Consider the following 144,179-nt stretch of genomic DNA (forward strand, 5'->3'; position numbering starts at 1 on the left):
GGCTCTTTATCAGAAAAGACTCTGACACGTTTTCTCAAAATCAAATAAAAGCTAAGTCCGTATTGGATGGTTTCTTAGCTTTTGTTTCTCGTACAGCTTTTTACATTTCTGCAAAATTGAATAACAAAACTAAAACAAATTATTACTACTATTTAATCATTTTGCTATGGAGAACAAAAAATCCGTGATGAAATCTTCAAATACGAACTTATATGAGGACTTCAAAATCACCAACATTTCATATTAAGTGATTACTTGTAACATTAGTGTGAAAATCACCCTCAGTTGATATCACCTACAGAAGGTTGTTTGTTTACTGCTTATTCTGGATTTCGCGCAAAGCCACACTTGAACTATCTGCGCTAGCCTTCCCTAATCACCACTCACTGTCAACTCTTAAGTTACTCTTTCTTTACCAACAAATAGTTGGATTGACCATAATATTATGACGCCTCTACGGGTGAAACGGTGAACATGTTTGATGTGATGGATATTCGAACCCGCGACCCTCGAATTGCGAGCACACTGAAGAGACGTCACGACACACGCAATATGGTGGCGGGTATATAAGTTATTTTGTACAAATATGATAAATCAAGTTATCATTGATGTGTATTAATAGAGTTTAACAGTAGTCAAGCCCTTGAAAAAAAGGTTGGTTCTACTTAAATCAGTTCCTGGCACTTTAATAATACTTTTCAAAGTATGGATCTTTAAACACACACACATACATATTTAATTAATGGTTTTATAAAATAAGTAACAAATACCTACTATTTTCTGTTAAAGTAACTTGCAAATATTTCTTGCTGGTAGAACCAACAACTTCTGATCATTCAGAAATCCAACATCAATACATATTTTATGTATCATTTCTGCTGGTAACTATCAGTTACGCGGTTAATCAATCAGAACGTATTACGAAACTGTTAGCAGTAATTATGAAAATCATTTTCATCTCATGCTAAAATGTTTTGGTCGCTAGTAAGTTACGATAAGCAAGACACTTGCCCGTAAAATATTATGCAGAACGTAAAGAAAATGGCTACAGCTAATTCCCCTTGTCTAAAAGTTACTTTATGGTGCAGGTATTTATAAGCTCGTTTTCAAACCGCTTCTCTGTCATTACATTTTAAAGTCAATAAGGCTGAAGATGAGAATGGGTAAAACTTTCTCTCTAAAATATATATATTTTTCAAAATCCGGAAAACCGTTCATGCCCTTGTTTACGTCGCTAAGGTTTAATGTTTACGACGTTTTTAAGTAACTCCTGTGGCGTTCGGTTCTTCGATTAGTCTGCGGGTTCCAATTATTGGCCCCATCTTTATCCTGCTGTAGGAAGTTCGCAAGAATGGTTCTAGCGCCATTGACCTTAATTGTGCAAAATGACGGAAGTTTCTAAACTAATTTAGAACTATTCTAGACGGCAATGTGTTAAACTTATCTCTTAGTGCAAAGTGTTAATGGAAATATATTTTATAAAGTTAAAAGCATTCAAAATATTGGACGAAACCATTAAAACTTTTAAAATTGGCCGGAGTCGTCATAACTTTCCTATTTAATTTTGTGGTGAAACGAAACAGAGCAAAACACTTCGGTATAATACATTATTAAGAGTGACGCCAGTTTATAACAATTACAATTACTGATTGGGAGAAAGCGATTTATTTTTTAAGTAGAAAGATGCGTTTTTGTTTTTCTATTTAAGTTTTGTCGAAGTATAAGAAGGGAAAATATCACAAAATGAAACTCAGGAAAAAGAACTTTTAAAGAGAGAATAAATGCTTAAGCTGCTTTTTATACTTAAGAAAAATTCTCATGTGGCTCAGCGGGAAGCTCGAAGACAAACAAAATTCAGAGTTCAATCTTCACAGCAAACACATAGATAGCTTATTATACAGATTTGCAGCTAAGAAAATAGAACATCTTTATCTAATTGAATTTTTTTTTATAATTACATTTCTTCCTCTATTCGCAATCTGAGGGTCGCGAGTTCGAATGTCCGTCATGCACGCTCGCCATTTCAGTCGTAAGAGCGTTATAATGTGATGATAAATCTCACTATTCGTTGGTAAAAGAGTAGTTCAAGAGTTGGCGTGGGTGGTGTGACAAACTGCCTTCCCTCTAGTCTTACACTGTTAAATTAGGGACAGCTAGCACAGAGATTCCTTGTGTAGCTTCGCGCGAAATTCAAAACAAATAAACAGTTTCCCGTCAGTATTTGCAGAAATAACAAATAGTAAATGAATAAATATTTATTTTTCCCAGCCTGAAACCTAATTTTTCATCTTTGTGTTACTTATAACTTAGTTCATGATGATATACGACTAAACTCCTAAACTCACTTTTTGTCTGTGTTTCGATCAAACTATTGTCATTTTTTTATAATGCCCTAGAAGACAGAACTAAATCATATTTTCTTATCTTTATGCAAACGTTATAACTAAGGCTAAATTTTTTCCCAATCCATTACCACACTTCATTATATTTAGATTGGCAAACGCGTGAAAGTTTAAGTTGTTCTAAAGAAAATATAAACTCATTCAAAAACAAATTATTTTACTCACCAGATATATATATATATCTACTAATACTGAATATGGTGTTGATTAATTGCAATGTTAAAATTTTAATTTCTCATACTATTATACTTTTATAAATGTTTTCCTACGTTAATCTATACAATAAAATGTTTCAATGAAGTTACTAATTTGGATTTATTGTTGACTGTCTTTTACAAATTAAGAAATGTTTACATCATTCAGATTCGTTTTTCAAAGGTTTCGCGATATTTATCCCTCACAACGTTTACATTACAATATTGCAACGAAATGTTACATATGGACCCTCAAGATCGTCCAAACTGTTTCTAAATGCATCTGTTTGGGTTTTTTTTTCAACTTTAAAAGTGTAAGTTCAATGAGTGTTAACTACTTATAATGAACAAATTTAACACCATAACGAATTTATGTACGATCGCAGAAGAGACTAGGCAATGGGTGATGTTTACTAGCTGTTTTCCCTCTGGTCTAGGGCCCGGCATGGCCAGGTGGCTAAGGCACTCGACTCATAATCTAAGGGTCGTGAGTTCGAATCCCCGTCACACCAAACTTCTCATCCTTTCAGCCGTGGCGACGTTATAATGTGACGGTCAATCCTACTATTCGTTGGTAAAAGAGTTGGCGGTGGGTGGTGATGAGTAGCTGTCTTCCCTCTAGTCTTACACTGCAAAATTAGGGACGGCTAGTGCAGATAGCCCTCGTGTAGCTTTGCGCGAAATTCAAAACAAAAAATTCTCTGGTCTAAAAGATCAAAAAGTGGGGCAGCTATGTGAGTTAGGCCTTGTGTAGCTTCGTACGAATATTCTAATAAAATATCTTCTCATAGAATATATTTTTCCCACTCAGTTTTTTAATAGTTAGATTTCTTGATGAGGTAATCCTTTCTTTAGTTTCCAACCGATACTTGCGGAAATATCTTATTTTCTTAAATATTTTCCTGTCAACAACAATAGAAGCATCTTCATTATTTAAATAATATTCTGTAAGTAACAGTGTATATCCTTCCTCTTTAAACAGTTGCCTGTGGAGGCAAAGTGGTAAGTTTGAGAGTTTATAACAATAAAAATTGGAATTTTTATAGTCGCTGTGGGCAGAGCACAGATAGCACATAGTTTTACGCTTAACAAGAAAACAAACTAGATGGTTTTCCATTGATAACTATAGAAATATTTTGCTTCTCTAAAAAAGCTTTTTTTGCCGATAATTGTATAGATATATCCTTTCTCCAACTAGTTGTCTCTCACCCGTCCAGTAACTGTATAGATATATCTTTTCCGTAAATAATTGTCTCTCACCCGTCCAGTAACTGTATAGATACAACATTTTTGTGAATAGTTGTCTCTCACCCGTCCAGTCACTGTATAGATACAACATTTTTGTGAACAGTTGTCTCTCACCCGTCCAGTCACTGTATAGATATAGCATTTTTGTAAATAATTGTTTCTCACCCGTCCAGTAACTGTATAAAAATAACATTTTTGTAAATAATTGTCTCTCACCCGTGCTCAGCGACAAATTTGACGAATTATATAACGTTTCAATACTTGCTGGGACGCAGCACATATAGCCCATTGTTTAGCCTTGTTCTTGACGATAAAATAAACAAATCTTTCGCTAAATACATCAAGTCAGTAGGTATAGAAACAGCTTGTTAATAGAAACAGTCTCACGTTAGTGACTGTTTGTTTTTTGAATTTCGCGCAAAGCTACACGACGGCTATCTGCGCTAGCCGTCCCTAAATAGCAGTGTAAGGCTAGAGGGAAGGCAGCCGGTCATCACCACCCACCGCCAACTCTTGGACTACTCTTTTACCAACGAATAGTGTGATTGACGTTCACATTATAACGCCCCCACGGCTGAAAGGGCGAGCATGTTTGGTGCGACGGGGATTCGAACCCGCGACCCTCAGATTACGAGTCGAACGTCTTAATCCCCCTGGTCATGCTTGGCCCCGACTGTGTAAAAAAAAAAAACTTTGTGTTTATCGTGCCGGGGCTATTTAGTAACTGTAAAAGCATCTTGCTACTATAAACAGTCTCACGTCAGTAACTGTAGAAATATCTTATATATGTAAAAATGGCTGGTTTGGGTTGAGAAAATTTTTATGTAGAGGAGTGAACAACGTTTTGACCTTCTTCGGTCATAGTCAGGTTCGCTCCTCTACATAAAAATTTTCTCAACCCAAACCAGCCGTTTTTACCTGTATATTTTTCTCTACAAGTGGGTTTTCTCGTCATCACTGATGTAGAAACATCTTGTTACAATAAACAGTCTCACGTAAATAGCTGCAGAACTTTTCTGCTAGTGTAAACAATTTCACGTCAGTAACTGGAAAAATGCCTTCCTACTATAAACAGTCTCACGTTAGCAAGAGTAGAAACATCTTTCTACTATAAAAAAGTCTCACGTCAGTAACTGTAGAAACATTTCGCCACTGTAAACCGTCTCACGTCAGTAGCTATAGTAACATCTCGCTCCTGTAAACCGTTTTGCAGCTGTTTAGTAAATTAAAAGCTTGTTTTCTTTAAAACATCACAGATTAGTGTACCATAGAAGTTTTAGACTGTTTTCTTTTTGTGTTGTCATTAACTGTTATTTTATTTATCATTCAGTCATCTCAGTAGATAGTTTGTTCGTTTTCTCTCTCTGTTTCATTCTATCCGGTATCTTACAGCATGCATTTTACTTTCCCAAGATGGAATTTATGTTGTTGCTCAGATCTTTGGATTTGGAGTTTTGTTTATCCATCATTTATTATCATTTTTGTCTAATATTTAAATCTCTTCTTAAGTTTTCAATCTTGCGCTTCCCCGTGACTTAGTGGTAAGTCTAAAGGTTTGCATACCACTAAAAATCTGGTTCACTATCAGTGGAGACACAACATAGATAGTCCATTGTGTAACTTCGCGCATAACATCAAACGAACTTAATATTGTTTTAAGTACACATTTATATCAGTTTTCTCATTTCTTGTTTCTTCTGAGTTAATTTATAGTTTTCGACTGTTACAACGAGATTTATATCGCATCGTCTAACTTGTATCTATCACCTTGATTCTATCTATTTTTAACACTTTTTCGGATTCACCAACTTTTTAGTCAGTAATATTCTTTCTTTTTATCTTAGCATTCATCACAATATTTTTTATCAAACTCAGTGTATATTTCAAATTTTCTGCTTTTTAGAGTTTCACTTTATGGGCTAGTATCTCTTTTTAACTACTCCAATTCAGGTATTTGCATCTGACAAATCTCCTCGTGGCTCTTCACCATCACTTGCTACCTATAGCTTTTCTCGTTTCCCTGCCTTACTCTGTAATTACCAACTGTTACTTTAGCTCTTAGTACTTTATTGTGTATTTTCGCGAGCTTTCTCTTCCCCAATATTTTTAACGACGCTATTTTTTCACTTTGTTTTTTCCATTTTCACTCATCGTATATTTTGTAGCTCTAAAAACTAATTCTTATTTTGTACAACGCTAAGATCAGGGGTTCGATTCCCCTTGGTGGGCTGAGCAGATAGTTTTATGTGGCTTTGCTATAAGAAAAACACACACACTTATTTTGTAAACTTACTCTCATTTCCTTACATCTTTTATTACTCTAAATGCTATGAACACTCGTAGAATAAAATGTAATATAACTAAGGACTCTCTTGCTACTTTTACCTCACTTTCAGTTATTTACAGTGTCTGGTGGTAACAGCTGTCTATAAAATCAACCCCAATCCAAATGTCGTAATCTCTTTCTTAGAACCTTGATTAGAAATCTCCAGAGAAATAGGAAAATAACTGGATAAACATAACATGTATTTAGTCATATCCAAAGTTATATATGCGTTGGCTGAGCGGGATAATCAGTTCCGCTGTAGCAAACAGGTGTTCTTTACACCCAAACAGTTTTTGCAGCATTAATCTCAACTTGTTTTGAAACCCAAAGTTTCTTACTTTGTCATTGATTCGCTGGCCAGTAGCAGTGTAGGAGGAAGCCAGTGCTTGTAGCGCCATCTCTAAAGATCACAACAATCGTCTATAAATAAAAAGGCCAGCAGCTTCGCAATTGAAAACGCAGAAGAGATCTTCTGACGCTCAACACGTTCTGTGGTGGTGCACTTTACCTATCCGCCATCTCGAGCATCGTTCGTCACAGAGGTCCAAGGTAAGTCAAATTCATTATCAAAACAGCAGCTAACTGTAACTGGTTTAAAATTATTCCTCTATATGGAAATCCAAATCCAATCTTAACGTTAAAACTAAATAATCAAGAATCCCCTAATTTGCTACATTTCTCTAACAGCTAGTGTGGTAAACTTCAAACACGTTCATTTTTAAAAACGCACATGTTTTGTAACTACACGTTAGCTCCTGTTTTTATACTACCATTCATCCCATTAAAAAGTAAAACCAAAAACAACCAAAACCAACAATAAATAGATCACAAAGTTTAGCAGAAAAGCCCAATAGTCAATAGCCTTATCCACTGTTTCAGAGGTGATGTTTGTGTGTTTAAAAAAAATACATAACTGAAGTTGTATTTTTTATATACTGCTAGAATAGTTATAGTTGCCAAGTATCTTATAAAGAGTTGTATTGTCCTTACAAATGAAAAATAAAAACCCAGGCACTGATAGGAATGTGTTAAGTTAACAAACCACACTTACTGTAAATGTATGAAGTTACTCCAGTACTGTCAGAGAAGTAGCTTGTAACCTTATACAATTTACGTTTAGTTAATGTAACCTTATACAAGTTACGTTTAGTTAATGTAATCTTATACAATTTACGTTTAGTTAATGCAAGAGAGCATTTCTTAATAAGTTCTTAGAAATAAAAACAAACAAACTGAAGTACCAACTTTTACTATACAAGAACTTTTGACTTTTTATCATTTTCTTAAAATCTGTCAAAATTATTTTCTGGTTCAACAGTTTCTTCTATCTAGTCACAAGCAACAGCAAAGTAAGTACTGGTATTTTACTAAGAACAACGCTGAAGAGTCATTGTTTCGTTTTTCATGCAGAATTCCTGAACGTTTTAAAAGAAGGTTTTAAATCTGATCCCCTTTAAGAAAAAAATAATTTAATTTCAAATGTAGTAGTAACTTCTTAGGCCTATTCTATGTTTCACAACGCGTGTGTGTATGTTTTTTTATAGCAAAGCCACCTCGTGCTATCCGCTGAGCTCACTGAGGAGAATCGTACCCTTGACTTTAGCGTTGTAAATCCGTAGACTTACCACTGAAGTAGCGGGCGGTACTTCACAACGCCCTTGTCATTAATGTTTTTCGACATTAGTTTAGAGCTTTTTCAAAACTAAACTTTCTTTATGCAATGAAAGTAGCAATGTGTAAAAATCCACATTGTCCTCAGTGGATGCACAGTTCGAAATTGATAAACTATCAAAAATGTAGGTTAGTGGTAATTTTACAGATTTACAACGATAAAATCCGAGGTTCGATTCCCCGCGGTGGACACAGAAGATAACCCAGTCGTAAATAAATTGTTTATACTTTAAATCACGTGAACCACTTACGTTTTGAATGATATTTGTTTCTTGCTTAAAATATATCTTTTCAATTGGGGTATAATCAATGGCTGTTACATGCAGAAAAAATAAGTTTCTTTTCATTCCAGAATACAGAAAAGCAATGTCGACGTGCTATTATATTAAATGGTTAGTACCACTGATTATGTGGTGGGCTATAATCACATCTATTATACTCCTGAGAAAGTCAGAAACCTCAACGTCCATAAACTTTCTTCTTTAACGATTTACACATTTCTGTAGGTTGATGATTATAGATTGTCATAGAGACTGTTTCCTATACATAATTTGTTATAAATGTCATTTTTAAGGTGCGTGAATCATAGGCCACTTTATATACATTTTTTTCTTGAAATAATCTACAAATTAATCTCTGGAAACATCTAGAGGTTACTTTTCAGAAATCTACGATAAGTAATCCTAGATTTCTCCAAGCCCGTTCCCTAGGCGGTGGTTTTGCTAGATAGTAGATAGAAACAGTGGGAATCTCGTTAATCTTTTCATGCATGTCACTAATTAGATTACGAGCCAAAGCAGAAGGGCGCTTGACTCGTAATCTGAGAGTCACGGGCTCAAATCTCCATCACACCAAATATGCTCGCCCTTTCAGCAGTGAGTGTATTCTAATGTTGCAGTCAGTCCCACTATTCGTTGGTAAAAGAGTAGCCCAAGAGTTAATGGTGGATGGTGACGACCAGTTGCCTTCTCTATAATCTTACACTGCTAAATTAGGGACGACTAGCGCAGATAGCTCTCGTGTAGCATTGCGCGAAATTCAAAAATAAATACGTGCTACACAGATTATTTATTACAGCACAGAACTATTTTCATCTGTCATCCATGTACAACACAGAAGGTATTAATTTACTCGGGTATGTGTATATTGATCAATAACAAAGAGAATTTCCACAAATCAATTACTTCAGATGTTTATACAGTAGGTTAAGTATCTTCACTGCTAAATGCAGTTTGACAACATTTCAGTTTGTCGTGTTTGCAGGAATGTTGCTATTCTTCTAAACCAACGCTGGCTTAAGAAAGCGCGAAACCTCATCCAACAAGATAACGAGTCATACAAGTACACTAATCGGGTAAGCATTAGTGGAGGCTTAGAGTGACTTTTCCCTTTCTCTCAAATAGTTGAATAAATCCTCACATATTTCATTGTACTTTAATGGAATATGAAAATATTAAAATTTGAATTTTAATAACTATAATTTCTTATTTATTAGTATGAAGCCCCAGTCAGTCGCTTTTCTTGTTTGAATAGGAAATTTGATAAGAAAGTCGTTGAGTTATATTAAAGGCTTTCTTACTTGTGTTAAACTTCAAGAGTTGATTAATTAAAGTAAAGCACAGCCAAGGTGTTGAATAGTGCCTGGCTTTGGTCAGGATTGAAAAGAATGTAATACACAAGTATTTTATAACACGTTTGTTTGTTTGTTTCTTTTTGAATTTCGCACAAAGCTACTCGAGGGCTATCTGTACTAGCCGTCCCTAATTTAGCAGTGTAAGACTAGAGGGAAGGCAGCTAGACATCACCACCCACCGCCAACTCTTGGGCTACTCTTTTACCAGCGAATAGTGGGATTGATCGTCACATTTTATCGCCCCCACGGCTGAAAGGGCAAGCATGTTTGGCGCGATGGGGATGCGAACCCGCGATCCTTGGATTACGAGTCGAACGCCTTAGCACGCTTGACTATGCCGGGCCCTTTTATAACAAAAAATTAAAAATGAACAAAAATATTTATAACACAAAATAACAAACACAGTTATCAATAATTCAAAATAAGTGTAAAAAATGGAATATATTTCTATTCTTCCTCCCTTTTGATTTAGAAACGGTGGTTGTGTTTTACTTTGCCGTAAACCTACACAGTGGTTTATCTGCGCTCTATCCATCGCCGCAAATCGAGCCCTGTATTTTAGCATTGTAAATCCATAAGCAAGGCGGTGACTCACCGCAAGCCTTGGCCCAGCATGACCAGGTAGGTTAAGGCGTTCGACCCTTAATCTGAGGATCGCGAGTTCGAATACCCGTCGCACCAAACGTGCTCGTCCATTCATCCGTGGAGGTATTATAATGTGGCGGTCAATCCCACTATTCGTTGGTAAAAGAGTAACTTAAGAGTTGGCGGTGGGTAGTGAAGACTAGCTGCCTTCCCTCTAGTCTTACACTGCTAAATTAGGGACGGCTAGCGCAGATAGCCCTCTTGTAGCTGTGCGCGAAATTCAAAAACAAACAAACAAACCGCGAGACCTCAACAGTAGTGAAGCAAACATTACAGAAATCTTAAAATAAGTAGTACACTCAAGATTCTTGTTCTTAAAAAAAAAATAGGACAATTTATGGAAACGAGTTAAAATACTCAAAAGCACATGAAAACAAAAAAGTTTGCTTAAATAGAAAACACAGGATTATTACACTATTCATAGACTCCTAGATTACTAGTCGTTATGTGTTCTTTTTTTTCTCCAAAGGATTAAACAAGTTTGGCCAACAGATCTGGGAAGTAACGAAGTTTGTTACAAAAGGCCCAAGCTAATCAGTGTTTGGTTAAGTTATTGTATAAATGGCCTTTTGGTTTCTGCAGTGTTTGGTTAATCCGTTACATACATTGTCAGATTATTTCGATTGGAGCATCAAGAGTGTTCATGGTATAAGTCGTCTTAACATACAGAATCGAATCATATTAATATTTTAACTCGTGTCATTAACTCGTTGCTTTAACAGATATTAACCACTCGGTGAAACTTGAAATTGATATAGTGTTAAAAAACAGACATTTTGGATAACAACCGATAATTTTAATAAAAAGTAAAATATTTTTTCACTCTAAATGATCTCCATACGTGACGACAACTGATATTCGAAAGACTGACTTTTTCTTTTTTGTTAATGTTTAAAAATGTAAAACAAATTGAGTAAATACGGAAAACATTTTCTTCAAACAGATCGTAGACAAATTATTTGCTTTTAATCGATGTTTATTGTTTTAAGTATAACATGAAATATCGCAAAATACAACGAATTCCTGAACTTCGTCAAGTTAAGAAGCACTTAAAGAACTTGTACTATAAAAACCATAGACAATAGAATGAAGCTGGGCGGTTTTCTTGCTATTCTTAAAGTGATAACGAACAAGTATTTTCAAGTTGAAGGCTTACAAGCCAAAGGCTCACTACTTGCATTCCTCAATCAAAAGTTATATTAAGAAGAATGAACCGCAGCAGAAACTTTATTAAAACACATAAGTATTAAGTCCCTCGCTCCCTCAATACAGTCTGAACGAACGTGTGTATTTTTAGTTTGATGTAGTCTTGGAAACTAAGTCTATATACATTGGATTATTGTCTTGGCTAGTTAGTTCTTATTGTTAAATATCAGTGTGTTATAACTGTTTGAAGAATACAATCGATCAGAAATTATCTAGCGTAACTTTCCACTACAGACATGTTTTGCACTTAATTAAAGACGTGAGTGTAATGTGGAAACATAGGTACTTACTGTTATATATGTGAAATAATAAAATGCTTTTAATCAGTTGATGTCAGGAAATACGTAGGATTTAAAGTTCATTTTGAATCAATAGTACGAGGTAAATTTAGTTCTCTATTCATTAAAACTGACACTGTGTAAACAGCTTAGTTGAGGTACAATGGGAAGGTAAAGCATTTCTATGTATTCTGTACAACAAAAAGTCTAAGGCATTTAAAATAGCAACTGTAATCATAATTACATTACGCCAAGTTTATCCGGTACCCTTTACATGAAACAAACAAACAACAACATGTCTAAAGGGCTGCATAGGTGTAAAATCCTCTCTGAAAAGATTGCAAATGTTACCCGGTATGTTATTTTAAACTGTTAAGGACTGTATGTTGTAAACAAGCAAGTTGGTTACGTTTTTCTGAGAGTTATTAAAAAGAAATATTACACACATTCCTGATGTCAGACAGGTTTATTAAGTGAAAGCCCGGCATGGATAGGTGGTTAAGACCCTCAACTCGTAATTTGAGGGCTTCGAATCCCTGTCACACCAAACGTGCTCGCCCTTTCAGATGTGGGGGCTTTATAATGTGACGGTCAATCCTACTATTCATTGGTAAAAAGAGTAGCTCAAGAGTTGGTGGTGGGTGGTGTTTGTTTGTTTGTTTTGGAATTTCGCACAAAGCTACTCGAGGGCTATCTGTGCTTGCTGTCCCTAATTTAGCAGTGTAAGACTAGAGGGAAGGCAGCTAGCCATCACCACCCACCGCCAACTCTTGGGCTACTCTTTTACCAACGAATAGTAGGATTGACCGTCACATTATAACGCCCCAACAGCTGGAAGGGCGAGCATGTTTGGCGCGACGCGGGCGCGAACCCGCGACCCTCGGATTACGAGTCGCACGCTTTTCGCGCTAGGCCATGCCAGGCCCATGTGGGTGGTGGTAACTAGCTAACTTCGCTCTAGTCTTACATTGCTAAATTAGGGACGGCTAGCGCAGATAGCCCTAGAGTAGCTTTGCGCGAAATTCAAAACAAAGTAAACTATTAAGTGAAGCGGTACACTCACATTATAAGCGACTTTTGGACGTTACTTTATCTCAACTTCTGGAAGATGTTTTACTTAGTTTCTCAAATTTTAACATATTTATTCGTATAATCAGTGCCCCGATATCAACGGTATGTTTTTAGACTATAGTGATAAAATACAGAGCTCAACTGTTCGAGATGGGCAGAGCACCGATTGCCTAACGTTTGGCTTTGCGCTAAGAAGGCAAACGAAGAAGCAATCTAATGGGTTCAAAACTGATATTGTTTTTGTTGGTCTTGCCACCACTAGTTGGTGATTTTTTATAATGTTCTAAAGATTAAGTTGGAGCTACTGCCGAAATGAAAAGATCTGAAGACAAAGTCCTGTTGAATCCATGTAAATATAACACTACTGTCTGTTTTATGTTCGTGTAATTACTTTGGATTTCCACTAACCTTGCTATAGATGTTTATTATGTCTATGGGGAGATATATATACACAATTTATATTTTGTACTTTGCGTTTGTGTAGTTTTTTTATAACTACTTCACCTTTAAATGGACTTTCACCACTTTAGGCACAAAGGTTTATTGGGTCAATGCGGATATACATGCATATCTGCAATTTCACGTTTTATATTTTGCAGTTTTTATGAGTGTTTTTGCGTTTTCCTACAATTACATATAAGGGAATCAAATTTTCATGTCTTAAGATAACTTTTTATTAATTACGAATTTACATAACTTTAGTTTAGGGAAGGGGGTACTCTAACTAGTGTTGCAATGTATTTATTAAGCAGATATCAAAATATATTTTTAGAGTGGTCGTTTTTGTCCAACGGTAACTTTTTTTTATGCTATCTGCAATGGCACTAATACAACGCTGCCTTCAAAGTGATATCAAGTTGCCATAATTCGTATTAATTGAATATAGTGTATTTAAAAAGCGTCGATAATTGGCGAGGTATTTTTAATTCGCGTAAATAGTTAAAAATAACTTAATTTACTAGAATTTCAATTTCTTGAAAAAAAGTTATTTTTGATTATATCTTTTCTATGTCGTTTTAGTAGTAGAAAATTATAGTATATCGTTTGAGGATTTTCAGCTTTAAACATCTTTGGTAGACGTACGGTTCGCTGAAGTTAACACTCACTCTAATCTGAAACTTTAACATGGCCTGAACTGTGCACGTTAGGGTGTAGTATTAACATAGCTACTTTTGAAGGTTGCTCTTCAGCTAATGACTGAAAGAAGATCTCTTGTTCGTGAACGAAAACTAATTATAGCATATCACAGAGGGGCTTACATTACTGTCCATAATGTATTTTCGTTTTTCCTATTCTGTTTTTATTAATCAGTACAAAGCAAACGAAGCAAAAACGAAACAAGAGTTTCGGAAAATTTTAAGATTTTCCTTAAGTTCGACCAAGTTCAGCTAACACGGTTTAGAAATTACGTGAGGAGAAAGCAGAAACCTTTTATTCTTACCGGAGCTTAGCGCACACTATAAACTCTTTTAATTTCACTCACGCCCTCGTATTTCATCTTGGCACTAGTCATTGTTGTTCACCACTTCACAATTTTTGTTATTTTATGAAACTTTTATGATCACGTCTCCAATACCATCCTCATTCGTTTATACAGTGAACCTTGGTATCTTGTCTGTTAGAATAGCACGTGTATAGTGATTCCTTAGAACTCAAAATGAGTTTAAACCAAATAATTCAATGGAAGTTATATAGAGTTATACAATTATCAAAAATGGCAAAGGTTCAAGTTATGTATTACCTTCTTTGATATACGAGGTCTGTTCAAAAAATACGCGGACTGACGTCATAAAACAAAATGTACTTTATTTAGAAGTTACAGGTCTGAGACCCATTCAAAGTACTCTCTTCCCCAACGCACACACTTATCCCAACGGTGTTTCCACTTGTTGAAACAGTCCTGGTACGCTTCTTTTGTAATGTCCTCCAGCTCCTTCGTCGCATTTGCCTTAATCTCGGAAATCGTCTCAAATCTTCTTCCTTTCAAGGGTCTTTTGAGTTTGGGGAACGAGAAAAAATCGCAAGGAGCAAAATCAGGTGAGTAGGGGGGTGGGGAAGAACAGTGATCGAGTGTTTGGCCAAAAACTCACGAGTTCTGAGGGCTGAATTTTGCAGCAACGCGGTGCATCTTCAATTTTTCGGTCAAAATCTCGTAACAAGATCCAACTGATATCCCACACTCTTCAGCAAGCTCCCTGACAGTCAGACGTCGATTTGCCCGCACCAGGGTGTTGATTTTGTCGACGTGTTGGTCGTCAGTTGACGTGGAAGGACGTCTAGGACGCTCATCATCTTCAATGGACTGTCGACCATCCTTAAAGCGTTCATGCCACTTGAAACATGCCGTACGCTTCATAGCAACATCACCGTAAGCAGTGTTAAGCATATCAAAAGTTTCAGTCGCAGATTTTCCATGTTTAACACAAAATTTCACAGCAAGTCGTTGCTCCTTCAGGTCATTCATTCTGAAATCCGCCAAACGAAAAAATCGCACTTCACTTAAAACCGCGTAGCTAATACACAAATGAAGATATCTGCAATCGGGAAATGGTGTCGTAATCAGCTGATCTGTGCGAACCTAGCGACCCAAGCGGATTTCCCTGGAACCAACTGGAGCCGCGCAATTCAAACAGTCCGCGTATTTTTTGAACAGCCCTCGTATATCAAAGAAGGTAATACATAACTTGAACGTTTGCCATTTTTGATAACTGTATAACTCTGTATAACTTCAGTTGAAGTTATATCATCGTAATGAAATTCAATTTTAGCGATTGTGCAAAATACACAACAAGTAATTTCAATACGTTATCAATCAGAAAGTAAAATTATATTAAGACGTATCATTACAATCAGAACAAACAAACTGACTTAGATTGTAATAACTTACTCTTAACGGATAGAGAAACTAAAGAAAGTTTTTATACACAATATTCAGACAATGCAATAAAATCAACCTCTTTGTTCTCGCTGCAAGAAAGGCGGGAACTAAAAATATAATTTTTAGAGAGTGAAAACTAACAAACAAGAAATTAAATTCCGCTACAAGAACGTTTATCTACAACAAATCTAATTGTTAAACGCCTGATGAATAACCTTTAGATCTGTGAATCAGATACACGTTTTATTAAACACTCATAAAATCATTTTATATAACCATTTTATAACAGTAATTACCAAAGAAATAGTTATAAAAATGAGTGTATTAACACTGAATTGAAATAATTCAATGTGGCTAATGATCAGATGTATCCCACGTCTGAGATAACATTAAGTTAAGATGAATCTTGATTTCTGGTATAATGCAAAATTTATCACCTTTTGTAGTTTGTTTGTATGTGTGTCTTTAGATGAGAACAGCCATTATGATGTTGAGTGTCAGCGTGTGGGTTGCTGTAACGTCCCTTGTCATGGCTCTTCCTAGCCAACATATGATACAAACAAGATCCCAGAAACTTTGTGGAGCCCAACTTGCCCAAGCACTCTCCATAGTATGTGGCGGCTTCTACTACTTTCCTCAAAAGAGGCCTGACAGTGATTTCTTCAAGAACGAACTGACTACAGGTAAAAGAATTATAAATGAATGACTAACTCAACAAATACGAAACCTTACAAAGTCTGATAGTCTTAAAGATTATTTAAACATTTTTACTGCTATAATTTTTTATTCATGCTTTACCTGTGTATTAAAATGTTTCTCTTAATTTTATAATACATCAAATATTTCTTTCTGTGCAGGTGCGATAAGTGACCAAAACAACTATGTGTGTTTTCTTATAGCAAAGCCAGATTAGGCTATCTCCTGAGTTCACCGAGGGGAATTGAACCTCTGATTGCAGCCTTGTAAGTCCGTAGACTTACCGCTGTACCAGCGGGTCACCGAAAAACAACACTGTCTATAAATAAATGACCAAAACTAACGTAGTAGTGTCAGATCTAAAATTGAAAATAAGTTATTATCTTATTGATATAATATTGTCGCCAAAAATATAGCGTATGTAACTAAATATATATATATATACATAGACTTAATGAATTAAAATCATCAGCAAATTTTATAAGTGGTATATGTATATGTGTTTATGAATTTCTTTTTATTCAGTTCCCTGGTGGCGAATGATGAAAGATTTACAGACACTCTCTGACGGCGAGTACCTTGATAGCAAAATGGCAATGTCTATGTTCCGAAAGCGAGACAGCTTAGCTCGACAGACTCGGGGTGTTTCAGACGAGTGCTGCACGAAAAGTTGTTCAATCAACGAATTAATGTCATACTGCGGTTCTTCTGGAAAAAAATAGACGGCGCTTCATGTTACAAAAAATCACGATTTTCACTCGAGTTCTTCTTGTTTGACATGGCTATTTTCTTGAATTTTTAACGTAGCTAAAAAAATCAATATAAGAAGTTTTAAGTAAGTTTTATTAAAGTTTCGAATTGTAAATTTTTCAACTGAGTTTATACATTACTCAACGACGTCTCATGAGGTGAGATAAACGAGTTTGTTTGACTATGATTTATCGTTTATGTTGTAAACGCTTCTGTGATCAGGAATAAATTGTTTTAATCTGAATATTTTTGAATTCTATGAATTTTTTTCACTGAAAATTGTGAATTAATTTGGACAATAAGCTTTTAAGTCAACCCTTGCTTGGGAAGAGCACAACAGTTTATTAGGTTGAATTTAATGACTATTTTATGTGGCCCTATATTATGACAATCAAATTCGTAACTACTAATCTGATCCAGCTTACACCCCCTATTTATTTGCTTTTTATAAACTCTCACATTTCCCTATTCGTGTAATGTTAACACTTGCGCACGCCTATATATAGTACTATATATTAAAATAATTACGTATTGAGGAAAGCCTCGAAAATTTCTAAAGATAAAGTACGTAAAGATAATGTATATATTTTTACGTGCACAGGGTATGTATAAATCTTCACAGGTTGTATTTACATTGTAAGATATATGATTTACAATTATAAATTTTAACAAACAACATGTATAATAAACAGGCATATCTTTAAAGTGTAACTGATATGTTTTCGGCTATCATAACCAGAACTATAATTGATACAGTATAGTGACAAACGTTAAACTCCAGGTACAAGTATATGTGTGTAACACTTTTCATGTTTACTGAAAGTCAATCAGTTATTTTCTTCTAGACAAGTTCTCGAAGTTTTCTATAATGATTAGAATTCATATTTCTTTGGAAGCCTTTCCCGTAAAGGCTTGACAAAAGCACTGCATTTACGTAAAGCACTTACTAACAAATTATGCATCAAGCAGTTCTAAATTAAAGATGGCCTTACCTGACCTTTCGGTTCATTTCCTTTATTAAACACGTTACACGGAAGCATTAATTGTCAGTTAAGACAACAGCTGAAACCATATCTGAATACTAAAAGTGTAATAAAGCACATTCAAATGCGTATTTGAAATACCGAGTTTATTATCAAGTTTAGTAGGAAGAGAAACAACCAGTAACCAATGAAGTTTTTATATATTATTATTGTCTTCTCAACATTTCACCTTACAGCATTTTTAAGATACGATCTTAATTTTACCTTAACTTGGACTGTTTCAAAGAGATTCTAACCAGACTTTTTTTTATACGTGTGCTCTCTAGTTCTCTCAAGAAACTACAAGCCTTAACATTGTGTCAGTCACGTCCTACATAAGAGAAGTTTTACAACTGTTGTCTCCAAGGGAACGACGAGGAACAAAGATAGTTAGATCAAAGAGAACTTACCGACTTTAGTAATAGATAATCACGTATTAAGCGAAAACTGCACATATCTAGAAATAAACGAAACGTTCTGAAGAGCTCTACATTAAAATAAGAAGGTAAGACTTGCATGTCAGTTTAGAGGAGTAGGTCATATTCCACATGAGAGATACCAGCAACTCTCTTCTGACCTTGCACGTACTGGTGATTAGGGTACTCAACTTGCAATCTGCAAGTATGAAATTAGATGGTACTAGATGTCGCTTCCGTTGGATATTTTTTTACTCGGCATACCTGATAAAGTCTGAAAATTAAAACTATTTCAAACTCGACCTGTTGTTTGTCATTGCCCTAAGTATTCTTCATACGATATTTCTATCTCAGTGACCAATTAAGAACGTTTTGATTTATAGTTCTCTCGAGACAGTACGTACTTAAGCCTACAAACTTTGTTTGGAGTCAGCATACAGTTTGTTAACAGCAGTATCGGGCTAAAGTAATTTAATAATAACAAAGAGAATCTATAACAATAGTAATCTACAAGCATACCACCGGCCAACTGTAAACAATAAAATAATTTATCATTGAACTGTCAAGTTTAAGTATAATAAATAAAAATGTAAGAACTGAGTCTAAGTATTGAAATACGATCAATGTACGAAATAGAAGGAAATTCATATATATATATATATATGAACACCTTTGTATTTATTAAGAACAGGGTTATGTTTTTAATTAGTCAAATTCCTTTTATTTGTTCTCTCTTCTGATAATATTTACTTAGAAAGAACCGAAATAATGGTTTTTCGTAGACGTGCGTTGAAAAACATGAGAATATTTTAAATGTTCCTGCAAACAGGTAGAAATACGTCTTGCAATTTGTACATTCAATTGTATACACGTTTTCAAAATTATAATTGTCCATATACGTTTTGGGTAGCAGTTGGCCTAGTTTGTTTGGTTTTTATTTTCAGATAAAATTGTATTATAATGTTAAAGTTATACTATCTGACTGTTTTTAACCTTATTTTTTAGAGCATGTAATAAGTTTGGAATGAACAATAAAACACAATGATAAGAACATCTTCAGAAGGACCATTTTCTGTGTCAATTTGTGGCTTATTTCCAAAAGAAGTGAATACTTTATTAACACTACTGGGGGCAAATTTTGTTTTGTACACAAAACAGAAACCTAAAATTTCTTGTTTTGAACAATCGATGTTGAAATTTATGCTTTCCTTTGTACGGATGGCTTCTTTTAATATACCTAACGTTTGGCATTGGTCATAAAGGGGATTCGAAGATATGTAGACTCTAATGTGAGTGTTCTTACGAAATAAGGAGGTTAAGAAGCCCGTTTTTACCTTTTCAATAATAATATTTAGAAATGAATATTAGTTATAAATTTCATTTTCTATCGCAGATTTAATGCTTGGATGTATCTGGTTTAGATAAGAGAAAAACTCGTGAATGATATTAAGGCCATCGAATGTTGAGAGAATGTCATTAACATATCGAAACCAAAATATTGGTTTGTTAAGTGAATATGGGATAGTAGTGTCTTTAGTTCTTATCATAAATGTATTGGTAAGTACATATGTTACAAAATTTTCCATACTTAAGCCTTCAGTTTAGATGTAATTCACGTCTTCAGACTAGAACGTGGAAGATTTAGCGGCAAGGAAAAACAATTTTCTTATATTATTAATGTTCAGGCGAAAGGAGGGCTTGATTCGTTTTGGTAGCATTCTAGAACAGCATTCAACGGTTCGATGGTATGGATTTTGAGCAAACATAATTTTTTTAATGTGACTAATTGAACAAAGTGACTAAATTCTTGAAATGTTTTTAGCAAACATTTGACATTTTTTATGAATGAGAAAACATGAGAAACATATTTAGAAAGCATCTAAGCGAGGATTTTTTTTTTAGGCTGTAATTGTAAGAATCGCATGCTGAAACAATAGGAACTAAAGGAATACCAGGTTTCTAAGTTTTGGGAAGACCATAAATTTAAAAAGTACAGGAACTCGAGGGTCGAATAAATTGATATATATTAGCAGAAAGTTGAGATGTGCTTTATAACTGTAAAAGTTTTAGTAACTTTTCTTTGCATGGGGTGCTAAGGCGTGCGACTCGTAATCGTCGTGCCAAACATGCTCGCCCTTTCAGCCGTGGGGGCGTTATAATGTTACGGTCAATCCCACTATTCGTTGGTAAGAGAGTAGCCCAAGAGTTGGCGGTGGGTGGTGATGACTAGCTGCTTTTCCTCTAGTTTTACACTTCTAAATTAGGGACGGCTAGTACAGATAGTCCTCGAGTAACTTTGTGCGAAATTCACAAAAAAAAACCCATCGTACTTGTGTTTCGTTGACAATATGGATTTTATTTGTTTTAAATAAAACTAGTTTATTATTTTCATTAACACGCTTTTATAGATTGTTCTTTCATAAATATTTGTTTCACCATTTAACAAAATAATTAATTGTTATTACTACATTGTATTTATTATAAATAGTAGCTTTGTGCGAAATTCAAAAAACAAACAAACAAAGCTAATAAGAAATATATGTGACACTGAAATGTTTTAAGATCACTCCTGAAGATGTCGCGGTAAACGTTGAAACAGGAAGAGGCGGTATTTTAGGTTATTATTTATTGTTAAGTATAAAGCTACACGAAGAGCTATCTGTGCTCTGCCCACCACAGGTATTGAAACTCAGTTTCTGGCAGTAACAGTCCGCAGACATACCACTGTGTCACTATGGGTATCCGTGTTTTAGAAATGTTTTAATAGTGAATCGATTTTAACATTGTGTGTTTATTATTTTAATACCTTTTATATTATTGTTTTCTAGTATTTTATAAATTGTATAATAAAAAAGTTGTTTTAGCAGCTTATTTAAAGTCATAGCTTTGACGAGCTAGCTTCATATTTGTACGTGGTATTTCACGTATTAAATAACAAATATATCTACAATAGATAATTCCAATTAACAAGCTATAATACCTGGTATGTACGAGCCTTCCGATAAAACAACCTAAAATACACAGAGGGCTTAAGACAATGCAATTTGATAATTATATAGGTCACCTTATATACAATTCACAACAATTGTTTATCATAAACCGAATAAAAAATAGAAGTAAAAAGTTATCTGATTCTCGCTTGCACTTGGTTATTATTGTATGGAAAGTGTAAAGAGAAATAAGCTGATACTGTAAGTATATCTCGGAAGCATACACTGTTGAAGACAGTGCATTAATATTAAATATATATGATAAAGTTACTGTAAAGTGAAAGAGAAATAACTAGTATTTGAAACGTAGATTATATCAAATTTGTTCTGAAAAACCTTAAATTTTCTCCTATTCATTGTTTTAAACACATTCCTCTGAACTTCTTGTGCCCCATGTTGCTGTGGGCCCATGTTCTGTTGGCTACAAAACACTTAATGACATTGAATTCATGCATAAGAATTGTTGTAAGAAAAATACTCTGAATAATATTACAGTGTCAATTGTACTCTTTGTGTATTTCATTTAGAAAACATGTGATTTCACCCAACATTAAGTGTTGTAAAAAAGGAATACAAATAACTTTCTATCATGTAATATGTGGTTGGACCCTACTGGTATTAAACAGTTAGAAAACAAGTAAGTAATTTTTGAGCTTTTAAATTGCATTGAATCTCCATTTGGGCATCCTTACTATTTTCGATATTTGTGAAACTATTTACAGGAAGGTAAGAAGTGTAATATTTAACCAGTTACGTTGATCCTTTAAACTTCAGCAAAACGAAGTTTTTAAGTTAATCACGAGATTGAAGACACATCGTTTATAAGACAATAGTTATTAAAGTGTGTAAGGTAAATTATTGATTGTATTGTTTGCCTTATTCCAATAATGGCTTTAATTGTAACTTTTTTAAAAATGTATAATTAAATCTAAACATTGATGACGTAATCACATCTTGAGATATCCTGCGATGAACGCATTATCTTATTTAACCATTTGTCAAAAGAGTTTGTTTGTTTGTTTTTTAATTTCGCACAAAGCTACTCGAGAGCTATCTGTGCTAGCCGTCCCTAATTTTGAAAAATGTATGTAAGTGAAATATATAAAATAATTTTTAGCATGTGTAATACGAAATATTTTATCAAGAACTCAATAACTGTTATACATAATAAAAATCAAAGTTAGATGGGTAGAATAATGGCATAATAATACATTTAATCTATTAAATCAAACTGGTGAAACTGTCGGATTACTTGTTAAATTAGTGCATAATATTTACAGATATTGTCATGAACAATCCAATCCAACAATGAAAAGAATGCTATTTACATAAGGTAAAATAATATTGATTATCCTTTCATCTTATGAACTATGGTAACATTGTCTTTAGTAGTATCACCTTACTATAGTAACACTATTATATGAGTTATTTTATTAAAAACGAATCTACAGTTATACATATTACATAAAAATAATAGTTTTCTGGATGAAACATAGACGTTGATGACATGTACAGACATGCTGGTCTACAAAATCCCTGGTGGTTTGCTCGTACATTATTTGTGTACTCTTCATATTATCACACCCTCTGGTTCCACTTTGTGGAACTATAACATCGGATAAAGTGACAAATAATAGAGATCAACACTTAAAAACGTCCTAACTACTCTCATGCTTTTTTACACACTTATAACGCTGGAAACCGAATTTCAACACCCGTGGAAGGCAAAGTGCAGACAGACCATTCTATATCATTGTACGTAACTACAAACAAACATAGTTTTATATACTTCTTTTTCATCAAATAAATATTCTTTATATTCATATAATATAAATTTATTTTTAATAACACTTTCTTATTCCCTGTTGGGACAGCAGTAAGTCTACGGATTTACAACACTAAAATCAAAGATTCGATTTCCCTCGGTAGACACAGCAAATAACCAAATGTGGCTTTTCTATAAGAAAAACACTTTTTAATACCTTTGGACTTCTTATAGATTTAATAAACTTGTAACTTTTGTAATATGTATTTGTAAATGTCATAAATAAAAACTTTATTAAATTACTCTATTTAATTTTAGACAGCAACCATATCCTTCTTGTCTTGTGAACGCATTTCAACTATTTTAAAGTTTCAAAGTGTTGGTGCCACGGGGGGGACATCTTACATGTTTTATCCACTCAAGTAATATCAGGGTTAACTCCAGTTAGAAGCTTTTAGAGCTTATACAACTACAGTACCAACATTTAAGTAAATTTTTTTCAGAAGGATTAATATATCTAATATATAGCAAACTAGATCAGCTCCAGTTTTGCATTTTTCTTAGTCGTATCCATTTTACTTTACATGCTTAATCTATTTTTCTATTGAAAAGTATTTTGATGTTTGTGCAAAACATTTCTTTAAATTCATTTATTCTTGAGTAATATTTCAAAACTTAAATAAATTTCAAAATTATTTATGAAAGTTATAAGACCTTTTTATACCAATCTTTTCTAGCAGATATATTTAGATAATTTTCGAGTACTACAATAACACCGGTTCTTAGGCGTTATGGTGCTAAAGGAAAAATGGCAGTAGTATTCAATAAAACTTTAGAACCTGTCATTAATAAGTTAATATCAGCATATACCTTTAACGTCTCCTATATACAAATATTTTCTTCTTTATAGTGGATAAAATTTACTCTGTATTGCATTTCATGAGGTTAAAGATCTAATAATACAAAAATATTGTCAACAGAAACTGTTTGTTTACATTTGTTAATACTGTTGGATCTATCAAGGTTTCTAATGATATTTTTATTTTTCGATTTGAAAAGTGCAAGATATAAAATAATTACATTTTTATGTTTATTCAAGTTAAATGATAAGATTGCGACAGATGAATCATTGATAAGGTTTTCTTTCTTCCATTGATAAAAAGGCAAGTATTATACACTCTTCAAAAAAAAAACGCAAAAGGGATATTTTTGTTATTTTAAAGAGAAATATACGTAATAACGTCACAAGCTCAGAGTATGTGATGTTACACGTGTTAAGGCACTGATTGTCAGACCAAAATGACAATAAAAGTTGTGAACTTTGAAAACGGAGGAAAACATCGGATTTTTTGCCTAAACGCATTCGTGTCCAATAAATTTGTTTGTGAGATCTGCATGTTCTGCAAGTGCAACATGTGCAAAATCCCTATAAAAGTGACGGGTTCTCGGTTTCCATAGCTCAGTGTTAAGCCACCGACACGCAATACAGTTACACCAAGACTACTGAAGCACAACGCAACAACGCCATTGGTCGCTTGGAAGCAGGCAAATCTCGATCAGATGTTGCCAGAGCTGTGAATGTCCACCCAAGCACCATCACAAGGCTATGGAATCGTCACCAACAACATGGATCAACTCGTGACCGTCCACAATCTGGCAGACCTCGTGTGACCACGCCCGCACAAGATCGCTACACCCGGTTACGTCACCTTCGGGATAGGACCACCACTGCGACGTCTATTGCCTCAATCATACCAGGTCTGCGTAGGATTTCCGATCAGACCATACGCAACCGTCTACGAGATTCTTAGGCCTCATGTGCAACCTATCATGGTGAACGTCAACGACGTTTTTCAACATGACAACGCCCGTCCTCACACAGCCCGACTCACCACTGTCTTCTTGAGACACCACAACATCAAGGTTTAACTGTTTTAACGAATATAAAATATAAGGCTTTAATTTCTAATCCTATTTCTCAAAACGAGAATATAATTCAAATTACGTGTTAAATCTTTCTCGTATGCGGTATGTTTCGCCATCTAACGACGAAATATAGAAATTATACTATAAATACTTTAACGTGAGCTCAAAATCACAGTTCGTTGCCTATGAAAAAAAATATATAAATGAAGAAATGTATGTATATTTTTCTTTACAAAAATATATAGTAGAATAGTTAATAAATATCATTGTACCAGTACTAAATGCTGGAAAGATACAATATGTTAAGGTCTATGCGTGTTTCCAGGTGGTTAAGTCGCTCGTCACGTAAACTGAGGGTCGCGGGTTCGAATCCCCGTCACCCCAATCATGTTCGCTCTTTCCGGCATGGGGCGTTCTAATGTTACGGTCAATTCCACTATTCCTTGATAAAATAGTAGTCCAAGAGTTGGCAGTAGATGGTAATGACAAGCTGCCTTCTCTATAGTCTTACACAGCTGCGCAAATAGCTCAGTTTCTTTGTGTCATAAAACACCAAACCAAACTTACACAGCTAAATTAGGAACAACTAAGACAGATAGCTCTCGTGTAGCTTTGCACAAAATTTAAAAAAAAAACAAGCTAAACGTCCACTGAGACCACTTCATGTTATGATTCTCTACAAAATATTGTATTTGTATTTAAAGGAAGGACGTTAAGCTGCTCATAAACCGCTTCTGAGAAGAGGTGAATAAACCGAAAGTCTGATACGAACAGCTGATGTTAACCAATGGAACGTGCAAAGCAAGAAAGAATTTTCATTACGGACGAATTCGAGTTTGGTTTGTTCGATAACTATCAACAACAGCGTGTTCGACTGCGAAGAGAAGAACAGTATACAACATCAACAATAAAGCACGATGGAGGATCCGTACAAGTTTGAGACTGCATCATAGTCCACCATGGCAGTGATATACAAAAAACTGATGGCATCATGACTGCTGAGAAGTACAGGCAGATAATGTTGATCCATCATGCCATTTGCTCTTAATTCATTATGTCGACGATAAAGCGAATCATGAACTCTCTGATTCGCAGTTCGAGCACATTAAAGTCCATATGTAGTTTCTGAGACATTGTTTTGGTATAGTTTATAAATTCACCCCAACACACATGTATATATAAATAGTTGTCATTATGTTTGTATATAGTTGATAGTGAGTCTTCTAAGCATATCGCTTGTATTTCATAATCATTTCTATTACTGTATATTTTGTACATTTTGTAACCTACAAGGAACTCATTTCCTATAAAACCCAATATTGTGAATGGTTTCTCCAAAACGTATTTCTTACAGTGTTTGTTTGTTGCTACTATGTAAGTTAAGTCAGAGCACGAGTTACTGTATGCGTTCTTTTGTGAATTTCGCACAAAGTTACATGAAGGCTATCTGCGCTAGCCGTCCCTAATTTAGCAGTGTAAGACTAAAGGGAAGGCAGCTAGTCATCACGACCCACCGCCAACTTTTGGGCTACTCTTTTATCCACAAATAGTAGGATTCACCGTCATATTATAACGCCCCCACGGCTGAAAGAGCGAGCATGTTTAGTGCGACCAGGATTCGAACTCGCGACCCTTGGATTACGAGTTGAATGCCTTAACCCACTTGGCCATGCCGGGCAAAATTGTAACGCCCTCACGGCTAAAATGGCGAACATGTTTGGTGCGACGGGGATCCGAATCCGCGATCCTCAGAGTAGGAGGTGATTACGTTATCCACCTGGCCATGACGGGCCGAAGTTAGTGTAAGTTAAAGTTAATTTGTAACAATTATCTCTGTGTCATGTCCTTTTTGCGCTTGGAGAAAGATTTTTTTGTCGTGGAAGTTAAGATTTGGTTGTCGTCTGTAAACCCCGATAACATGTAGAAGAATCCAGTAAAATCTCTGTCAACATTTCAGTATTAAACATCCAGTTCTCCAATTTATTTGTTGATTAAACAAAGTAAAAAAGGAAAAAAAATGTATCAAGTCACGTGATTCACACGTTTAAATTTTCAAAGATCATTTTTGAATTCGAACCTTCTTCTTAATTAATATTGATCTGAAATTTTAAAACGCCTGTTTTAATTGCAACAGACTGACACTCGTAATTTTCCCAAACTAGAAATAAAACTCATCTTTCGGACACTCCCATGTAGAGTTATTAAAATTTACAACTTTACGTTTTATTCTGACTCAGCAATTCCTGTTTTATTATAAAAGCTTCATCGTCCTTTCATAATTTCGAAAATCTACTTAAATCATTCTTGATTTTACGAGTTGGATATTAAAATAACGAAATAGAATTGCTTTTATTAGTTATCAAGTGATCAAACAGTGAAACTGTGATCATAAAAAAAGGGAAGATATAAAATAATACAATTCTGTATGAATGACGTGATAACAGGGTTAGTTTATTCAGAAGGTCCTTCAGCAGTTTACAGTTCTACGTATCGCAGACTTTTCATCTTTCTACACTTCCTTCTTACAAAGTTCGGGTTACTTAGCTGATGCCGTATACATGATAATATCACTACAATACTAAAGAGAATAATCACATTTCTCTAATATTGAGTACACAAACCTGGCATCTTTCTCTAAACATCGATTACATCACCGCTAGGCCCGGCATGGGCAAGTGTGTTAATGCGTTCGACTCGTAATCCAAGGGTCCCGGGTTCGAATCCCGGTAGCACCAGACATGCTCGCCCTTTCAGCCGTAGGGGCGTTATAATGTGACGGTCAATCCCACTATTCGTTGGTAAAAGAGTAGCCCAAGAGTTGGCGGTGGGTGGTGATGACTAGCTGCCTTCCCTCTAGTCTTACATTGCTAAATTAGGGACGGCTAGTGCAGATAGCCCACGAGTAGCTTTGCGCGAAATTCAAAAACAAACAAACATCACCGCTACCATTCTAAAACTTTTGTTTATGAAGTATCTTGTGGCAGATGTTCTAGTACGTATATGGAAAAAACATACCGACATGCGTACATGACAAAATAACAGTTTATGTGATGTGAAAGCATTTTAAAAGCTGGCGAAGTATGATTATAATTAATTACACTAGTCGGCCTGAAGAACCCTGGGTTGTACGAAAGGTGCTTTTGCAATGACAAATACAGTGTGGTTGGAATACTATTATTATACACCATCCAATTCTTGAAAATCTCTAACAAACCAGACGAAGAATTAGCGTTTAAACATATAATAGATATAATATTGATGTATTATGACAAGTATGATTAGTCATGTTAGAATACTTCAACGTATGTGACATCCAAAACCTCAATACTAACAATTCTATTGTTCAATATTATTGAATAGTCATGGTAGAATATCTGGATGTGTACGTGACATCCAAAATACTAATAATTGTATTGTTCAGTATTATTGAAAAGTACATAGGATGGTACAATTAGATAACATCTTATCGGATGTCAAAATCTCATCAAAATACCGTAGTTTTCTACTTTGAAATATTAAATAATTCATTGCAATTCAGAAAATTAAACCTGAAACCAACAAGTAGAAATGATGGTCTTAGTTTAAAGATGGTGATTATATTTTCAAGATTACAATACGTTTGAATTTTGACGGAGTTTCTGTATATTGTCACACACACACAGATTGACATATTTATAGGTATGTATAGATATAACAGGATAAAAGAATACACACATCTGTAAACATACTTATAGGTAGAATTATCACGACGTATTTCACTTACGTAACACATCTTCTAAATCTTCCGATTGATTTACATACATTGTTTATTTACTGTTGTTGCTTGGATTTGTTTCAACAGTTTAAATTCGACATTTTTGAATTTTCTTTATTACAACTTACAGCTTCCACTGCAAGGAAGAATATTTTTTTCAAATAGACTCTTCCTTAATCTTAAGCTGTTACTTAAAATATAAAATGCTTGTAATTAATAGTTTAACTCAATATGTTTGATGTTAGTTTTTCATGATCTGGACCTTTTAGACTCAAGCATCATTGTACGATTAACTGATGACGATATTTCAATGTAGTCGACACTGGATTAGCAGGTTGTATCTCAGAACGGCTGGTATGGGTATTAATACATTTATTGATAAGGAGAGTTTGGTTTATTTGAATTTCGCACAAAACTACTCGAGGGCTATCTGCGCTAGCCGTCCCTAATTTAGCAGTGTAAGATTAGGCTATTCTTTTACCATCGAATAGTGGGATTGACCGTCATATTATTTCACTCACTCACGGCTTAAACGGCGAGCATGTTTGGTGTGACGGAGATTCGAACCCACAATCCTCAGATTACGAGTCCAGTGTCTTAACCACCTGGCCATGCCGGGCCTATCAGTGAAAGTGAAACTAGTTAGTTATATTAAAATTTCAAATCTTCTTTAGATCCTATAACAAAAGGAATTATTTTTATTGGACTTTTACAAAACAGTACCTCAAAACAATATTTTGAAAATTTCACAACGTAAAAAATACAATAGAAAGACTAAGTCAGATTATATAATTTTTCCATATTTGAAAGCTTGTGCTGGTTTGCAAGTTTATCTCAAGTTTGGTGCAGTTTGTTTAATTTTTACTGTTATAAGGAAAAAAATATCAAGGGATATCAGGTACCTCCTTTCTAACCCGAGTGGGTTAAGTTTGTGCTTAACATATAGTATTTCATTCAATAAAACAATACAATAAATATAATATTAACGTTGTCACATAGTTAAAACTTCTGAACTTTTAGTTTTAAGTGGGTCATGATCGCAGTATATGATTACTACGTCACCCACTGAATGGAATGCTCCAGTGACTCAACGGTAGATTTTTTAACTTACAATGTTAAACTCCGGAGTTTGATTTATGTTGGTGAACACAGCACAGACATCTACTTTTGTAGCATCTCACTAAAACAATCAAATACAACACGAATGTTAAATTAACTAATTTATCATGTACATAATACCTACAATAAATTAATTATCATGGGGTTATATCCTCTGACGTCAACCTTACGAAAAATAGAAAATATACTTGAAACGTTCAACAGAAGCTCAGTAGTCGGGCTTACGACGTTCAAAATCTGGTTTTGATGGGCAGAGTACAGATAACCCATTGCGCAGCTTTGTGATTTAATTCATACTTCTCACACTGGAGATAGTAATGACGTTCATAATTCATACTTATCACACTGAAGATAGTAATAACGTTTATAATTCATACTTATTTTCAACTGCCTATAAAGAAGAAAATTTAACATTCCAAAAGTAGGTTTATTTTACGATTATTCTTGTTAGAGTCTAGGTAGTGATCCCCAAACGCTTCAGGCTCGCCACCACTTTTACTTTAATTTTTTAAAATTACAAACCTAGGTCTACTTTAACAAAGATTAAACCCTAGTAACAAATATTCATATTTTTAACATTTGACCATTATTGCGATGATATGATTGTTTTTTATGCCACTATTGAAGAATATGTGGTAACATTTTTGTCAATTCTAAGGAAAAAAATTACTGGTGAGTCTATGCAGGTAGAGGACGGGTCTATAAGTGAGAAGAACAGTATGTATATATACGTGGAAAGCTCAGATAAGACTTATTATGACTTGTATGATTTTTTATATTAATTATGTCACATATCAACGATATTAGCTTTACGTACCACGAGTGGCACGCGCACCACAGTTTGAGAATCCCTGGTATAAGGATTCGTATAACTGTTTATTCAACTGCTGTTGCTATCAGAACATTCTAGAATTTATAATTTAGATATAAACATTTAAATGGAGTGTACGCTACCAAGTACAGCATCTTTAAATATATTTTCAAATGTGTTTCATAACATAGGGAAGTGTAATGACAGTGTGATTTTGATCATTTCATATTTACGAAACTAAAAGAAACAAACTAAATTTCATATTTCATACATAGATTCATAATAGTGTTTTAACACTGAACTAAATGAATAAGATTAATGCAAAGTTTCCAATAGTATAAAGCCCGTAATTCAGTATAATAATGGTATATTTAATCACAAGGGAATCATGGCTTTTTTATGAACCAAATAATGAGAACGGCTGCCATTTTTATATGTGAAGCTTTCATGGCTAAAAGAGCTGAGCGTATTCATATTCAATGACTTCACAGCTCGAATCTTGGACCTTTAGATTCACAGCTTGACACAAAATGGCACAACGTTGTCCAATAAGTCTTGTGCTTCGAAGATGCCAAAAATGATACTAAGTATTCCAGATGACCAAAATGTATTTGTTTCGAAACTACACTGTTTCACATAATTTAGTAAGCAATTAAAATAAATAGTTTTGAAAGGATAATTCTCCTTAGTATGTCGGTTAAAAATTTTACACCATAAATTACTTTAAAACGTATCACGTAATTTTCACAGTTTGCCACTAACACGCGTATCTCATATTTATTAGTTATCGCGAAAAGCCATATTATGGTATCGTAAGTGTCGGAGAGATGGCACAAGCAACATTAATGTGCTCTTTGACGCTGGCGTTACCTTTCTACTCAAAATATTTCAGAGTGTGTTTAAAATTTTGATGGTAAAACACTCAACAGAAGTTTATCTTAATATTATTAATTAGAGAAAGAACTCAGAGGAAATTCATGATAAATCTAGAAAACGTTTTTTTCAGATAATTAAATATAATATTGTAATTTGTGTAAGTATGAGTTATCGGTTTATTGTTATTTTATTCTAAAATGAATGAATTTCGGATTGAAATACGTTTTACTCAAAACAGAGAAAAAAAGCATAAGTAATTACCTTAGGTTATTAAACATACACAAAGTAAGTGACTGTACACATATAATGAATACACTCAAAACTCTTGATCCAAGGCCCAGATTTTTCTCATAGAAATAAAGTGCTTCTAGTATACACAAAATACACGGTCCTAAACTCGTTAGTGTATTGAATTAACTATGAAAGTTACTGGGGGACTGTTCTCTCAAATCTCTAATTTTAAAGAGATAGGCTAGAGGGCAGCAGCTATCAACATCACCCATTGCTAGTTCTTGAGCTACTTTTTACTGAAGAATAGTGGTTCGGTCCGTTAAATCACAACACTGAAAATATGAACATTTCGACCTCACGAATAGCAGATTTACGAGTCGAACATTCTATCTTCTAAGTCATATCAGTCCGACCTTGTAAGAGATAGATGCAAAATATATTAAACATTTTGCCACTACAGGTTCAGTATAGAAATATTGCGAATTCTGTGTTAAGAAATTGCGTACGGTAAAAAGCATGTACATACATATATAAAAATTATGAAGCAAGACTCCCAGTAATCTGAGTGTTTCTGGAAGCTAGAGATTCTTTTTTTTTCGGAAACGAATTGCTACCAATTAATTAACAGGTAAGTTTTAAAACACAAATTTACTTTGTTATTTTATTGGCATTTTTAACAAGAAAGTAAAATGTCAAGGAAACGTTATAATGCATGTTGTCTATAAAACATGGCGTTTTGTTCTTGTATATAATATAGTAACATCTTCCACGTTACTTAGAGTCACTGAAATTACATTTCTGTTCCGTAATATTATTTTAGGAAGAGCCATTTTAAGGCTTAATGATAGTTTTAAAGATTCCACTTTAATTAGAAATAAACTTGGTTTTGAAGAATAAACAACGAAAACCTTACTTCTCCTATCATCAGCAACATTTAGTCATTAACTGATTTTCATCTAATGAGGTTTTTCTGGCAGTCTTTAAAGGAACGTTTTTCCGTATTTATTTTGTTTGTTACGTCATGATTTAATGACGCGTATCGTTTTGAAAACTTTTCCCATTTTCCACGAGCGACTGTTGATTTACAGAACAATAAAAAACGCGTATGTAAATAGCAATAATATCTTCAATAACGTTAGATGATTTAACTTTTTTTTTCAACTAATAATGAATTATAAAACTTCTTGATTCAAAGAACACAACAATGTTCATAAAGGTCCACTAGGCGTGTCTGTTTGTAGGTATGTATGTAAAATATTTTATATTTAAAGCTAATACACATCTGTCAGTTCTATTTTTTGGATGGAAAAGAAAATAATATTTTGTATCTCTCTTCACAAAACAAAACGAACGCTTGTTCTGTTCCGCAGACTGATATATTGAAATACTGCTGAACTGAAAGTTCACTACATAGACATTTCGTGTGAACGGCATTTTTCGTGATCAGTCAGCGTAAAATTATTGCATAGTTTTTTTTTTAAGTACAGTGTTGTCTAATTTATATTTTATAGGTCATTGCAGAATAGAAGTTTTCTGTCGTACGTTTCTTAGCACAGGAAATTAAATGTCCGTTTCTTAATGACGTAGAATTCGCGTGTTTAATACAGTATGAAGTAATCCAATATGAAGTCAGGTTTTACACAGTTCCTTACATTTAGATGCAACTTAAAAGAGCGTGAAGACGATAAGTTGCAGAATTTTTTATTCATTCAATAATAACAAGAACATTCACAATGTTATATGCTTAAAATTATAAATGAGTTCGAAAAATAAAATATTAAATGAGTAACAAAGACAAGTGTACTCTGTGATAATATCATGTTGTTAAACTGTGCATAAACATACGACAAACATTTCTGTATAAAGTAGTTAAAAAGGTGATGAACCCAACTCAGCTTCCATTACTCAGTTAAACAATTCGCCAGAGATGGCTTTTTCACTAACTGCATGGAATAGGGGGACAAGATGAACTGAAGTAACATCATAGCTTAAAAGGAAGCTTGTGGAGGAACTATAGTTAGAAACGGGTCTTTATTGAGCAAGATTGAAATACGCAGTTACGTGAAAGTGCTAGCGATACGCATAGTGCAGAACCTTTTACCTTGGTATGCAAAATCTTCTAAGGTCGTCAGAACTGGTGACGACTTCTTCTTCTCTAATATACAGTAGATACGTAATCAAATACTACACTGGATAGTCGATTTTAATTTTGTTTTTTTCTGTGAGGAGGTCCAGACAAATCAAACCCCAGATATCCAAACTGATCACTGTGACGAAAACTTACTTCCGCCAAAATATGAATCATATTACACAGTCAGTAAATTAAATGTAACGGTTGAACGAACAACGGCGTTCATCTACGTCAAGGCCCGACATGGCCAGATGATTAAGGCGCTCGACTCGTAATCCGAGGGTCGTGGGTTCGATCCCCGTCACACCAAACATGTTCGCCCTTTCAACCGTGGGGGCGTCATAATGTGACGGTCAATTTCATTATTTGTTAGTAAAAGAGTAGCCCAAGAATTGGCGGTGGGTGTTGGCTAGCTACTTTCCCTTTAATCTTACACTGCTAAATTAGGGACGGCTAACGCAGATAGCCTTCGTGTGGCTTTGCGCGAAATTCAAAAACAAACATCTAAGTCAAGGGAATACAGGCAGGTGTGTGAAACGTTTTTTCTCGTAATTATCGAGCTGTCATTTATAGACGTTCAACCAAACGACCAACTGGAATATCAGATTAAAATGTTTTTACTAAAAATAAACAGAACTACTGAAGTTTCGTTGTATTTTAGTAGTATATCTATCTCAAGTTTAATACTTTATTATAGCAGTGTATTTACTTGACGTGCATGACCCAGTTTTCTTTCATTTGTCGCCTAACATAAGGAGGTAACATCTAACAATAGTCAGTGGTACGGCTACATGTTTATTCGCAATTAACGCTAGTAAGAAACAACTGGTCTTTTTGTTTTGTTGAAGATAATGTTTACAGAATTAAATTATATTTTTTTGACCAACTACTGCTAATTAAATCATTCTGTGGAAATAACTCTCCTAATTACTAATCCTGGGCCAGGTCGAGGGAAAAGGTCTTGTTAAAACCAGATTTGTAATGTTTTAACCCTGACATAACCTTATTAAAAATGACGTTTTTAGCTTCAGTGAAGCCTGAAATAGCATTTTTAACTTTTATAAACCCTAATTAAAATGGCTATTTACTCTTCAACTGTCGTTAAAATATGTGAGTTTTAGTCTTGATAAAGCCTCATTAAAAGTGGCATTTTTAACCTCGGCGAGTCTGTTGTAGAAATGGCGATTTTGACCTTGATAAAAACTCATTGAAGGTTTGATTGTCATGCACCCCCAAAAACTAACGTGTTATAGAAGTACATTTGGCTAAATAAATTATGTTCAATCTAAGTGCATTAAGATAAATATATCAATACAATAGAAGATCATCGACCTTTGTTTCAGTCTAGTCTAAACCTACTGGTAAAAGTGCATTATCAAAACCGGTTTAAACCCAACACAGTAGACCAATCGTGTGCTCTGTTTTTTTCACTCTTTTACTGGGAATTTGACAAAAAAGTAACTTATAAACAGCACGAAATAACCTTTTAAACGTTTTACGAAATTAATTAGAGTAGAACTTCTACTTTGTTTTATGAAAAGTGCTGTACCATTTACACGTACAACGATAGAAATATAAGTAACTTTATCGAATAACTCCACTTAGTCAGTCGTTTTAAACCTAACGTTTAATTTAACTTCTGTAACAAGCTTTCTTTAAATTCACAAATCAATCACAGAACTAACCCATTAAGTCATCCGGCTGCTTTCATTTTAGAATTTTGTGTGTGGAGATTTCCATTTTTCTCATCCTGGAATGAACTCACTGAAAGAGATACTTTATAACTTAGATAACAATGTTCTGTTAATTATTCTTGTACAAGGAGACGGAAGATTCACAAATAAATAAAAACTTTCAGAATAATGGAGTGATAAGTTCTATAGTTACGTATCTTCTGAACGAAATGAAATCTGTATTAGAAAATTCTAATTTAATTAAACTAATTAATGCGAAATATAATTTCCATTATTTTATCAGTGGACCTCAGCAAACATAAGTTAATAATAAGGTACTTGTTAAAATAACTTTTGATGTGTTAATAATTTAAATATTAAAATAAATTATGACCATAATGGTAAGTAATGAAACATTAATTCCCATTAGTTGGACAGCATTGATGACGACAATACATTACGTCCTGATAATATTAGAACGAATATTGTCTAAACAATGCAATGTGTTAATTATACAATAAACTACCAAACTTTTTAATAGTTTATTATTGTCAATAATTGCTAACGAAATTATTGTTAGAATTTCGCAATGAAGTGTTTTATATTGAGCTGTTGCATACGTTATTTTATCTGATATTAAAACCTTTATGTATATATATACACTGCTGACCAAAATCTTAAGGCAAATAAACATAAAGAAAAAGTATGCATTTTGCGTTGTTAGACTCAACCACTTATTTAGGTAGAGCTTCGAAAGATGAAAATAAGAAAAGGGAAAATAAAATAACAAAACTTTCTTTAGCATTTAATTGGAAAAATGTGAACACTATGATATTAGCCAAAATACTAGCTGGTCAAAAGTTTAAGACTATACTGAAACGAAGCGTTAATCGGTAAACATGTAACGAAACTTAGTCATTTGTGTTCAAGCATTAGCGTTATCAACATCTCCCACTTACATCTCCTGTGTTACATTGGATAAAAGCATGACAAAGGCTAAAAAGTTGACAGAGTTTGAACGTGGCAGAATTGTCGAGCTGCAAAAGAAAGGTCTTTCTCAACGTGCCATCGCTGGTGATATTGGGCGTAGTAAAACTGCTGTTGCAAATTTCTTAAAATACTCTGAGAGATACGGAACGAGAATTTCAAGTGATCGGCTCAAAACAATTTCGCCGGTGTTGAGCAAGAAGATTCGACGGGTTGTCCAGGAAGACACCAGCCGATTGTCTAACCAGATTAAGGCCCTTACGGACGCAGATTGCAGCTTAAGAACAATAAGACGGCACCAACGAGAGAAAGGCTTTAACCACCACGAAACAGCTTGGTTAAACTTTGCTGAGAAGCACCAAACATAGGACGTAGAAAAGTGGAAAAATGTTTTGTTCTCTGATGAAACAAAATTTAACCTGAATAGTCCAGATGGCTTCCAACGCTACTGGCACGATAAAGATATCTCACCGGAGACACTTTCTATACGACACAGTGGAAGAGGTTCCATCATGATCTGAGGTGCTTTCTCCTTCCATGGAACAATGGAGCTTCAGGTTATACAGGGGCGTCAAACAGCAGCTGGCTACATTGGTATGTTGGAGAGAGCATCCTTATTGACTGAAGGCCCTCGCTTGTGTGAAAATGACTGGATCATCCATCAGGACAACGTTACAATCCACAATGCCCTCAGGACAAAGGACTTTTTCATGGCGAATAACGTGATTCTTTAGGACCACCAGCGTGTTCGCCCAAACTGAATCTCGTTGAAAATGTTTGGGGGTGGATGGCAAGGGAAGTCTATAGAAATGGACATCAGTTCCAAACAGTGCATGATCTTCGTGAAGTTATCTTCACTACTAACGTAGTAACAGTGATGACCTTCTTCGGTCATCGTCAGGTTTCCCCCAAAAAAATCTCAACCCAAACGAGCCGTTTTTTTTTCTCTACAAGTGGGTTTTCTCGACATCACTGATTAATATAATATTCTGTTTTCGAGATTATGGTGAAACGGTTATAAAAAACAGTAATACACTGCTCTGTTAACGCGATTATGGTATTATAGGTATCAACAACAATAATATAATATTCTGTTTACGAGATTATGGTGAAACGGTCATAAAAAACAGTAATACACTGCTCTGTTAACGAGATTATGGTAATATAGGTATCAACAACAATAATATAATATTCTGTTTACGAGATTATGGTGAAACGGTTATAAGAAACAGTAATACACTGCTCTGTTAACAAGATTATGGTAATACAGGTATCAACAACAATAATATAATATTCTCATTATGCAGTTCTAGTAAAGAATAATAAAAAAAATAAAATTTTAACGACCAAACTTTGAATAAAAGCTTTACCCAAAGTGTTATCCAAACGCTAGGACTGTTGAGCTGGTACCGTCTGTATTCTAATAATAGCTTTGTTTCTCGTTTGTGCTTTAAGTAGCTACTCAAAATCATTGAAGAAATCAAAAGTATTTAAAAATATACTTTAAGAAACGTCCACGACAATAAATGCTATAGAAAAAAAACTCGGTGAACTTCGTAACTGGACCTCGGAATCTGGCGTTATGTGTTTATTTGTATTTATTGAAAAGAAATGTATACAGTTGTTGATAAAAACATAATAATAATAATAATAACAAGCAAAGTTGGATATTATTCAAAGTTCAGTACTACTACTTTCGTACCAACTACCTCTTAAAGTAATAAAACATTTCAGCTTTCTTTAAAGTGAAAGAGTTTGTGTGGGAAGTAAACCCGGATCTCCTAATGTGATATCCACATCCTTTATACAATGTGTACATAATTCAAATTGCTTTCACAAAAATGGTCAGAATAACCCACGTTTAAATTATGTAGTTAATTACAGTGAGTTTACAAATAGAATATAGGCATTCATATACGAATTCACGACATTTCACACAAAAACTGCGGTATCGACATTTTTAGTCCGAACAGTACCACATGTGATATGTGAGCTAAACAACTAGAACAGTATGCCACATACGAGTTAAACAACCAGAAAAGTACCACATGTGACATGTGATCTTAACAACCAGAACAGTACCACATGTGACATATGAGTTAAACAACCTGAACAGTACCACATGTGACATATGATCTAAACAACCAGAACAGTACCACATGTGACAAATGATATAAACAACCAGAACAGTACCACATGTGACAAATGATATAAACAACCAGAACAGTACCACATGTCACATATGAGCTAAACAACCAGAACAATACTACACGTGACATATGAGCTAAACAACCAGAACAATACTACACGTGACATATGAGCTAAACAACCAGAACAATACCACATGTAACATATAAGCTAAAGGTGAAATACTCCAAAGTTTTTTTAATTATTAGAACTATTAAACAGAGGAAGGATAATCAGTTAGCAGAAAACAGTACTTATATGACTAGTGTTAAACGAATTAGCGGTATTGACTGCCACTATTTTAACACATCCACAGCTGGAAGTGAGGAGTGCACCCAATGACACATTGCAGCTCTATCCTAGGATCATTCAATTCACAACTCGATACGCTGATCGCTAGGCAACGTCAAACCACAGAAAATACGATTAATTAACGCATATTAACATTGTTATATTTATATAATTTTTTTTTTGCTCTATGAAAGTGCAACCACATATGAACCGTACAAAGAAATGATATAAAAGCTACAAACAATAAACATGGTTTGTTCCATCTTCTCCGTTCCATTAAATTTTCTGGAAGATTTTGTTTTATATATCTATATCTATATATATATATATAGATATATATTATAAGTATTAAGTAAGCATTGATAAAGTTGTCATTGTTAGTTTTAGTTGTCAACTTAATTTCATAAAGGATAATGCTTATGATAATAGCACTCAGTTGCATTAGGAATATCCTATCATTCAGACATAATTCCAACGCTGATGTTAAACTAGCGAGCTATTTTGGAAAATCAATTAATGTTACAGAGCTGAGCGCTTACATCCACAATGTCTCAACTTCTGCCTTTCACTGTCTGTAGCCAGTTGTGGGAAGGCAATTTCCGTTAGAGTTCGTAAAGTAGAAGTAAAGCAATCCTCAAATTTCTTTTGTGTGAAACTCCCAACCTCCGACCTTCCAAAAATATGTTAAATGGATCTAACTGATCTTACAAACCTTAATAACTATTACATGCTCAGGATCTTGAAAATTTACTCGAGTATAAGACTGGAAGGAAGGCACGACCACAGTTACTTGATTTGTTTTGTTTTTGAATTTCGCCCAAAGCTACTCGAGGGCTATTTGCGTTAGCCGTCCCTCATTCAGCAGCATAAGACTAGAAGAAAGGCAGCTAGTCATCACCACCCACCGCCAGCTTTTGGGCTACTCTTTTACTAAGTAATAGTAGCATTGATCGTCACTTTATAACGCCTCCATGGCTGAAAGGGCGAACATGTTTGATATGACAGGGAGTCGAACCCGCGACCCGTAGACTGCAATTAGAGTGTTCTAGCCACTTGGCCTTGTCGGGCCTGAGCTACTTAAATTTAATATTTTCTTTCTAGTATACTCAATAAAGTTATATTTTCGAGGTTAGCCACTTATAAATTAAGAGTAACTGACGGCCTGTAATGTCTCCGTAAAGCATTTTCTATGATCAAAAGTTTATTTTGTAAATGTTTTGTTATTTATCACAAAAAGTGTAAAAAGTTTAAACATTTGCGAGATTTGATATCCATTATTTTACAGTTTATTTATAAATAATAAAACATTTTCCATAAATGAATGACTGTTATTAAAGACTGTTAAAAGCCTTTTAAACTGAGACATAATTATACTTTTTAATATTATACACAAACTAACACGGGCCCGGCATGGCCAGGTGGTTAAGGCACTCGACTTACAATCTGAGGATTGTGAGTTCGAATCCCCGTCACACCAAACATGCTCGCCCTTTCAGTCGTGTAGGCGCTATAATGTTATGGTCAATCTCACTATTCGTTGGTAAAAGAGTAGCCCAAGAGTTGGCGGTGGGTGGTGATGACTAGCTGCCTTCCCTCTAGTCTTACACTGCTAAATTAGGGACGGCTAACGCAGATAGCCCTCGAGTAGCTTTGCGCGAAATTCAAAACAAACAAACAGAATATCACTATTAGCGGTAGGTAGGATATGCTGTTACCACAGGCATTATCCGACAATGACAATTCTGCCAATACTTACTTGATGCTTCATTTGTATTGATTGCATTATTGTTTTATAGTGTTGATTTTAATTGCCAAAAAGCATGTAATGTACTTAGTTCCAATACCATTATATAAATACATATTCAACACACTCACAAGTAAGAACAACTGTATTTTATTTCCAATATTATGTTTAAGTTCTTTTATGTCTCAATTAAAATTTTGAGTGTTTGTAACACTAAATTAAGGGTTTGATCCCAGCGTCTGATACAGTTTATAGAGCTTTTTGCACTGTTTTGTAACAAATGTGAAATACCTCTAAGGTTTCGAAACAACAAATATGTACAGTGCACCCATATTTTATTTACACGATCTTATCTAAAGGTTATTCTAGACGGATGCTTACGAAGCTAGAAGCGTGAAATTTACATATCATAGCTGCTTAACTTGTCACTTTACATCCACGCCATGTCCTTTTTCAAGTTTCTATTACTAGGTAGCTGATAAAAATTTTATCAGCCAATTCTAACAAAACATCAAATTTTAGACAGTTGTAGGTTGAGAGAAAAGGAAGATTTTCTGTCATTAGACAGTCTTGGTTAAAAAAAACAAAACGATGTGTGTTTTCTTATAGCAAACATCGGGATATCTGCTGAGTCCACTAAAGGGAATCGGACCCCTGATTTTAGCGTTATAGATCCGTAGACTTACCGCTGTGCTAGAGAGGGACTAAAGGAAAGGGAAGAGTTCCGCACTTTAGACACTTTGGGTTTAAGGTAAAGGGAAAAGCCTTCCTCGCTTTGGACAGTCTGGGTTAAGAGATAGAAAAGTTCTTCCATTTTTTATACAGTTATAGTTGGATAGAATGGAAGACATCTCTTTAAACAGTCGTTAGGTACGACATCTCCCCTTAGACAGCCATGGTTTAAGATCGAGGGAAGATATTACTCTTTTAGATAGTTATGGGTTTATAGAAATTGAATATACCCTTCTTCTTAAATCTAAAGAAGAAAAGATTATCCGAATCTGTATGTCAGAAACTCTATTGTGTTACAAAACGTAAAGTGTTGAGTTATCTCTTTTTGTACGCGTTGAATTCTTTAATCTACATTTAGTGTCACTCTCTCAAGTTGTGTTACTCCTCCTCACGAGTCGATAATGCAGGTACTAAAGTTAGCTGTTGTAAAATTCCTCAATTAGATAATCCATTCTATGGTAATGACGTCGCTGCCAGGTGTCATAGATTCGTTTACCTACCAAACCTAGCACTGCAAATAGCAACAGTAAACCCAACACTAGAGCAATGATAAGGTGAACAGAAGAGGAATCGTAGGTTTGATGCACTGAGTCCATCTTAAGGTCGTCGTTACTGAGAACTGGTGTGAGGTTTCTTACAAGATTCAAAACAGATTCTGTTGTAAGTACTTGGTTGTGGTTTGTCCTGCTAAATGGCGCTGTTAACTTTACAGGTCGAGGTGTGGAGAGAGTTATTTCTGTGGTCGTATTAGAAATGGTATGAGGTTTTGACCAGGGCTTGTTAAAGCTTGAAATTGAATTGTCTAAGGATGCAGTCGTAGATGGTGTGAGGGAAACATGAACAATATTTGTGTGATGGACATAAGGAGGCAAAGTTAGTTGATTTTGAAAATCGAAAGTATATTCAGCAGAACTACTTTTGGCATCAGTAACTTTTGTAAAGGGGTTGTCTTCTAAGATTTTTTTATTTACTTTATGCCCTCGCGTGGTATAGATGAGAACATTATCGTATTCTGTAACTCCAGAATGGGTCGGTTGGTTGTTTTCATTATCCGTTACTCTTTCTTGTGTTAACAAATTCAGTGGTTTCTCTGTTTCATCTAACAAATTATTCGACATTTTTTCTTTCTTTCCTAAGTCCATACTCTTTCCTGGAATATTTGATTGTGTGTGTGTATTACTTTGTGTGTGTGTATTACTTTGGTTTTGACTTGCAGATTTCAAATCTTGATGCAACGTAACGCCAGCATCCAATTCGTGACTGAGAACAGATGTTTGTTGTTTCTGACCAGGTAATGTTTCTTGGCTTCCATTTACTTCTGTCACATCAATACCAAAATGCGTTTCATTATTCACAGAAAAACTTTGCAAACTGGTTAAAAATACCGGTTTTTCTTGGCGATAGCTTTCGTTGAACCTTTTCACGCTGTTCTCAGAAACACTTGGAATAGGATCTGGTTGTGGGATATTCATAACCTGTTTGTCTTTCTTACTGTTGTTATTTTTCTGTAGTTCAGTCTCAGCAGGTGTTGTACTTACGTTAAATGTTTCCTTATGAACAGAAATAGGTTTGGGTGGTTCTTCAAATATTTCAGCTAATTTAGTTTCATTAATGAATTGGAAAGAATACGAACTATTCTTGGTTACGTTATCTTCCATGTTTTTTGTTGTTTCTTCTTTTCCTGCTTGAATGAACTTCAATGCCTCTTTCTCAGAATTTGGAACCACACCTTTCCTCGGGTAAATAGAAGTTTTTGTTTTATTAAGTGTCGTTATGTTGTTAGTGTTCTCAGTGGAGTTTAAACTTAAAGTTTCATTTAAGTCCAGCAAGATTTTATTAGTTTCAATAGAAACGTTAAATTCCTTTTTTGGTTTGAATTTTTTTTCATCTTCTTCATATTCTTGTGGATGATTGTAGGAAATATTTTCCTTATTTTGTGTCTCCACCAGGGATTCATTTATTTCAGCGTCATTATCTGTGTTGATAAAAACTACCATTGATTCTGAACGGTTGGAAGGACTAAGACTACATAGAGTCACTGGAGTACATTGGAAATGATAGCAGTTGACGCTTTTTTGATTCCAGATGAAAGATGAAACAGTACAGTTACCTGAAACATTGAAGAGTCATGAGAAGTTTACTTGTAAAACATGAAACAGTACACCTGAAACATTGAAGAATCATGAGTAGTTTACTTGTAAAACAAATATTACGAATTGAAAACTACGTATCCAGATATCTCAAAAACAAACAAACAATAATCATACATTAAAAAAGGTATACATCGAGGGATCAAAACTGAAAAAGGATGAAATTATATTTTACCTAATGGATAAATTAATAAAAGAATAGATGATGATAATGGCTTACATTACTAAATTACATAAAGATTTGCAACTACAAAATAGGACTGAAACAATGGAACATAAAGTGATCATAAATCATCATAATCATCTCGGGCCCCCAGTGGCATATTAATATGTCTGCAGACTTACAATGTTAGAATCCAGATTTCGACACTCGTTGTAGCCAGAGCACAGATAGCCTTTTGTGTAGTTTTTCGCTCAATAACAAACAACAACAATATTGTTAGGCCTAGCATGGCCAGGTGGTTAGAGCGCAATCTGAGGGTCGCGGGTTTGAATGCTTGCACACCAAACATGTTCGCCCTTTCAGCTGTGGAGGCGTTATAATGTAATGGTCAATCCCACTATTCGTTGGTGAAAGTGTAGCCCAAGAGTTGGCAGTGGATGGTGATGACTAGCTGCATTCCCTCTAGTCTTACACTACTGAGTCAGGGAAGCTAGCGCAGATAACCTTCGTGTAGCTTTGTGCGAAATTGAAAACACACAAACATTTTAATCTGATTGTTGTTAAGCACAAAACTCTTTGTCGGGCTGCTTGTACGTTACCCGTTATGAGTGTCGGAACGCGATATTAAGCATTGTAAGTTCACAGACTTACCGCTCGTCTACGTCAAAGAGATTAATAACATTTAATGCCATTCTAATCTATTCGGACGTATTCTGATTTTAATACATTGGCAGGAAATTAAAGACTGTCTGGATATATATACATATATATATTACTTAGAAGTATATTTGTTGAATGTTTGGCTAAACGTTTCACATAAAGCTACACAATGACTATCTGCGTATATCCGTCACTAAGTAAGAAGAAGAGCATTTGGATTAAAGTACTGGTCACGTTAACAACTCGTTGTTGATGTCATGGAAATACAAATTTAACACCATTAGAACAATGTTAGCCAACAGATGTTCTTTAATGACAATTTTGTATTTATAAAATAAGTAATAACTTGATGTAAAATACTTGTTAGCGTAAAATGCTTTGCTAATATTAGTTCACAATTTGATGTTAAGCCGTCATTTTAGAACTCCCCCACGGCATTTTTGGTGTAACGGAGATTCGAACCTGCGACTCTCAGACTGCAAGTCGAGCACCCTAATCACAAAATTCAATTAAAGCTGTATCTAAATATTTTTCACGTATGTGGACCACTGGAATAAGTGGATTTGCTGTGTTTCCAATATTTGTGTTCATTTTAATTTGTCAAATAATTAGTTGTTGACTTGTAGGAATGGCCTCTGATTTGTAAATCCTTGTTTGTTTTTCATTCCAATTTTTGGGATGGGTGGGTCGATATTTTATATAATAATGAGGTCTTTGCTATCTATTGGTGTAGTTGCAAATCCTATTGCTGTCCGAATTGCTACTTTTTCTGCTTTAGAAATATTTTGTATTTAACTCCAAACAAACACAAAAACATTATGTGAAATTATCTCATAGAACATACCGTATGTTTTATTACAGCATTCAGTTGTACAAGTGTCAGCGTTTTTAGTGAAGTATAAATTAATAATTTCTACTTCGGCGCCATTTTTCTCTGAGTCTTCTACACTTAATACGTGGCTAGGAAACTGCTGACTGCCTTCGGAGCACTGCTGTCCATTGATGACAGTGAAACACAGAGTTAACGCGATAAGAAGCACTGCTAACCACCAGGTGGCTCCTTTCATGGCGATTCTATAATAAAGAAGCAATAACTTATTATAAAATTGTATATTACTTTTAACCTCATGTTTTAATACATTTTTTTAACCTCATGTATGTTCTGAATACATTTTTAAACTAATGCTTTTTGAATTTATTTTAAAATATTTCAATATTACGACATATATCATTGTTATTATTGTTAGAATATTATTGGAAACTACCTTGGCATCTTTCATTGTTGTTGTATGTACTTTCAATGAGTTCAGAACATTGGGATTACTTTCACATATTCTCGAAATTTAACTGTTTAAAAGTTAACTGTTGTGATCGCGACAAATCTTTCATGTGGCAATAAGTGTTTATTTATGAATTACCCTTCCATTTGTTGTGAAATATTTACCATTTCTCTTTGGGTTATACGAAAAAGTACTCTCAGAAATACCATTTAATTATATTGAAGGTAGATTCCTTCATAGCTAATTCAAATTGATCGCTATGCTTTTAATGTAAATATGTAGAACAACGTGACCATGCAGAAAAGAGTTTGTTTATGGCAAACATACTAAGGCTACATGTTGCCATCCTTAATGTTGAATTGTTGAACACTTGGAAGGCAAACGACCAGTAGCTGCTACGAATATTATGAGGTTAACTTTTACCAACAAATAGTGGGATTGACCGAACATTATAACACCTCTTTCACAGTTAGCATGTTCGGCGCCAGATGTGATTCCGCGACTTGAAGATCGCGACTCCAGCATCACACCGTGCCAGGCAGCAAAAAAAAATGGATATCATTCGTTCCAGAATACTCTATATAATAAAACACACCGTATAATTCTTCGTATTTTTACGCACAGTTGTCAACATATATGGTAAGTGTAAATTAATTAATTAACCCCTTTCACCGCAATTTTTTCGGCTAAACTCAATAAAAATCTTCGAAAAAATATTTGATTCATTTTTATTGTTGGAGTTCGATGTTGCTTAAAGAGTTAATTGTTTGTTTGTTTTTTTATAGCAAAGCCACATCGAGCAATCTGTTGAGTCCACCGAGGGGGAATCGAATGCCTGATTTTAGCGTTGTAAATCCGTAGACTTACCGCCGTACCAGCGGAAGACTAAAGGGTTTATAGGCCAACACAATAAAACTAAAAACAAGCAAACAAAAACCAACGTTATTTGATTGTATTTTGTGCTATACAGCATTTGACCAAATTAGCACGAATACATCTTCCTTCCATGTAAATTATATATACTCAGATTTCATACCAAACTCTGAAATTTTCCCGTTTGCCTGTTTATTCCCTACTCTCACACAAGGATCTCTATAAAAATGAGATAAAAATAACTAAATGTCGCAGGGTAGGACTAGTTGGACGTATATAGAAACTATTGCATACTTGTTCCTTAAATTTAGCAAAGAATTTCTGAATAAACAAATAAGGTATATGTTTGACAATTCTGACAAGTTGATATGTTAAGTGAAAATATATATTTTTATACATTTTCTTAGTATGAGCCAGTTTTTTTGTTTTTGAATTTCGCGCAAAGCCACTCGAGTGCTATCTGTGCTAGCCGTCTCTAATTTAGCAGTGTAAGACTAGAGGAAAGGTAGCTAGTCATCACTACCCACTGTCAACTCTTGGGCTACTCTTTTACTAACAAATAGTGGAAGTGTCTGTCACTTATAACGCCCCCGTGGCTGAAAGGGCGAGCATGTTTGGTGTGACAAGGATTCGAACCCGCGATCTTCAGATTACGAGTCGAGTGCCTTAACCACCTGGACATGCCAGGCCCACGTGTCAGCTTACGATGAAAGTAGAAATAACAATTTTCAGAGCATTTAGATGTGATTGGTGGTTATTTTGGTTGTACAAACTATACAGGGCAGGATTTCACAGCTACATGTACCACACGAGGATGATATTCAATGAATACCATCCAAACTGTATCCATACTCTGATATGGAGCCTCTACATTTTCTCTGTTGGAACGTATGTGGGCGTTGGCCTTCCAGGTATTGAATGTTTAATACCGTCACACCCAACGTAATATGCACGTTCGAGATGGAACAGAGAAATTGGTCACAATAGTTTAAACACTTCAGTAATTGTACGTTGTAACATATGGGTAAGTATGTAATTCATCACAGGTTATATAACCACGAAGGTTAAGGATGAAAGGTTTCTTTCGGCGAAAAAGATGAAGAATTATGTTTTCATTCAGTTATCCACGCGTAGGTTTGAAAAATTATGTTCACCGACAGCGTCACAACACCTTCTATAAGGATAGAAGAAACGAAACGTTTTTGTTTCGCAAAGTAAACAAAACACGCACCTTAACACAGATAGTTCACTTATGGTGGTTACTGTGTATCTTAAGATTAATTAGTGGAAGGTTTGTTTGGTTTGTTTTGAATTTGGCACAAAGCTACACGAGGGCTATCTGAGCTAGCCGTCCCTAACTTAATAGTGTAAGACTAGAGGGAAGGCAGCTAGTCATCACCACCCACTGCCAACTCTTGGTCTACTCTTTTACTAACAAATAGCGGAAGTGTCCGTCACATTATAAACACCCTCACGGCTGAAAGCGCGACCACGACCATGTTTAGTGTGACAAGGATTCGAACCTGCGATCTTCAGATTACGAGTCGAGTGCCTTAACCACCTGGCCTTGCCAGGTTAGTGAAGGTGTTTCTTACTTGTAACACTTTGTCGTCAATTATTTCACAGTCTTCTTTTGTTTGTTTTGTATCTTTCTATTAACTCTACTTTAAGACAGGTAACAAAGGTAACCACACACTAGGTAACAAAGGAAATCTCCACACACTAGTTCTATCACAACCACATCTTTGTTAATCTTCTTATCGTAGTTGTTGGGGAAAGGTTTTGGTTTTTTTTCCAACTTATTTCTATAAAACACTTAACTATAAAATATTACCAGACGCTCACATCTGGAATAAATAAATCTCAGAAAGGTGAGAATTACGTAATCTACTATGAAAATGACAACTTCCCTGGACTGGGGAAATACTAAAAATCACAAGTTACACAATCACCAGTAAACTTTGACATAAGAGCGATTAACAACTCTGAAACACAATTTATACAAAGAACATTTCAAACCTTCAGTCTATACAAAGAGCACTTCAGCTTTGAATCACAGACTAGAAATTTGTCTTCAACCTTGAAACACACTCTATACAAAGAGCCCTTCAGCTTTGAATCACAAACTAGAAATTTCTCTTCAACCTTGAAACAAAAATAGTCTATACAAAGATCACTTCAGCTTTGAATTACAAACTAGAAATTTCTCTTCAACCTTGAAACACAGTCTATACAAAGAGCACTTTAGCTTTGAATCACAGACTAGAAATTTCTCTTCAACCTTGAAACACAGTCTATACAAAGAGCACTTCAGCTTTGAATCACAGACTAGAAATTTCTCTTCAACCTTGAAAGCACAGTCTATACAAGGATCACTTCAGCTTTGAATTACAAACTAGAAATTTCTCTTCAACATTGAAACACAGTCTATACAAAGAGCACTTTAGCTTTGAATCACAAACTAGAAATTTCTCTTCAACCTTGAAGCACAGTCTATACAAAGAGCACTTTAGCTTTGAATCACAGACTAGAAATATCTCTTCAACCTTGAAACACAATAAAAATAGCTCTCCAGTAGGCTGCAAACAAATATTTTAAGATTTCTTCGTACAAAATATTGAAAGTTTCTAATCTTTTATTGCAGTTTTATTGTTAATAGAAGAAGTTTCAAACAGAGAATCTGATGTTGGGAATTCTCCTCTCTACACAGCAGATTAGAAGTTAAACATGATTGCAACATGAATGCATAAAACCATTAAGTTAATTCTAGTTTTGAAATTATCTACACTGACGAGTAAGAATTAATAAAAAATAATTGTACTAACTTTCCTTTTTATATCGCATACTGAAGATCATAAGTTGAAATTGTTTAGAAGACGATTTGAGTGATAAAACAGTCATAGAGAAAATATTTCGCACATAAAAAGTCCTCTTCAACGTTCTGTAAGTAGCGTCGTTCTAACGCGAAACAGACGCGTGCTAGACTGAAACGAATAAAAGTTGACTATTAAGCAAGAAACCAGCTGCGATATGTTTCTTATTTTTACTTTTACCAAATAACAGCCTCATGACTACATAACCCATTAGACTTCCCTCTAATTTAGTGAACAGCATATTCGACACAGCTAGTTGTTCTTTTATGTCATAATAAAAAACAATCTGAAAACTTGTTTCATTTCAACTATTCGTGAGACTTTGGTGTACATGATTGAAACTGTCACGAGTACCTGAAGTTCATACACTAACCACATTGCTCAATAAGAAATAAATCTTACGTCATCTAACCTTATTTGGTTCTTTAAACCGAAGTTTCACCACTAATAATTTACACAATACTCTTAATGGAAAAACGCAAATTTCTAAATTTTACTTCAACAAACAAAACAAAACACCTTAAGGACATGGTCACGTGAAGAGACACTTAAGATTGTTATTACTGGTTGCGTCATCGACTTGTTTTAACCAACGTCTTGAATCACCAGGAAACACAATGGACTTCATTTGTATAGATGTTTAGTAAATTTGCAGTCATCATATTTTCAAAGCACGTGTATGAAGAAATTAGAATGGCCAAGCGACGTTTTGCTACCATTATTTGCAAAGGGTAGAGGGGTGGGGTTGGAAAATGCGACCAGTAAACTAGTCTTAAATATTCAGATGACCACCTTGTGCAAACGGAGATAATGTATCTTAATGAGATATTGTAGAAAAGACAAATATTAGTTTGTTTTAAATTGGTTTTTCGTTTAAGACCGAATGCTGCAGTAATTTGTTATATGCAATATTTTCTTTACGTTTAAACAAACAAACAAACCAAAATACTAATTTTTTTGTGCTGTAGTTACGTCACAGAACAACTGACTGTTTTATTGGATACATTGCTATGGGCAGAAAAGATGCTTAATGTTCATGAAAGGGCTTGTGACAAAAATATGATTTAAATTTGTGTTTCATACATTCAAATATCGTCTTCCCCTTGATATTCCAAGGTTTTACATCGTTGATGAAATTTGAAAAATGAAGTCAAAAATGACCTAGTACAAAACTGAAAAACAAAACATGACTACCTAGAAACCTGAAAAAGAAACTGCCCATAGAAACCTTAGAAACTACAGTGCCGTCACTGTAAAGAATATTGACAGTAACTTGTTCTGAATATTGTGTAGCGAATAAGAGGGTGGTAAACAATGATTGGGTAGAGATATATCATGGAGTGACATGGTTACACATGGATAAATTTGATTTGCAAAGTTTCTTAACCTCTGAAAATGTGGCTTGATAGTTAGTCATGGGACTTGTTTTAATTATCTTACTGGTTGTGGAGCTTGAAGGGAAAAGATATGAATTAAACAAGATAATTATAATACATGAAGTCGTACGATAATTTGGTGGATAAAAAATCCCCAACGCTAGTAAGTTATTTGCTTAATTAGATAAGGTAAGTGGACCGATGAAAACCTGTTTGAAACAATGTGAAACCATCTAATATCAAGTGAACAAATTAAAATTACTTATTAAAGTTTTAATATCTTGAACTTCTCCTCAAGAGAGAACTGAAGTTTACATCAAATAATCGGAAATCAAGAACATGGTGGTCCCTATGGTGGTTTAAAACTAAACTTGATGGTAGTCCATTTACAATCTCACCACTGACTTACGGATTTAAAACTTTGTTTGTGAATTTCGCGTAAAGCTACACGAGGGCTGTATGCGTTAGCCGTCTCTAATTCAGCATTTTAAGACTAGAGAGAAGGCAGCTAGCCATCACCACCACCCGCCAACGATTAGTGGGATTGACCGTAATATTATAACGCACCCAGGTCTGAAAGGGCAAGCATGTTTGGTGCCACAGGGATTCGAAACCCCCACCCTCGGATTTCCAGTCAAACGCTTTAACCCACCTGGACATGCCAGGCTAGGGCGTGAAACTAAATGAGAAAGAAAAATCTTTACAGTGATTTGTGGGTTTCAAACTAAATTTAACTACTTGGTTTAAAACTAAACTTGATGGTAGTCTATCTTAAAATGCTAGAGTGACTTGTAGGTTTAAAATGAACTTTATAACATTTCGAATAGTTAAAAATTTACACTTAAATACTTAAAACTTTTTAAATGGCAAACACATACGACGGGAGCCCGGATGTTTAAATATATGCATTGAATTAAAATTTTCGAATTAAACTAGATATCGTCCCGGATATATATAATATCTATGTTTAGTTTTAAATGTTTAGAATTAAGCATAATGGCTGTATGAATACTTAAAACCTTTACACTGATTTCAGTTTGAGATAAAGTTCACCGCTGAGCTAGAAAGAACCACAAATATTTAAGATATGTGCTTAGAATTATATCACGTCAGTTACCCAGCACCCAGTACACAGTAAAGCGAGTGAAAATTAAATTGTGAAATATTTACGACAACAAAACTAAAATTAGCAAACTTACGTATACGTCATGTTATCTTTTATCGTATTGTAAGAGTATTTCATGACGTAAGCCAGAGGGGAACTAATGAAAATTGATCAGGTTTTGAAGGAACAGCTACGATACATTATTTATTTTTACTTAAACCAAAGAATCTAATCAAATTTATGAATCCCGGAAATACCAACTTTTTACACACACCGACCGAAACATAGAACTTGCCAGGTACTTGTGTATTCTTTCAATTGAAAACTCACCGTCCATTACGAATACAATAGTCTAGCATGACCAGATGGCTAAGGCGCGGATTCAAATCCCCGTTATACGAAACATACCAGCCTCTTCAACGGTGGAAGCGTTATAAAGTTACGATCAATCCTACTATTCGTTGGTAAAAGAGTAGCCCAAGAGTCGGCGGTGGTGGTGATGACTAGTTACCTTCCCTCTAGTCTTATAATGCTAAATTAGGGACGGCTAGCGCAGATAGCTTTCGTATAGCTTTGTCCGAAATACACAAACAAACAAACGAATACGGCGTCCTGATCGATCACTTTCACCGTGTTATAATACTCAAATTTTCGTATAGAGACAGTGGAAAAAATGGAATACATCGTTGCAAAACTTGGATTATTTTGTTATAATTCAAATAGTAGACAAGATATCTTGAGGTAGATTGAAACATTGGTATGTAGTTGGTAGGATTAAGATAGTGGAAAGAGTGATGAAAATGCATTTAGGGAAGTGTAATAGTTACTAATAATCAAAAACTGAAATAAAAAAATAGATTTACAAAAAAAAAAAAAAAGATCTTACTAATCCTATAAATTTAAGCTTAATTTTTTACAGACAAGAACTCTAAGCGTGATTTTCTTCGCTGACTCTTGTATGGGTTTATGTTGGACGAAATAAAAACAGAATAAAAACAGATGTGTTTAGAGACAGCAATTATAATGTTACATACAAACAAATTAACTTCTACAACCTTGTCCTGGTTGGTTTAACCGCTTTTGTAGCACAAAACGAGTTGTTGTTTCTTTCTCAAAAACAGTTACTTCATTTAATCTGTTGATAATGGTAGAAAGTAATGTAAATTATGCGAAATGAAAACACTTGTTAGTTTGTTCGGGAATAACCGTTTTACTATAAATGTATTATTACGTAACCTGTTAGATTTTTTTCTTAAAAGTTAGTGTTTCATACAATCACATTAAATAGGTTATATGTTAAAACTGTGGTCTGTTGCTGATGTTACAGTTAAATGATATACGATGTTGTGAGACTGAAAATAGTTCGAAATAATAGTAGTAATTCCTATAAAAAATTACCTAAAATAATCTGTACTAGTTAATACTTCCTTCACAAACCAACTTAGAAAAGATATCCATATATGTGTGTGTAAGCACATGCTTGCATTTGTTGTGTTTATATGTTGTTTTTTTATATTGTATATTATTCAATATAAATACTGAGTTTGTTTCACTTCTATAGCATATTTAAGATGCCAAAATCAGTGAAAGATAATATCACCATCAGAAATGTATTGCAGACGATTAAAAGAAAAAATACGTCAGACGTGTTCTATTAGCCAGAGTGCTTGACCTGCGAATCCGAGGATTCATGGTTGAGGTTCCTTTGCTGCAAGAAAAAACGCGCTCTTTAATTTGGAACTTTAGGTACGCTATAAGATAAACGTTTGAGTCTCACTTTTCGATCACACAAACGTAATCCATGATGGCAGTAGAAGCTATTCACTTGGTGCCTTTCCTCTGATATTATAAGCACAGAATTACGGACAAAAGTGCAAATAGCTGTTTAGTTCAGTTTGCACGAATATCCGAAAAGGAAATCAATGAGTCCTTGTACTATTGTTCGAAAATTCTAAAACAAACAACTTTCAAACAATGACAATGAAGACTTGGTGGTCACGAGTCGTCGTTGAACACTTGTACCTGTCGCTTGATCTATTCCAAGCATTTGATAAAACGATTAGAAAGAAACAACCTTTAAACTTCAGATAGTCATAAAATAATTTTGTACTGAAATCAACACGTCGTCTTTGCAGTTTCATCAAGGTTAGTACATACAATTGGTTGATATTAGAATATGCGTAGATTATAAAACTGCTTGTAATGTAATATTTCTCAAGTCTGGTGTAACGTGCGTTTAGATCCTTACAATATGAACTACTAATTTTGAGAGGCAAGAAACAATTACCAGCACTTGAGCCTAATGTTAAGTGTATCAGCAAGCACAGTATAATTTAGGTAAGCGCTTTATTTTCTCTGCTGAAAAAAGAAATATGGATTTGTATGCGTGGATAAAAATTAATATTTTCATGAACATTTTAAATGCCTAATATAAACACTTAAAATCGAAATTTTAGTAACGACGTTCCACGTAACACAGAATTGGAGTAACAAATTAAGGCACAACGCTAGTATTTGGCGAAGTACCTTTGTTATGAAAAGTCGAAATCGCAACAGAAAAATTGTAGCATTACCTTAAATCAATGCAGTGCCGTTGGAAATCGAAAAGTTTACGTGATTGGTAATATATTTTTACTCATTTGTTTCAATTCACGATGCAAATTAACACGTGTGAAATACTCACCGTGAAACGTTTTAATAAAATTCAGGCCTAGCATGGCCAGGTGGTTAAAGTGCTCGACTCGTAGTCCGAGAGTCGAGGTTCGAATCCCGTCAAATCGAACATGCTCGCCCTTTCAGCCGTGGGGGGAGGGTTATAATGTTACGGACACTTCCGCTCTTTGTTAGTAAAAGAGTAGCCCAAGAGTTGGCAGTGGGTGGTGATGACTAGCTGCCTTCCCTCTAGTCTTACACTGCTAAATTAGGGACGGCGAGGCAGATAGTCCTCGTGTAGCTTTGTGCAAAATTAAAAAACAAACAAACAAAAATTCAAGTAATTTAAATGCCACTATTTCTCGTTGTTCAACGTTATAGTGCAAAGAACAGGCTAGGGGTAGACATTCCTGACTACTTGAGCCACGTAACAAAGCCCTAACATTTTTTAGAATCACTGAAAACAAAAATAAACAATTGTACAAATAAATACTTTACTTTCTTTTGAATGATTGGTTGAGAAGTATTAATAATATCAAGGCTTCTTAATTTTGTTCAGGATACTCTTTTATTTAGATATTATAAGAATTCATATAAATTCAACCATTGATCAGTACTGAATTTGATGAAGTGAAATTGCCGCTCATGTTTAACACGCTGGCCTCTCAGCCTACTTTGCCAATATTTTCCGAGATCCCACGAGTCATTTTACAATTACATTTTTTAGGAAGAGTGTATATGTATAGCCGTTGTGTCCCAGCCAGTAAATGGCCCTTTAGAAAGAAAATAGAACACGACTCACCAGTGTGTTGTGTGGGTCTTACTGGTAGACTATCCCAACCCAACGGTGGGTGGTATGGGATCCAACGTGTTAAATATGTAATATAAACCTAACTGTTTGGTTGTTTGGTTGAATTTCACGCAAAGCTACACGAGGACTGTCTGCTCTCACCTTCCTTAATTAAGCAATGTAAGTCTAGAGAGAAGGCAGATAGTCACCACCACTCACCGCCAACTTTTGGGCTACCTTTTCGACAACGAATAGTGGGATTGACCTAACTTATAACGCCACTACAGCTGAAAGAGCGAGCATGTTTGGTGCGACCGAGATTCAAACCCGTGACCCTCAGATTAGGAGTCGAACGCCTTATCCCATTTGGCTATGCCGAGCCCTATTGTAGTGTGTGACTCAGAATGATAATAGATCCAAAATCTTTTATTTATAACGTATAAAATATGTTTGTTGTAACGAGGATTCAAACCCCTAATTCTCAGATTGCAAATCGAGCACCCTAACACTTGGCCATGCCTAGTTATCGCCGTAATTACTTTAAGTATCATTACTATTTCCACTTGAGATATTCTTTATGTACAGACATCACTAAAGGTAAGAAACTTTGTTTATTGTTTAACCCTTGGGATATCTAATAGACTGCTTAATCCTCAAATTCCAAACTCTTTTATGCTTTGCATTACATAGCAATTTTGTGCTTTATCTGTTACAACACTCACTATAAATAATTCACTAAGAATGGTTGAAATAGCTACAGGGTACTAGCAGCAATTAGTGTTAACAATTTTAATGGCGATAGCATTTTTGTTTAATATTCTTGCAACCCCTACGTTGTTTGAGCCCAGCGAACTTAAAAGATAATGGATCTATAAGCAATTCGGTCTATAAATAATATAATATGTATAAAAGACGTCCATGTGGATCTAACTAGTAGATCCACGATTGGTTGTGTAAGTACGAGATACAGTGTAGAGAACCTGAAGAACGCGCTATTGGTTGTGTAAGTACGAGATACAGTGTAGAGAACCTGAAGAACGCGCTATCTTTATTTTTCTTTATCCTTTTGAAAGGCACCAGTAGACCGAAGTTTAGAGCCGCAGTTACTACAAATCTAGGACCCGGCATGGCCAGGTGGTTAAGGCTCTCGTCTTGTAATCCGAGGATCACGGGTTCAAATTCCCGTCACATTATAACGCCCCCACGGCTGAAAGAACGAGCATGTTTGGTGCGACGGAAATTTGAACCCGTGATCCTCGGATTACAAGACGAGAGCCTTAATTATTCGTTGGTAAAAGAGTAGCCCAAAAGGTGGCGGTGGGTCGTGATGACTAGCTACCTTCCCTCTAGTTTTACACTGCTAAATTAGGGACGGCTAGCGCAGATAGCCCTCGTGTAGCTTTGCGTGAAATTAAAAAAAGAAAAAGACAAACAAACAAACTACAAATCTATGCTGAAATGATAACCAATTATCTTCGGAAATGTATTATTCTCGAAAGATATGACCAAATGAGAGTTGATACTGCAGAGTTACAAGTAATTAGATTGTCGACAAGAATTATTGTGTGAACATTTTATTAAGATATGTAAAATATTCGTCAACACAACTACTTTATTGACAAAAACATGTATTTTTAAATATTTTCACGTAAGTTGCACAAAACATTGAACTGCCATTTAGTTCAAAGAAATACGCTTCTTTTTTTCTCTTTTTTGAAAAATTAGAAATAAAATTTCTCTTTTCAATCTACCCTACATGAATTTATAACAAAGGAACTTTCACGAATATTTTGGTTAGTTGAACACACCTGAAAAAAAAAACATGAAACTTAAAACTACAACTTCAGTACTATTCCACTACAGAAGAGAGATTTTTCTGTGTAACAAGAAAGGTCAAACGGTTCTTCCTGTAGGTTATAAGTATTGTCAAGGAAGGGCCTGAGGAACTGAATAGTCTTTATAACGGTACAGGTGATTGTTCTTTAGAGACGAGATGGTATTAATGAAAAACAGAGTCAAACAAGACGAAAAGTTTAATTACCCAGCCTCGTCAATATATTTAAAAATCATAATTAATGAGCGTTTATATGTACATACATGATGTTTTAATCAAACAACCGTGGTTTGAACACCCCTCTACTCTCGAAATAGATTAGAGCGCATACATAGAAAAAAACCCAGCTACATATGTCTTTAAACATTACAGACAACCAATACGTAATGTATGTGGTTTCAATGTATGTAAAACGCGTGCGGTTTATCACTACACTAATATTTATTTTCTAGTATCATTGTGTCTTCTAATTCGGTAATAATTTTTTTCAAGTTTATAAACAAATTAAAGTTTAATATTTATTTCATTTGCATAATTACTTATATATTAAAACACTTTAAATGCAACGCTACTGCAATTCGTACACAACGCATGCGTATTTCACCCACTACTGTTTTGGTTTACGCTGTTTCATACAGTCAAGTCAGATTTTCGCTTTTTTTTTTTTTTATAAATCCGTTCTTCCAACTAATTATTAACTGGTTTGATAAGTGTCAGGCTAATATAGATAACTCACTGCGTAATTTGCCGTTTTTTGAATTTGAGGATGTATGGTTTGCGTTATAAGATTGAGGTCAAGTCCCCATATTTGATTAGAGTATCCTAAGATTCGGTGGTAAGTGGTTCTGACCAGCTGTCTTCTATCTAGTCTATCAGTTCAAAGTTCAGTGTACAGCTCTCTTTTTAAGTTTGTTTTGAATTTCGCCCAAACTACACGAGAGTTATCTGTGTTAGCCGTCCCTAATTTAGTACTGTAAGACTAGAGGGAAGGCAGCTGGTTATCACTACCTACAGCCACCTATGACACTACTCTTTTACCAACGAATACTGAGATTGACTGTAACATTATAACGCCCACGGCTGAAAGTGCGACCATGTTTAGTGTGACGGAATTCGAGTCCACGACTCTCAAATTACGGGTTAAGTGTACTAACCACCTGGCCATACAAGGTCCCTGTTTGTAAAATAAGCAAATAACGAGGTAAAGAAATAAGCCGATAGATGTCCTTAATCATCAATTTGATGTTAGGAAGAAACATTAATCCAAATGGGGAGAAACGCTTCAAAATACGTGAGTATAATTTCTTCTTTAAGTAATTTGAAATTAAAAGCAGAAGGAGAAAGTTTCATTCAAATGAAAACGGTGATTTCATTCTATTGATTGAAACGCTGGTAGTTTAAAAATATAACACTACTTTGAATGTAAAGCTTACTATAAGACAAAAATATTTGTAATGTTAGTTTTTATTCGTAATTTTGTATGCTCGTGATATACAAGAAATCTGAGACGCTTATTTTGAACTTTAGGTAGTGAAGCGTTAAATATTAAAACAGTTGAGGCCTTAATCGCATCTTAGCCAAATAAAAGATTCAGTGTGTGAGTGTGTGTATTTTTTCTTATAGCAAGACCAAATCAGGCTATCTGCTGTGTCCACAGTGGGGAATCGAACCGCTCACTGTAGCGTTGTAAATCCCAAGACTTATCCCTGTCCTAGTGGGTGACCAGGGTTTGAAACTCCATCTCCCTTCTCAAAAACCTACGTGGGAGTTTTATCTAAACGTAGTGTAGGTCCTCAGGTTTTATGGTGTAGATAAAACCTAAGTTAGGTATGAATTCGACATTATTTAGTAAGGTAACTGGCAAGTATTTTTTACACATATTCACCCAGTAATCTGCATTAAAAGTACATGCGCGTGCATGAAGATTTCTGTTTTCATTTTTTCTTTTAATTATTCAAATGTATTAATTTTAATTATCTAAAGAAATGAACTATCCGTATGAAAGTCTCCCTTATTTCTAAATTCTTAATTGGAAAGTTGCAGCATAATACAATTACATGGTTTTGAGGATACTATCATAAACAGACACGGATATTACGTTAACACGTGAGAGTAAATTTTTAACGTAATTACCGGACATCCTGTACGTAGGAGGACAGTGTTTTCCACAGGCAACAGAATGACAGTTCTACACTGAACCCCCCTATAAAAAGGTACAGCTTTATGTCTGCGGACCTATAACGCTAGAATCCGGGTTTCGATACCCTTGTGGGTTCGTGCTTAATTACAAAAAAACAAATAAATGTACTTTGAATAACATTTAAATATTTATAATAAATATGTTAATACATCAATGCTATTATTATAAAAGTACATGTTTATGTGTGTGTTTGTGCATTGTGACAATGTTCTGTAAAATTAACCATGTATAAACACTTATGATAAATGAGTAAAAAATATATATGTATATAATGCTGATGTCATTTCAGTGATTCTTTGCTGGGTGAAAGATAACTTATGTACTTTGATACGAAATGGTGACCTGAGAGATTTATTGTTAGTCACACAACCAGAACTGCGTATTTCACTTTTTTAGTTAAATTCCTAAACGCACGTATTCTTTTACTTATTTATAGTTGCCCTTTTTTTTTCTTTAGATTTTCGGGACTTCAGAATTTTATGTAAAGACGTGTATGGAAAAAAATATGTTATAAATATCCACAAACTTACAGTTTTCCGTAATCGTCACGTTTTAAAAGGTTTTTTTTTAATGGTGCAGAACTACCAAATATGATCACTCTGTTTATTGTTGTTTTTTACTTTGGAAATATAAATGAAATAAATCAAAAAACTAATGATTAAAACACACATTAAAACACTGGCAGAAGTGTTATACATGTCCATGCAAGAATACGCAAAGTTCTAAAGAAGGATCTCAATTTGGAAACTAAGCCAGCACTATTTGAGTTCACCAGATAAGACTTCAAGTCATACCTTCCATTCAACAGGTATTCATAATGTATAAATACATACCAGTAACGCACTAGGCCCAACGTCTGTGGATTTGTGTACGAGCGAATTGTTGAATCCATCCTTCTCGAACACTGAACATATTATGGAAAACATTCAGAGAAGACTGGGGTTCTTTGAACAAGACGGCGTTAAGACAGAGCCGTTTGAAGTGGCAACTTTGTAAGAAGACTGTCATCAAGATGCACGCTCGTCAAATGGAGCATGCTTTAACGCAACGACACGGACTTTAACGACGTTTTGAGGCTCCAAAATCGATTTAATATAACTTTCTTATCCACCTATATACATCTGTTGACTTAAAAACCAACTTATACTTGATCTATATTTATGCGCATTTAACAGCAAGTTTCATTATCACATCCTTATCGACAAGTAATGCGATTATTTTATGTTTTATACACATTTACCTGAAAGATCGAAGTTTCGTTATAGCATTCAACAAACATTTGTTGCTAGTAGGTATTTTTAAAGTAATAAATAGTGTTAATTTTATGAAGTCACACCAACAGTTAGCCAACAGGAAGCTATTATCGTTAAGAAAAGCTATACTAATCATTTTTCTTATAGCTTAATCACAAATATCGGGATTACGAAGCTGCTGTAAAAACATATAAAACACGTTGAACATAAAAATATCTGTATCGTGGATGCTACGATTATTTTTGTTTTAGAAAAAAAAAGCAAAGTTATTGTTATTATAGTCCTTTAGAATCACATATAAAACGATTAACAATATATTAAAAATCAGACCACGTGGCTCAAAATCAGGCTTGAAGAAATGTGAAATCGTAATGGAATTTTAACAGTACATATTTCACATCCAGCTATAAGAACTACTTTCCATTAGATAGAAGAAAACATTACACACAAAATTATATGTTCAGAGGAACTTCGTATCTTTGTATCATTCTTAAAGAAATCTATGTTCTTATTTATCCGTGATTGTAATGGTAGTTAAGAGTGCAAACTTTTTCTGAATTTTAAAACCATTTGAACGGGACCAATCATAAAACAGGGGAACAACCAACTTAAAAAACAAAAAAAACTTTAGTCTGCTTGCTTTTGTAATTTTTGTACTCAGAATAAAATTGCAAAAGATAATTGTTTTGCTCTAGAAGGCATAAAAGTGTTAATAACGCCATCTGACAAAAGAAACAATATTTACTTATAAACCTTAGTAACAGAATTCGACGACAGTAATAGGCCCTGTGGTGTAAAGATATATTATATATGTGTGTAATTTAACATAAGGTTAACCGACTATGAATGGCCTAAGTTCTTTGTAATCATAAACAGAAAGTTTTTGCACACAGCAGCATCATATAAGTTATTCACTTCAATACTTCACAAGTGTCCCTTTTTCTCATACTTTATAATGTGTAAAATAAACAATTCTTTCTACTGATGCTAATAGCATAATGGCAAGTAAAACTTAGGACAGATATACATAGAAATGGCTAAATTATGTCTTCTGGGTCATAGGCACTTGAATTACCATTTTTTTTTTAAATAATTATCTTACTACATAGTATTAGAGCAAAATTGTATCATTTTGTGGTTTATCCAGTTGGTATTACCACCTCAGTAATACAGTTTCACAAACGTACTTATATTTCCATTTCATGAAACATACGTCAAAATAACCGGACCCGGCACAGCCAAGTGGCTAAGGCACTCGGCTCGTATCCCCATCACACCAAACATGCTCATTCTTTCAGCCGTGGGGGTGTTATAATGTCAATCCCACTAGTCTTACACTGCTAAATTAAAGACGGCTAGCGCAGACAGCTCTCGAGTAACTTTGCGCGAAATTCAAAACAAACTAAACAAATCAGAATAACAGATGTTACCGTAGTTTTCTGAAAGCGTGAAAAAAAACACTCATTTATTCAACATATTCAGTGGCTTAGAAAATTAGCTCTAACTTTTAGTCCGTAAAACTTTAAATTACCTCTCGATGAGAATAAGCACAATGTTACCTTAATAACGTCATCAATTCCGTAATGTTTGTGCATAAGATATTAAGTACAGCGTTGTCTTTGAAAAAAGAAACACATCTTAAGAAAAGACATAATTTAGGTACAAATAATAAAAAAACAACAAAACACCTCTTTCTTTCCGCAGACTGGGATCTGCAATGATCAGATAGTCAAGATGGAATGTTTCTCTCTTCTTGGTTTAATTACTACATATCGTTTGTTTTATTGTAAGCAAAGGTTATTAAGATTCACATCAACCGTAAAAATTCTGATTAATAGCTTCAGGCGCTATTAGAAGTGCTTTGTAAATAACTCAGGGAATGATTTCGATTTCCTGTATGATACTTGAAAGCTGAAACTCTCAGTTTCTCTTTCTTATTTGAATTTACATATAAAGATGAAGAATAATCACACTGCTCAAAGTAATTAAAGGATAATCGAAATTGTAACATTATTGATTAAAACAAAGCAAAAATCGCTGTTATAAAGTAATATTTAACACCCTTTACTCATTAATACGGAAATAACGCATTTGATGGTCAGTTATATGATCTGAAATGCTAATGAATTTTCATTTAACTTATACTATATATATTGTGGACTCGTACATATATCATACTACGTCTGTCATTTTAGAGTTAAGCTCAGTATTTAAAATGCTTCACATATACACACGTTTGGGTATGTTCGCAGCCGTAAGTGGATGCCGTATCAATGTACACAAGATTAAAATACAGACTTTATAAAGTCAACCCGTATAAATTTTAACAGACACCCAATGAGGTGTACTTTAGTGCATGATAGTGCTGCCAAGAGCAGGGACAGTGACCAAACACACGTATAGCATTGTCCTATTTTACAGATGGGTTTCATGCACTTATATGCAAAGAATCTGACACCGTATTCAACTCCATTTCTGCAAAGCAACCTAATTCACTTGACAACTGTGGAAGTACAAGTCAAGGTAGGCAGGTGTAAGCGCTGATGAACATGCCAACCACTGCATCTTGTGGAACGAGACTAAAAATGATACCAAAGAAATTATATGGGTCACACCCCACGATTCTTTGTGCTGATGAAATTGACCCTGATTTTAGTCTAATGGTAATGACTTGTCTCACTGTTCTAAGCTGGTTTAGAAATTACTTGAAGAAGAAACTTCAATGTTTTTGAACAGATGCAGATGTATCACATCAGTTTCAATGATTTCAGGCCCAAACAAAGTCCCAAAACAGCTGTTAGAGGATTCTACGAACTTATGAGTGAAAGCAAAGGAGAATACATTATAGCATGTCAACCACACGGCACTTACAGTATCCAATGTTGAAGAGGTATTTCCTTTAATATTATGGTTCATCGGTCCAGCTTGCATATGGCAGATACTATAGTGGTTTAGGCGCTATATAAATATATCATCAAAGTTAATGAACAGCCACTGTTATAGTGTGAACCGAATTAACCAAAAGGATTCTAATTATTATCGGACTGTTTGCGCAGGCCATACTTCTCAATGCATGATCCAGTTAATTGCGTTTCAAATTACATGACTCGTGATCATTTGTTTAATTCTTAGTTATTGCCCAGCCGTAGTTAGAATATTACAAGTTGCAGTTATCCATTAATTGTTTGGTGCAAGGTTCAAAGTGGTTTAGTGATGTTGCAATTAATAAATGCTTGTTTCTTGTTAAGCACAAAGCTATGGAATGTTCCATCTGCGCTTTGCCACCACGGGTATCAAAACCTGGATTCTATCGTTCTAAGTCCGCGTACATACTAATGTGCCACTGGGGGGCGTGCAATACTGAATGGTTAAAAACACTGCTGTTTAGAACAGTACACAGAGTTATCACGGTTATGAACAATACTACCTAGAATGAAAAATGACATGACTATGATCCAAGATGCTACTACTCAGGCCATTAAATGATATTGTCATGGTAACAAACGATAATACCTGGAACACAGCTCGATTGTAAACAAAAATATCAATAACAGAGTAAGTGATGCAATGATGATCATAAACAATACTAACCAGAACAGAGCATGTTATAATCCTGATTATAAGTAATAATATCTACAACAGTGCAAGTCATCTAATATTGATCATAAACAATACTAACCAGAACAGAGCATGTTATAGTCCTGATTATAAGTAATAATATCTACAACAGTGCGAGTCAACTAAAATTGATCATAAACAATACTAACCAGAACAGAGCATGTTATAGTCCTGATTATAAGTAATAATATCTACAACAGTGCAAGTCATCTAATATTGATCATAAACAATACTAACCAGAACAGAGCATGTTATAGTCCTGATTATAAGTAATAATATCTACAACAGTGCGAGTCAACTAAAATTGATCATAAACAATACTAACCAGAACAGAGCATGTTATAGTTCTGATTATAAGTAATAATATCTACAACAGTGCGAGTCAACTAAAATTGATCATAAACAATACTAACCAGAACAGAACATGTTATAGTCCTGATTACACAACACCCAGGAGCTTAGGAATAAATCTGCGGGCTATAACACTAAAAATCTGTTTTCGATACTCGTGGTGGGCCCAGCACAGATAGACGTTGCATTGCTTTGGGCTTAACAAGAAACAAACAAACACATTGACATACATTATTACAGATTTCTTTTAAGTTTTCAAAAACAAACTGAATCTTATATGTTACAAATTTATTTATAAAAAAACAAACAAACACATACAATGCTGACATTATAGTTTTCTTTCCTTCCCCAAGAAACAAACAAACACATTCTTTATGTCACAGATTTATTTTGTCTCTCAAGAAACAAACACAATACTATATGTTACAAATTTTCTTTGTTTCCTATAGGCTTGCGTGCCCTAGTGGTTAAGATGTCTAAGGATCCCGGATTCAAATTCCCCATATCGGACATGTTCGTCCTTTCAGCTGTGAGAGAGTTATTAAGTGATGGTCAATCTCACTATTCGTTGGTAAAAGAGCAGCCCAAGAGTTGGTTAATGAACGATGCTCACTATCTCTTCTCCCTCTAGTCTATCACTGCTACCTTAGGGTTAGATATAATGTGTCTATTTGTCCGTATCTTTCAACCACTTGACAAGTGGTTACAAGACTGGTTTAACTGTTTCGGCGAAAATTTATAAATCAGTTTCTGGGGGAAACTCTTAAAACACTCAGTTTCAAGTCATATATTGTTTTAATTTAAATATACATAAGTAATTTACATTTAAACAAAGCCGAACATTAGATCGATTTTGTTAACGTATGAGACAGTTGTACAAGAAACATTATTACTTTTACGTGTAAGTAGATTTTTGTCAATGTCAGCATAGCATATATTAAACTGTATTCACAGCAACTCTGTGAATTGTGATGTTTGCTGAACTATGTTTTATTAGCCACAAGTTCCTCAGTCCTATATCTAAACATATTTCATAATGTTGAAACACATGGTTTCATCACATATCGTAATCCTACAAAAGAAACAAAACGTATCTTATTATTCTTATAGTGATGAACGCAAATTTAAATTGTTGTGAAATTAAGTTATCTTGAACCTGCAGACAACCGTAACTCGACTCCTGTCTGTCCAGTTGCTTTACACTTACAAATTAAGTTATCTTGAACCTGCAGACAACCGTAACTCGACTCCTGTCTGTCCAGTTGCTTTACACTTACAAATTAGGGTTATCTTGAACCTGCAGACAACCGTAACTCGACTCCTGTCTGTCCAGTTGCTTTACACTTACAAATTAAGTTATCTTGAACCTGCAGACAACCGTAACTCGACTCCTGTCTGCCCAGTTGCTTTACACTTACAAATTAAGTTATCTTGAACCTGCAGACAACCGTAACTCGACTCCTGTCTGTCCAGTTGCTTTACACTTACATATTTGCGCGAACGTGTTGTTAATGGCAAATAGATACATGTTGAGTCTTATGAGGTTATATCACGTCGCCTCGTTTCAGAAAAGTGCCAGCTACAAGGCATGTCTATATATACATTTCAAACAGTACACACTTCTATTTCAAGACATTAAAAAACCTTACCTCAGAAGAAGATGGCCGTCAGTAGCAGAGATTTGTATATATATTGATAGCTACGATCATAACACTGTCAAGGGTTGACCTAATTTTACAAAGAAACTTTCGTCCAATCTACAAACAAGTACTAGCAGTACCTACAACGTTGAACATACTTACTAATCACAAACGGAGCACCACAGATTCTGAGTGCGCTCGATATGGCGAACGAGTTCAGTGGACTCTGACGTCATTTCCGAAAGCAGATTATGTAGCCAATTAGAATCGAGATTACCAAATATTCTGAAAAATATCACTCGAAGAGGTTTTTCCAAAAAGTGAATAAGAAAAAAAAATTTTTTTGAAAGACTTACCCATTGCTATCAAACGGTTTATTTAAAGAGCTAGACACGAAACTTTAAAGCAGGCTATTTTTATATTCCGTCTGTATCAACATTTTAATTCCGCTTGTCGTGATAGCGTGCATAGTGTCGTGATAGCGTGCATAGTATCATTCACGATATCACTGGGGAAATCAGACCACGTTCCTTTTGTGTTAAGCGCTTTAAAATAAGATTTTCATGGAACGGAATATCCTCACAGACGGAATCAGCAAAGCTTCAGCCGTTTTTATATATATATCTTTATAAATTTGTATTTCTACGTGGCACAACTGGATAGGTCGACGTGTACAGTTAATAATATTCACAGCGCGACTTATAAATTTTAGAAATATTTTATAATGTTCGTAAACGAAAAAAAAATGATATATCTATATCTATTAGAAGCACTAGAGTTTTAAGCATAATAAAGCATAGTAACTAACTGAAGCGATTAACATTTACCAAAAAGTTTAATTTGAAAATAATGGCCTATTGTAACGCTGTATTAATTCAACGAAATATAAAATTCGTGACTAAAATAAGTTTTCAACACACTTTGTAATATCTTTACGAATCAAACTAGATACAGAATTGCTTAATGACACTTTTTTCCACCAAAATGTTAACATAAAAATATAACATTTCCAAGGGTCACTTTCACAAAGAAATAATTAAACAGGTGAACCTGTATAACTAAATCACAAAGTAATTCAAACATTCACAAGTTTCTTGCTGGCATGAATTCCAATGATGCTATTCATATACAAATTATTATCACCTACTCCCGTTCCTCAAGTGCAAGTATTTGGCACAAAATACTTTAAAAGGTGTCAAAAATTCCTGGTGTATTTTGAAACGTCCAATTAAAAATAAAGAAACAAAAAATATCACCTACGACAGACTCTTTGTATTGCACACAAAATAATAGTGTTTTGTTTGAGATAACTTTTATATAGATTATTTAGAATATATTGACTCTTCTACTTGACACTAAATATGGTCACCTTATTCCATCTCTGTTTTCTTGTATTGTATTTAATAATTTTCGTGAGAAAACTAGTCAAAATGATGTTAAACTTGGTCGTTGCCTGACCTTGAAACATTTAATTTTCTATAACAATTTTTATAAAGTTATGAAGTTGTTCAAATAATAGGAATAACTAACCACAAGTTCATTTTAAGCGTTTTAAAAACTCACAGATCTTATGAAGTGTGATTGACTTTTGCCGCATGATGGCGTTACCATCAGTTAAATTGGTTTGTTTGTTTTTGAATTGTGCTCAAACTACACGTGAGCTATCTGCGCTAGCCGCCCATATTTTAGTCAAGTATGACAAGAGAGAAGTCAACCAGTCATCAACATCCACTGCCAACTCTTGGGCTACTCCTTTACCAGCGAATAGTGGGATTGAACATACTTTATAACGCCTTTAAAGTTTGACGGGATCTGTTTCCGCGAATCTCAGATTACAAGTCGAGCACTCTAATCACTTGGCCATACTGGACCAGGTGTTTTGTTTTGAATTTCGCGCAAAGTTACACCAGGGCTATCTGCTCTAACCGTTCTTAATTTAGCAGTGAAAGGCTAGAGGGAAGGCAAATAGTTAGCATCATCAGCTGTCAACATAGAGGATCGCATGATAAATGAAAACATATAAATATCAAATATTTCGAATTTTTCACAGTACCACGTTTTCAGCGCTTTTTTTTTTTACTGGTTAAATACCATATTATGGTTTGTAACGGAATGAGTTTCTTTAACTAAAACACCTTTATTTTATGTTATGTTTAATAAAATGTAATACTAAGAAAATATTTAAATGAAATTTATCACGTTATGTAAATATGTGTGTGTGTGTGTATATATATATAAATTCAGGCCCGGCATTGCCAGGTGGTTAAGGCGTTCGATTCGTAATCCGAGGGTAGCGGGTTCGAATCTCTGTCGCACCAAACATGCTCGCTCTTTCAGCCGTATGGACGTTATAATGTCACGGTCAATCTTACTATTCGTTGGTAAAAGAGTAACCCAAGAGTTGGCGGTGAGTGGTGATGATTAGCTGCCTTCCCTTTAGTCTTACACTGCTAAAGTAGCTAAATTAGCAGGTAACCCTTGTGTAGCTTTGTGCGAAATTCAAACCATATAAATTCAGTCCTGGTGGTTCTGAAAATTAAATAATGCGTTTCAACTTCGGCCTTAAAAATTGGGAAAGCGCACATAATTTCATTAATGCTATATAACCAAGAAGAAATACTGGGTATAAGATTAGCATAACAATGCAGGTTGCTATCTGCTGAACAACATTTGAAAATGCTAGAAATTGAATTGCTGAGGGATAAGTTTTCATAGGATTAATAACAAAATCCTATAAGAATATAGTATGATATCAAGAATATGTGCACAAAGCTATCAGATCTTACTGTCAATCATAGTAATTTGCTAACATATGTATCTAAAGTATTTCATATTTAATAAGATTGCACATAACAGTTTAGTTTTTGTTCTTCTAAAATGTGTAGTAAAGCTGCTTTTTTCAAAATTTTTTAAAGGATTTTGGACCTTTGTATATTTGAACTTATTCTGACAAATTTTATGGCTATGGATGATGAGATCCCAACCATAGGATTAGTTTTTAAATCTACTCTTTGGAATTTATTGGTAGACGACTAGGAGAAATTCTCTGTTTTTGTAGATGAAGTTTTATGTTTTTGTAGATGAAGCGTTTTGTTTTGGTATATGTAGTTTTCTGTTTGGGTAGATGAAGCTCTCTATTGTACCCTTTCAAACTACTGTTTCTGTTGGCCCATTGGGGATACACAGAGAAGACTGCTCCTGCTGGTAACAATGTGATATGTCATTAAAAGCTCAAATAAGAGTGTAAGGACGAGTTCTAAAATAAATCTCATGTAGATTTGTTTGTTGTCAGCACTAAGGTACACAACTGGCTATCTGTGTTCTGCCCACCAGGGGTATCGAAACGCAGTTTCTAGCGCTGTAGTTAAACAGGCAGACATACTGCTGTGCCACTAAGAGATATCATAATGTTTACCTCGAGTTTCTTTAAATTCCTTTAATAGTAGTTTTATACTTATAATTACAACATAAAAACAATTGAAAGGCTACTGCCTTCGCATTGCCCAGTTGCATAGTGGTATGTTTACGTACTTTCAACGCTAGGAACCGGATTTTGATACCTGTAGAGGGCAGAGCACAGAGAACCTTTTATATAGTTTTGTGCTTAATTACAAACAAACAAACAAAGCTCTCCATTAAATAACTGATAACTAAAATACTGAGGATTAATCCGTAATGCTTTTCTTTGTAATAGTTAATTACAGAGAAAACTCAACTTTGATGGTCTAAACACTGAGTATTATGTCTAACATCACTTATTGAAACCAACTTCGCTCGTATTTATTTTTAATAAAGTAATAGAAATTACAACAAATATAAAAGCAGATTGTTAATTGGTATTTAATCACACAGCTACATAAAGGGGTGTCTGTTCTCTGCCCATTACGGGTATTGAAAGCCGGTTTCTAGAGTTGGAGGTCCGTAAACATACCACCGTGTCACTATGAAGGGCGAAAACAAACTCGGCAATATGATTTAACATTAAGAGGTTACTGCTTTTAGTGACATCTATTGACAAATCAGTACATTAATTCAGTGCACACTATTTCTACAATATATATAATTATTTTTGATTGGGATTAATGGTTATATAAACATATACTTCTTCATTTATAATTTTATATTTTCAGTTTTCTATGATCATTTTTATAAACTCTCACTTTTGTGCGAGTTCGTCTGTTTGTAAATTCTAATGAGATTTAATTACCTTCGGTATAAATATTATTTCCCTAATAATTTTATTTAGTTAATTAACTTTTAATTTACTAGACCTTTTAAAGGTTTTTGCACCTTGTACCATAATTGTCTTACTTGTAGGTAAAAAATTTAACGTTTTACTGCCTGAAAAATATATGGAGTGAACTATTTTGTACACGTTTTTGTGGCATTATATGCACTATGTTCACCATGGTCATTTGAACTCCGATTTTAGCGTCCGTAAACTTAGAGCTTCTAAACTGAAACAAGACCACATATATCTTGTACAGTCTACCTTCATTTGGTAATACAAAAAGTTTTGTGATTAGATCTGAATAAAAGTGCTGAACAAAATCTCCATGTTTTTTAATGGATTGATTACACACGTACACTCACTCACACGTGCGCGCAAGATATATAAGAATGACTAATACAAAGTATGGAAACTTACAACGCTTGGCTTAACTTAACCTCAAACGGCTTTATATTATGTTTCGAAATATTTCATATAATTTCGAATGGTTGGATAGAGTATACTAATTCATGTTCATGCATAGAATGGGAATTTTCCAACGGTTTTGTTTCTGAATTTCGGGCAAAGCAATACGAAGGCTATCTGCGCTAGCCGTCCATAATTTAGCAGTGTGAGACTAGAGAGAAGACAGCTAATCATCACAACCCACAGCCATCTCTTGGGCTACTTTTGTACCAGCGAGGAGTGGGGCATATCGTAATATTATAACGCCCCCACGGTTGAAAGGACGAGCGTGTTTGGTGTGACGGAGATTCGAACCCGAGATTTACCAACAGTTTGATTCTCAACATTTTCCGTAAGGGAAGGAAATGTCTAAATTAGGAAAAGCACGTTATTCATCGATAACGCTTATGTTTACCTCCAAATCCATCCCTTGTGGCTCAACGGTAAGTTTAAAGATTTGTAACACTGAAAACCGAGTTTCAATAATCGTGCTTAGCATGGCACAAAAAGTTCGTTGTGTATTTTTTGCGCTTAACAAACAAATCACACGCCGGTGATTCAGCTACAAGTCTGAGGGCTTATAATACTAAATATCTGGTTTCAATACAGGTAATGGGCATGTTACAAATAGCGTATTGTATAGATTTGTGCTTAACAGCAAATAGAAACAACACGATATTCATAAAACTACGGAACTGACGTTTAATATCTGACTTTCCGCACCATTTCACATTAAATATTATTTGTTTATGATATTAAAATATCCTAAACTCATCTCTCAAATATAGAATAATTCAAGCACGTTTAGTGCTGTGAAATTTCATTATGGAGTACTGTTATATCGTCCATTTAAACTATCTATCATATTGGTTTTTGTAGATAAAACAAATTAGAATTTAGAATTTAAAGGTGAAAACTCATTTTAACTAATATTCTTAAGATAATTACTTTTGTAAACATAAGTTAAAGGTTTTTTTGAAACTTATGTGATAAAAGGATTCAAGTTTAGATAGAGGGTGACTGTTAGCTAATTACATGATATTTGTCTTAATTTGTACTGTGAAAAAACACTAATTTGTACTGTCACAAAACACCAGGTTGCACTGTTACAAAACAATAGGTTGTCCTGTCAGATAACACTAGTTTGTACTGTCACAAAACACTTGGTTGTATTGTCGGATAACACTAGGTTGTACTGTTACAAAGCACTAGTTTGTGCTGTCAGAAAACACTAGTTTCTACTGTCAGATAACACTAGTTTGTACTCTCAGATAACACTAGCTTATACTGTGATGTAACACTAGTTTGTACTCTCAGATAACACTAGTTTATACTGTGATGTAACACTAGTTTGTACTATTAAAAACACTAGTTTCTACCGTTAAAATCAGTAGTTTGTACTGTCACAAAAGACTAGCTTCTACTGTTAAAAATCAGTTTCTACTGTAAAAAAAGATTAGTGTGTGCTGTCACTAAACACTAGTTTGATCTTTTATAGTAGTAAAAATTAACCCCCGACATTTAAATAAAATACAACACATAGAACGATTTATTTAATTTAGAACAAAGCCACATTAGAATCCCTGCTGTATCCACCGCAGGAAATCAAACCTGGTATTTTAACGTTGTAAATCCGTAAACTTACTGCTACCCAACTAGACGACCATGAAGAATGATTATCAATAATAAGTGATCAAACTGTAAACAATCTCTCTCAATGTTCATTGTATTAAAGTAAAAGTCAGAAGAAACAATATTTTACATAAAAGTAGTATCATAATATCATAAACATATCATTTAGTAAATTTAATATATTTTTTCTAATATCATGTCAAGAAGTTTATCATATCAATCAGTTATAGAGCGAAAAAAATTGACGTTCACCTTACTGTGGGGCAAAATAAGCAAAATTTTAATACAATTATTATTTCTATTTTTAAAAATTACCTTTGTTGATAAAATGTGTGGTTTATCCTTTATTACAACCGACACTAAAACTTTTACTGAAACATTTTGTTCCTACAACAGCCATTGTCTAGTATAAATGACTTAGGATGATCTAGTAGTTAACATGTGTATCGAAGAGTCCAAGGTTCGAACTGTGCTGCCACTGAAAACGCTTTGCACTTTCAGTTGTCACTGCATTATAAAAATCACTTTCAATCCTGCTACTCGATTCAAGTAACCGGAAATAAAAACCTTATAACGATAGGTTCTGTTAGTTGGTTACCCTCTGACTGGTCAGTAATTCTAAAATAGAGACAACTTTATGTGAACTCAAGAGGTAGATTACTAACACGGCTATTTAGCATAAGGTACCGTTCAGGTTTCAAATACCAATCTTATCTGTACTCATCCTTCAAAACAGTATGTTAATCAGAAAAAGAAAATTACTTTAAAATCTAAATATATTTAGAATCCTGAAATTCCACAGTTAAATCAAGCTAAGCTGCAGTTTTGCTGTGTTGTATATATAGACAAAAAAATCACATTTTCAACAATAAAGAGTTAAGCAACTTCGATAAATGTTCCGCTAATTGAGTGCACGTTGTCAGTTGTATTATAAGAAAGTACACGAATGATTTCTGGATTATTATAAGGATACTTTCGTACAGAGTTGTTTCAACTGAGAAGTTTTTTTCTTTGTTTTTTTTAACTTTGCACAAAGCTACATGAGGGCGCAGATAGTCCTCCAGTCTAACACTAGAGGGAAGACAACTAGTCATCACCATTCACAGCCAACACTTGGGCTACTCTTTTAACAAGAAATAGTGGAATTGACCGTCACATTATAATGCCCCCACAACTGAAACATGTTTTGTGTGATGGGTATTCAAACCCGCGACCCTCAGATTACCGACGAGTGCCTTAAACACCTGACCATGCCGAGGCCCAGCTGAAGAGAAATAGTGTTTTAAATTTAGGTTTCGCTTTTAATTTATTTGTAAAAAGAAAAGGAAAACGCAGTTCTCGTTTGTAAAATTAATGTGATTCAAGAATTACACAATGAAATGTGTGGATAAAGATAAACATATGATATTTATGTTGTTGAATATGTACCTTTATAAAAGCAGGAGTTCTGAGAAAAACAGCAATTCCATTTTAATGGATCTTCCGTTGGTACAGCGATAAGTCTACGGATTTACAACGCTAAAATCAGAGGTTCAATTCCACTCGATGGTGTCAACAGATAGCCCAATGTAGCTTTGTTATACGAAAAAACACAAAACATACTTATGATGGAATTTGAAGATGTTCCTAAACGTTTTTAATTAAATATGTATTTAAATGGGGCTTTAAGATATGATCTTTAATTGGATATGTATCGGGAATGGTTGGATGTATACAAAAGTTTTCTCGATTGTTAACCTCTTCAGCAAGAGGTGTTAAATTATCTCGGAATGTTAAGATACATTTAATAAATTATTATAAATCTTGTCTAAAGTACAGAATTTATGTCGATTATCAGCGATATCTGTTGAAACATGACTTAACGTTTATTTATATTTTTGGAAATCAAGGACAACTGGTTATACAGAGCAATGAGGGTTATGAATTGTGCTAATATTTAAGGCCAATTGTTTTGGTACTTTTTAATGCCATTATCATGTATAACCTCTAGGAGATCAAAAGCATTTGTAGTTTTATAACCCAACGATATTTGTTCGGTAACAGCTTAAAGTTTGAATTTATTTTTATGTTTGTAGTTCCAATTTAATTATATATAACTGTTAATAATGTTTAATATTATAATTTTGTGTTAAATAATGTGATATTATGATCGTGCCAAACTTTCCATTTCATTTTCTTTTGGTTATATTGTACAGTTGTATGATGTAATATATAGCACAAGGCAAATGGTTCACTTTGTACGTAATCCCTCTATGAAAGTTCTTAACAAAGAAAAAACGGATTTACAAAGCTAAAATCAAGGGTTCAATTATCTGCGGTTGACAAAGTGCACAGAGTCAATTGTGTAGCTTTCTTCTTAAAAAATAAAAATGAAGAACACTTTATTTGTTTTTTTTTAAATATTAATTTCGATATGGACTGAAGAGAAGTTCAAAACCTTATGATGCAGCTAAGGGAAATTTCTTAATTATTTTGTTTGGTGTAAACATTTTTAAATCTTTTATTTTTTAGCCACTATCTTTTCTGGAGCTACTAGTTGGAACAGCGACAAGTCTTTGGATTTATAGGGTTTTATTCCTCTCCGTGGACACATGATGTGGCTTTGCTATAATAAAACAAATACACGCCTTCTGGTGGGATATTAGCGTATTGGATACACTATATCTGGTCATTTAACGAAAGAGATCACTGAGAAACAAACTGATTTTTTTAAGATGTCTTCAGTTATATGAATAAAAACATTAAAAAAATCTGTATTGACTAAAGACTCCCCAGTGGCACAGTTGCATGACCGCGAACTTATCACGCTAAATATCGGGTTTCAATACCCATGGTGGGCAGAGCACGGATAACCTTTTGTGTGGCTTTGTGCTTATTACAAACAATGACAAAAAATAACCTCAGCTTGAGATGTGGTCAAAGTATTGTTTTTTTTTTGTTTCTTTTATATTAATTTCCCTTTGAAACGAATTTTGTCAGTTAAAATTCAGTTAATGATAATATTTTTAACGAGATAAAAAGTACTTCAATTTTTGTTTCAATCCACCAGTAATTTCACTAATTTACAACATTAAAATCGGGGGTACGATTGACACAGCAGAGAGCACCCTGCTACTATAAAAATACACAGGTTTATATATATATGTACGTTTAGATTTATACGGACTTAGCTTTTAAAATCTTTTATCGTCTCGGTCTTGAAAAATATTGAAATTACATGGTAGTAAGACATTTGAGTCACTAGTGACTTCAATTTCAATGTTTAGATGACGTCATATGAAATTATATACAATTATAAGTCACAGATTCAGCTCCACGGAATACATTAATCTCTGTTTTTGCATCAAGATTATTTAATGTTTTTCACACATGATACCTCAAACTGTTGGTGTCATTTCCAGAACGAAGTTTATACACTGACTACTAGAGGGCGTACAAAGCATAAAACCTTGATATAAATACTTGTTAGTTGGGGGTTTAGGGAAGTCGTCAATAGAAGATGACATAAAAAGGTCGAAACGTTTTCTGTACTTTATTTTAATTAAAATTTCAATTATCATACCATCCGTCTTTAGAATAAATCTGTCAATTAGGCCTATATGTCACTATTTAAATGTGAAAGAAATATGTTTTTGCCACTTGCTACAGTTTGTTGCGGTGGCTAAATGTTGCATGCAAAGAATACATATAAAACACACAACGAATTTTGTACACCTTGAATTTAAGAGTGATAACGTGTTTTAAAGCGTATTGTTTGTTTGTTTTTGAATTTCGCGCAAAGCTACACGAGGACTATCTGCGCTAGTTGTCCCTAATTTAGCAGTGTAAGACTAGAGGGAAGGCAGCTAGTCATCACCACTCATTGCCAATTCTTTCGTGAGCTGCTCTTTTACCAACGAATAGTGAAATTGACCGTCACGGCTAGGGTACTCGACTCGTAATACGAGGGTCACTCGCGATCGTCCATTACACAAAATGTATAAAAATAATATCTAATTTGACACAAACTAAATGCTGTATTCTAACCAGAATATGTTACTGTAGAACTATTTTTGTTGTGCATATATATATATATATGTGTGTGTGTGTATTTATTTATACACTAATGTCCCAAGTTGAGAAAGAAAATGGGTTTTTTAACTTAACGATTTGTTCCTTAACTATCGTACAAGAGTAAATTTATATACAAAGTTTATGAGCAAAGATTATTTATAACCACTACTTAGGCCAGGCATGGCCAGGTGGTTAAGGCATTCGACTCGTAATCTGAGGGTGAGGGGTTCGAATCCCTGCCACACCAAACATACTCACCCTTTCAGCCATAGAGACGTTATAAAGTTACGGTCAATCCCACTATTCGTTGGTAAAAAAGTAGCCCAAGAGTTGGCGGTGAGTGGTGATGACTAGTTGCCTTCCCTCTAGTCTTACACTGCTAAATTAGGAACGGCTAGCGCAGATAGCCCTCGAGTAGCTTTGCGCGAAATTGAAAACAAACCAAACAAAACCGTCATTACAGTACGACTACACTTGTATTCTCCCATGAATTTCGTGCCACTGTCAACATCAGTGAAGCCTACATCCAAACATTGTGCGTAAAGACCTGTTTGTTTACTTGTTTTTGAATTTCGCGCAAAGTTATTCATCACCACCCACCGCCAACTCTTTCGCTACTCTTTTACCAACAAATAGTGGGATTGACCATACACATTATAACCTCCCCAAATACTTGAAGAAACACAACTTGTGTTAGAAGGTTTGTGGGACATCCCAGCTCTCTCATAACTGGATGAAGCTTTCTTACATACGTGAGAAGAAGTAAGGTAAATATCACATTCTTGGTAGGTACAAGAGCGACCAGAAGGATGGTATGGATATATCAGGTCCGTCTAGCGGTTAAAAAATTTATTTATGTCTGTAAATTATATATGAATAGATAGATAAGTTTTCTAACTATGTGTAGTCGGTATTGGTCATAGAATTAAATCAGTTTTCCCCAACCTTAGGAAGGATGTATTGAGAGGTTTAGCGGTCAGTTTTGCCTGAACAACCGATGGACTGATACTTTGTGCGAGAGTTATTCAATGTCAGCCAGATTGAGCTCAGGAACAGTGAAGTGTATCTGGAAAAGAAAGCCGCAACACCCACATTAGGGTTTTCTGGTGGGTTAAAGAAAGCCGCAACACCCACAATGGGGTTCTCTGGTGGGTTAATACAGATGAAGTTCTGTGTGTCAATGCCATTTAACCTTTTTTTTTTTACAATTCTGGGCGGTCATTTATCTGGAATGGTAAATACACTGGAAGTAGCCTAAGGTAGCAGTAAAGTTAGGGTTACATCCATCACACAACGTCTGAGAACGAGTATAATGAGTGCCAGCACATCTGAGACCACTGGTTGGAGATTATGCCTGCAATCTAGACCCAACACAGTGAACTTTTGATTGAATACCTCGATGTATTTGTGAGATCTTCGTTTTAATACAGAACTCAAACGACTCTGATCAATCCAAGAGTGACACACGTGACGTTTAGACATTTATGGACGAATCGTATTAGTCTCTAATCGATGAGATAGAAACTATTCACGCGATCTTTCTCAGCTTTTGTCAAGAGAAGCCTTTGGAATAAAGTCATAGAAGCCAAATTCTCACTTCCACATTAAATGACGCATAATATCAAAAATCCTAAACTATTTGCTCGGATGAATTTTTGGTATCATTCTACTTTATTAAAATGGATTTTGTCTGGATGACGTACAAACACTCATGTGCTTGATATTGTTTGCTGAATGAACTACCGTAATTATTTAGTGTACTTGCTGATCCTCATTTCGAAAAGCGATTTTTTTTATATGTCCAGTAAACAGTTTTGTGACTTGGAAAATATAGTTATGAAACAAAATAAAGCTTAAAAAATATTATTTTTCAAAACAAGATACACCAAATTAAAGAAATTATTTATGTACATAAACATAATTTCATATGACTTTTTATTTTGAGTTTGAACATTAGTTTAATAAAAATTCACAAATGAATTATTTGACTAAAGTACAATCCTAAAGTGAGAAGAATTATTAAAATATTTCGATGTTGACCTTGTAGTTATAGTACAGAATGTTGTTTTTTATCAAATAAATAATAATATATTAAATAAATTATGGTTTTATCCTGGTTTAGTTGCTTGTAATACCAGAGTCGCAGAATCAATAGACTTTATTAAAAATAACATAATAGGATAAACACGTAAAACAGCCAATGGAATAAAAGTAAGTTCTCCAAGGTTCAAACGAGGACAATAGCTTCGTTACCAGAGTGTATTTAAACGCAGTAATTTCTTTTTTAAAAGTCTTTTTATACGGTATTTTTTCACGTTATTCAAGAAATATCCCATATAACTAAGACACTGATTTATAAACCACCAGAAACTCTTTATCGCTATTATTGTACAATACTGCTACCTATCGACGGTCACTCGCATTAACATAGATGGTGTCGATGACGTGTACAGGTCCAGTCCGTGGAATAAAGAGTAGTTCTGTGACACCTGGGAGATATCCTGCCCAACACAGAATAAAATGATCAATTGAACAGTTATTTTGGTATAATTTTAATTAAAATCCAAGGAACCAAACCAAACAAAAATAAACTAGCAAAAGAGATCAATAACCATTTATAAGTTAATAGCTGCACGTGGTCACGTGGAGTATGTGTTCTTTCATATACAAGGGAACGTAAGCGGCGAGCCATTTTTCAAAAAACTTCATATAACGTATCTCAAAACTGAAATAAAAGTTGCAACTTCTGTCTTTTTGGCCTTTTAAAACTAGATAGCATTTATTAACTTTTTATTTTACACTCAAAGTTTAGTAACGAAAAGATAACTTTTATGCTGGTTATTAATTTATAATTAGTATCCACCGAAAAAAAAAATTTCTTGCTGAAGTAAAGCATTTGGTTTCCCTAAAGCTAAACATATTTTTGTCGGTCATAGCGCTAATTAATTAGATTTCGTCGTTAAGAGTCTCCCGCTGATACAGCGGTAAGTCTACGGATTTACAACGCTAAAATCATGGGTTCGATCCCCTCGGTGGACTCAGCAGATAGACCGATATGGCAACATACTCGTTTTCAAGAATATTTCATTTTTGTACACCTATTTTCAAAATTAAATAATTTGATATGAATGACTTTGCTTTAAGAAAAAAAAATTCGTTTTCAAGAATATTTCATTTTTGTACACCTATTTTCAAAAGTAAATAATTTCCTTACCGTTCTTTAAAAACTAATCGAAATGATTGATAACACTACAAGTTGAAAAACCTGTTGTGTGTTTTACCTTCTTTCCTTCCTTTATTAAAATCCACACCGCAAACCTGTAAGATATCAACCAATTCTTAAAACTGTAAAAAATATGTAGAATCGATAAACAGTGAAAAAACACATAATTTTTTTAACAATGCTTTTATATATTTTAATCAAAACAGTAAACAAATAATGGTTTTATAAATAATAATTTATTGAATAGCTTAAACGTACTGTCTATATTGTAACATTTATAAAATGTGCATATAGCAGTACATAAATAAACTAATCTCGCCAGGAATGTGATGATAAAATTTTAACAAAATCATGTATAATTATCCAAAAGTATAAATGGTGTCATTTTAAAGACAAAATGTTTGTGATCAGAGCATTGGGAATGTTCTCTCCATTAAAACAACAGATGTAAATCTAGGAAACAAGTTACAGATTTAGGGAGTTTTGATCTGGTTACTAGAAACCATAAGATACCACTATGAGTTTTGATTTGGTTGCTAGAAACCACAAGATACCACTGTGAGTTTTGATCTGTTTGATAGGAACCACAACATACCAATGTGAGTTTTGATCTGATTGCTAGAAACCACAAGGTACCACCGTGAGTTTTGATCTGATTGCTAGAAACCACAAGGTACCACCGTGAGTTTTGATCTGATTGCTAGAAACCACAAGGTACCACTGTGAGTTTTGATCTGGTTACTAGAAACCATAAGATACCACTATGAGTTTTGATTTGGTTGCTAGAAACCACAAGATACCACTGTGAGTTTTGATCTGTTTGATAGGAACCACAACATACCAATGTGAGTTTTGATCTGATTGCTAGAAACCACAAGGTACCACCGTGAGTTTTGATCTGATTGCTAGAAACCACAAGGTACCACCGTGAGTTTTGATCTGGTTACTAGAAACCATAAGATACCACTATGAGTTTTGATTTGGTTGCTAGAAACCACAAGATACCACTGTGAGTTTTGATCTGTTTGATAGGAACCACAACATACCAATGTGAGTTTTGATCTGATTGCTAGAAACCACAAGGTACCACCGTGAGTTTTGATCTGATTGCTAGAAACCACAAGGTACCACCGTAAGTTTTGATCTGGTTGCTAGAAATCACAACGCACCACTCACCGTCTACAGGCGGTTGTGGACATGACAGTAGCCTCCAAGGACATAAAAATAGAAATCTGATATTATCAACCACCTACGATTTCTGTGAAAACTATATCACCCAACGTACACCGTTTTTGTTATAGTTCTAACAGTACATTATAATAATGTAATGATATATACAAGGATGTAAGATATAAACCCAATACTATAATTCTGCTAGCCCTGCTTTTACCATTACAAGATTCTAGTTTTTCAATGTATGTATTTATTCTCTTATATATGCTAAAAAACAAAAACGAATATTTTCCTAAACAAATATTTTAATCCACTTACCACACTAAAGTGATTAAATATACAGGTCACGTACACCCGATCCTAATCATATAAAAACATTCGTTAAGAGTTAGTTACAAAAACATAAAAAATATATCACAACTAAAATTCTTAACCTTATTTCGCTCGTTTTGTTATACAATTTATTTGGTACAAACGTAAATACATAGTGGAAAAACTATCACAAAATGTGAATGTTCTTCTCTGACTCTTAAACTACGATATAATCAAAATTAAGCAAATCAGTTTTGCGTTGCGAAAAGATAAGAACAATTATGTAAAGAAGACGGCGATGTCGAGAAAACCCAGTTGTAGATAAATATATATGCAAAAACGGCTCGTTTGGGTTGAGAAAATATTTTACGTTGAAGAGCGAACAACGTTTCGACCTTCTTCGGTCATAGTCAGGTTCACGTCAGCTTCCGGCCAGTTACCTCTTTCTTTCTTTGTGAACCTGACGATGACCGAAGAAGGTCGAAACGTTGTTCGCTCTTCTACGTAAAATATTTTCTCAACCCAAACGAGCCGTTTTTGCATACATAAAGAAGACGGCGTTTATCCCAAGGTTAAATATATTGTTATTTAAGGGCTACGTGTGCATAGCCATCCTTAGTTTTGTGCTAACAGACTAGAATGAAGGCAGCTAGCTAGTCAACAGCACCTAACTGTCGAGTTTTTCTTGTCTGGCTGAATAGTGGGATTTGATCGTCACATTTATAAGGAATCCACACCTCCAAAGTGTGAGTGAGTGTTTTGTGGTAACCATCAACCCTCGAATTCTGGCTTATTAGTTAGCGTGAAAGAAACGTTTCCCCTTCTTTAGTTTATGCCGTTTTATCCACATCGCCACGTTTAAAAATTTATAATTATTTTAATTATATAAACTAGGATTACTGTGAGTGCTTCATTCTAGGCTGTGTCACTCTTTTACCATTTTCATCTATCTGAGACCTTGGATAGTTCAGACTGACTTTTCAAAAGTGCACTACATGATTGTTATCGATTAACATATTATATAGCTCAGGTGAGTAAAGCGGTTTATATACATAAGAACCTATATAACGTTATGTAATTTATTTATTGATTGACTGATTTTGAATTTCGCGCAAAGCTACACGAGGGCTGTCTGCGCTAGCCATCCCTAATTTAGCAGTGTAAGACTAGATGGAAGGCAACTAGTCAACACCACCCACCGCCAACTATTGGACTACTCTTTTACCAACGAATAGTGGGATCGACCGTCACATTATAACGCCCCCACGGCTGAAAGGGTGAGCATGTTTGATGTGACGGGGATTCGAACCCGCGACCCTCAGATTACAAGTCGAGTGCCTTAATCACTTGGCCATGCTGGGCCAAATTTTTTTATTGAACAGACTACTAACAATAACTATAGTAATTAGGTTAAATTCATCACAGTCTTCTTATAATCACGTCGCTCGGTGAGTTAATGGTAAGCTTACAGGCTTATAACGCTTAAATCCGGGGCTCAACTTTCCGTGGTGGACAATGTGCATATATTTCCTATGTAGGTTTGTGCTAAAAAATAGCAACTATTATAACAACCTGATTTATGATTAATAAGTAATTTAAGTTAGGTTTTGGGTATCTATCCTTAATAAGTATTACTTTTTGTATTTTTACTCCATCATTGGTAGCTTTGTTTTCATTACCTATAATTAATACAGAAAACTTTCTAACCATTTAGTGAAGGGTGAAGTTTTTATGATATTTGAATATACTAGCGCACTCTGTCGGTAACTACAAAACTTAAAATCGAATAGTTAACTCCAGGTGTACATCAGGGACTAATGACAAATGTGAATTTAGTGATAATGACTTCAGTGTTAAATGAAAAATAGTTGCAAGACATACAGACGTGACCAGTTACGGATATTACATGTCACACACGGATAGAAATAGAATTAGTTAGCTGCAAAAAAAAACAAACCAGGGTTAATAATTCAGTAGTTGTCATGTTATTTAAGCTGCCAAACGTATTTTAAATTAAATTAAAAATTAGCATACATAGCTACTCGTTTTAATTCGAAATTAACAACCAAGCTCGAGCTTAAACAACAGTTTTTTATCATCGTCTGTTTTTTTTTGGCGTAAGAGTAGATATATTTTCTTCGGTTTGCTTTGTTCAGTCACTTACATGAGAATGAATTTAGGAACTGTTAAATAAAAGCGTTTGCATGAAATCTTCATGTCTCATTTAAATGTGATGATCAGATTAGTGTGACGTGGGAAGAATAATTACGTATTTTCTGCAATGAAAACATGGTTGATGTGTGCTGATATTTTAAGGTATTACACTATGTCACAATATTTTTACTTTTTCTTGTTCCTGGGCAGAAAGTGTTATTTTCCAATTGCTTATGCCTAAAGTAAATGGAAAAGACCTATTTTTCTTTTCAACCTTTGCTTTTGTGACCTGGATAATGAAATTTAGAAATTTACTCATTTTCAGAACATTCCAGATAGATTCAGTGCTGAGTAGCTGATAGAGAATTTTCTCGAACTTACAAGAATTTTCAAGAACCTTATAGAATTTTCTTGAACTTTCCATAGTAATATATATACAGGAGCTCACCACTCACCACTTCAGTTTAGTTCTAGCTGCCTAAGTGAACACATAGACCTATCTGATTTTATGAGAAATGCCATCAAGAAGCTGCAAGCATTCTCCAGACGCATTCTGCTATGTATGTGGACAATTTATCAAGACAAGAGCGAAAAAGTACTCTGTGACAAAATCTGCTAAAATGTATGAAGCCTACAAGGAATCACTGGCCACAACAGACCGAGTTCTCTGTGGGGAGGCACCAGAAGGTATTGTTCCCACCATTTCACTTAAAATTGAGTCTTATGAAACAATTTGTCACATATCTTGAAAAGGAGTCTGCAGCCTTCAAGTACCTTCGAGACTTCTTCACTAAGCTGCCTGAGGCAGAGGTCAAAGCTGGTGTCTTTACTGGACCACAAATAAAGAAGATCCTGGAGTGCACAGAATTCCCCAAGAAGCTCAGTAGGAATGAAACAAAAGCATGGGGCAGCTTTGTCGCAGTGGTTCGGGGCTTCTTGGGCAATCACAAGGCCGAAAATTATGTGGAACTGTTGAGGCTCTGGTAAAGAACTACACGAAATGGGCTGCAGGATGACCCTGAAAGTTCACATCCTTGACGCTCATCTTGATAGATTCAAGGAGAACATGGGAACATACTCAGAGGAGCAAGGCGAGCGCTTCCACCGAGATATACTGGACTTTGAACGCCGCTGCCAAGGAGCATATAACGAAAACATGATGGGAGACTATATTTGGGGGCTATTAAATGTACGTGAAAGTGATTTACATTACAGTCGTAAATCTCGAAAAACTACTCACTTCTAAACATTTTTGTGTAACTTTAGTATAAATACATGTATACCTTGATTCATACGTTGTTTTATTCAGACCTTATGTAAATGAAAATGTGCAAATTTTCCCGTTTTTACATATAAAATATGTTAATTTCTAAATTTCGTTATCCAGGTCACAAAAGCAAAGTTTGAAAGAAATAATGGCCATTTTCTGTACTTTTACAACATAAGCAATTAAAAAATAACACATACTATCCAGGAACAAAGTTTGTGTTACGTAGTGTTATTAATAATATTTAAGTTGTTTCTAAATTGCGAAGCAAATGAGGTTGAAGTGGCATTTAATAAAATAATGATGCAAAATACATAATAGACTGTCTACGTTATGTCTACCACAACTAGTGAAACCCGATCTTTAATGTCATAAGCCCTCAGATTTACTGCTGAGCCATTAAGGTATCTATACATTAAATATTATTACTAATTTTAGGAACTGTTTCTAAACACTGGTAACTGTTGAACCAGATCGGAAGATGGTTGATTTGTTGTAAAAACTGTAAGCGGCATTTTTATATGACCATAATAAATCTATCTACATATATATACATAATGCTACGCAATATATTAATTGCTCATAGGCGATTAAAATAAGCATTTTAAAACAATAATGAAATTGATGTAAATCAGAAATAATATAATAAAACTGACTCTCAAAATTATGTTTCCGACAACACGAAATGATAATGGAGACATAATTTTGAGTTTCGATTTCATTTTATCATTTCTGATTCATATATATGTATATACAGTTAAAATTTCCAAGACCTGATATCACCGCCTCTTTTATAAACGTGACTAAAAATATCAGCTAGAATTACAGGAGAAAAACCACGACAAAAAAAGGAAACTTTTACCTGATCCTTGAAGTCTGTCTCCTGAAACTGAAAAATGAAACAAGATAACAGTTCTAGTAGCATGTGTAAAAACAATTGTTAACCTGAAACAAATAACATTTATTTTTAAAAGGGAATTTATAGCATAGAAGAAACTCTAAAATGTTCTATAATCTACTTATATCGTAAAATGATAAAATAGCAGTGTTAACCAGGAAACATTTTTTTTTTCCAAAGTCTAAATGTGTACGAGAAACATTTAAACATTTGCCATATTCTTGTACGATATTTGCTACTTGCGGTTGTATTGTTAGTGTTGTATTTGATGCCTGTTTCAGGTTCTAATTGTTTTGTTAGCTTAATGTTAGATCTCATATCTGTTTCAAATTCCAATTGATTTGTGAGTTTAGTGCTAGATCTAATGTCTGTTTCAACTTCTAGTTAACTTGTGAGTTTAATGTCAGGTTGGTGTCAGATTTAATGCATGTTTCAACTTCTAGTTGTGAATTTAATTAGTATCTAATGTAGTCTCCATACATGCCAGCATTTGTGACATTAAAGTCAGATTTGATATCTATTTGAATTCTAGTTTTCAGTCTAGACACTAGAGGTATCTACTTTAAATCTGGATGCTGTCGTGTCTATTAGTCTAGTCTCTAAAAATTTTAAATCTGGTGGCTGTCATGCCTATTAGTGTCACAGTGAGTGAAGCTTGATGGGAATGTTTCGGAAAACAAACCTGAAAGTAAATCAAACTTGGTGTAAGTGTGGGAATGTTTCGGAAAATAAACCTGGTTTGATTTGTTTTGAATTTCACGCAAAGCTACACGAGAGCTATCTGCGCTAGCCGTCCCTAATTTAGCAGTATAAGACTAGAGGGAAGGCAGCTAGTCATCACCACCCACCGCCAACTCTTGGACTACTCTTTTACCAACGAATAGTGGGATTGGCCGTCACAATATAACGCCAACACGACTGAAAGGGCGAGTATGTTTGGTGTGACGTGGATTCTAACCCTCGACCCTCGGATTACGAGTCGAGTGTCTTAGCCACCTGACCGTGCCGGGCCTAGGGGAAAAGAGTGTAGTCTCCATTTTGTATATAAACATATTGAAAATTTGGATCGATTATTTACATAACGGAGTCCAAGATATACTGGAAATCAAGAAAAGTTCCCCGCTGATACAGCTATAAGTCTATTGATTTACAACGCTAAAATAATGGGTTCTATTCTTCTCGGTGGAGTCAGCAGATAGCCCAATGTGGCTTTGCTGTAAGAAAACACACATAAGTAAAGCTAACGTAAAGTTAAATTAAGAATTTAAAGGGAGTTCAGTATCTAACGTAGTTTTATAATATCTAACAGTTGTTGTGTGAGTGTCAAGAAAACTGAACTTTGAGATGCAATTATTAGCTGTCTTCTTTTTTATTATTATAAATAAATAACACAACCGTAAGATGAGACTTCCAGTACTTACCGCTAAAGATCTGCATTTCACATGGGCCTCTTCCGTTTTATTCAAAGTCTGGATCGAAGAAAAGTATTGTTTTTAGTATTTGAACGTTTTAACACGGAACTAACCATTAACAAGATAAACGTCTTAAATATTTTAAACAAGGACATAAAAAATAATATATTAATAGCTCAATAAATTAACTGTATGACAACTATAAAACATTGTAGTTCATAAAAACAATAAGTTGATAATACCAATATTTCTACACGCACAATAATTTTTTGTATAAGGTTAAAAGCAAAACCATAAGAGCTAATAAACGATATGAAATTTAAATTTATGAAAACTTTGCAAAAAGACTGGAAGCCTAACATATTGGATGTTGAAGAATTTTCATATATACATATAAAATGTGCAATCCATTTTTCAATAAGTTGAGAAGATCAGAATCATTGTGGAGAATTGCACACTAACCTTTGGGTAAAGAGGGCTTGAAATAATATTAACAACTCACTACTCGTGCCCTTTATGTACACACTGGCAGGTGATGGACTTGAACGTAAACTCCTTATGTTCTGGTACTTTAAAGTTTGTAAACTTACAAATGTATATAAATTTGACTTACATTGTCCTTCGCCGCAGTGGCACATCTGAGATGTATGGTTCATCGAATAACGTGCTATTATCATGGATAATTAAACAATTTGTCTCATTTTCAGAAATAATAACAGTTCTGTGTTTTCACCCAATAAATAAGAATGTTTTGCTCCAAGTAAAGCCTTCATGTTATTCAACGTTCAACATTGTAAAACTGACCATTGTTACAGTAAAGAACGAAATACAAAGTTAATTATTAAAAACAACGAAGTGATCCGTTTATGGGAGTGTTATCTGACTTCTCATCTTCATTGTTGAAAGGAACGGAATAACAACATCGTAATTTATACATAACTTTAAAAAAAATTTAAATGTACGTTTTATATACAAAACATAGAACCACACGTGCGTTTCTGTGGACGCCATTTGGCTCTCAAGAGAAAACTAGATTACTATGACATAATTTTAGTATTATAAGGAGATAAAACACAATGCATATAAAGATTTTGGACCAAAATCTTATTTAGTATGTTTTAAAAATAACAATCATATGCCTTACCTCCATGTCCAGACCAATACGCTCAAAGTGTTCTAAGTATTTGTCGAATTCTATATCTCCATTATCGAGAATCTGTATTCCAATCATATATAAAATTAGTGATGCTAAAAATTGAGTGTTTTTTTTCTCATAATTCTATTTAAATGACCTTAAAATATATATGGTTGAGTAAATATTTCAGAAAGTTGTCATTTGATGTATATATGCATATGCCACATGTACAAAGAAATCAGCTTGAGATAACGTTATATTGTTCATAAAATTGTCTAAATCTATTAAGGATATAAAATTAAATAATGCGATACACACGGTAAGCTCAAATCACTAGCTGCTCAGTCTCATGATAGACTATAAATTAGCTGCCTAAGTGGCTGGGGTACTAACAAGGAAGAAAGATATGACCACGATAAACAATAACATAAAAAAAAGAACTTACCCATCCAAGCTTTCTTAACATGCAGAGGCTGATGCCTGATATATAGTCCTGTAATAAATTAAAGCAAAGCGTCTAGTACATTAAATATTTATGAAAAGGTGGTAAATTTATAAAAGATCTCTTGAATTGACAGAGAAGGTCATGTATTGTTTAGGAAGAGGGAGGGAAAGGACAAGTTCAACAGCTAAGACAGCTCTCAAACCAAACATGCACACTCAGTGCACTGATACTCTTCTTCTATCTGCACCCCAGAGACACAGCGGTATGTCTGCTGACTTACAATGCTATAAACAAGGTTTCGATACCCTTGGAAGGCAGGGCACAGATAGCCCAATGTGTAGCTTTGTCCTTAGCTTCCAACAAACAAACAAACTCTTCTGAATGGTTTAAGCCCTCTCCGATCTTAATGTTACTTTTTATAACATTCTAACTTCACAGAACAGCTTGTCACTCTTTAAAAAAAAGCCTTCTGAAAATAAATTACGTACGCGACCAATAGCTGTTGCAAAAAGTGTAAGACGAAAAACAAATTTGTCGATTTCCATTAGTATGATTATAATGTATTTGGTTTGTTTGGACTTAAGAACAAAGCTGCATAATGGGCTACCTGTGCTATGTCCATTACGGGTATCGAAACTCGGTTTTAGCGGTGTGAGTCCGCAGACACACCGCTGTTCCACCGGGGCGGCAATTATAAGGTACTTAGCTAAACCTGATGACGAAACTTCTGGTTAAGGAAACAAATATAACTATTAATATGCAGATAAATGAATTACTCGATAAAGAGAGAATTATTCGTTTCTAGTTAATGTAAAGTTTCAGGAACATTTTCGCTCTTTATCGAAATTATTGATAAAAAAAACGTTAGGTTAAAGGTCAAACATACTGATTTGCTCCTTAATAACACACGTACAGCTGGTACTCCCAAAAACCAGTGACAAGGTTGTACGTATATTTTTGAGATTAGCTCATTAAGTATACACAAAATGAATAGATGTATTATGAAAGATAATGTACTCACATCTACATGTGCATGTGGAGCCACCTGGCGTTCACATCGCTGCCATACTTTGTTGTCATTAACCTATACAGACAGCAATATTCTTATAGATAGAAACTATAAAAATATACGAAACTTGTTCTTAGATTAACTGTAAAACTCAAAAACTAAACTATGCTTAAGCATACAATTTCTACTGTGTGAAAAAAAGTGTTGTTTTTTTCCCAGATTCCGATTTTCTGGCTCAAACCGTTTATATTTTATTAAATTCCATCATTCCTATATCCATTTTCAAAGAGATACATTGAATGTATCAGTTTATGAATATTTGTGAAAAATCAGCGCCACTAGTAACATCATATAATCAGAAGAAAATGTATTAGCGAAACATACTTAAAACGTCAAACTAAAACTATGAAAGGTAGAGGTGAACTTCACGAAGTTTTTGTAGCTTTGTTTCTCATCAGTTAGTCGTCTGCTATTGAACTGTAATCCATTCTCTTCTTCAAAGCTTTCGATCACAAAAGTTGCCGACAAAAATCTATTATTTAACCTTGTATTTGTTTCCTAATGAAGCATGCAGTACTGTGCAAAAGTGTTAGGAGAAAAGAATATTTGGTCATTTTATGGAGCTGGTTTGTTTATGCCATTACAGCATGCAAATTTCAGCATTATGGTAATGCTTCACTGACCTCTGATAACAACTGAATGAGCCAGGGTGAGAATACTTGTCACTTTTTATAATTCCCATATACTTGTATCAAGGGTATGTCATAAGGATTCTGTTTGAATGAACATACTGATTAAATTTACGGTCTGAAAGAGCTGTCATGATACTACGTATGGTGTTTTGACTCTATAGAAAGAAGCTAGAAATGAGTTAGCATATGGTACCAGCATTTTCTGGAAGAAATGAATTTAATAGTACACCACAAATAAACCTTGATAGCAACAGTGTTTAAAGCTATATATTAAGTTTTGTTGTCATGCCACAGCCCAAAAAACATAGAGAATTGTCAGTAGACTAGAGAGATCACATAAAAGCTTTACCTGATGGTGGTTCAACTCTCCGAGAAATTGCTACAGACATGAAATGCTCCTCAAACACTATCAAGTGCACCCTAGATCGTGAGACCTAGACAGGTAAATTGGAAAGGAAGAGGCAGAAAACCTAAACGTAATGATACTGATGTTAAGTATCTTCGTTTACGTAGCCTTAGGTACAGAAGGAAGAGTGACACTGATCTCAAGTATGAGATTAACAACCATGTACCAAATGACAGAAAAGTGTCCACATCTACAGTATAAAGAATACTTAACTAGATTGGAATATTTGGTCGTGTAGTAGTTAAAAAACCTTTACTTCAATCTTCAAATATTGTCATGATACCGAAATTTGCTATAAATTACAAAAACTGGACTGTTGGTGATTGGAAAATAAGTGAGTCTAAGTTTAAAATAGCTGGTTCAAAGTATAAGAAAGATGAAATATACTAACCTCAATGCACATCACCTAGTATGAAGAATGTGAGAGGCAGTGTATTGGCTTGTGGGTATTTTTCTGCTGAGGTAACAGAAGATATTTGCAAAATAGATGGAATAATGTACCGTCGCAAGTACCATCAGATGCTTATTCCTTATGGTATAATCCAATGGTTTACGTATTATTGCTGAAGGATTCTAGTACCAAGGAGATAATGACCCCAAATACTTATATAACTTATGCGGAGACTATTTAGTTAAGAACAAAGCTCCTAGAGTCATTCAAATGATGCAATGTCCCCACAGAGCTCAGATCTCAACCAAATTGAGTAGATTTGGGATTTGATAAATCAAAAACTTCACAAATCAAAAGTTACTTCCAAAGAAACTCTGTAGAAGTGATTAAGAGACATATGGAGTAAACTCCCAAAGGACACTTTGATTAAATATGTTACAACAACGCCTGAAAGAGTGTCTGCATTTATTAAAGCAAAAGGGGAACACATATTATGAACTGTTTGCTGAACTGAAACACTTCCACTGAGTTTATGTTGTACTAAATAGGAAGATCAGTAAAATGTTGATGTTTGACCCATGATTTACCTTCCATTTTCTTTTTGAAATAGCCTGAAATATAATTTTTGACTTTGTCCCATCACTTTCGTACAGTACTGTATATGTATATATTTATATGAATATTGTGGAAAAAAATTATGTTTATCCACTTGAGAAATGTATTATTCTCTAAAGGGTGATACATGGCGACATACTGTCCTTATACAACAATGTTATAATTTCGTTAGTTTGTATATATATATATATATACGTAGGCTTACATGATGTCAAGGAAACCACTTTAAGAAAGCATATATATATATATATTGTAGTAATACCAATATGGGCATTAAAATCTTTTATTTAAAATACGTGTAACAACCTTTCGACCTGTTTAGATCATTATCAGGTCCTCATCTTAAACTGATGATGTAATCTATTACTTGTTTTGTGTTTTAAATAAAAGGTTTTAATACTCACATAAATATTTCTACTATATATATAATGTATATATATATATATATACTTTAAAATACTACGGATCCATGTATTCATAATAAAATATTATCTCAAACAGATATTTATAGTTATTTAAAATGATTCGTAATTGAAATTTTGAATTTCGATTCTGTACTTTTATCAGGGAACGTAGTGTAGTCAGTACTTATAAACTAAATTACTATCTTCGCTCAGGTTTTTTAAAATTATTTATAAGCGTTTTCACAGCACTGCCTTACCTCTGGTAGGTCTAAGGGTGTCTTCAGCGGCTCACATAAACCCCAGTTCTCGGATAGAAGAGTCGGCTCCTGTAAATTTCAGTTAAATATTTTATTAGATTTTCACAAATTCGATACAAATTTCTTTAAAATTTTTACAGCACTCTTAAAATGTCAAATAGACCTTGAAGTAGTAAGAACGTATCAAGAACTTTCCTTTGAAGAACACAGGGACAACGTGCGTACACAATCAGAACAAGTGTAAATTAGTCTATATATAAATTAACAGCAATACCTCTCGTAATACTCTTTCAAATAATTATGAAAATATTGATTGCCACATACTGCCACAAGCTCGTTACGAAGATACTTAAGGAATGGTATACTGCTTCATAGCAATACGTTTTAGAAAACTGATTTGGTTTGGTTTTTGAATTTCGCGCACAACTACACGAGGGCTATCTCAGCTAGTCGTCCTAATTTAGCAGTGTAAGACTAGAGGGAAGACAGCTAGTTATTACCACCAACTCTTGGGCTACTCTTTTACCAACGAATAGTGAGATTGACTGTCATATTATAATACCCCCACGGCTGAAAGGACGAACATGTTTGGTATGACAGGGATTCAAACCCAAGACCCTCAGATTACGAGTCGGAGCGTTATAATGTGACGGTCAATTCCACTATTCGTTGGTAAAAGAGTAGCCCAAGAGTTGGCGGTGGGTGGTGATGACTAGCTACCTTCCCTCTAGTCTTATACTGCTAAATTAGGGACGGCTAGCACAGATAGCTCTGGAGTAGTTGTGTGCGAAATTCAAAAACAAACAAACAAGCTTAAAGTCTACTCACTTGAATGACTTTTATGGAAGCAGTGAGTTTTGTTTTAATCATTTCACTTGAGACTTTTTTTTATAAAAACTGAATCGTCTTTCAATTGATGAATTTGATATTTCCTTTTTTATACAATGAAGTGGTTTTATGGTTTTATTCTAAATAAACAAACGAAAACACGAGTCAAGTCTAACATGGAAGCCTGCTACTTGAAAAGCCACATAACACCGATGTTACTCTACATTAAAAATAAAAGTTCCAGAAGTTAATTTCCTGGATTATTGGTTTATAAATGTATCTAGGTTTATCTAAGAAATTTGTGCAGACTCACCTGTGTGTGTTTATATATAGTGTATACTCCAGTCAATAATAGGTTTATTCCTTACAGTGAAGTTTACCTTAATTTTTCTGTTGACTATTCTGATTTTAAACGGCCTCTCCAAGCAATCAGTGCAACCATGCTTTTACCGAATTCTTTATGTAGACTTCAAGTTTTTCTTAATTTGTCGTAAATATCCGAGATACGAGACCAACTGTTTTACAATAATAGTTGTATTTATGAGCTACAAGTCGTTCATTTCATGACTAAAAAACTGGTCTTTCCCACAACTAAAAGAATTATGTTCGTTTGTCTGTCATTAAGTACAAAGCTGTACAATGGTTAATCGGTAACGTGTCCACCAAGAGTATCAAAACCAAACTTGTAACGTTGTAAGCCATCAGTTTTATTTCTAAGCCACTGTTTCGAGGGGAAAGAGGGAGTCATGTTCTTTCTATAACGAAGTGGTTTCAAGTGTACTATTTTTCTATCGGCAAAACACGCGTAAAGTTGTTAGACTCTGGGCACAGCCGGAGGTTAAAGACCCCGGAACAAGGCGATTCATCTTTATAAACGTTCAACCATAGCGAATAGACAACGTGAGTACAAAGACAAGTGCGTAGAGCATAGAGTAAGAGTGCGGGTATCACCGTACTTGAGCTAAAAAAAACATGTTAAATTGTTTAGCATTATTGTAGTTTGAGCGTTTTTATCCGAGAGGTTTAATTCAGTTCGTTTATCCGGTTTGAAGCTATTTCAGGTTGTTATTTTGTGTCCCTAAAAATTATTGTACAGATAAATGTTTGGTTATAGTTGTTACTGTGTGTATAGGTATATAGCCATGATTCATAATTTATTAGTAATGAAAAGAAGAGTATGTTTGTTGACGTACATACAAAAACATCTATATATGTATATCTATGTCACAATTGATGCTAAAACGGTTTATATGCTTCCATTGTTGAATGTTTTATGAGAAAACATTCTAAAACCAAAACTTGAAATAACATGATACGTTAAAGAAATATATATACAAATGTAACATTGAACATTAAAAAAACAAACTTTCAATGACTCAAAAGTACGCTTGATGGGTTAGGTAGTAATTCGAGGTATCAATCTTTCGGTGGGCACAGCGCAGATAGCCCATTGTTCAGCTTTGCACTTATACAAATAAACAAGTGTTAACAATAAAAAGACATGTTATGTTATTTATAAACTAAAACCAGAACTGACACTAAAACGGTGTACATGCAATTTTCATTGTTGAATGTTTTATGAGAAAATATTTGAAAGCCAAAACTTTCAATAACTTAGTACCATAAAGAAATATTTAGAACGAATGACACAGTTCTTTAATTTGATTTTTATATTTATTATTTAAAATTCGATACAGAATGGACAACAAAACTTTCGCGATAGTAAATAGTTTCGATTTTAGGGTGTTTTGTTTTATCGAGTAAGACAAATATCTTGTTCATTTGATGTAAATGACAACATGACATCAAATTGTTTTTGTTATAAATTCTTCTACATCTGTTAAAGGACTACTACACTCACCATGTTTTTTATATCTAGGATAGTTTCATTGCTTTCGTTTGTAGGAGCCGCCAACGTTTCGGAGAAAGTCTGTAAGAACACTGCAAACATTGCTACTAAAATAACAGGAGAATCCATTGTTGTGATAGTGGTAAGTTAGACTTGGAGCGGTGGTTACAGACTACTAGCACGTCAGAAAACGAACTTGAACTGGAAATTTCACTGAACATTAAGGTTCAAGTTCTCGAGGATAGCCGTGACTTTTCAGACGTTACCTTTCAAACTTAAGTTTTTCTGTGGAATTTGTTAAACCTCGATTCGGAATGCAGTTAAGCGAAAACAAATTGAACTGGTTAGTTTACAGCCCGAGGCAAATACGAAAACTGGTTAGAAATACCTCAATGACCCCCCTCTCCCCATCATATCCGTGTCATTATACCCCACTTTCCTGTCCTCCACAAGCCGACGTGTTGTATTGACGTTATTAGAGAGTAACTAGTCAAACGAAATACTTCGTGTCTGCCGGTGGGCTAGCGTTAAATATACAATGCTGAAATCTGGGGTTCAATTCCTCACGCTGAGCAAAGTGCAAATAGCTCAGTGTGCAGCTTTGTGCTAAAATAAAAAGAGTGACAAATGTACACCAGTTAATGAAAAGCAAAAAAAAAAAAGAAAGAAAAAGTATTACAGAGTGGGCCAGAAAGTATCTTGTAATCGCTATGCGCTCAGTAAATATTTTTGTTAATTTAAAGTTATATTTATTAAGTTTTTTTTTTTTTTAGATTTCGTGCATAGCTACACGAAGGCTATCTGCACTAGCAGTCCCTAATTTAGTAGTGTAAGACTAGAAGGAAGGCAGCTAGTCATCACCGCCAACTTTTGGGCGACTCTTTTACTAACGAATATTGGGATTGACTGTTACATTATAACGCCCCAACAGCTGGAAGGGTGGGCATGTTGGGTGCGACCGGAATTCGAACCTACGACCCTCAGATTACAAGTCGAATGCCTTAGCCCACCTGGCCATGCAGGGCCATATTTATTATGATAGTAGTTGTTTATATTAATATTAGTTAACTAACTAATACATCGTTTCGATATCCCTGCTCTTTATAAGAATTTTGCTATACAATGTTATTTTATTCGATTATTATAATTATATTTTATTTTATTAGTTTGTCATTTCAATAACTAGGATATATATATATGTATATATATTATTTTTCTCATAGAAGGCACTGCTCTCCTTAACAATACGTTACAAGTTTCATGAGTAACATATTGTCATTTTAAATTAATACGTAATGGAGGTAGGTATTTCGGTTAGTTCTTGAATTTCATCCAAAGATACTAAAGGACTACCTGCTCTAGCCATTCCTAATTTATCACTGTAAGACTAGAAAAAGGCAACTAATCATCACCTCCCATCGCCAACTCTAGAGCTACTCTTTTACCAACAAATAGTGCAATCAGCCGTTACATTATAACACCCTCGCAGGTGAATAGGGCGTGTCATTGTGCTGTCACGAGGATTCGAACCCGCGACCCTCATATTACGAGTCGAGCGCCTTAACCACCTAGTCATGCCAGGCCTCGTATGTTTGTAGTTAAGCACAAAGCTAGACAAAACCCACGTATTAGCATGGTATGTCTGCAGACATGCCGCTGTGGCACTGGGGGGCGCTCCTAAAACTTTGGTGATGTTTTAAAAAGAAAAGATATTTTCCTCGGAAGGTCACGAAAAACAACAACACTTAGTTCTTATTTACATTCTACAGTTCAGTCGATATAAATACTTTAATGGCCCCTATGGGCCAACGGTAAGCTTCCTTATTTACAGCGCTAGAATCAGGGGCTCGATACTCGTAAGTGAACACAGCAGACAACCCGCCGCGACTTTGCTGTAAGAAAGCACACACAACTATTTTAGTTTCAAATCTCACTTAAGTATCGGCTCGATTTAGTTCGTCATAGAAATAGGGATGTGCTGAATTAGCTCTTGAAATGTCATCAACACCAGCTGAAACTTGAGTATCCTTTGAAGAGCCTAGAGTAGACTTTGTAATTATAGACGACCAAAGCCATACAAATATAAACAAAAATCTCCTCAAAGACAACATGATTTATTTTCTAGAAATACGACACAAATCACTCTGAAAAATTAATTAAAAACTTGGTACACACTGGTCATTAAAACTAGGTTAGAATCGCATAGTTTAATAACTCAGAGCCAGATGACACCTGAGCAGCTGCTCCCTTTTTTCCTTTTTCCGACGGAACTGAAGAAAGGAACAGCTGCATCTATTAAGTTTAGCTGTTAGCTTTTCAGCTTAGTCTGTTTAACTTAGTCTTAGAGATCACTGAATTTATAGTTTTCAAATACACTTTGGTTACTGCCTGGTTTATATCGATGTTATCGTAGACACATTAAAATACGTTTATTCTTTGTAGTTAACAGTTACATCGTGACACTGATTTTCCGAATTCATTAAAACCGTTATAAGATTTAAGATGTTTACTGATATTTGAAATCATAAAATAATTGTTTGTTTGTTTGTTTTGGAATTTCGCACAAAGCTACTCGAGGGCTATCTTTGATAGCCGTCCCTAATTTAGTAGTGTAAGACTAGAGGGAAGGCGGCTAGTCATCACCACCCACCGCCAACTCTTGGGCTACTCTTTTACCAACGAATAGTGGGATTGACCGTCACATTATAACGCCCCCACGGCTGGGAGGGCGAGCATGTTTGGCGCGACTCGGGCGCGAACCCGCGACCCTCAGATTAACGCGCTAGGCCATGCCAGGCCCTCATAAAATAATACTAACTATATTATTTTAGCTCCAATACGACCAGGTGTTAGGACACTCGACTTATACTTTAAGGGTTGCGGGTTCGAATAGGAAAAACAAAGAATATCTAAACTCAATATTAATGATGTTAAGTTTGTTCATTTATGCTCGCCCTTTCAGCCGCGGGTGTGTTATAAAGTTACGGTCAATCCCACTATTCCTTGGCAAAATAGTAGCCCTACAGTTGGCGGTGGGTGGTTATGACTGGCTGCCTTCCTTCTAGTATTTACACTGCTAAATTAGGGAGGGCTAACGAAGATAGCCCTCGTGTAGCTTTATGCGAAATTCAAAAACAAACCAACGAAACAACTTTCAGGAACAACATTTTTCAAACAAGGAAAAGAAATAAATATACAAAAGAAGCAAATTAAATTAGATTTTACTTTTGGATCGTGTAACAACAGGTCAAACAGTCTGAACATTGAAACCTTCTAACCGAAGAGGATGTTTTTACTTTATATGTGTATATACCTCGTAAGACTCGATGTTTTCATTATCTCAGTCAGTTGACTAAGTTTTAAAATTCTTAATAAAAATATCCACGTTAAAGTCATCTTCCTATTAAAATTTAGGTCTATTGACTTGACACTAAACGGCTATGCCATTATGTGTGATTTAGTGGCTATCGCGTGTGGTTGCTGATCGGAAGGCTCGGCACACAATGTCTCAGAAAACATTCCGTTATTTCAACTATAGGTATGTTATAAAACTTTACAGTAAATCCTTGATTCGGTTCTAGGATATGAATAGGGCTCTTTTAGAGGCGAATGCTGTTGTCCTACAGTTGATCATTAGCTCAAAAGTCGAGACGACTCTACCTAAACTCAAGGCGTCTCTGACCTGGGTGTTTAGCTCACGTTCAAGTGTATAAGATGTTGTTCAAGTATGTGATAAGTTGTTTGTACGTATCTAAAAAAACCATAAAAAACAACTAAAACAGCCTTAACTTGATTGTGTTGTAAAGTCAAACGTAGTTACCAGCTACACAAATTGTCATTATGAACCTGGTAAAATTCAAAATATTATAGCTCGAAAAAGCTGCGTAGCACCGAATTGCGTTTCGCGATATAAAAACATTTCCACTTCAAGAACTTTAAAGATATGAATACTGCAACAACAAAATGAGAAGTTCGCAGTGGCAACAAGAATTATTTAAGTTAAAGTAAATTGAAAATCGCTGTTTCTGTTTATATTCTAAGCTATATATATGTGCATTAAATAATTTGTTAGAACTTTTACTGGTTTAGCCTCAAAATTTTTACTGCGTTTTATGTAATATGTTATATACATATATACTATTGTTCATCCACGTGTTAAAGGATAGGCTTAAGTAACTGATGACTTTTACAACACCTTATAAGTTTCCATTTACTTTTCCAAACTTGTATGTTTGACCCTTTAATAAGTACTTGGCATATAAAACACCTGAACTGAAGGACGATGTTTTCTAGTAAGATGTTTCCTTTGTGATGGGCAGTGTTTAGAACCTAAATATTTTAACATGTTTATTTTAATCGGCCATGATCACGTGATATTAAGGATTAAATAACGACCTTAAATTAAAGTTTTAAAATCACAATTCTTGTTCTGTAGGTCATTAACCTGTAGGAAGTCGGTAAGTTTACGTACTTACTACTCTAAAATCTGGGGTTCGATTCCTGGATATCGATAGACACAGCAAATAGCCAAACGTGGCTCTTCTCTAAAACAACCAACCAATCCATGAGTTATTTTAACAATATGAGAAACCTTTGTGTTAATTAACTTGATATACGATGTATATAAAACGTTTGTCATTGGTGCTTTTACATGACAAGTTAAGACTCGAAACAGTGCTGCTGCGGTGAGAAGTTGCCTTAAGTTAAATGGAGGTTGCGTTTCGCTACGAAAATAACATTAAGGCTCAAATATTACCAGAACTAATATTATAAATTTGCAAATCAGTTACTTAGTTTTATCATTTTATCGGCTTTGTTAATGTATAAAGATAACTTCCATCTCAACCGTCTTCCAAGGCCCGATTTCAACGTGTGCATTTTTCTAGACCTTCTTCACCATCAAAATAAACAATTTCTTAGTTTGTGAAGTATCAATTAATTTCACTCGTATCTAGTTAAAGCGCTCCTGGTGTCAAGGTTTGATTTCACGAACACACAATATTTTGAAATGTCACGAAGTAGAGTTGTTGTTTATTTTAGCAAAATATGTCTTCTAACACTATAGATATCATTGTACCTTTCAAACTATTTTATGTTGTTACACTGATGACCACCAAACAGTACGAAAGCAATTGCGTGTATAGCACAGATTAGATTGATGTCAGTGTTAGTTATGTAATAAACCTTAACCTTTCTATCAAAAACAAAGTAGAACATAAAATTCACTTCCATGTTCATCTATGTATTATAATGCGCGTTTTTAAACTTTAATATTCCGTAGAAAAGTAATTTAATTATTGTTCGTTTATTGTTTAAACTCAAAGCTATGCAATGAATTGCGTGCAGTATATCAGCCACGGGGATCAAACCCCAAATTCTATCGTTACAGGAGTTCAAGTAATTTCTTAGATAAGTTAAACAAATTAATAACATTAAAGTAATAATGAAATATAATTCAATTTCGGCACAAACATTGATGATATACGATATATTATTTTTACTGACTTATGATTGTAAATAAAATTTGTATTCTGAGATGAATAAAAATAAATAGCACTAATGAAGCGACATAATTATTACGTCCATTACTAAGTATACTAGTTATTTGGTGTTGTTTTATTGTGTGCAATGTGTGGTGTGTAACTTTATATCAAAGTCACATCAGGCCATTTGCTGTGTACATCGAGAGAAATGGAGCCCCACATTTTAGCTTTCTAAATTCGTAGGCTTACCGCAGTGTCACCAGTGATTGAGGGAAAAAATCACACGCTCACCTAAGCAAAAAAAAGAAATTCTATACGATCCTTGTAACTTACACAAAAATATTTCTCAAGCCAATTTTAAAGTTTTAGGTTTCTAGGTTTCATTTACGGTGTTTTAATGGAATTAAATAATTTAAAACATAACCTCAGATAAAGAAATATGCACTCCGTAAACACAGCGATTCACAACAGGCGAGTTCACACTTTACAAGTTAGATTCGAAACTTACAAGGTGGAATATATGTTTGTTTGTTTTTTACACTTGATTTTCTGCATAAAAGCTCAGAAGTTAATATAACATTAAAAATGTTATCCCAAACATGATCCTGGTGAGTTAATCTTGGGTGCTAATTACTCATTATAATTCTAAAGGTTTTTCCTGCTTTATAGTTGGTTGAAAGATAAAATACTAAGTAAGCTTAATAATTATATTATTAAAAGAATAAAAACGTAATCTCATTCTTATAAAACAAATTCTGAAATATACAGCACGAATAAAACAAAGTAGGGATTTCAAAGCTGCTGGTTCCACAGAAAGCATTTTCAGAAGACACATTAACTCTTTGTTCTTGTGATCTGATTCGAGTGTAAAAAACCTTTGTAGTGGAAACAGAGAGAGGGCGTTCCCAAAAAGTCTGTAATATTGTCCGAAAGACATAGACATGGCGGTAAGCTGGAGTAATCCTGGTAGGAGATTTAAGAGCTAGCGCTATGCCACACCCTTTAAATTAAGATCATTGATTAGCTTTTATCTTATAACAGTGACAATAAAAATTAAACCCAATTGCAGGCAGGTCTCAGTACACGATGGGAACAAAGAACGCTTTAATCCATACATTTGATACCTTTGCTATAGCCATCACGGCAGTAACGTGTTTTCATATAATTGTCTAATCACAATGATACGTGGATGTTTTTATACAATAAAGTTATATTAGTGAGTTGTCCTGCTAGATAAGTTAATATACTAACCAGTTATAAATTTATGTAAATTATATGCTAAATTTCTAAAAGTTATATAAACTTATGATCCGACTAGACATGTTTTAGTTCTTCAATATTTCTGTATTAAAACGTGTACAATTTGGAAGCGATTAACGTTTTTCAACCACATTTATGTGCACTACTAAAATGTGAGTATTTATTATAAAGCTGACCATAATAATGAGGCTTTAGCAGTATATAAATGAAACCCAGAACTCCATAGGCAAGGTTTTATTTAACTACATGTTGTTCTATATGGATGCTTAGAAATCTATGTTAACACGCTGTTTGTAAACAAAAGCTTTGATTTGGTTTCCTTTGTGTTTTATGTTTTTGGTAGGTTTTGTTTTTGTACAACTTATGAAATTTTTCTGTTTGTTATATGACACACACATACACATTAGCACATATATATGTATGCTTACAAATAGATACACATCCACACTATATTATTAAATATGTTGTTTGTTTGTAATTAACCACAAAGTTATCTGTGCGCTGCCAACCACGGGTATCAAACCTGGGTTTTAGCGTTGTAAGTTCGCAGATGTACCGCTGTGTCATGCCACTGGATGACATCAGCAAAAGTAATAAAACAATACATCTTCAACTAATAATAGGTCTGTTCATATCAAACTTGTATGCGAAGTCTAGAGTGAATCTTACTATACCAATGATCTATTTTTGTTTGATCTAGTTGGCTGGATCAATTATTGTAATTTGTTATGCTTACTGAAAACTGTGTAACGGTGTACATTGGTTACTTTGTTTATGGAATGTTGTTCTTAAAAGATTATAAAAGAGCCTCTGATATAAGGCAACCTTTTACTTTATTGTTATTATTTTTAACTACTTAATCCAGACCCTGAAATATGACGCATTTTTATTTTACTTTTGAGTTCTATTTTCCATCATTCACAGTTGGCTTGTTCGATTACCGAACGTTTTTTACGATAATTGAAATATGTCCGACTGCGAGAATGGGTCATTTTATTTTAGGACTTTTGCTCGAAAAGGGGAATAAAAACACGCTGAAACAGGGCAAACTTCCACTTTTTTATAACTTTTAGCTTTTAATTTGAAAATACGAGCACTTAGTCAGGAAAGTTAATCAATTATCTTCACAAAACTGGGTATGTAAGTAACATTTATGAGGTCATTTGATTAATAACAAAAGAAAGGAGAAAAAGGAATATTATCTAACACTTTTCATTATATAACTTTTGCTTCTTTAACCGGTGCCCTCGGCTAGTTTTTATAAATATTCATAGATGTAACATGGAGTCAGTTTGAGTCAAAATGTTGTGAGGAATGGAGCTCACAGGCCATCCAAGAAGACTTGTTATTGGATGAAGCATTGCGATATGACTGTCGTAATATTACACTCGTTATTTAAACCTAAATTTATTGTAGATAATATGGTAATAAATATAAAAGACCAGTTAGTATGTTGATGTGGAATTATATCCCAGCCAACCAATGTTGATTCCTTTTTAGTTTTTGTGTGAAATTGGAAACATGCAATAGAATCACTTATGACATTGAAACCATCACAGAAGCACTATGCAGAGAGAGTCAGATTTTGCTAACTTTTAGGGGTGTAGGGAGTAAAACACATGAATCACTAAATATAACTCTCAGCTTAAGATACCTATTTTTCTTAATAGTGGGGACTTCAGAAAACAAATAACAGAACGTCTTCAGATGGAACACTTTCAGGTAGAGACGACAATTTCGCTATTAATTATTTGTTTCGGTGGTTAAAATCCTTGACAACTGTCCCATTAATGAAGAGTTGGCAGTGCGTTTTAATTACTTTAGACTTGGTCTGTTATTGGTAATGACAGAAGTCATAAATGTGACTGCTTCGGTCCTTTTATAAAATCATATAAAGAAGGACTGTGTCTCAATAAAGTATATATTGTGTATTATGTTATATCATATAGTTTGTCAGCAATAGTTGTTTATATTATGTAAGCAAAATCCATCATTTGGCTAACCTAGTAACACCACCTGAGTAAAACAGTGGACATTATACGGAATTTCTCTACATTCGAGACTACTTTGATAAAGGAATGGTCTTATTTTTGATTAATTGTGTACCAATATTCGGTAATAATGGTTAACAACAAAATTAATTTTCGAGTTAAACGTAAACTAAGCCTATTTTCTTTTTAAAACTTCAGTCCTTGAAGCAAAATATGATTCACTTCTCAAAATCCACTGCCCCAATAATTCGTAAATATAATGTTTATATAATTGTTATGTTGATGTTATGTACTATGGATAGAAAGTAACCACTACGTTTTTCAGAGAGTTACAGAAATGTCTATCTTAAAACGTGTTTTTCAGTATATAACAACAATAAAAGATTTTCTTACTACATTTTCTGTACACAAAGCTAACGTCCTTTATTACTATCGAACAGAATCATTCTGATACAAAATGTACCTGCCAATAAACAAAAACATTCGCTATAAAATGGCCCATGTTTTTATGTAACAATTAAAAAAATATTCATTACCATTTTGTTTCAAAAAATATACCTTTGAAAATACGGTAGAATCTTCACGGAGATAAAGCTCAGATATTAAAAGTTGTTTCAGAGTTAAAAGCGAACTACTATTTGTACTAGTAGTACCACTACTATTACATCCTCCTGGAAGAGCTTCCTGGTTTATCAAATGATGACTCCTAAGTCCAAAAAAAATAAAATAAAATACGAAACTTTAAAGGCTTGAAGCAAAAATAATCTGGAACTAAAACAATTCCACTTAAATGATTTCTGTAGACACTAACTGATATATCATTGACTGTGCCCGAAGAATATACATAAAAATAGTTTAGAAATATATATTATCGTCTAGTTGACATATTCTAGAAAGATTTCGTAGAAGTGAAGGGCAGAGTATAAGTTTATATCTGTTTCGCTGAGTTATACTTAAAACTGTTAAATCAGTTTCTTCTAGGCTTAAAACGACAGTTCTTCTAAAAAAAGAACCATATCTGTCTTAGAAGATTTCAGTATTAATTTAACCACAATTTACTTTCATGACAAATTTTGTCTTTAAGAATTAATAAATAATCAATTAATAAAGTTTATTTTTAGTACTGATTTGTCAAAGATGAGAATTATTTGATTCACTAATAACAGCCATGAACCAATCAGAATTAAATATGTTAACGCTTGCTTACTTGTTTATTTATTTTAGAGCAAAGCCACATTGAAGTATCTGCTGTACCTACTGTGGAGAATCAAACCCCAGGTTTCAGGGTTGTCAGTCCGTAGACATACCAATGTCCTACCAGGAAACAATATGGTTATAAGATTGCAAAAATGGAATTGTCGTTAAATGTTAAAACGTAAAAAAATGTTTCAATTCTTTGCTTTGTTTGATACCAGTGATCTCTATTTGTCTTTAAACTTAAAAGCTCAACCGTTTGGTATAAGAAACCCTTTGGAATCGAGTAAAGATTTGTGAAGATTATCGTGTAAACATAACTGAAAGATAGCTTAGACAGAAACGATGTAAATAAAATGTAGGGAAAAAATCCTCGACTTTTATAAGAAAAATATCTGTATTTACTTTGAGACCAGGTCTTCTTTATTTTCCTGGTCCTCCGCTAGAATACAATTTGGTCACATATACAATATCTTATAAACATCTTATAACAGTTTACGTGACAAACATTGAAAATATATAAACGTTGTTATCACACTATTTAAATACAGAGAAAAAGAAACATGAAGTGAAAATCAAATTTGTATAAGTTGACCAGATCGCGAAAACTTAAGTAATGCTTAATAAATGTAGCAAGTAAAAATATCTCAACACCATCGGAGAACAGAAGTTTCTCTTCAATCACGAATCCAATGGATGAACTTGACGACGTTCGTTGTTCTCCTTCTCTTAACGTTAAAGTTAAGCAAAGAAATCTGATTTACAGGCTTAGCCTGGTGGCTCTCATCATGCTTTACAAACGATTTTCAGAGCGAGAACTATAGGATTGTTCTTCAAACATGGTTCTTGGAGATTCGGAGAGAACATAAAATTAAGTGATTAGCGAAGCAACCCGCATCATTTGAGGCTAGTGATCGGCCAGGTAAAGCACAACTCCCACTGTCGGTCTGTGGCTGGTATGCTAACTGTGGAATGCTGTGCCGTAATCTTCATAAAACGTCAAGTACGAATTGTAATTATCAGGCATGTACGTCTGCAACAAAATAAAAGTCTAGTTCAGTGTTAAATATCACCCACAACTATATAGTATAGATTTCGAAAAAAGAATATACTTTGATTGGAATTAGAGTAACAATGGCAATATGTTCTGTATAATTACTCATTTTCTTCCTTATTAAAATTCATTTTAAATATTTAGTTTATCTAGCAACAAACATAGGTGTATAAATTATGCCACGAGTCAGTAGATTGTTTAAAGATAAACTAGCACAGATTGGTAAAATTATCAGGCAAAACTGACAGTTCCAGTTCAAGAAAAAGTTTCGAACTAAATTCACTATTTTTCTCTATCTGGGGATAACGTTCTGTAAACTGTAAACTACCCATAATTTGCTTGATACGATAATGGCAATATAGACATGTAGTACTCTTTAAAAGAACTACACCTTAGTGGTGAAGTGCATGCCTTATGAGTGACATAAGACACTAATAGGTAAACGGTGATTACTGAATGAGACATTGATATTATCATCTGATAAACAACGCGTTAAATTATTAAAAAACTGGTCTTTTAGAATAAAGACATCACGGAAAACATCTGTATATACTGATATCAATCTTAACATTGTCAGATGTTCTTGTAGGCTCGTGTCAAAAAGACTGTAATACTAATTAATGTTGGTTTGTTGTAATCTACAGAAAGGTTAAAGCTTTGATTTTCTTTCACGTACGTGTGAATAAAATTTCAATGATCCCAGTTTCAAAACTCACAGAACGGAATGGGTTTCTTCTAAAAAGATATAAACAAAAATATAATTAATAATATAACAAAGATTTAAAAGCTATTGTGATGCAGGTAAGACAGATTTAAAAATATACTCAAGATGAAATGGCAGCTCATTCAAGCTTTAACACAAATCTAGGAACGACAGATAGGCGGTTTAATGGACATTGATAACAATAATAGATGCGAACTAAAAATGAAACAGTATAAACACCCACATTTTAACACAGCAAATTCGTTTCGATGGCAAAACTGATCAACTGTCCCGTATCCTATTATAGAACCAACCCACACACGCGCCGTTTCGCACCACTGGTGGACACTACGCACCTGTGTATCGTTCCTCGAGTCAGTGATTTTCAAAAACTCGATAACACAGTGTTAAACTCAATCTAACAGCCCGTAAATTAGCAGCATGAATGAATAATGCTAGCTAATAATAGATTTTATGTTGTGTAGACAGGTGCAGGAGAGAGTATAATAGAGTACAGCGGCTATGGAAACATTACACTACATTACAAGTCAAAGTCTGATCAGCGAGATATTTGTGCGATAATTATAAAGAAAAACATACATTTAATTCATACAAGTTTGAATAAAATATGTGGTTGTTGTTGGTTTTCTTTAAACAAAGAGGGCAATATGAATAACACTGAATAGTTTTGGACCCGTGACCGATAAGAGATGTCCATGTACATCACAAAGCGGAGCCAAATCAAACAATGAATATCCTCAAAAATAACTGACCATCAAGAAACTTATGGTAACTGGTTGTCTGTTAAATAATGGTAACAAAATGTTTTTCTATATGACATAATTATTTCAACCTACATTTTCCAACGTGATCCAGTGCTGACTAGCGTCATTTTCCTTATTCACGGCCTCCACATCTGCAGCGTCCAGTAGGTCGTCCAAACTTTGAAGAGGGTCTAGTGGAGAAGACTGGACACTTTCCGCCTCTTCTAGCATCTCTTGGAGCGCAGCAATGTATTCAATAGCGCGATGTAACGTTTTCACTTTCGACAGTCTTTTGTTTTTATTCTCCACGGGTACACACTTACGGAGACGAGCAAAGGCGTTATTAACAGCTTCAACACGCCGCCGTTCTCTTGCATTCCTCCTGGCCACTAAGTGCGGTGGCTTATCTCGGTGAGGGATGTGTTTGTAGGCAGATTTACTTCCATTCTTTCTGCAAGTTTTCTTTTTGGGGTTCGGCTGCTGTTTCGAGCTCGACGAAACAGTCTGTCGAGTGGACCGGCATTTGCCAAGACGAGACGGTAAGGATGTATTCTGAACACCGCTAAACCGATCCATTCTAAGAGGAAAATCCCAACCTTGCTGCGGTGAGTTGGGCAATAGTGGCGAACTGTACTGACAGGCAGGTAAGTCGCAAATAGGGATGATTCCTTGTTCCATGGCCTTGGTCTGATGGAAACTGTGAAACTAATTGGCAGTCTTAGGAGACGTGGCTTTTGTAAGTAAATAATAAACAAAGTTCGTATGACTTTTTTCCCCCAATTTTACCTGTTCTGTGAGTTATTTTTTACATAATTCCATAACATAGTCGCGCCTCGTTTTGTTGGTGCTAACAGCTAAAGTTCTTAACTGTACGTTCAAAAAGCAATGTACGTGAAGCTGGTAAGATCTCGGCAAGACGCCCAACCATACAAGAACAATTTCTACTCTTGCACCTGGTGGGGCCTGACATTTTATGCAGGCGCCGTAGTCCTGTTTACCTGTCCACCTCTTTATCATTCTCATGGCTTATTCTACTAGTCAATCTCTGCACAGCGGGCGTGCCGTCGCACGCGGCACGTGCGGAGCATGTCACGCTTGACCAATCACAAGCTTGATACATTACGTGCATCATTAATTTGTTGACGGCGGTGGCGAGCCGAGATTGTTACCTCGTGCACTGCACGTGCCTTTTACACCGCACTTACAATCAATGGCGTAATGAGATAATAATGTCAAAAACGCCACGCATCGGTAAAGCCTCCAGGTCGTCGCCACAAAAACAGAACAGCAAGTTTCAATAGGTAAATAATGCAATGTTCAACTAAAAGTAAATCACACGTAAAAATGAGGAAGTTACGTAACAATGAAGCAGTCAACATTCTTGACTTGGAAACGTAGCTGATTAACACCGTTTCGCTTTTCAAACTCATCAGGAGAAATATCTTTAATTGTATCATCTTTGGGGAAAAAAATTCAAATGAAAATGTTTAAACGAAACTTTCATATTAACAATAAAATAAAACATTAATGAATAAACACAGTATTGTGAAATGTTTAATCTTCAAGTCTAAGTTCAAAGGGAGGTACAGTTCAGTCTACACTACGATCAGCGTGTGTTATTGGGTGGTGGTTTTATATTAGCGAATACAAAATTGACACTAAACATTTTTATATCTGTTTCAATATCCTTAACGTCCTTCTAGCTTGTCAAATAATCGGTATATTTTTCATTACAATCAATTAACTATTGAACAGCATACACTGTATATTGTTAGTTTACTGCATCAGGTCATTTGTAATTATATTAACAATGATGTCCTTCATTTTAACAGTTATAACCGCGAAGTATCCCGCTGGTATAACGCTAAAATCAGGGTTCGATTCCCCTTGGTTAACTCAACAGATAGACCGATGTGGCTTTGCTATAAGAAAATAACACATAATCGCGAAAATAATATATTTTTTAAAGAAGTGTATTTGCTAGTTTAAGCATATTTTATATTAACATTGGTGTCCTTCATTTTAACACTTATAATCGCAAAAATAATTTGTATGTTCTTAAAGAAGTGTATTTGCTAGTTTAAATATGTTTTATTAAAGCTTTATGTATGCGCTTCAATACTTTTTAATGTAGTAAAACCAAGCGATTTGTTCTCCATTATTATCAAAACTTTAAGTAAGTACATTTAGGGCTCTTTTTCTTTAAGGCTTTACCGGGCAGAGTAGAGATTTTCATTGAAGAAAAGATTTGTAAAGTTAAACTAAATTTGTTTCATTTCTTAACATATACGTAACTTTCTTAGAAAGTAATTTGTGTTTCATTACCGAATCCTTGAGACTCGCACTGACATAGACGTAAATGTTTTATTAGTCAAAGAAACGACGCTACAAGTAATGAAAACGTTATCTTTCGATCGTGCTAACAAATCACTGAGTCATGTGATTAAAGCTCTGCTTTTAACTCTCGTCTAGACCATATATTCTCTTAAAATAAATTCACAAACGGCTTACATAGATGTTTGCTATCTCTATCTAGTCCTACCCGTATCGATAAGCAGTTTTTCAATTCCTATGAAACACCCCGGGATTTCTTGTGCAGCTGGCCGTCAAGTCGCCACCAGCACCCGGAGGAATGTGTGCCTTCAGGGGGACAGGTGAGACGAAACCCTCCCGGTCCTCATAGGCACGAGACATGCACGCGAAAGAGCCCTTCCTCGCTTTGTACGAGATTTGCTGACCCTCGTGTGGCGACTGTAGACCGCCTGCAGAGGGCTTGCCGGCAGCTGGCACTAGTTCACGTGACAGAAAATGTAAGGTCAGAAGTTAAGATACACCACACAGGGAGATGGTATAAAAAATAAAACAATAGTCCCTTAGTTAATAAGGCCTGTTGTTAATCTAAAGATCTACCCTAGCGGGCTGCACGTGCCCCACCTAATATGTACCCTAGGTCGAAATATCAAAACAAAATGTTTGGATTCGTAACGCTATACTATTAACAAGTAAAGACAGTCAAAATCAGACAGTACAAACACAATGACTGACATATGCGCAAGAAAATGCGATTTTAACCGTTCTGTAATTCAGTATCTTTAATACTTCTGAATGCTTACTGGCGCTCGTAAAACGCAAATGCTTTAATAATTCGTACAAACTCAGTCGACGACGCGTTATTAGTTCCATCGTCCGAAAGAATGTGTTTTCTTAAAGCAAAGCCACATCGGACTATCTGCTGTGTCCACCGAGGGGAATCGAACCCTTGATTTTAGTGTTATAAGTCCGTAAACTTACCTCTGTACCAGGTTGAATCGTGATTTTATAAAACTCCTTTAAAAATCATACGAGGTTTCCAAGTACCATGCAATGTTTCAGAATGCGCGTTCTATCTTATAAAATGTATGTTGGCATTAGTAACTGAAATATATTATAACATTTTATAAGACAGTAACACACACACACATATATATATATATTTGCATTTCGTAAAATAAGTCGAATTGCTTATGACATACGTTAAATTAAACATTACATCGACAACTTCATAAAATAAGATAATTTAAATAGTTAGCTAATGTTAATTTATCCTATACTTTTCAGCTATAAAATATCAGTTAAAAACGTGATCAGCTACACGCTATTCAGTTAACATTGTCGACATGATGATGTGGCATTCTGTGATTCGTCGGAAATTCACGACACTCCGCGCAGTTTAACCATTCACTTTAAGCTATGGTTGAATTATAGGTGTGATAGTCAATTTCTTAGTGTGGGTGGCAGGTGGTAGGGTGTTAATGACTATCTGTCCTCTCTCTGGTCGCTTGTTTAAAATTAAGGCCAACAGCAGATAACCTTACAAGCTTTGCCATAAATACAGACACTCAGTGAGTTTAGTTTGATGAATACTAGACTTCAGTAATAATAGTCATTTGAGTAAAGTATATCAATTAAGGTAAACTAACACAAAGTGTTTGAGTTTGCTGTTTAAAAGTCTAATAAAGTTTACATAGTCCTTCTGTGTGTTTATTACGACACAGCGTGACGTGTATAAAAAAACAAACTATAATTCCTCCTCTACGCACCATGGAAAGCGATTATCGTTATTTTTTTGGGTCAATAGTAAATTAACGAGATTATAACTCTAAAATTCAGGGCTCGAGTACCGACGGTGGGCAAAGTTCGAGTGCTTCTTTTGTATATTTCCATTAAGAAAACAATAACAATAGTTGTTACTTATTTTTTCTGAGCTTACATAACCGACCCTAGTACATACATGTTTTGTGGAATTAGTAATATACACATATACATGCCCTTGGTAGAAGCACTTTCCGACCGGTAGTCCGAGCACTTTGTCATAATTAACTTTAACAGAAGCTCATTTTAGTTGGTGGTGCAAATATTTGCATCTACATAATGACACTTAATACATGTAAACATCATGTTTTGTATCTTTAAATCTTTGCGCATTTCTCACTATAGCTGGATTTTTTAATCTATGATTGAATCTGTATACCTTAAAAACTCATTGAGCTCTCACAGCAGCAAAGTTGTAGATCATACATCAAGAAGGCTACTAATGGTCGTCGTGGTCTTCACGTATTACCATCAACATTTGACTTGAAATATCGCTGAAAACACCGGCGTATTATAAATAATTCAAGAGGTTGAGATTTATAATATTCCATCTATAATAAGGCAAAAACCATTGCTGTAAAATTGTTATCTCCTCTCACACATACTGAAACTCATTTCTATGTAAATCTGGCATTTGGTGTTTTGCAATATGATCTGATTAGTCTTTAAACCCACGCTTTTAAATGAACGTTTGATAATGGTGACTTCACTTCACTGCAGCTCGTGATATTTCACTTTAATAAGAGTACGGTTACTATGAGCAACAAAGAAGATATGAAACCACTGCCCTTACTTATTTAAAAAAGGAGAGTATTGACAAGGTCCTGAAATATTTTCAAACAGTTCTTCAATACAGTTATTTTCAGGCCATCTTATGTCATTTGACAGGACGCGACGCCATTTCCTACGTGTTTTATGGAACTGAAGTCTAGTGAGCGAGCAGACCAATCCTCCTTTTTCCAAGAAATACGTTAACTAATTTAATACGCTTGGGAAGGGGGGGGCAGAATTATTATCCAATAGGCCGATACTAGTACAATTCTAACGGCACGTGGAAGTATTGAAGCTAATATAATATAGAGACCGTATTGTATGGTACTATTTCACAGGCTTTCGAGACCAGTTAATCCACCAGTGTTTATTCCCACTTACACCGTACTTTCACTACCGCCATACGGTCACGGTCCGATATTAAAGTACGGTTTTATCTTGTTATAAAACCCCTCTTCCTAAAGAATATATATGCCTGTTAGTTGACGTGTGTTACTCGTCTGTAAAATAGTAATATTGGTTTACATGTGGTTGTTCCACTGGATGAAACCTTGGTACCATTGCAGGTGAGTTATTAGTACCTTGCTATTAGTAGTTGCCTTGCATACAGGTCGGCCTTGTAAAGTCTGTTTCTTACCGTCTATATGTTGTCCTCTTGCTACTACGAACATCTGTGAGGACCGCGCTACTGTCTTATAATTTCTTCTCTTTTCAGAAATAAAAACCTAAAGAAAGGTTCGTTATGGAGCGCAATACGTCGTCTGGAAATCCACAAAAAAAGGATAAGAGCCCATAGGAGACTCAAAACACATCTCATTCAGACTCGAAACATGTAACCTACGATTTCAGTGAGCCACAACCAACATAACTGCAATTGACTGCTGTGTTGTGGATGCTTTGCTCAACGGTCCTGGCAATTTTATACCAGTGGTTATGGAAACTGTTCCACTTCTTGCAAATGACTCTTTTTTTTCTTTTTGGCACTAGTATCCAATTCGTAACAGTCTTACGTGATTGGCCAGCTTCTATTCATCCATTGACTTTTCTGCAAGCGAAAGATATCCAACTGTGGATCAGCTAGAGGGCTTATAAAGCTGAAATTAGGAGCTCGATCCATATGATGAGCATATCAGAGTTAACCACGTGTTGCGTCGCCCTTAAACCAATGAAATGAAACAATGTACAACTTGAAACTGTCGAATGTAGCAAAGTGATCAGTTATTGATTTGCCTCACAGAGAGGTGAGTAATCTCTTTATGATAGTAGTTTATATCTTGTCCTATTTAAACTACTGCAAGTTTTATTACCTTTCAATTGTTTTGTGCAATACACAACCAACGTCTTATGTATCAAAATTCGGATTATGAAGATATTTTAACATTTTAACTTAAAATATTAAACAAATGTATTTACTCACTCACCTTCCGATTATCGACTAAGTTTTAGTAGCAGAAAAGTATAGATTTTTTTTTCATGTATATAAACTGTTTTCATTCGTTTGTTGTAAAGCACAGCACTACACAACACATAATGTGGCCACATCCGGGATTGAACGCCAAATGTCGACGATATTTGTTCTCAAGATAACCTTTGAGCCACTGGATAACATTTGTCTGTGAATAAACAAATGGGAATCCTCAACAGCCGTGGCACTTTAAATTCTTTTAAGCAGAATTAGAGTAAGTTAATCAATGAGACCTTTCTTTCCATTTTTATTAGCTATAGTTTTATGTTCCAATAATAGCAAGCGTAGGAGGCGCATATACCCGATTCGATTTTGTTCCTCATCAGGATATCTATGAGCCTACCCTCAAAATGAAATTCTTTTAGGCAGGATTAGAATAAATTAATCTACGAAATCTTGGGCGTATTCAAATACACCATTCGAAAGGGTTTAACCTATCTTGAGTCCAAAGCTGTAATTAGATCTCAAGCCGGTCAAGAGATGAGAGAGATATGTGCTAAAACTTTATTGTTGAAAAACAACAACAATTCAGAGCCGCTACGAGCCGCTCTAAAATAACTTATTTATTCAAATTTGCAGATCGACTTATTATTTCAAACAATTTACTTCATAGATTTTAATTTTTTTAAGAGGCAGTTTCAAGAAGCATGTCCCTATGTCTTTGTTCTCGGTTACATATTAAAAATCATGATAAAGCATAATTACATATTTAACATTGATATATATATATATATATATATATATATCACATTTTTTAATTCAGCCCCTGAGTGTTTTATGATAAGTCTAAGAGCTTATAACACTTCTCAGACCCTACCCCACATTACATCTAGGCGTTGGTCTCCAAGGTCATGTTTAAGCAAATTAAATGGACGTATCAAATCAGTGTTTAACTTAAGGGATTTGACAGATATGTTTGTCAAGGGTCGTTATTCCATTTTATTTCACTTTTTGAAAAATGAAAATAGTTGTTAGTTTTAAGATGTGACTAGAGAAAGTTGTGAACTTTAAATTTTTATATACCATCTTCTTAACGGTGCCACGAGATATGTCCAGCTTCATCGTAAGTACTTCTCAAATTTTGCGGTAGAGGTCGTTGCTCTTAACTGACTTTGTGGTTTCAGAGTCCGTTGCTTCCCAGAACGCTCCGTTGAGTGAGTAAACTTCTTCAATTTTATGGAGAACAAAAATAGCTCCTTTATTCGCAATCACGTCATACGAGAATCCGTTATCAGAAAGGACGACGATTAAACGTCCAGCTCTAGGTCAGCTCGTTAGCAACATTGCACGTCGAATAGATGAGAATTCGTCCTTTGAGCAAAGATGTAGATGTTAAACGTGTATTCACTGGTGCCGTGGTTTAATTATATCTTTGAAGTTACGCCACTGCATTAACATAAGCAATAGGTTGTCATCTCGGCTCAACGACTTCCGCTAGCACTAAATATTCTGAACAACTAAATGATAAAATATAATAATAAAAGAAAACAAGGAAATCTATTTAAAAAAATTTAAAAATCCTGATCTCTAAGCATGAAGACTAATTTTTCACACTGTTGTTATTCTATAACACAGTTGATTCGAGTCTCAAATAACCACACTGTTATTCTATAGCACAGTTGATTCGATTCTCAAGTAACCATATTGTTATTTTATAACACAGTTGAGTCGCGTCTCAAGTGACCATATTGTTATTTTATAACACAGTTGAGTCGAGTCTTAAGTCACCCTTTTGTTATTCTATAACATAGTTGATTCGAGTCTCAAATAACCCTATTGTTATTCTATAACGCAGTTGAGTCGAGTCTCCAATAACCTTATTGTTATTCTATACAACAGTTTATTAGAGTCTCAAGTAACCTTATTGTTATTCTATAACACAGTTGATTCGAGTCTAAAATAACCCTATTGTTATTCTATAACACAGTTGAGTCGAATCTCAAATAACCATATTGTGATTCTGTACCACAGTTGATTCGATTCTCAAATAACTTTAGTTGGTCAAGCGGAATTTCTAACGAAATTCTAATTGTGAATTAAACAGAGGTATGTCTACTGATTTACAATGCTAGAAACCGAGTGGGCGGAGCACAGACAGCCCATTGTGTAGCTTTTTGCTTAATAACATAGAAATATGCTTTATATTAAATGCTAGCCCTTGGACGATAGATAGTCTTTTATTTACTCATTGATAGAAAACTGATTAATTCAAGGTGACTCCTAAGGTAACACAAATCGTTTTAATAAAAACCTAATAACAGCACGTTTGTTATTTTCCTTCTTAACTGAAGATTCAACGATTCACTTCACAGCTTTTTCAGGAACGTTCCTTTAAAACGCTAACCGTAACCTTTCAGCGTTTCAATGGAACGCTTCTGAAGAAGCTGTGAAGCGAAACATTCAGTGTCTAATTACAAAAATAAATAAATACAGTCTTAATATAATAAAGTCGTTTATTTCAAACATCAAGATATTTTTGATACTCCAATATACACTACGCAAATCAAATAACGAATCATTTACACCCGCTATGAATATTCAGAAAACATTGTTTTTGTTCTTTGCTATTAATTCATGCATTTAATAGCGCGCTAAGGCGTGCGCTTCGTAATCTGAGGGTCGCGCGTTCGCGCCCGAGTCGCGCCAAACATGCCCGCCCTCCCAGCCGTGAGGGCGTTATAATGTGACGGTCAATCCCACTATTCGTTGGTAAAAGAGTAGCCCAAGAGTTGGCGGTGGGGGTGATGACTAGCTGCCTTCCCTTTAGTCTTACACTGCTAAATTAGGGACGGCTAGCACAGATAGCCCTCGAGTAGCTTTGTGCGAAATTTTAAAAACCAAACCAATCATGCATTTAAGTCAGTCAACTTGTTATGATTTCAGTACAAAAAACAAGGAGTTGAATTGTCAGATTTTAACAATGAAGGTATTTATTTCGCATTCTCCTTTTCTAATATTTTTATCTTTAAAGTGCATTAGAAGGTTACTGTTATCAAAAGCATCGATTGTCTGCATGGTTAATTAACTTCTTTGATTAACTACAGAAGCATTAAATTGACCTTGACAGTACAACTTCGACTTACAAATAGAACTATCCGAATTTATCAAACAATCCTAAACTGCTGATAACATGTTTTACTGAACAAGGAAGTGTAGCTTAAGGGTAAAAACTATTACTTGAACTAAGATTTTTTAAAAATATTTAGAATTGTACTTAAATTATTTGGGTAAAAAAACACTGTCTTCATTACTGCTTAAAATCACAAACCGATAAAGAATCAGTACGATACATCCATATAGATGAGGTACAATACAGAACTAATGCGCTGCTAGCAATTCATCGAAATCCAGTAGTTAAAATATTTCTAAATGGATTTTTAACTATGAGGTAAATACCAGCCGCTGTGTAGCCTATAGTCTAGTGGTGTGTGGGCCAGTCCTGTGGTAGAGCTCTAGATTTCGGAGCTGACGAGGTGTACTCCAATCCGTGTCTTACCACAAAAATTCCCCACACTTTTAGCTGTGTTATGTTATAAGAGTGACAGTGAGTCCTTTAGGTGATAAGGCGTTGCTGACTAGCTATCATTTCCTCTGGTAAGTTGTTCAAAATTAGAGATAGCTGTAAATTACCTTGGTAAATTTATCATAAATAAGAAATGCAAATACAGGCAAAATAAAACCTATATATTAAATTTGCCCATTGTGATTTATGCTAATCAATAACCAAGGATATGATAATCAGTATTGTTCAGAATTTCCATATATATATATATATGTACATATGTGTACGCCAACCCTTCTATATCACTTTAGATTTATTGAGATTAAGAAATCGGGAACTGATTTTTTACTTTAATAATTGTAAAAAAATGACATACGTGTGACAAACATGCATAAAAAAGAAAGAACGTGGAGCATGAGAAGAAGAGGGGAATTCCCACTTCATATTTTAAAATCAGATGCACGACTTATCTGTTATGAAAGAATGAAACTTTTGTCCAGGTGCTTATGAAACACTTGTGTAGCGAAGGGGCTGTAAACGCAGCCACGGCAACGTTCTATTCGAATTGCAAACCACACCAGTAAAGATCAATATGGATTCTGTTAGTCAAAATCAGTCCTAAGAAATGTATACACTCCGTGTTTGTATAGTTACTAGATTACTAATGTAAAATAATTAAATTATGCTACTCACGTGCTGTAGTATCAGACGTTAAATATTATTTGTTTTGTTTGAATTTCGCGAAAAGCTAAACGAAGGCTATCTGCGCTAGCTCTCTCTAATTTAACAGTGTAAGGCTAGATGGAAGGAAGCTAGTCATCACCACCCACTGCTAACTTTTTGGCTGCTCTTTTATTAACGAATAGTGGGATTGAGTGTCACGTTATAACGCCCCAACGGCTGAAAAAGCAAGCATGTTTGGTGTGACGGGGATTCGAACCCGCGACCCTCAGATTACTGGTCGAGCTCCTTAACCACCTGGCCATGGTGGACCGCTAAATACTAGAAAAAAAAAATGAACAAAGTGTGGACGCTATATAACTAAATTCAAGCCACTGAAGTGTGTTTGTTAACTGTATAGACATTACATCTCAGAACTTGTGTATACTATTAAAACGTTTTTACACATGTTTATGTGTCTCAGGTATTTTGAAAATGGAGGAAAGATTTATTTTTTATATGTTGTAAAAAATTAACTTTTTTCCTTAGTTTTTACAATGACTGATAAGTAACTTTTTAATTAGACATAAATCTATTTCAAAATTTTTCTGCCTGCTAGTTTTAGTTCTCTTCAAGCACAATATTACATGCTTGCATTCATTCTTCATCACACGTTTTTTTTTTCTGGTAATAATGTCCGCTATAAATCAACAGGCTATAATTTCAAGGGTATCCATTTTCCTTTAATGTACAAATATATATATCTATTACTATATTTGTTTAATTCCGTGATTTTTTTTAAATTGTTAGTAACGATGTTACCCGAAAAGAAGGGGAGGGGCAGAGGGAACAGGGAGGGTACGATCGTGCCTATCCCATCATCCTTTGCTATATTTCTGCAGCTCACCTGTCTGCCCTAAGGTGTAATTTAATTTGTTTTTATTAGCAGGCGGTTGCAAATTCTATAAGCTGGCCAGGCTGGGATCCAGCATGCGAAGATGCACGAAGAGAGATCCCGGTTTAAATGTAGGGTATCTTTAAACACCTGGCCCTTTTGCGCATGCGCTTCAGACACAATAAAGCAAACATACATGTCGAAGCTGTCTTCAACCTTGTTTCGTCCAACTTCGTGAAGGATGACGCATTTCGTGGGATGAACATCAAAAAAATCATGTCTGTAAGGAAATAATAGGCAAACTTCAAAGCGATGCATTGTAATAACACTTGAGTTAAGAACAACACAACTTCTGTTCAGTGACATTTTGATTAGTGACAACACATGCAAAATAAAATAACACAATCATTGTAGGCTAACAAGACATAACAGAAATGCGTTGACTGGTGCACATTATTTATTTTGAATTTTATAAAATCTTCATACAGATAATAATATCAGTAAATTAGGGCATTTTATAACACAAATTAAAATTCACATTTTGCATAATAAGAATATTTTTAAAATTATCAGATAAATCTTGTATTATTATACTCAATACCTGATTTCAAAACACAACAAAGTATTTAAACAAACGCAATTTTGCATTGAAAACAGTAATTAATTTATGTTGTTGAAAAACAAAGAAATGCGTGTGTGTTTATATCGTTACAACAATAATTTGCGTTGTCATGTACACATAGAACAATGTTTATGGAACACAACTCGTGCTGTTGGGATATGACATAATGTGAGTGGTAATTTTCAATACAACTTGTATTAAATTATATTATACAGAGTTACGTTTTTCTTATAAAACGTCATTTTATGTTTTTTAGTGTTTGCTCTAGTATAAAAGTAAACACTATGTGCCAGTGAAATCCAGGATAAACTGAAAATTCAACAGAGTATTTCCAATTATTGAATAATAAATAAAAATAGTTCTGCGTGTGTTTATTCTTTTGCAAGAAAATATTCGTAAAACTATATTAGTAAGTGGCGTGTATCAAAGAATACAGCGTTTCAAAAGAATGAAAGGGAAAGTAGGAAAAAAAACACCCGCACAACAAAGTGGTCAGGGAAGCAACGGGTTCTGAAACCTTTCTCCAGTTGAATTCGGAGCAATGTCCTTATCCGTGAAGTGAAAGCCGTTGTTATAAAAGACAACCATTTGACTGAAAGATAAAGACGATTATATCTTCTTTCACTGTTAACAAGATAAACGACTACGAATTAAAGTTGTTAAAAGATCACATAGTTTATACTTTTCTATCCACACCTTGATGTCAGTGGGCACTTTAATGAGAAAAAAATAAGACAAAAAGAAACAAAAAATGAAATTACAACAACTCTACTCGACTATATATTTGTCATGACCCATGGAGAAAATGTCTTAAACTACAAAGTGAAATTTGTTGCTATGATAGAGAACTTTTCGACCCTAAACCTATTGTAATGAGAATGAACATACCTTTTTGTGCTGTTAACAAGATAATACAGAAAGATAGAAAGATCTGAAGTTGATAAAGACTCAAAAGCTTTAGGTTTACAAGTCTCTATCCTCACTTCGAAACGAGACAGTTTTTGTAAGAAATATTGGAGAACAAGTGGAGTTACTGTAATCATATGTCCCTAAGTGTACTGAAAATGTCCATTAATTTAAGTCTAACGGAGAAAGCACATTCAATTGGATCTATGATGAAAGATTGTTGATTCGGTCAATCACTTTTTTGTCACTTACAGAGGCAGAACTGGAGAAGAAACAAAATATAGACAATTACTAAATGTGAAATACTGTTATCGTTAAATATGTTTAAAAATAAAGATAACATATTGAATAACATCACAAAAGAAATACAAAATCAGCGGCACTGTTGCCTGTTCAGTACGTAAAAACTATGAAAAATGACGTCTTCCTTAAATGGTGGAGAAGTTTGCGATATGATTATTTGTTTAGGGTCTGGATATATTTAAAAAATTAAGTTTTGAAACTAAGTAAAACTGCCATTTATCATTTAACAGTAGGAAACTAAATGATTTAGTTTTATTGATTTTCGTCTGTTTCAAGCACAAAAGCTATTTACATAGTGCCTAATGCAGGGATTTAACCCACATTGTAACGTTATAAGTTCTCAACTTTACCATTGAGCTACCTGGAGCGTAGTTTTGTTTGGAATTACTTTAAAAAGCATTAACGTAAGGGTTAAAAACTATCCAATATTCAACTCTCCATAGATTAACCAGCTACATCTTTCAGAAAGCTCACAAAAATTAATTATTCTGTTGATACAAGAATGTGACAAATGTGCTTTCTGCTTCAAGGATGGCTCAAGGTCTGTTAACAAGACCTACTTTGATATTGAAACAAATACTGATTGTTAAGGTAAATAGATGAATTACCATAATTATATAGGTTTCTCACATGTCGCCACAAACGAAAAAGTGACAAAAAAAAAAGAATTATGTATCATCACATAACAACATAATGAATGTTTTTTCTCAAAGTGAGAGATATCTTTGAATATATATACATATATGTAATCACACCAAACATGCTCGCCTTTTCAGCCTTGGAAGTGTTATAATGTGACGGTCAATCCTACTATTTGTTGGTAAAAGAGTAGCTCACGATTTGGCGGTGGGTGGTGATGACTAACTGTCTTCCCCCCTAGTCTTATGCTACTAAAGTAGGGACGTCTAACACAGATAGCCTTTGAGTAGCTTTGCGCGTAATTCAAAAACAATCAATCAAACAAATATATTTTGTAATTATCATGCTCAGTTGTAGACATCAAGGACCTGAAACAGTTGTGGTATTTAGTAATGTTATCCTGTTGATGTCAACAAAATGGTTAAGTAACCGTAGTCTTTTATTGAGCATATCATTTTGTGGCAAATAAAGAGAGTGTAAATTACCATAAATAATAGCTATATATGATGGTCTCGAACCTTGGCTAACTATTAAACATTTGGCGTAAAGACATCTCCACGTGATAACATGGGAGCAAATTTTTAACTTCCTTTGTTTTTTGTTTTTGGGAATTTCGCACAAAGCTACTCGAGGGCTATCTGTGCTAGCCGTCCCTAATTTAGCAGTGTAAGACTAGAGGGAAGGCAGCTAGTCATCACCACCCACCGCCAACTCTTGGGCTACTCTTTTACCAACGAATAGTGGGATTGACCGTCACATTATACACCCCCACGGCTGGGAGGGCGAGCATGTTTAGCGCGACGCGGGCGCGAACTCGCGACCCTCGGATTACGAGTCGCACGCCTTACGCGCTAGGCCATGCCGGGCCAAATTCCTTTGTAGATTGCACTATAGATTTCTTGACATTTATATATGTATACGTTATGTACAGAACTGAAAGGGAAAGTGGTGATCAGCTAAGACTAGAGAAAAACTGTGGCTATGGAAACTTATTTTTGAGCATTACAAATCTTTAAAGTAACATGTAAATCTCTGTTGTAAATAAATTTTACTTTTTTTTGGTAGCTGTTTCTCTGTTTTACTGGCATTATACAAAAAACAAACTAACTAAAGCTAAATTTATTTGGGTATTCAGGTAACCTGATTAACCGTCCACTGTGGTCAAGAAATGTATATATATTTATCACGGTCTGCAAACTTATACAGAAATAATTACAGGAACTATTAACCCTATATAATGCACGTGATGAAAAAAACACCCATCGTAATGATATAAAAACTAATTCAGAATTCGTCTTTTAGAATTAATGATTATACGAATAAAAGAAAAAAAACTGCGACTAGTACGACGGTATAACGAATGAGAGAGAGTTGGCTAGATTTGGTACAACACTTTTAGGGCAAGAATAACCACATGAATAACGTGTCCTTGAAAAATGAAGGATTACACAAGGATTACTTGTGGTCCTCAATATGAATAAATCCTTACATATTACTGCTTTGATTAACGTGACACAAGTGACCGTTCATACAGAAAAAAATATATATCTTAAGTATATCACTGCCAGCCCACCAATGTTGCTAATTAAAAACAAAATATCATTAAGTTAGTGAACTCTCTACTGTATATTGTAATGAACATGAAACAAATCTTTCTTTGTTGCTCAATACATATAAAAGTGATTTAATTCTTTATCTGAATAGTCTTACTTCCAAGTAATTGCCTAAATAAACCATGTAATTACTTTTGTTGGTTACTTAATTGAATAATGTTACTTCCAGGTCAAATACAGATTTATAATTTACCAAAACATATTTCATAAAATATATTTTTGTGTGATAAAGACATACATAAGTACGTAACTGAAAAAATATACACTTTTTACAGTGCCTCTTCATGATGCATGCAATAGATTTTGTTTATTTGTTGTCAAACGCAAAGCTACACAAATGGATCCACAAATATCGAAACACGTTTTCTTTTTTTAGGGTTATATTTTTTGGATGTAAAGGAAAAGCGAGCAGCAATTCAAGTTACTTTCAGAAGGGACAATGGGTTATTTGATGCGTTTCTGGTTTACAAAAGTATTCGTACCAGATTTTATTGTTACACTAGATAGAAAAGTTTCTACAAACTAAGTTATAACACTTGTGAGCTTGCTCTCGTTCTCAGGTTTCCACAAACCTCAATAGGTAGCGTAACGGTGGTACGTTCTATAGTGATGAAGCACTATTGTTGTTTGGCTGTGTTTTTTCTCATTGGCCTGTGGATGTCTTAAGTTTGCCATTAATCAGATCTTCTCTTGAGATTAAACATGCTTTTTTTTTTTTGAGATGATGAGGTGATAGAAGAGCTAAGTCACGTAGCTGTTCAGTATTTTTTTTAAAGATCTAAAGCATATCAAGAGAAAGCTCACACTAATATTCCATCATGTTATAGTCCTTTCAAGCATGTATGGCGATTGAAAAGCTCGTAAAGTTTGAATAATAAGCACCTGGAACTGTTGGGCTCGTTAGTACAGAATATTTTTTTTTTTGCAATGAATACATAACTGACACATATACACTACACAGATGCCTGGTTAGACGTGCATTCACTGGTGGTTGTTTTAATCTCTAGCCCTTGCGCGACACATTATTTAATAAACATACATCTACTATGGCACATTTCACTGTGTATTACAGAATCTGCTACTTTCATAATTATAAAACAACAATACTTACATATTTAAATAATAAATATAAAACGCTGTTTCAAGTATACTATTAGCGTCTGGAATAAAGGTATGATCATGCAACCTCACCAGTGGCTCACTGTAAGCTTGTGACACGAAAATCGGATTTCGATATCCGTGGTGAGAAGAGTGCACTGTGCAGCTTTGCGCTTAAGAACACCCAAACATTCTATACGTACTTGTAGATCTCTTTAGTTATCTATGTGACTATTATTCACACAGATGTTCCCTGCTGGTACAGCGGTAACTCTACGTATTTACCACTTTAAAATCAGGAGGCTCGATTCTAATCGATAGACACAGCAAATAGCCCGATGTGGTTTCACTATAAGGAAACTACACACACACTCACAGAAATCCAATAAAATATTAAATTGTAGCAAAAAAACTATAAATAACATCGATTAAATAAACTTTTTCGAAATAAATTGAGCTAAAGTGCTTATAAATCAGTGTATTTAAAAAAAGGCACTTAATGGTTTATCAGACTCTATTCAAGTATAGCAAACTCATGTTTACTTTAAAAATATTTTAAACAATTTTTTCTTGGATTAAGGATTTTTGTACTTTTTATCGTTTTTAAAACTTTGTTTCATATAAAAGATATTTAACGTTAAGTTAAACTAATTATTAGATCTAAAGACTGGAATTCTTTCTGTGGTCGGACTCTCTGCTGGTCAAAATCGTATTTTAAATTTATATTCGTTTAAAGTTTAAAGTAAGTTCCCGTCCCGTTGTTGAAAAAATTTTGGGGACGTGGATGTCTTTTATAGGTGCTGGAAAATTTCTACTATTTAGTCACACAAGAGTAGCCCAAGAGTGATTGGTGATGTTGACTAACCGCCGTCTCTCTGGTCATTACTTCAATATTAGGAACGGCCAGTGCTGCCTTCCATTGAGTAGATATCCGTGAATATGTGAATACAAACAATCATTACACAGTATTCTGTCTGTGTGTGAGTATGCGGTAATATACCACTAACTTCAGACCAGATGTATAAATAAATTTCTGGTGTTTATCATTGCTCGAATTGCAAATACTTAATAAAATAAACTCCATCAATATAATGAAAATAACGTACTCTACAGAGAATGAGTACGTTTTCCAAAAAATTTTTTTGAGTCTCTTCACGCCATTACAGTCCATATCGTGTTGTAAAGTCCGGTCATGCTTCATCAAACGACCGTGCATCTTGACAACAGTCCTGTAGCATAAGTTTCATTGCAAAAGGCTTTGTTATAGGGCTGCTATGTCCTAAGCACACCCATCCTTCCTGCAAGCTTTTCATGATATATCTAATACATAAAAATAACGGATTCTCAGCGACCGCTTCTACTGTGCGATCGTACAGAAATGAATTGTCGCTGCGACTGGCAACTGACCGTTAAGTCTTCATACTGATTAACATAAATTCCTAATCCATTCTTCAGCTACTTGAGATATGCGATGGATGAATAAATATGTTCTGGAGGCAGCATATGTACACCTAACTTATCCCTTTTCCAAATAGGGATCTACACTGATTACATTATGCAACACAAATTTTGTTCCTGGATAGTATGAGTTATTTCTTAATTGCTTCTGTTATAAAAGAACAGAAAATGGCCATTATTCCCTTCAAACTTTGCTTTTGTGACCTGGATAACGAAATTTAGAAATTAACATATTTTCTATGTAAAAACGGGCAAATTTACACATTTTCATTTACATAAGGTCTGAATAAAACAACATATGAATCAAGATTTACGTGTATTTATACTAAAATTATACAAAAATAAACAAAAAATCTTTAGATGTGAGTAGATTTTCGAGATTTACGACTGTAATGTAAATCACATTCACGTATCAGCCCCCAAATATAGACTCTCATCATGTTTTCGTTATAAGCTCTTTGGTAGCGGCGTTCAAAGTCCAGTGTATCTTGGTTGACGCGCTCGCCTTGCTCTTTGAGGTGCACCGAATGAGCCAGAGGAAAAGACGGATACTTATTCCCGTTATGGAGCAGCACAACGTTGAGGCTTCTGGATGATCTATCAATGAAGAGGCGCCACTCATCCCGGTTACAGGCAGTTCCAATTACCTCTCACAGACCGGATATATTATGGCAGAAGCAGAGCCCATCATGACGTGTGAAAAAGCTTGAAAAACGTCGGTGACGCTTCCTCTGACTTGCAACCTACAACCTTCATCTAATAAATCCCACCCCTTGAACCTAGATGTCAAAAGCTCGGCATTTGACGTTGTTAAAAGTCATTGAGGTCTCTTTGGTCGGAGTAGTATGGGTTTATCTCACCAGCTGCGCCTCTGAAATTGTAATCTGGATATTCAACGTCTACCTTTTCTTCTTATTTGCTGCTCTCTTCTGAGGATGGCTGGTTTCTCGCTGGCGGAGTGGGTACAGGGAGCTCAGGGCAGTGTGGCACTGGGGCGATGGATGATGGAAGGTCTGGATACATGACAACAGATGCATTCTTGCTAGCCCGACGTTTGGAAGGATCCACCATGTATAAATAGCAATTGCTTGAGTGGTCAGTGGGTTCATGCAAAATTATTGGAATAACGAACTTCATGGCTCTCTTTTCCCCTCTGTATCATCCTGCAAAGGAGCAAAATAAAAGTTTTATTATGAAGAATAAATTTATTTTATCCTAATGTGTAAGAGATTTATGCAAAATATTTTATATGTGATATTTTATATACTATTTGAAATTAAAAATAATAATTAGAAGATATTTAAATTTTCAAAGTTAAACAATTTGTATAATATAAATTCTTACCATTCAACAAGCAAAAATCGTCCATCTTACCTTCTAGAGTTTTTTTGCAGTGCTTACAGGTAAAATGAGGTGCCCAGGGTTTGTCTTGATCCCCGACAGGCATGCCGAAATATACCTTGGAGGTTTCACACATTTTAGAAGATGCTGCCACAGAAAACGTTTTCGCTCTTGTCTTGATAAATTGGCCACATACATAGCAGAATGCGTCTGGAGAATGCTTGCAGCTTCTTGATGCCATCTCTGATAAAATCAGACAGGTCTATGTGTTCAGTTAGGTAGCTAGAACTAAACTAAACTGGTGAGTGGTGAGCCCCCTGTATATATATTCCTATGAAAAGTTCTAGAAAATTCTAAAAGGTTCTTGAACATTCTCGTAAGTTCTACAACATTCTAGAAAATTTTTCTAAGTTTCAAAACATTCTAGAAAGAGAAATCAGGATGAGGTTCAGCGTTGTCCTCCCTCTCAGTAACTGATGTCCTTTATTTGCGCTGTTACTGAATGCCAGGTATAATCCCCGTTATGTTGTTGCATTATTCACAGTACGCTAAATTTTGTCCACTTCCATAAGTTTTTAATTAACATATTATTCTCAGGTCATGTCCAATTCATGGGCAATATTAACTGGTATATTTTCACAAGCTTCACTTATCCATGATCGTACTGGTAGTCTGTGTTCACAATACAATTCCACTATTATTCTGTGTTCATAATACATTTCAACTATTAGTCTGTGTTCACAATACATTTCCACTATTAGTCTGTGTTCACAATACGTTTCCACTATTAGTCTGTGTTCACAAAACATTTCCACTTTGGAATCATACTCACACTGACACATATTCCTATTTTAACATTAAAAATCCTTTTTAAAACAAAGCTACGTTTGAGGTTAGAATCCAGTTATTCTAGCATTGTTTCTTGTTTATGATGTTTTGAGGTAAGAAGTACTTAAGACTTAGTCTATCATGTATTATGTAACTCTCTAGTTTGCTCATCAGTTCATTTTTGTTAATATTTTTCTTGTAATACTGAAGTCAGTTATCTAGAAGTCCATGTGATAGTGTTGGCATGTTTGGATAGTTGTGTAGAAATACTGAGTTTGTTGATCGTGATAATCTAGATGCTTTCGTTAAAATATAATTTTGTGTTGCTGTAGTTTGTTGATAAGTGTTTTTGATACATTGATCTATGTTATAGAGGCTTCTTTTACGACTGGTCTTATTTATTGTTTAACAGTGGATGGATTTATTTTTTTAATTTTGCGCAAAGCTACACGAGAGCTATCTGTGCTAGTCGTCCTTAATTTAGCAGTAATAAATAAGAGGGAAGGCTACCAGTTAATACCTTTAACAGCCAACTCATGGAATAGTGGGAGTGAGTGTCACACAATAACGTTTCCACAGCTGAAAGGGTGAGCATTATTTGAGTCTTCAGCTCTCAGATTGTGGCTATAAAAGTGACAGACAATTTCGACTATTGGATCAGACAAGGGTAACATTTTCTCTCTAGCCCATAAGATTAAAATTGGACTACAACAAAGAGCATTTTGTTACATAGTATTATGTAGCATATTTTTGCCTGGAACGTGTGGACGGTTTTTGCTTCTAAGCCTTGTGTTCGTAGATTTTTATCCATTAAAAAACGCCACACTTTGCTAATTACCACAGCTAGATATAACCTGTTGCAAATGTTTTTTTCTGGATGATCTATAGGTTTTTTTATATTCCTTTATTTACTAACACTGTTAAGTAAAGAGATGTCTCCACCTTGGAAATTTTTTACCAGATATCTTATAATCTTAATGTATAAATATTTTGCGTCTCAAAGGGCTTTTATATACCATTCACAAAATGATAAATTGTCGATGTCCTCATAGTACCTACGAAAGCCAAATAATGTTAAACGTAGCTCTGACATCTTCCGACTTTGTATTATCTATTTCATTCGTGAATCGCTAATTTGAATGCTCACAATCATATTAGTACTATAAACGCATAACATTGTATACTGGTAATCTCACATATATATTTGTATGTATATATATATATATATATCAAGTGAATTTAATTACCCCAGTGATTAATCACTAACTATATCAAAATTAAGATTTATCTAACTCTGCAATGAAACAAACAGCTAAATTAAAACTCAGTTTTACCAACGGCTGATGGAGATAACATCAGAAAAGAGGAGAATCAGTATGACTGTAACCATATTCATGTTCCTGCTTTGAGACTTAGTCTCAATTTCGAAACGTTCTACTCCTCCTGTGAATAAGGGAGACGAAACTGACACTTATCTTAACAATAAGAATTCTCTTCTTGTCATTTAACTCCTCAGTTCGAGTTCTGGTGTTGTTTCTTTTGTTATTATTAGTAGTAGTAGTAGTCGTGGTAAAGGTTAATTTTGTAATGCCACGATATAAGGTTCAACCAGTCTCATGTTTTGAATGGTAGGTCAAAGCTCTATTATTATTAACTTTTGATTTGTAGCGTCGTGTGCTAATCAGAATTAAACATCTTTGTGTCAATGATACTGGCGTTTATATTAATAACATTGAATCTAGGTTTTCTTAGTTTTGAAATATACAAGTTCAGGTACGATTATTTTATGGTATGAAATGTGGAAAAGAAATTTGACTTTTTGACAAACATTTAATAAAACCTTGTTCTCAAGCGATTATACGGATAAGATAAAATTGTTATTTTGCAACATACATTCAGACGAACCATTTAGTTTACGAAGTTGGATAAAGATTATTTTTTGTTTTGCAGAGAGTACTGCTAACTGGGTGCTTTCCCGTCAGCCAGTAGTTTAAAACTAAGGACGGCTCTACCTGAGTCCTGAGGTTTGTAACCTTACCGTTTATCTTATACACACTAGGTGTTAGTCAAGTTGAATGTTTTAATTCCTTTTGTAAATTGAAAACGATTTGACAATAATGAAAGTTCGTTTAATAAGCTCGTTTAATTAGGGCAAACAAAGTTCCAGAAATTTAATAAAAACAATTCCAAACTAGTGCGTACAGTTCAAACATACTGAAACATATATATCTTAACTTATTTAATATATCATAAAAATGCAACTGTTGTGCAAACGTCTCCGATAAAATATGCACCTAACATTTGCCAACATGTAATTTTAAAAATTAGATTTTTTTGCTTAGGGTAAGTTTTGGTGACTGTATCCTTATTAATACATTAGAAAAAAATCCGTATTTTATAAAATCAGGTTGCAATTCGTAGTTCTGCAACAACAAATATTGGTTTCTAATCAAATTACAATATTCTTATTGACTCTCGAGCTAGTAAAAAGAACACCCTTTTAAACTTTGACTTAGCTTTTCCCAAGAAGATTTAATTTGTTTGTTTTTCCCATCATACTTTTATTTGATTCACAGACATTTTTAAATCACAAGTACTCAGTGAAACCCCACTGAATCAAGTTCCTTGACGTTGCAACGTAATTTCTCAATCTGATGGGGCGTTATCAAATATGTTTCATACTAGTAGACTATCTTTAAAGTTATTGTTCACAAAACACGGTCGTTGTGAATGTACATGAAAAATCTGGGTTGACGATCTAGTTTACATTTGTTACTGATACGCGACCTCTTTTTTATTGTATAAAGTTTTTAAAACAATAGCGAATCATGTGCATAAAGAAGTGAATAAAGTTGGATCACCTGGCATTTTTAAAACAAAAAACTAATTACAGTTTATATTCTCCCACCTGCAATTTCTGTCTCACAGTCGCCAGGTACAAACAAGTTAAAGATAGATTTATAATATACAAATTTAGTAGATTCAAGTTTAGTATCACTCCCTTGTTTCAGTGCATAGTAGAGAAAATTTTAAAGATACAACAAAATCACATAAAATATGGTTATGGAAAATTCGCTCTTTTTTAAAGAAATTATCAATTGCCGGAGCTAAGACTTGTTTAGTAGATAATTGTCAGCACTTTGTAAATATGTGCGTATTTGAACAGATTTTATTTTGTTCTAATTATCCTGCATGTTTAAACTTATGTTAGTTCGAAAAACTTTAATATATACATACATACACTGACATATCGATTGTTATCACGTGATTATTTTCTCTCTTTTTTTTTCAGGAACAAATTAATATCTTGATCATAGTGAATGTTAGGGCACGATCATGAGTTGACCTCAGAAATTGACATTACTCAATCGCATCGTTAAATTACAAAAGGCACGTGGTTTTCCCATTATTCCTGAAGCATGTTTCCGCGCTTTCATTGCGTGTCGTTCTCGTAGTCGGTTAAAACGATTAAAGCTTATATGAAGTACTCGAAAGAGTCGAATGGGCTTTCAGTACTGTGCGTGCAATCAATTCGGGCTGTGTCCATACAATATTTACATCGAATGCGGACGTCACCGCGTGATCTAGCCTGATTAGGCAAGCGTGCCTGATTTTGGCCAAGCTTTAAAACGACGTTGATGTCTAATTAATGAAGTGGCGCTATAGGGCAGCTTGCTGTTCGGAAACGGCAGGTGTGCACTGCCGGTTAAGCTGCCATGAGCCGGCCGTTGTCAAGAAGCTATAGCCGTAGGTTTACAAAAAAACTCGGAGTGGGAGGTACTACAAACACTCTCTCTCTGTTTGAATGATTTAAACTAAGAACTTCTGCTTATTCAATGTAACGACTTCAGTGACCGTTACAGTAAGGAAAGACAATAGAAACACACGTAATTATTTCGTGTGTTTTTTTATGAAGAGGGGAGTTAAAAACCGAGGTGTGGGTTAAAGGCCTGAAGAGAGCTTCTGCCATCACTGTTGAGTAACTGCCCAGGTGGTTTATGATGCAGATAAACTAACACGGGAAGAGTCCGTACATCGACGTCTGTGCCACTGACTGGACTGTGTTCTTTTTATATTCAAAGTGTGAATGTATATGTGTAAAATAAATAAAACCTAAGAATCCTATTTCATAAAATATAAACTGTACATCAAAATAAGCGTAGTAAAAACACAAACAAAATGATGACTTAATGAGTGTTCGATTAATATTTATATTAAAGCGAAAAATTATTACAAAAAACATAGTTTTATCTATTGAGAAATTACTGGCATTGAAAAACTAAGACTAAAACTGATCAAATATCACTCCTGTAAAATCTAAAGTTGGTTGAACGATTGATACGAGATAATACAAAAGTTACAGAATATGCCACATTGGTAGTGCTACAGGGAAAAGGCTGGTAGAAGGTAATACAAAAGTTACAGAATATGTCACATTCGTAGAGCTAAAGGGAAAAGGCTGGTAGAAAGTAATACAAAAGTTGCAGAATGTGTCACATTGGTAATGCTATCGGAGAACAGTTGATTATAGGTAGTGCAAAAATTACAGAATATGTGACATTAGTAGTGCTACAGGGAAAAGGCTGGTAGAAGGTAATACAAAAGTTACAGAATATGTCATTTTAGTAGTGATACAGGGAAAAGGCTGTTAGAAGGTAATAAAAAATTACAGAATATGTCACAATGGTTGCGCTACAGGGAAAGGCTGATAGAAGGTATCACAAAAGTTACATAATATGTCACTTTGGTAATGCTACCAAGGAACAGCTGATTGGAGGTAATACAAAAGTTACAGAATCCGTTACATTAGTAGTGTTACCAGATGGGGAAAGGACTAATTGTTAGAGTGCCGGTTAAAGTATTCGAAAGCTGTAAATTCACGCCTTGGTGCCTCTGAATACAATAAGTTCTTTTTTTTTCAGTTGAAATCTGGTTTTATCTCTTGTGACGGCGAGTACTGGTGACTGGCTACTTCATCCTGGTCTGCATTCCAAAATTAGATGAATATACTTGAAACCCAAGGGTCACTGAGCTCATGCATTTAAAACGTGTTGGTTAGTGTTACCAATTGCTGGATGGTTGTAATTTATATAATTTACAGGTTGTCTTTTGTAAAGTGTGTTTTATTAATTAGATTAAAGCCGGTGTAGCATTTTATAGAGGTGTTTTTCGTTTGAGTAGAAACGTTACTTGAGGTGCTAGTTTAAAATCAGCCTACGTAACAAATTTCATAATTAGAGTTTGTAACATAAAAGATATGTTGTTTATAAAAGTCCTTGTCTCATATATCGATGCCTCATCATAGAAAGCTTTTTCCAAAATGGATTGTATTTTTAAAAAAATTACGACGCATGCTTAATATAATAAAACAGACCTTTGAAAGGAACTGAAATCGAATGAGAGAAGTTAAACAAATTACAATTCTATTACATTGTATTGTGGAACATGCAGAATAGTGCGACTGAATTGTACTGGCCCTTTGGAAACGCTTAATATATGGATGTGCTTAAAACGATAAGGAAATATTTTAAAATCTAAACTCATTTCAGAAGACCGTTTATTAAGCATTCTCAAAGCGAACATATCATTTAGTTCAACATATTTTAAGTATTTTCAGAAGAAAATATATCATGATTTACCGCAATCAATATAATCCAGCTCAATTATACACTTAATAACACAAAAGTATTTAAATAATATTTATGGCTTATTCTAAATATTTTCTTGTAATGAGCATGTTTAAGCACTAACAGTAATACATTTAGATACGTGCTCTAATTAACTTGGTTATCTTCTACATGTGCCGTTTTTACCCTTTCTATACATTTTCTATTCTGTTCAACCCCTTCTAAATAGTTTACGGACAAGCAAACTACGTTTTTTTCAAGAAACTAAATACCAAACACCTAAATGGGTCTACAATATCTAGAATTATAAAACTAATGACGAAATTCATAGGTTTAACAGAATTCTTCCCTATTATCTTAATACAGGTTTGCTTTAGAGGAAAGTTACGTTGGTCTATATGCTGTATCCACCGCTGAAATTGAATCCCTGATTTTAATATTGCAAGTCCTTAAACTTACTTCTGTCCTGCCAGAGGGCTCTGATATAGTTCATGACATGATGTACGGTATGAGCAGCTGGTTAGAACGCATGACTCGCAAACTAAGGGTTACAGGTTCGAATTCCGATCTCATCAAACGTGCTATCCCTTTCAGCGATGGGGATAGTTATAATATGACGTTCAATCCCACTATTCGTTGGTAAAAGAGTAGCCCAAGAGTTGGCGGTGGGTGTTGATAAATAGCTTCCTTTCACTGCTACATTAGAGACCGATAGCGCAGATAGTCCTTGTGTATCTTTGCACAAACTTCAAAACAAACTTACTCAACCTTTAAAACTGACAAAAATTTATCCTGCAGTGAAGTTTTTCCAGCAATAATGAGAAGAACGGCAGTTGAAACCACAATATATGTGCTTTTGTTTAATACAAAATTAAACAGTGTCAGTACAACACACTAAGTTTAAGTCCTGATGTGTAGAAATAGAATGTGAGAAGTGGATAACTGAAATCATCGCTGGGTTTTCCATCTTTTGTTTTTGTTACAGCCTCATTACAGTGGAGCTTGCAATGTATATATCCAAAACTCGGACCTCAGAAAGTACCGTAGCAATCATTAGGACCTCAGAAACTATTGCAAGAATCATCAGAACCTCAGAAAGTATCCGTAACAATTATCAGAACCTCCAAAACTACCGTAACAATCATCAGAACCTCAGAAAGAACCGTAACAATCACCAAGACCTCAGAAACTACCGTAACAATAATTAGAACCTCAGAAAATACCCCAAACAATATTCACTGGATTATAATTTCGTAACAAGGCAGTATTTTTGTAGCTTATCAATAAGTAAAAGAATTAAAACTTTCACAAAATGCTATGTTTCATATTCATCCAACAAAAATTACAAAAAAGAAGTAAGTTTCAAATATAAAACAGTTAAAAAGGAAATTTAAAAACATTATTTGTTTTCTTTAGTAGAGAATCTGATGAATATTGCAACAGGGAAGTAAATCACGTTCATTAATAACCATGTCTACAAAAACATACTCTGTGATGATAGCTCATTTTTAAACTAAATTTTCCTAAACATTTTTTCATCATGCGTGGTGAACATTATGATTTTTGTCGGATTGTCAGACAATTTCACAAAATCCTATTAACCTTGTACAGGAAATAGCAGTTGTACCTGTCTGGAGGGCAAGGATTTCTTCTACTGTATTTAAAACAAACCAAGACGAAGAAAGTCTGTCTGATTTTTCGTGTGAAATACACCTTAAGAATATATTGAGCTATTATAGGTGAAGTCGACACTACTTTAACAATTTTATGAAAATTATAGAGCATATTTATATTAAGGTACTTTTTTAAAATATTCGTACAGGTATTCTACACGTCTTAACACTGTTCTGTTCTCTTTAACCGGAGGTCGAAGTCCGCTACATATGACAAAGGATAGAAGTTTTAGTATGTTTTTATATTGTTGTTGTTATTGTGACTGTGTCCATTATATATTATCAGTATATATAGCAAGAGCTTGAGAACAAGGGAATTTGAAATTTCCTAAAGGAAATATGTGTAATAAATTAATTATATAAAGCATTAACATCTAATAATAATAATAAATGAAATAAGATCACTTTTAATAATAAAAACACAAGTATGAAGCCAGTATTAAAGAAATAAATGGTTCCTATAGAGAACGAGAAGTAAAATAATAAATATATTAAAATATATGGAATGAAGAATATATATTAAGATATAATGACATGTTAAAATAGTTTTAAGTTGCATAAAACGTAATGAAGAAAATACTAATTTATTAATTTATTGTTTGATGATATATTCAGTTATGATACACAATCCGGTAATCTTCTTTATTATGTGATTGTATAAATTTCCTTGCAGGTAGCGAGTCCATGTCAAAGGGTGGCATAGCTACCTGTACAAACTGGCATAAGATTGAAATGTTCTGCTTTATCTTTGTTATTTGAAATAGTGGGTAACTTACATAGCTTTACACTTGTACTTTCTGTGTGATTTGAAATAAATTTATCTGTCTTTACGTCTCAGAAAAGTCTTCTCTTCATCTCAACAGCCAATTCAAATACTTGGTAAATAGGAAGCTGATAACTGGTAATAAATATCTGTTTGTTTACGTGTGTCTTTTTCTTTCTTTTTTCTGCTGTCCGTGTTTGAAATTATCCTTTGTAGTACACTTCTGGAATTTGAATTTTTTAGATGCTTTTAAGAACACAGCAGATATTATTGTACCTTAATACCAAAGGGCTAAATAGCCAGGCCAGAGACCCCATTATAGATCAAGTATAGCCGTCACAAATTTTAAAATATGAACCAGAGCGAGAGCAAACACGTGGTATTATCAGCCGTCCGAAGTGAATAATAAGACTGCCATTATTATAATACACCCACAACTAAAAGTACGGAAATGTTTTAATAGTACCAGTCGCAAACTCGAGACCTTCGAATCTTCAATCCGAAATGCAAGCCGTTAGATCAAGCTCAGGCTGAAATTCCTACAATAATGTGATAATTTAAAGCAAAATAAAAACGCTTAACTTATGAACTAGTAGTCCAATTAAAAAGAGAATTCCACAACGAATCGGCCAACTTTTTTAATTAAAGCAAAAAATAGACTTTCATGATAGATAACTGTTTCTATACGAATGTAACCAATAATTATTATGCTGTGATTTTGGACTGACGATATTAGAAAACCTAAAATACTATACAAACATTGTGTAACAAAGAGAAAAACCTGCAGCACCCTTGAAGCAATTATTAGTTGTAACTAAGTGCAAATATAATGTTATTATGCAAATACGATTTCTTCAAAAAGTTGCAACCCAAGTCAAATACCCACTTTTCAACTAGAATAAGTTATTAGGCATATTTATTGTGTTTGCTACAGGGCGAGTACATGTAGTAAATGAGTGTTGATTATGCAATGTTTTGTTTGCCCTAAGGGAGTATCCTCTCAGAAGAGACTATCACTCAATCAAAAACTACTCTATAGATTGTTTTAGAAATACAGTGAGTTTAATTTTTATGTAAAACTATTCACCTGATGAAAATAATAAGGAACAACGTTTACGATTTTAAGTTATGTAGGTTGTGACTGTTTCATGTACACATCATTAATACGAGTCTGTTACCGCAAGTGAATTTTAAGACCCCATCAGTTTTCAACAATGAATCATTTTACTGGTTTAACACAATAATAATTTGTTGGCTAGTGATGCTAACCTCTAGACCACCCCAGCCATGTAAGAAATGCTAAGAGCTGTTTATAGCGTAATACATTTCTTAGTTAGTGATGCCAACCTCTAGACCACCCCAGCCATGTAAGAAATGCTAAGAGCTGTTTATAGCGTAATACATTTCTTAGTGGCATTAGTATTAATTCATCTTCTTACCATACTAAAGGTATATTAGTTGTCTTATACTGTGAATATACCACATAATTAAAGTTCTGTAAAAGGTATCGTTGTACAACAGAATGAAGTATTTTACTCACGAAGTTTTCGAATGCAACTTTTAAACATAATTGTTTGTTTGTTTTTTGAAATTCGCGCAAAACTACTCGAGGGCTATCTGTGCTAGCTGTCCCTAATTTAGCAGTGTAAGACTAGAGGGAAGGCAGCTAGTCATCACCACCCACCGCCAGCTCTTGGGCTACTCTTTTACCAACGAATAGTGGGATTGACCGTCACATTATAACGCCCCCACGGCTGAAAGGGCAAGCATGTTTGGCGTGACGGGGATGCGAACCCGCGACCCTCAGATTACGAGTCGCACGCCTTAACACGCTTGGCCATGCCGGGCCCAAAATAAGTGCGTGTGTGTTTCATATAGCAAAGCCACATATGGATATCTGCTGAGTCCACCGAGAGAATACGAATCCCTGATTTTAGCGTTGTAAATCCAAAGACTTACCGTTGTTCCAGCGGGGGACCATTTAAGCATAATACTCTATTTTATTGTATATATATATGTATAGTTAATAAACATTTTTTGTATTATTCTGTTATTTATTCATTGTTACTTCAATTAACAATCTTGGTTAGAATGACATATACAGTTTTTATTTCTTTACTTTTTTACAGCATAAACTGTTTTGCATTTTTACCTTAATAGATGCATTTAAGAATAATCTTAGTCTCCTAAGCTGACCGAATCTCGTGAGATACTACTGGGTTTACGGTCGAAAAAATCATTACCAGCAAAAAATGTCCAACTGATAAGACAATGCATTCTAATCTTTATAAGTAAGAATAGTATATTAAATTAGCTATGCTCGTTACCAAGTTGATTTTTAGATTTTCTCTAAGCAGGTAGCTTGCTGTGACCAGAAATTAATACTTAGAAGTAACATCGAACTGGTTCCAACTAAACTTAACATTTTCAAACATTTGCCTTTTTAAATATGAAAAAATCATCGATTTCATTTTTAAAACATCTGTTGAGAGAAAGAAATATGTCGTTTTTTCTGTAATAATTACATTAATAACAATAATATTTTATTTGGGAAAATAACCGAGAGACTTTTTTCCTGCTAATCGAGTTTCGTGATTTGATTTTCTGAGCTTAATTTTATAATGATTTAGCGTTGAGCTAATTTCACATAAAAATGATCCATGGTAAACTTTAATGACCCTGCGAGATAAAGATGTCTTTCATTTATATTTAATGTTTCGAATTAGAAATTTCAATCTTAACGTCATGTTATGCATGAGGAATTGAACTAAGTGGTCAAGTTCACGAAAACGTCTTCTCTCATTCCAAATTACTGATTAGAAAAGGGCAGATAACTATCAGCGCTCTCCGCCATAAGGGTTTTGTTCGGCTCTTTGAACAGAATAATTGAATCGACAGTGACATTTTTAAGGCACACATAACTGAAAGTGACGAACGTTTACAGCGACATCACGTTTCGATCTACAGCTTTATATGTTAATCCTATGTCACGCCCTCTTAATTTTGGTGTTCGGAACCTACAAGCACGTACAGACTAGTTACTCCTTAGTGAATTCCGCTTGCAAGCATAAAATTAAAATATATATATTTGTATTGCTATAAATAAAAAAGAATACTCCACTGTTTTTATGTTTTCAGTGTCTCTAAGCTATTAAGTTGTCATTTTACAAAACAAATTACCAGTTTTCAAGAGATATCAGAATAAATTACAGTTCTATGTATACACACATTAATATACATATATGTATAGAAAATTAATTATTAAACAATCATGCAAAAACAATCAAATGAAAGAACTGCGCTAAAAACAGCAAATCCAAACCTCTGATGACATTTAAATAAATTAAAGACGTTGAATAAACTACAAGGATTCCCAAAACACAGGCTATATTATGGGATATAAAATGTACCTTGGGGTATGGAGGTGATGCGGAAGTAGAACCTACATTATAGTGGGGATACACCGTCTATCAGTCTTAACTTTAGTTCAGTCTCAAATGAAGAAATTATTAAAAATTATCACTTAATAGGTGGTGGTTGGGAGTTACACTAGTTAGCTTAGATTACTTGATTGGACTTTTATATCCCTATATTAGTACAATTTATCTACAGTACTATTAATTAAGTTAAATTTGTACTTTTCTACTATAATGCGGGCTGCAACGACAACCTCAGAATGTAAGATTATCTCAATAACTTTCAAGTAGTAGTACTTTATTTTATTTTTATTTATTTATTTCCTTTTTCTATATATTTTTATTTTATTGTGGAGAACAATCACCTTCTCACAACTGTCTGCAGACGGTGATGGGTGATATAGATGTGGGACGTTGTGGACTGGAGCACCAACATCTCGCTCTAATAATTTGTATTTCTTTTGCTAATTTCTTCAAGTGACACTGGTGAACGAGGCTCAAACTGATAGACTGCGTATCCACACTGCAATATGGGTCCTACTCCCAGAGTCACATTATAGCCCATACCCTGGGGATCCTTTTAATTCATGCAACGTCTTTAATTTAGTTGTTGTTTTTTTTGCTTGGGCTTGTTTTTGTTCATTTAAATTACACACGTATACACATATACACGTTTATAATTTTACAGAATAGCTTTCTTAACAAGTGTATCCGAGAGAGATTTTCAAATGTATATTTTCACTATTAAAATGTTATTTTGCTAAAATCTGAAATTGGTATTCATTCTGTTTTACGAAACGAGAATCTGTTTTACGTCGACTATGCATCATATTTTATAGACTAAACATACCAATAGTTTAGTTTTTGCATAGTTTTAGAAAATATATTTTTCTTGACACCAATATTGTCATGTTAAGACGTGGCCTAGTGTCATGCCACAACAAGCATCAATTTTAGTTCAAATGAAACGAACGTTGCAAGAAGAAAAAACAAAAACAAAATATAGATAGAATTTTTGACAAGACAACGTCAGTTATTGTGTGTGTGTTTATCTCATAGTAAAGACACATCGGGCAACCTGCTGAACCCACCGAGGGGAATCGAGCCCCTGATTTTAGCGTTGTAAATTCGTAGACTTACCGTTGTACTAACGGGGGACACGTCAGTTATTAACTATCATGTGGTGAAAACCCAGAAGTAAGACAGTTAGTTATCACCGCACACCGCCAACTCCTGGAATACTGTTTTACCAACAATTAGTGTCACATAATAACGCTCCCACGGCTAAAAGGCCGAGCAATTTTGGTGTGACGGGAAATCAAACCAGTGACCCTCAGATTATAAGACAATTGCTGTAACCACCTGGCCATGCACGGGCTCCCTCAGTTGGACAGCGGGAAGTGTTTGAAGTTACAACACTAAAATCAGGAATTCGATTCCTCTCGGTGGACACAACGTACATCTGGATGGGACTCTACTCACCAAATAAGTAATTTTGCTCGTTTGTGGTAAATATATTCAAATTTAACAATGAAGAAAAACATTCGAAATTAAATACTTTATGTTGTTATATAGGGTAATGTTATACATACATATATATATGTGTGTATAGGATCGCAACTAACGAGCTGGAAGTGATATTTTTTACGTGAAAATTAATGTTGAAGGGTTGGTAGAGTTAATTGCAATTGAAAAAAAAAACGTTTCTTGTTTTTATGACACAACAAAACTCATTTGTATGTGTCACCTTAACCCAGCTCAGCGTACCAGGGTCGTAAAGAAACGTCTCCCTTTAAACACTAGTTACAGTAGTCCCTTCGATGTTATCGGCTGTTCTGTGATTGTCTATTGCTCCAAACATCTGTCAGTGAAGTGGATTTCAGGAAAATAGGAAGTAGCGCATTTCGATTGTCTTCAATCATGGCTGTTCAAATTCCGTTATATCGATGGCACGTGCCAGGCGTATGTTGAGAAGGACAGGTGTTTCTTACGAGGGTCATTTTCAGCTCGAACAAAATCGTTTTATTACGGGTAACGACAGGATAAACTATACTATGGCAGCTTAAATGTTCTCTTACGAATTCTCAGAAAGACAAAAATGAAGGGGAAGACAGGGGGAAGGGACAAAAATATGGGCTGGGCAGCTGCAAATTTATATATCTATATCCAGGAAGGTATCCACACCTAACAGAGCGAGGTCTTGTGTCAGCAGGATTTACAATACAAGCAAACCTGTATTGTCGGTTCAACAAGGAAAAGAGAGAACTAGATTTCAACAACATAACATATACATTAAAAACATTTAATATTCCATGAACCGCACGCTTGTTTAGGGTGAAGATAATTAAGATTCTCATCTTTAAAAGCGATTTTGTTTACTACACAAAAGGCTTAGGTATTTTCTAATATTACTTGTATATTTAAAAATTTGCCAAGAAAACACATACAATAGTCTCTGTTACAACAATTTTTTAACAACTTCTTTCTTTCTCTTCTGTGTGTTTGTCAGATAATTAATATATTCATCACGTTGCTCTACCTGTAAGTTGTATGAAAAACTTCTTAGAAGTATTATCACATTTCAATATTTCTCCAACCTTATCTCACGAATTATATTTGTGTTGTGTATAATCGTGGGCTATTATATCAAATCGATATTCCTCTAGTTTTTCTTTGGCTTTTCTCCTCTGAATGAATACTTTCAGAAATTAAAAATATTAAATTTTAAAATAATAATACATGGATTAGCAAGAATATCTAAAGCTTAAGTATACTCTGTGTAATAATACCTTTGATAACATAAGAAAGACTGAAACCTAAAAAAAAACATGTAAAACATTAGCACTGTTTGCTATTGATCTACGTTGCTACCATTATTACAAACATTTTTGTGCGATTATTATTGTAAACAAAATAATTTGTTATTTAGTGTAAAAGGTTTTATCATACCTCCTTCACTATTATTACTTAAAATTAATTTTTAAAGGTTAACTTGTGATTCTTTGTAGATTTGTAAAAGTAATTACTTTGATCTGAGAATGATATCGATATTTGGGGATTTATTGAGCTGATTCATTTGAAACAACGAGGATATTGATATCTGGATACTTCTTAAAGTATATTCTTTGGATACATTAATGTCATTGACATCTGGAATTTGCTAATCTGTTTCCTTTTATACAATAATTATATGAATAGCTTAGGATGTATTAAATTGATTTCTTTGAAACAAAAATGATGTGGATATGTTTTGATTTATTAAACTGATTAATTTAAAACAAGAATGATGTGGATATATTTTGATTTATTAAATTGGTTACTCTATAACAAAAATGTTATTAATACTTTAGGATGTATTAAATTGATTTCTTTGAAATAAGAATGGTTTAGATAACTTAGGATTTATTAAATTGCTTTTTTTGAAACAAGAATGATGTAGATAACTTAGGATTTATTAACTTTATTTCTTTGGAATAAGAATGATGTGAATATATTTGGATTTATTGAGTTGATTACTCTGAAGAGAAAATGAATAACTTAGGATTTATTAAATTTATTCCATTGATACAAGAATAATGTGGATATGTTTGAATTTATGAAATCAATTTCTATGATACAATAATTATAAGAATACAATTTAGTTTATTAAGCTGATCCTTCTAGTATGAAAAATAATATTAGTACCATTTTAAGTTTTTTTATTTTGCACAATAATGATGTGGATATTTGACTTTTTTCCAGAAATATCAAAACCAGTATTTTTGGTACTTTGTGAAACGTATTATCTTTAACAGAGAAATAGTATGGATTAGAATAATACAAGCACGTGGAAATTGTTTGCAATTAGTTATTTTGATATTAGCTTCATAAAGTCCAATCAATTATTTGTTTGTTTGTTTGTTCTTAGATAAAGTAGGTGAAAATATTTAAGTCACTAACAAATTAATCTGTCTCAATTTTAATTTTATATGAATATTAGCAGTACTTCTGCCACGAATCGTAGTGGTACAAATATCCTTAACTTTATCAAAGTGGCGTGGGCGATGTTTGTGTTTGTTTGACGTGGAACAAGTAATAATATTCTAAAACCTTATAAAGGCAGTTTATTTAAAGTGACCTGAAGAACGGGGCTTTAAAGTTCCGATTCATTTCTTGTTGTATGATGCTTTTAGTGCAATTACTATAAAGCTGGTTTGTCTGGAATAGAACTCCTGAAAATTCAAGTTTTTATAAAGATCATATTGTATTCAAGAGAATGGAATATTTGAGACTTTACTAAGTTCATTTATGTGGCTCTTGAAGGCTATGGATTTTACCAACATTGCTTTTATAGTAACACGGCTTATAAAACTGGTTTGTTTAGTCACGGATTTCTGTCAAAACTTAATGCTTTCTTGAAATGATTTATTTTATGGGTGTCTTTTTTTTTATATGAATAACTAAAGCTTTGCTCAGTTTCTTTCATGGTTGATTATATCAAATGATTTGAATGTTCGATACTTGATCGTATGAATTTTAACATGAATTAACCTACAGCTTTAAATACTTGATCTATGTATTTTAACGTGAATTAACCTACAGCTTTAAATATTTCTTTTTTTACGTTTCATATTGTTTACCTGTCGAATATACATTAGGATTGTTTGATGTCGGTTTTGCCTTGAATGAAGATGTTCTCAGTTTCCATAAACTGATTCATTGGACACTTCGATGCTATC

The 144,179-nt window shown here is 34.4% G+C and overlaps 4 protein-coding genes across 10 annotated transcripts; 1 reads left to right on the top strand and 3 right to left on the bottom strand.

Moving 5' to 3' along the window:
* Nucleotides 1-6,580: 6,580 nt before the first annotated feature.
* Nucleotides 6,581-17,248, top strand: LOC143236971 (insulin-1-like). 3 transcript variants are annotated; one of them, XM_076475721.1, is made up of 4 exons: nt 6,620-6,719; nt 9,105-9,195; nt 16,022-16,235; nt 16,774-17,248. In XM_076475721.1, the coding sequence occupies exons 3-4, from the start codon at nt 16,022-16,024 to the stop codon at nt 16,968-16,970; spliced, it is 411 nt and encodes a 136-aa protein (XP_076331836.1). In that variant the 5' UTR covers nt 6,620-6,719; nt 9,105-9,195; the 3' UTR covers nt 16,971-17,248. The 3 variants fall into 3 exon arrangements, with proteins under 3 accessions (XP_076331835.1, XP_076331837.1, XP_076331836.1); XM_076475720.1 differs by lacking the exon at nt 9,105-9,195 and having other exon boundaries at nt 6,581-6,719; nt 16,774-17,247; XM_076475722.1 differs by lacking the exon at nt 9,105-9,195 and having other exon boundaries at nt 6,611-6,719; nt 15,999-16,235.
* Nucleotides 17,249-41,055: 23,807 nt separating this feature from the next.
* Nucleotides 41,056-67,047, bottom strand: LOC143236387 (uncharacterized). 5 transcript variants are annotated; one of them, XM_076474652.1, is made up of 4 exons: nt 66,481-66,682; nt 64,894-65,028; nt 45,471-45,700; nt 41,056-43,763 (listed from the first exon to the last, which is right to left on the bottom strand). In XM_076474652.1, the coding sequence occupies exons 3-4, from the start codon at nt 45,691-45,693 to the stop codon at nt 42,070-42,072; spliced, it is 1,917 nt and encodes a 638-aa protein (XP_076330767.1). In that variant the 5' UTR covers nt 45,694-45,700; nt 64,894-65,028; nt 66,481-66,682; the 3' UTR covers nt 41,056-42,069. The 5 variants fall into 5 exon arrangements, with proteins under 5 accessions (XP_076330767.1, XP_076330769.1, XP_076330766.1 ...); XM_076474654.1 differs by lacking the exons at nt 64,894-65,028; nt 66,481-66,682 and adding an exon at nt 66,828-67,047; XM_076474651.1 differs by lacking the exon at nt 64,894-65,028 and having other exon boundaries at nt 66,481-66,694.
* Nucleotides 67,048-78,795: 11,748 nt separating this feature from the next.
* LOC143236389 (uncharacterized) lies at nt 78,796-95,592 on the bottom strand. Its single transcript, XM_076474656.1, has 10 exons — nt 95,314-95,592; nt 92,625-92,693; nt 89,872-89,934; nt 88,851-88,898; nt 88,415-88,486; nt 87,280-87,327; nt 85,823-85,849; nt 81,546-81,587; nt 80,113-80,149; nt 78,796-79,332 (listed from the first exon to the last, which is right to left on the bottom strand). The coding sequence occupies exons 1-10, from the start codon at nt 95,428-95,430 to the stop codon at nt 79,235-79,237; spliced, it is 621 nt and encodes a 206-aa protein (XP_076330771.1). The 5' UTR covers nt 95,431-95,592; the 3' UTR covers nt 78,796-79,234.
* Nucleotides 95,593-104,441: 8,849 nt separating this feature from the next.
* Nucleotides 104,442-108,926, bottom strand: LOC143239393 (uncharacterized). Its single transcript, XM_076480408.1, has 2 exons — nt 107,844-108,926; nt 104,442-106,262 (listed from the first exon to the last, which is right to left on the bottom strand). Exons 1-2 carry the CDS (start codon nt 108,426-108,428, stop codon nt 106,191-106,193), a joined length of 657 nt encoding a protein of 218 aa, XP_076336523.1. The 5' UTR covers nt 108,429-108,926; the 3' UTR covers nt 104,442-106,190.
* Nucleotides 108,927-144,179: the final 35,253 nt, after the last annotated feature.

This window comes from Tachypleus tridentatus, chromosome 13 (genome assembly GCF_004210375.1).
Source record: "Tachypleus tridentatus isolate NWPU-2018 chromosome 13, ASM421037v1, whole genome shotgun sequence".
Classification (NCBI taxonomy): Eukaryota; Metazoa; Arthropoda; class Merostomata; order Xiphosura; family Limulidae; genus Tachypleus; species Tachypleus tridentatus.

What these genes read in the sequence shown, in the direction of transcription:
- LOC143236971 (XM_076475720.1), top strand. Translation starts at nt 16,022, where the DNA reads ATGAGAACAGCCATTATGATGTTGAGTGTCAGCGTGTGGGTTGCTGTA. An exon ending in CAAGAACGAACTGACTACAG is followed by an intron (nt 16,236 to 16,773) that starts GTAAAAGAATTA and finishes CTTTTTATTCAG; the next exon opens with TTCCCTGGTGGCGAATGATG.
- LOC143236387 (XM_076474654.1), bottom strand. Translation starts at nt 45,693, where the DNA reads ATGAAAGGAGCCACCTGGTGGTTAGCAGTGCTTCTTATCGCGTTAACT. An exon ending in ATGCTGTAATAAAACATACG is followed by an intron (nt 43,764 to 45,470) that starts GTATGTTCTATG and finishes TCAATGTTTCAG; the next exon opens with GTAACTGTACTGTTTCATCT.
- LOC143236389 (XM_076474656.1), bottom strand. Translation starts at nt 95,430, where the DNA reads ATGGATTCTCCTGTTATTTTAGTAGCAATGTTTGCAGTGTTCTTACAG. An exon ending in TCCTAGATATAAAAAACATG is followed by an intron (nt 92,694 to 95,313) that starts GTGAGTGTAGTA and finishes TGAAATTTACAG; the next exon opens with GAGCCGACTCTTCTATCCGA. An exon ending in TGTTAAGAAAGCTTGGATGG is followed by an intron (nt 88,487 to 88,850) that starts GTAAGTTCTTTT and finishes ATTGGAATACAG; the next exon opens with ATTCTCGATAATGGAGATAT.
- LOC143239393 (XM_076480408.1), bottom strand. Translation starts at nt 108,428, where the DNA reads ATGGAACAAGGAATCATCCCTATTTGCGACTTACCTGCCTGTCAGTAC. An exon ending in ACTGGATCACGTTGGAAAAT is followed by an intron (nt 106,263 to 107,843) that starts GTAGGTTGAAAT and finishes ATTTTGTTGCAG; the next exon opens with ACGTACATGCCTGATAATTA.